Source organism: Budorcas taxicolor, chromosome 7 (genome assembly GCF_023091745.1).
Source record: "Budorcas taxicolor isolate Tak-1 chromosome 7, Takin1.1, whole genome shotgun sequence".
NCBI classification, from domain to species: Eukaryota; Metazoa; Chordata; class Mammalia; order Artiodactyla; family Bovidae; genus Budorcas; species Budorcas taxicolor.
In genome coordinates, this window is record NC_068916.1 from 60,270,670 (window position 1) to 60,413,440 (window position 142,771).

General features: G+C 47.0%; 4 protein-coding genes and 1 long non-coding RNA gene across 8 annotated transcripts; 3 read left to right on the forward strand and 2 right to left on the reverse strand.

Annotated features, from left to right (window-relative positions):
- The first annotated feature begins 3,413 nt into the window (after positions 1-3,413).
- On the forward strand, positions 3,414-70,887 carry AFAP1L1 (actin filament associated protein 1 like 1). Of its 3 annotated transcripts, XM_052643115.1 has the most exons (20): positions 3,414-3,459; positions 32,776-32,904; positions 33,425-33,508; positions 33,965-34,048; positions 34,803-34,900; positions 35,694-35,802; positions 40,283-40,381; positions 41,065-41,276; positions 43,149-43,328; positions 45,196-45,288; positions 47,320-47,401; positions 47,638-47,787; positions 48,846-49,057; positions 51,237-51,382; positions 52,041-52,113; positions 53,408-53,519; positions 63,323-63,487; positions 66,239-66,417; positions 68,205-68,333; positions 69,800-70,887. In XM_052643115.1, exons 1-20 carry the CDS (start codon positions 3,444-3,446, stop codon positions 69,821-69,823), a joined length of 2,376 nt encoding a protein of 791 aa, XP_052499075.1. In that variant the 5' UTR covers positions 3,414-3,443; the 3' UTR covers positions 69,824-70,887. The 3 variants fall into 3 exon arrangements, with proteins under 3 accessions (XP_052499075.1, XP_052499076.1, XP_052499077.1); XM_052643116.1 differs by lacking the exon at positions 33,425-33,508; XM_052643117.1 differs by lacking the exons at positions 32,776-32,904; positions 33,425-33,508 and having other exon boundaries at positions 3,441-3,459.
- A 3,582-nt stretch (positions 70,888-74,469) lies between these two features.
- On the forward strand, positions 74,470-81,306 carry GRPEL2 (GrpE like 2, mitochondrial). The gene is made up of 4 exons (XM_052643119.1): positions 74,470-74,545; positions 76,776-76,929; positions 78,025-78,106; positions 80,941-81,306. Exons 1-4 carry the CDS (start codon positions 74,472-74,474, stop codon positions 81,303-81,305), a joined length of 675 nt encoding a protein of 224 aa, XP_052499079.1. The 5' UTR covers positions 74,470-74,471; the 3' UTR covers position 81,306.
- A 5,684-nt stretch (positions 81,307-86,990) lies between these two features.
- On the forward strand, positions 86,991-99,433 carry PCYOX1L (prenylcysteine oxidase 1 like). Its single transcript, XM_052643118.1, has 6 exons — positions 86,991-87,109; positions 91,367-91,573; positions 93,015-93,189; positions 95,071-95,282; positions 97,977-98,117; positions 98,569-99,433. Exons 1-6 carry the CDS (start codon positions 87,025-87,027, stop codon positions 99,225-99,227), a joined length of 1,479 nt encoding a protein of 492 aa, XP_052499078.1. The 5' UTR covers positions 86,991-87,024; the 3' UTR covers positions 99,228-99,433.
- LOC128050760 (uncharacterized) lies at positions 93,043-102,596 on the reverse strand. Its single transcript, XR_008199691.1, has 3 exons — positions 102,425-102,596; positions 93,356-93,417; positions 93,043-93,218 (listed from the first exon to the last, which is right to left on the reverse strand). It is a non-coding gene; the product is annotated as an uncharacterized LOC128050760 (long non-coding RNA).
- Positions 102,597-103,570: 974 nt separating this feature from the next.
- On the reverse strand, positions 103,571-108,891 carry IL17B (interleukin 17B). 2 transcript variants are annotated; one of them, XM_052643664.1, is made up of 4 exons: positions 108,482-108,891; positions 107,815-107,948; positions 105,428-105,717; positions 103,571-104,208 (listed from the first exon to the last, which is right to left on the reverse strand). In XM_052643664.1, exons 2-4 carry the CDS (start codon positions 107,833-107,835, stop codon positions 103,977-103,979), a joined length of 543 nt encoding a protein of 180 aa, XP_052499624.1. In that variant the 5' UTR covers positions 107,836-107,948; positions 108,482-108,891; the 3' UTR covers positions 103,571-103,976. The 2 variants fall into 2 exon arrangements, with proteins under 2 accessions (XP_052499624.1, XP_052499623.1); XM_052643663.1 differs by lacking the exon at positions 107,815-107,948 and having other exon boundaries at positions 103,575-104,208.
- Between the last annotated feature and the right edge of the window lie 33,880 nt (positions 108,892-142,771).

Consider the following 142,771-nt stretch of genomic DNA (forward strand, 5'->3'; position numbering starts at 1 on the left):
CTGAGATCACTACTCTGTGGAATGGCCAGCTGGAGCTTAGAGAGGAGCTTAGAGAGGAACGTACCCCAGATACTATAATGCGGAATCTGAACTCTGCACTGACAGCAAAGGAAAGCCATCAAATACTTTTAAGGGGGATCTGACTAGAACCATGGACTGGTCGCTTTGGTAGCCGTGATGGAAGCAGACCTGGGGCAAAGTGACAGATTAAAAGGCGAAAGTACGTTTCTCTCACTGGGACAAAGAACATTTAGCCTCTAAATTTTTCTTTCCTTGGGCTTCCCAGTTCCACCTGATAAGCTAAGAATGAGAATGGGGAGTATCAGTTGTTTTCACAAGACTAAGAGCATGTGGGAGCTGAAAGCTTTTTTCCTGGAATTGTTCAGTGGGACCAAATTTGATATCTTTTAACAGAGCTAGAACTCTTCACACATACTTCTTTAGACAAGCACCAGGCAAACCTGGAAAACTTACTACAGCAAATATGAAACGGGAATATATGAGGCAGATCCTAAAAATCCTTTCCAGAGAATTGCATTCACACAGGGAAGGGGGAAGGGCAGGAGAAAACCAGGCAAAGGCACCCACAACCTCCATCCCCATTCCAGTACCGCCCACCCGATACCCTATAATCTGGCCAAGCCAAACTGCTTTGCAGACACATCCTGCCGTTTTCTATCTCTATGTCTTTGCTCTCCCTGTTTTCTCTGTCTGTAATGTTATCTCCTCATTACAGGCTCACCCAAGTGTCTATCGTCCACTATTGTCTCCACGATCAGTAAGAAATTCCTGCTTCATCTTACTGAATTCCGAGAGCGCTTTATATTTTCTCTGGTACTTATCACATAATAACTTTTAATTAAATTACTTTATACACATATACCTCCTCTACTAGATTGGAAACTCATAAAGGATGGGGATCATTTCTACTTAGCACTGAAAGTGAAGTCGCTCAGTCATGTCCAACTCTTTGCGACCCCATGGACTATAGCCCACCAGGCTCCTCCGTCCATGGAATTTTCCAGGCAAGCGTACTGGAGTGGGTTGCCATTTTCTTCTCCTGGGGATCTTCCCGACCCAGGGATCGAACCTGGGTCTCCCGCATTGCAGGCAGACGCTTTACCATCTGAGCCACAGGGAAGTAGTTCTCCCAAAAGAAATTGACACAGAATGCAACAAATATTCCTAAGTAGACTAATCAAAAGTAGGGGTAGTTTTTAATGGTGTCTATGGGCCTATGTAAAGGAAAAGTACAGAAAAAATATGTAGTTATTCCTTGTTCTAAAGCCACCAACAGCCTTCTCACCCACTTCATTCAGTTCCCCAACAGCAACCAAGCTGTAGTCAATTTAGTCAACAGTGCCACCTAGTGGGCACTGTGGGTAATTATTAAACCAGAACCACTACATCTTCACAGCTACTTCTTTACTGTTAATCCTTAGGAAAACTGCACAATGTTTTCCCATTTTTACATTTTTCCTAGACTCCATTTTTACATCTTTCCTAGCCCACATTTCCCATTTTACATCTTTCCTAGCTCAGTTAATCTCATTCTATATACCATTTCATAGGTGCATATAAATTCCCTTTAGCTTTTATTTTCCTGTTCCAATTCTCTGATAAACTTCCAGAGTCTAAAAGTTTCTTAAAGCTTCTAAAAGTTCTAAGCCCTCCATCTGTTCCTGCAATAGTTGCATTTTATACATTTTTAAAATTTACTTCAAATGAAATATTGTGTTTTTTAAAGTAGTAAATGAGCTAGACTGGGAACTTAACTACAATTTATAGCCTTGTTTTCAAGTGTTTCAGAACTAAAACAGTGAACTTTTAGAAGTTAATTCACTTATAAATTGTTGGTTGTCTGCTTTAGAATTTAAACTGACCTTTTCAAACTGGAAAAGTGGGCAGGAACAAAGAGGAACTTGGAAAATAATAATGGCTCACATTTTTATAGCTATTTATGGTTTACAAAGTGGGTATGTACCATCATGTCATTTGCCCTCCCCGAAACCTTGCAAGGTCAGTATGAGTTTTCCCATAGCACACATGAGCAAGCAAGCTTCATAGGCTTAAAGTTAAACATTTCTTAAGTAGCAGAGCAAGAGCTCAAACACAAGTTTTCAGGCTTCAATCCCATTGTTTTTCCACTATACCATATTTCCTCTGGGCTCACACCCACATATATTAAACAAACTACTGGTGCAATTTGGTGAAGCAAGGGCTAACTAATTTCAACTTGCCTATCAAAGCAATGGAGGAAATATTCCCAGTCCAGGAAAAGACAGGATGCTCTTTCCCAGGTCCTTCCTTGAGCCTTCGCACAAGATGGTCCCAATGCTAGAATGTTCTACGTAAAAGAGTGGCCTAGCCAAAACTTCAAACTGTGATCTGTCCTATCTTGGGGAGAAGTGTTTAGAAGAAGAATTAAGCCTTGACTTCACTTTATAAAGGGTCTTAGACATTTCATATGTCTATAATCAGTTTGGACCTACTTTCACAGAGACACACTAATAGGATGAAAGACGGTGACATTCTTCAAACACCTTTCAACTTAAATCCCATTCCTGACCACACCGCTGCTGGTGGTCATAGCAATATTTCTCTACATCCTGTGATTATTTAAGGAAGAGCACACTTAACATCGCATTGCACTTGTATGCCCAAAAAGGTGTTCATTTCCACAATTTTTAACACTCCATGTTGGCATTCTTCAAGATTCAGTACACTGGGAACCTCAAAAGTTCAATGTGTCCCAAGGCACTGCCCACCTTTTAGCAATCCTTTCTCTCCTTTTCCTAGGTGATTTTTAAAAGATCTTTATTATTTCACTCCTCTTTTACACCATTATTGGCATAGTGTCTGGTCCACTGTCTGGCTCTAGAAGGTGCCCAGGAAAAACATGTTTAATGAAGAAGATAAACCCAAAGACACGAAATGGGTGGCAGCAGCAGGCAGAGGTTTTTTACTCCACTGTTGAAAACCACATTCTAAGTTTGTACAATCTGAAAATGGACCCGGCTAGAAGTGCGGTAGTAAGCTTCTCTTCACTGGCGGAATGCAAGCAGAGCTCAACAGTGCCTTGGTCTGGGCAGGGGTGGGATGCGCGCGGGCACGGGCATGAAAGGAAGCGTGAACCGGCATGTGGGTCCTCCAGTAGCCCCTCCACAGAGGGGTGCAAGGACTTGTGAAAAGCAGGGCGTGGCAAGGGTGTGTGGGGATGAGGGACACCCGCGGCCCAGGGGGCCAGGCGGGCTCCGGGTCTATTCCGGGAGCCGAGCGCAGGGGCGGGCGCGGGCGGGCGGGGGCGCCGGGCAAGCATCCTGTCGGGGGAGGGGACGCGCGGAGGGCGCTCCCGCGGGGCTGGGGCCGGACTGCAGAGCGCCGCGCCCGCCGCTGCCAGGCCCGCCGGAGGCACCGCGCCCTGCTCTGCTATCACCGGCGCCATGGACCAAGGCCGGGGTAAGAAGAAACGCGGCGCCCACACTTGTTGCTTTGCAGGGCGGTAAGGGGAGAACCGCGCGATCCAAAAGCCAGAGGAGGAGGCAGAGACTAGCGGGTTGGGCCGGGCCGAGGAGTGTGGGGGCGAGGAGGAAGGGAGAAGCGGGGGGCCGAAGACCCGGCGCTGTGTGGACAGGTGCCTCCTTTGCCTGGGCTGCTAGGGGTCTGCTAGGGGGACTCACGTCCCGGACTTGAGTTGCCTCCAGTGTGTGAAACCAGTTTTTCATACACTCGGAGCCTTAACTTCATGAAAGATCCCTAAAAGGATTCCTGAGGAAGGGAAGCTCCTCTCACCCCATCCCAACCCCCTCCACCAAGGGTAGAATAGAGTTAACAAGTCACACTCTTGAAAACAACAGGGCGTGTTAAGCCCCTACTGTTCACACGCTGAGAAGCCCCAGGAGACAAGTGTGTGCAGCTACCCAGGGTGTCGGGAGGAGCTGCAGGAGTGCCTGTGGGTGCCTGCATGGGTGTCCGAGCCCAGGCTCTGAGCCCGACAAGCTGTGTGACCCTAGCCCACCCTCTTTCTCTCTGGGCTAGTGACAAGGTTGAACTAGATTGTTTCTGAGACCCCTTCTTACCTGGACAGTTTGAAGAGTTGAAGAGTATTTAAGAAAGTTTCACAGACGTGGTGGCGGTGCTTGTTGAAACTGCAGCTAACAGGAGCATAGAGAGAGCATTTATGGGGGGTGCATTCATGGGAAGCTATGCTTAAATAAAGGCCTGGACACCTCAATGGGCTTGTAGCTGTTAAAAAAAAAGTGGCTTGCTTGAACATGGGGGCAGTGACAAAGGCTGGGAACCACAACACCAGTGTCACAACGCCCCACCTCTGGAAACTGAGGAGACCACAAGTGAACGCACTTGGTAAGCTGGCAAGTGCTGCCAACTTGACAAGTATCATTATTCTTGTTGTTATTATTATTAATGGAAAATTCCTCCCCTTCCCAACATAATCTTACACGCTTCCCCCATCTGCCTGTTTGCTGCACTGAGACCTCCAAGGGAAAAAAAGGAGTGGCCAGGGGTGTGGAAGTAACGAGGAAGGGCACTGGGGGCAGGGATGGGACCCAGAGCAGGTATGGTAACCCCCCTGCACTCCTCTTATGGGTACAGCCAGAGTTCAGAGGGCTGCAGGGGATCTCAGACTTCCAATTCAAGGTGCTGGGGACAGCTTCCCCACCCACACCATCTCTAGCACAAAGTGCTGCATCAACCCTTTCCTATTAGGAGTTGGAAAGTCAGGCAGAAAATTGGGGGGGGGGGGGGGCTTCTGGTTTGGCTCTTTGGGGACCAAGGCTGTGATCTATAAAGCAGTTCTTACCTGTTAACTGACTCCTGCACAAGTGTGCACAGAGCAAACACACTTGTCGGGGAGAGAAAAAGAGAACAGAGGTGCCTCTAATGTCCCCTATCCCCATCTCCCACACTATACGTTTAAAGTAAACAGCACTGCCCTCCACCCCATCACACCCCACATGGTGCCAAATACCACCCTGTCCCCAGTACAAAATCCCCAGTACAAAATCCCCAGTACAAAAATCCATACCTAGCCTACCCAGAGTTGTAGAAAGCAGACTATGCCCTGCTTTGACAGACCAGCTTAAAATGCTTAATAACTGATACCTCACTAAAGAAGGCTGCTTCTAGACCACTCTTCCTAGGACGCCAGACTTCCCCAGGAATCTGCTAGTACTCAGAATGCTCTAGGGCTCTGCCCCTCCCCGCTGCTGCAGGCCTTCCTAGCCTACTTTCTTTCTCCTTCATAGCTCTTGTCACAATGTACCATTCCTCTAAGAGTCAGTTATCCGACTACGTGTTTAGTGTCTACCTAGCCTGTCAGATGTAAGCTTCAGAAAGGCTGGGAGTGGATCTGGGCAGCCACCCTGCTGACAGCAGTGCCCGGCACACAGTCGGTGCTCACTAACAGTGGCTCAAGTAGTTCACTAACAACATGAAGCACACTTTCTAGTGCATCCCAAATTGAACAGTTGTAATGCTGATTTTGAAAGATACATACCACCAAATCCTCACATCAGAACTGTGCTTCATGACTTGCAAAGGCCTTCTCAGATGCAAGCGCAGTGGATGAGGCACACAGGACGAGGTCATCTGTCTAGAAACTCAGTGGTCTACCCTGAGAAATCACTGCAAAAACTGTAGGAATCAAAGCAAACACAACTGCACATGAACTAGAATACAAAATTTGTGTGGGTTTTTAAGATGATATGTGAGTCTTTACAAATCATTCTCGTGGAAATTTGTTGTGCCCATATCCCCAGGAGGGTGTGAGCACTCTCTTCTGTTGTTAGTTCATTTCAGTCACTCAGTCATGTCCAACTCTTTGCGACCCCATGAATCGCAGCACGCCAGGCATCCCTGTCCATCACCAACTCCCAGAGTTCACTCAGACTCATGTCCATCGAGTCAGTGATGCCATCCAGCCATCTCATCCTCTGTTGTGCCCTTTTCCTCCTGCCCCTAACCCCTCCCAGCATCAGAGTCTTTTCCAATGAGTCAACTCTTCGCAAGAGGTGGCCAAAGTACTGGAGTTTCAGCTTTAGCATCATTCCTTCCAAAGAACACCCAGGGCTGATCTCCTTTAGAATGGACTGGTTGGCTCTCCTTGCAGTCCAAGGAACTCTCAAGGGTCTTCTCCAACACCACAGTTCAAAAGCATCAATTCTTCGGTGCTCAGCTTTCTTCACAGTCCAACTCTCACATCCATACATGACCACAGGAAAAACCATAGCCTTGACTAGACGGACCTTTGTTGGCAAAGTAATGTTGTTAGGGAGGTTTTAAGAAGCACAGGTCTCATTTCACCCTCATACCTACTGTGTGAGGAGTAAGACTGTCATGCCCAGGGAAGGAAGCCATACTTCACTATTAATAACAGTAACAACTGAAATCATCACGGTATTATCATGAGCCAGGCAACATGCTCAGCTTTTTTCATGGCTTGCCTTGGAACAAGCAATGGGACAGGGATATGACTGGGTACTATTGTTAATCCCTACCTCACAGGAAGGCAGGTCTAGCAGTGTATTAGTCAGCTAGGGCTGCCATAACAAAATACCACAGATTGGGTGGCTCAAACAACCGATTTATTTCCTTACAGTTAAGGAAGCTAGAAGTCCAAGGTCATGGTGCCATCTGGGTAGATTTCTGGTGAAGCCTCTCATCCAGGCCTGTATATGGCAGCCTTCCCACTCTGTCCTCACATGGCCTCTTCCCTGTGCACAGACAGAGAGAGACAGAGATTGCTGGTCTCACTTCCTCTTCCTAGAAGGTCATCAGTCCTATTGTATTAGGGCCCACCTTTATGACCTCATTTAACCTGAATTACCTCCTTAAAGGCCCTATCTCCAAATGTCATCAGAGCAGGGGTTAGAGTTTCCATACTTTGGTGTATGGATCTGAGGTGGGGGCACAGTTCAATCCGTAACAGCAGGATTAGGGCACTGACATTAGCTTGTACAGTCACTCATCATGTGAGAGACAGAGCTGAGTTTGAACCTAAGTCCTGATCTTAAACTGGCTGCTGGCTGACTGCAGGTGACCTGCCCAAGCCCTAGAACAGAACAGGGCTTGGACACCGCATCTTCTTAGCGCATGTTCGGGCTCCTCCGTCATGCCACAACCATACCGTTCAGATCTTCAGTAGTAATTACAGCATAAAAGCTCGGCATCAAAGTCAACTGACTTAAGAATGAAAACAAACCTAAGAAGTAGGATTTCTCTTCTAACAGGGTATGTGTCTTCCCATGAGTAAAGGAGGATTCATATGATGCAGTAACAGACACAGAAATGACTTACCTTACATTATAAGGAAATTCCTTCCAGCAGGACTTCCCCAGTTCATGAACATCATACAAAGAGAATCAGCTACTGGGGAAAGTAACACCGTCATTATAGACTAATGACTGTGGACACCACCTTCTACAGAACCAATCACTTAACTCTTTATCCTCACATAAAGATAAAATATGGATACTGATGATACCTACTTCATGGGGTTATTAAATGTACAGAAAATACTTCAGACAATGCCTACCATATGAGTCCCATTCAATAAACACTGGCTACAGTAATAATTGTGTTTTTTAAATCACATTTAACTTAATAAAATTCTATTGACCCCAAGCTGGTCTGACTCTTTTGAGTTCCTACTCTCTTTTAAGAACTGGGCTAGACAACTTCGTATACAACTCAAAGACAGGGGCTATGTCATAATCTCTGTATCCTGGAGCTCTTTCATGGTGCTTGTCTCTTGAAAATCCATCTGACGTGCCATAACAGAACCACCTGACAAGTGTTTCTGAGTGACAAAATATTTGTAGGCCAACATGTCTATTTTTTCTTATTTATGCTATTATTTGTGCCTACTGACTACAGCTGTATCTTCACAATTTTGCTTTTGTGAACTTTGTAGTGTTCTCAAGCCATCTTTGCTTAAGTCTTTGGTCTAAATTTTCCCTCATTCCCTTCTTAATGCCCAAGGTTCTGATATGCCTAGCTCATACAAAGGAATCAATTTTACCAAAGTTCCTTTCCTTTTTACTTCACAACTAGTTCTTTTTCAACTAGTTGCATTCAACCCAAGATGGGAGTTTCTTTTGCTGAGTTATATATATTCTCTGGGAGATTATAATTTAAGACATAATCTGAAGCTCTGCTTTTCATTAAATGAGATTTTTTAAATTAACTTAATTGGAGGCTAATTAATGTATGGTTTTTGCCATACATTGATGTGAATCAGCCATGGTTGTACATGTGTTCCCCATCCTGAACCCCACTCCCACCTCCCTCCCCATCCCATCCCTCAGGGTCATCCCACTGCACAGGCCCTGAGCGCTCTGTCTCGTTAAATGAGATTTTTATCGTTCAAGAGATGCTAAAAGAACCCACTCTTGTCTTGCCTTTGGTGGCCCAGCTTTGACATCTGTACTAGGAAAGTCACATCTTTCCTATCTGTGGCTTCCATTGGCCAAGCAGCCCATAGCCATTCCTACAATGAGCTCCCCTCCATGTCCCCTCTGTGACTCACTGCCCAATTTCTGTCCCCCAGGCTGTAAATTCCCATACCTCTTCCCTGACATCTGAGTTCATTTTCTACTCCTATCAATTACTGTTTTTCTGAAAGGAGTACACACCCATATGTTTTCTTCCAAACATGTTCCATAAAGTCATCTTTGTTAGCCTGGAGACTCAGTACGGCTGAGTGGTTCAGGGAATGGACAAACTTAGGTTTTGGCCACAGCTTTCTAGCTGTATGATCTTGTATGAACTGGGTAAATTACTTAATTTCTCTGCATACCAGTTTCATTTTATTTGGAGTGTCGTGGGGAAAGGCGATGCATGTAAGCTAGCACTTAGGAAGCATTCAGTAGATGATAGATATTACACTTATCAAATATAATTACTTGGATTTTAGCCACACTTTGCACTGGGTGTATGCATAGGATTTAACCTTACCCTCTTCTCTGTAGAGGGTTCTGTTGGTCACTGGGCACCACTTCCAATTCCTTGTCCCACTCAAGAGTTTTTTCTGCCTCTCCCTCAAATATCAGTTTCAAACTCTACTGCTCACATGAGTGAGTACCCTGCCAAGTAAGCCCTCCCTGTCCACTCTCTGCCAAGAGCTTATCATTATTTCATTCTGATCTTAGGTTCAGAAAAATAACTGTTTTGGGATACCATTAGCTCCTCATACCCATCTTACCCTTCTAAAAAAAACCCTTGCAGTTGAACAGAAAAATAAAACCCCACTGCCACAGTCTCCTGTTTCTCCCCATACACTTCTCTCCCTCCTTGCAGTCTTACTTCCAATCACACCTTCTGACGAAGGTCCCACTCCTAAGAGTCACAGCAGCTTCTATTTTGTCTAATTTTTTACCTCTTCTCATTCCCATCTCCTGGGCTTCTCTGTAGCTCTTTTCTAAATGGATTCTCCTATTTGCAAAGATGGAGAAAGCATGGATTTTGGAATCAGATAAACCTAGGTTAAATAACCACTGCTCCATCCATCTGCCAGAAGCCTTTTCTGTCTCTCCTTCCCCACCCCACTCCTGCCTGGCCTCCAATCCCACTGTTATAGGTGCTCATAGCCTCAGGGCTTCTCTTGCTCTAAGGCAAGTGACCCAGCTAAGTCTTGTCCCTCTAGTCTGCAAAGCAGGAAGAATGACACCCAGGATTAGGAAACTGCAATGTGGTAATATTTGTCCAGCGACCAGTGCCTGGCCCATGATAGGTGCCTGCATGCATACTCAGTCACTTCAGTCGTGTCTGACTCTTTGTGACCCAATGAACTGTGGCCTGCCAGGCTCCTCTATCCATGGGGATTCTCCAGGCAAGAATACTGGAGTGGATTGCCATTCCCTCCTACAGGGGATCTTCCCAGTCCAAGGATCAAATCCATGTTTTCCGCGTCTCCTGCACTGGAGGTGGATTCTTTACTGCTGAGCCACGAGCGGAGCCACGAGCGGAGCCACGAGGGAAGCCCTCGTTAATTGTTATTTCCCATCTTTTTCTCTAGCTCAGTTTTTCTTGTATGATGACTCGTCTCGTCTTTACATTACTGCTCCAGACGACCAAGCCTCTTTTGAGGGCTGCTCTCAGTGTCCATCTTCAGCCATGAGTCAAGCTCCACTCCTGAACTGGCTCCTGCTTTTGGTGTATTTCCATTTGGAAGTCAACTCATCCTCCAAGTGACCCAAATGTGAACTCATCTTACTCACCACCAAATCAAATCACCCTTCCTGTTTCTCTTTTTTCTATTAACACAACAATGTGAAGAGCTATTGAAGGAAATGGGGCTGTTTGTGAATAAAACTAAATTTGAAGGGAGGGGGGATATGGGATCATTTCTCAAACTAGCTGTCCTGTAGAAGAGTATTAGAAAGACTCTTCAGAAGGCTATACAAGAGGTTAAACAGAGACTAACTGGGGCACAATCTGGAAGAAGCAAACAAATGAAAAGAGCTATTCAGTTTCAGAGTAAGAGGTGCCCAGAGACATAATGAAGCAAAGGCTGAGTGGACACAGATCGGGGAGTCCTAGAGTGGCTCCTGTGGGGACCACACTAGTAGATAAATTAGAACAACTGTCACGCAAGAGGTTTCCATAGGCATGGCAGTTTTTGAAAACTGTAGAGAACAGAACTTGTAGAAGTATATACTTTACTTTTTATTCATCTTTTCTTCAAATGTGTATCTGTCATAGCTTTTAATGGGACTTATGAATTATCTATGCTTGTGGAGAGACTATGGGAAGACGGCCTGATACAATTAGAGAGAGTTATTTAAAACTATAGATCTGATTGTGCTTAAACTGCTTAGTGGTTCCTCACTGTTCTTAAAATACAGACTGCAATCGTGGTGTGGCCTCAAGGACCGCCCTGCCTTTTACCAGCTCTCTTTGGGCTCCTGCCCCTGTCTTATTGTGGACTCTCCTCACAATGGCCTTTGTACCTTTACCTGGTTAACTCCTTCCTTCTCATCCCTAGCAATCTGCTCAAATATTACTTCCTCAAAACAATCTTTCCCTGTCTCCTACACTACATCCCCCATTACAGGTAACCCTAGCACTCTACTTTTCACTGGTTACCATCTTCACAGTTCAGTTCAATTGCTCAGAAGTGTCTATTTGTGACCCCATGGACTGCAGCATGCCAGGCTTCCCTGTCCATCACCAACTTCCGGAGTCTACTCAAACTCATGTCCATTGAGTCGGTAATGCCATCCAACCATCTCATCCTCTGTTGTCCCCTTCTCCTCCCACCTTCAATCTTTCCCAGCATCAGGGTCTTTTCAAATGAGTCAGTTCTTTGCATCAGGTAGCTGAAGTACTAGAGTTTTAGCTTCACCATCAGTCCTTCCAATGAATATTCAGGACTGATTTCCTTTAGGATTGACTGGTTGGATCTCCTTGCAGTCCAAGGGACTCTCAAGAGTCTTCTCCAACACCACAGTTCAAAAGCGTCAACTCTTTGGCACTCAGCTTTCTTTACAGTCCAACTCTCACATCCATCCATACATGACTACTGGAAAAACCATAGCTTTGACTAGACGGACCTTTGTTGGCAGGGTAATGCCTCTATTTTTTAATATGCTGTCTAGGTTGGACATAGCTTTTCTTCCAAGGAGCAAGCATCTTTTAATTTCATGGCTGCAGTCACCATCTGCAGTGATTTTGGAGCCCAAGAAGATAGTCTCTCACTGTTTCCATTGTTTCCCCATCTATTTGCCATGAAGTGATGGGACCAGATACCATGATCTTAGTTTTCTAATGTTGAGTTTTAAGCCTACTTTTTCACTCCTCTTTCACTTAAATGAAGAGGCTCTTTAGTTGTTCGCTTTCTGCCATAGGTGTGGTGTCATCTGCGTATCTGACGTTATTGATATTTCTCCCAGCAATCTTGATGCCAGCTTGTGCTTCATCCAGCCCAGCATTTCACATGATGTATTCTGCATATAAGTTAAATAAATAGGGTGACAATATATAGCCTTGACATACTCCTCTCCCTATTTGGAAGCAGTCTGTTAGAACCATGTCCAGTTCTAACTGTTGCTTCTTGGCCTGTATACAAATTTCTCAGGAGGCAGGTAAGGTGGTCTGGTATTCCCATCTCTTTAAGAGTTTTCCACAGTCTGTTGTGATCCACACAGTCAAAGGCTTTGGCATAGTCAATAAAGCAGAAGTAGATGTTTTTCTGGAACTCTCTTGCTTTTTCAATGATCCAATGGATGTTGGCAATTTGATCTCTGGTTCCTCTGCCTTTGCTAAATCCAGTCTGAACATCTGGAAGCTCTCCGTTCATGTACTATTGAAGGCTGGCTTGGAGAATTTTGAGCATTACTTTGCAAGTGTGTGAGATGAGTGCAATTGTGGGGTAGTTTGAGCATTCTTTGGCATTGCCTTTCTTTGGGAATGGAATGAAAACTGACCTTTTCCAGTCCTGTGACTACTGCTGAGATTTCCAAATTTGCTGGCATGTAGAGTGCAGCACTTTCACAGCATCATCTTTTAGGATTTGAAATAGCTCAACTGGAATTCCATCACCTCCACCAGCTTTGTTCATAGTGATGCTTCCTAAGGCCCACCTGACTTCACATTCCAGGATGTCTAGGTGAGTGATCACATCATCATGGTTATTTAGGTCATGAAGATCTTTTTTGCATAGTTCTTCTGTGTATTCTTGCCACCTCTTCTTAATACCTTCTGTTTCTGTTAGGTCCATACCATTTCTGTCTTTTATTGTGCCCATCTTTGCAAGGTCTTTGCCATCTTCACAGTAATGATTAATTATAGGAATTAATTAGCTGTTAATGTGAGCTCTATGAGGGCAGGGTCCTTCTTACCTTGTTCACGATTCTTTTCCAGCATCTAACGTAATGCTTTGCATGTAGCATATGTGCAAAAAAATGTCTGCTGAGATGATGAATAAATAAAAAGAAAAAATACAAAGATCACAGAGTAGAGCTGGGTAAGGCCACTTTCAGCTCCAGGATTTTCCATTTCAGTGATTCCTATTTTAGGGACAGAAACATAGACTTTGTCACTATTCATCATTTCCTTTGCTTTTACCCTTTCTGCAGTCAGACCCCCAATTCTGTTAACTGTTAATGAAAAATGTATCTTGGGTGGCTTCTCCAATATCCTGTCATCTCCTGTAAGAGCTTCCTGTTTCTCCTCTCATCTCTCCAGCCTCCCGTAAGACCTATTCTCTATTTGTCTAAAGCAGTGGTTCTTGAATCCAGCTGGAAGAATCATCATCTTCCAGGGATCCTACTGAAAATATACCCCCAGAGGTCTGGGGGTCTGGAATGAGGTTTGGGAATGTGTACTTTTTGCAAAGCTTGCAGGTGAGTCTGACGTGCTTGTTTTTGTGCACAGGCTTATCAGGACCCTTGACCTTGCTCAAACACCTCCCTTGATTATTTGCTCCAGCACTGCCTTTCACACTTTTCAACCAAGTGAAATTCTAGGGTTTGGTCTGTTACCCAAAGTGGATTCTGAAAGCTTGAAGTGTCTCATTTTATCTAAAGCCAAACAAATTTCTAGTATCATCCATAACATACCTGAACAAACACCCCCCACCAAAAAATCTTTGTGCAGTGGACTTGCAGAGACACACCGTGTTTTTCTCAAGGTTTCTTCCCTAACCCCACCCTGCCCTCCACCATGGACTCCCAGGGTATAGGTACTCTAGCCTGAGAGGACAAACCTCCAATAAATGTGCCAAGCACACAGTGCCAGCAGAGAAGTGGATTTGGACATAGAAGCAGAAATACCATGTCCTAGCGAATGGCTCAGCCACTCACTTCTGCAACATAGGTACATACATTTTTATAAAGTTTTTAACTTCTAGAAGCCTTTTCACATTCACCAATTGTGTCCATTCCCACATAGTGTCGGGGCTGTTAATCATAGAGTGCTTCCTTTAGAGCTTGGGCAGCTCTGGCAGTCATGTAGGTTCTCACTCAGCAGTCACCCACAGCGGGGTCACTCTGGGCCAGAAGGAACCTGTGTAACAGCAGGGATACTCAAACAGAGAATTGACCACTAAAATCCTTTCACTGGGACCCTTTCAGCCTTGAGGTTCTCTTCAGTGACTTAACTCTGGTAAAAGCCTTGTGAAGTGGTCAAGTGAGACATCCTCCCAGTTAGATGCAAAAACTGAGGTTAAAACGATGCCTCTGCTTTTCCCTCTCCCTGAGAGCGCGCGCTCAGCATCACCTCCATGAAAACAATCTGCCACATCCTCCCTGGACCTTCCCTCTGACTTTGGGTTACCACCACCCTCCTCAGTTTCAGTTCTTAGAATATTGTGTTGTACTAACTTAAATGCCTCCTCTGTGTCTATATGAAGCCTGTGCTGTGAGACTGTCTCTACATCTTATTTCCAGGGTCTAGCACATAACAGATGCTTAATAATAATTGCCAACTGAGCACTCACCATGAGTCAGGCAGTTTACATATGCACATTGAGCCATTTAGTCCTCTCAACAACCATGAAGCTGATGCAGTTTGACTTTCATGTGTATAAAATATGCCATTAATTTTATTGAGGGAGAAATTCCATCCAAAAATGTTGCCAGCAGTTGTGAGGGGACAGTATCTGTACAATGTGTAGTTTCTATTTTTTAAAATCACAGCTAGGGCATGTATATGAATTAGAAAGATGTAAATATAACTTTGTGTTAAAAATTTTGTAGTTTATGGCAAAATCTGGTTCTGTGGTAGACTGATAAGTACAGTCCCTGTGAAAGCGTGTTTGTGGCCCGTGTCAGTGTGTGAATGCACAATAATTTGAAGTTTTGGATATATTTGTGATATGTATCTTCCCTGAGCCCTGCAGTCTCATCACCACACCTCCCAACAGAATTCGATGGGAATGTTCATCATGACTTTGCCATCTGTTGCATTTTATTTACTGTAATTTACTTTCAGTACCTACTTTAAAATGTGTTGTACATGTATTTTTTTTAATATCCTAATTTGACGGATGAAAAGATTAAGGCCTAGACAATTTATATATCCAGCCCTGCCCACCTCCACGCCTAAGTTTTTTACCATCGCTCTCCACTGCCTGTCCATTGGAGAGAGGCATTCCCAGGTCTACTACATGAAGGACTTGCCAGATAAGCCACAAAGACTTAACAGGTGAAGATTTCAAGGTGGGAAGCAGGGGAGGGAAAGGGAATCTAAACAGTTCCAGGAGGGACAGCTTCCATCAGTGAATGGTACAGCCAAGCAGCTGGTGTGGGACATTATTTCTTACCCTTCACACTCCTCCCACTATGGCCCTTGTAGTTCTGGCGTTTAGAATTCAAGAAACATTCATCCTCCTGGAACTGGCAAAGATCCTGCCCCAGGAGGGCTCAGGCAGGGTTTTGTCCTCCACCTAAAATTCCATTCGGGGAATCCCAGCCACACCCCAAGTGGGGATGGAGGCGCAGAGCCTTTCAGCCCTGATTCTTCTCCCTGCACAGCTGTGAGGCTGCAGAGGGGCCAGAATGTGGCACCACATTGCAGTCATTCCAGCTCTGGGGAATTTACTGACAGAACGTCCCACAGGAGGCAAGCTCAGGGGCTTTTTATAGCCCTCTAAGAACCTAGGGGAAAACTCATCTCCTGAGAGGGGATAAGTGGGGCACGTGTCTTTTCTGGGCACCATTCCCTCAATCGTGCAATCTCAGATGCCCACAATCCAAATCAGGGTAAGGGGTATGGCTAAGTGAGCAGTGTGGAGTGGGGAAAGCATGTTCGCTGACCGAGGTACAGGGATCCCAGCCAAATCCAGTTACTTGAATCTCCTCCTTGGGCTTCAGTTTCTTCACCTGTCAGGTCGAAGTGTTATTACAGCATGGGTAGCAGTACACCTTGGTTGTCAGACCAAATCCAGAACCCCACATCTTTTTGTAAATAAAGCTGTACTGGCCCACAGCCATGTCCATTCATTATGTTTTGTCTATGGCTGCTTTTTTGCCAAAAGAGCAGAGTTGAATAGCTGCAACAGAGGCCCACATGTGGCCTGAAAAGCCTAAAACATGTACTATCTGGTCTTTTACACAAAAGTTTGCCAACCCCTGAATTAATCTGTAGAGTTTGGGAGTGTCTGCCTGGAGTACTGTGGTGAGAAAGATTCTGAGGGTGTGTCCAGGCTGAGGAATGAAGCCCTGTCCTCAGATCATTCAAGAGTACGTACTCAACACTAATATTTGGAAAGGCCCCAGAATGCCATTTACCAGTGTTTTTCAAACTACATTTAGCCTCAGAATCCTCCTGCAAATAAAATCTTAAACAAAGAGTTGCTCTGGGGGAAGTGGGAATGAAAATACTGAATACAGTCCACTCCATCTTCCTACTCCCAAGGCAGCCCCCAGAGAAGCCTCCCAGACCCCAGAGCTCCATCTGCAGAACATAAACCGCCTGTCTAATCCTATGCCTCTCACTTTACAGCCGGGGAAACCGAAGCTCAAGGGGTGGTGTCGTGCCTAAGGTCACATGATGGACTCCCAGTCAGCTTTCCCCAGAACCACTGACATGGTCAAGAGATGTCAGTGGAGCACAGAGCTCTGCTGAGGAGAAAGCCTGTCCACTGGTCTTGGGGACCTCAGGGCTGCCACTGGTACATGACTGGCCTTACATGCCCTTGCTGACCCAGCAACCCCAGGGGTTCAGGGCTGGGACATCGCTGACACTTGCCCATGCTTCATAGTGATCTAGTCAAGACTTAGAAAACTTTTTTCTGAGACCACCAGGATCAAAAGAAAAAAATCAAAATTGAATTGTACCATATTCTTAAAAATATTTCATTGATACCAAACATACCTTTGAAAGAACATCGTAAATTTGCTACATCAATTTGTTCATTTTTTCTGTTTTCTTTTTTCAAAAAGCTATTATTTAATAGATAAAATATCTTTAAATCAGTGAAATCTTAGAATGGAGAAATTATGATAATTTATACTAAGGCTTTTTTTTGAAGATTGAATCAGATTTATTCATTTGTAGAATAAATATTTATTCTTCCTGCCCATTCTTGTTGAAGAGTTTGCAAAGGGTAGATCCAGCCGATATGAAACCAAGTGGGATTGTTTAAGCTTTACTTGAAGCAAAAAGAAACCTGATCTAGGGGTGTGCTGGGAAGCCAGAGGGACCGATCGCATTTCCTCACCTCCAGCCAGTAACCAGCTGTAGCTCTAAGGGGTAAGAGGGGGAAGCATAGGGTTCCTACACCCCAAACTTCCTAGTGAGGCAGAAAAACTAAGACTGTCACCAATGCCTGTGACATGAAGTCATATCTGGTTAGTGTCCATCAAAGAGAATACATAAAGGCTCAGAAGACTCAAGGGACACTTTTTAGCCAGGAACCTCAGAAACACTGGGGGATCAGCATTCTAAGTAGAGACAACGGCGAGTAAAAAGGGGAGAGGCACAGAAACCATGCTCAGAGCACAAGTTGGTCAGTGTGCCTAGAGCCCAGAGAAGCAGGCAGAGGTAAAGTGGAGCCTCGAGTAGAGCTTTGTCCTCCAGGCCCACAACTGCGGGTGTGACTGGTCACTAATAATAGAGGCAGCACACTGTGGGAGCCGAGTGCACTGGCGGCGGTGTCAGGTTGCCAGGGTCTGAATCCCCTCTGCTCCTTCTATTTAATACCGGGTCTCAGTTTCTTCAGCTAAAAATGGAGATAACAATCTCCTGTCTGACTATGGGACAATTGGATTTCTGCAAGAAAAGCAATCAGCATGCAGGAAGCACACAATTAAAAAAAAAAGCCAATGTTTAAACAACACTTCTATAAATGATCTCCTTTCTTTAAATGATCTCCTTTCTTTAAAAATCAGGATGGATTCCTCTCACTTCTTGCCTGCCCATCCTGGAAAGGGATGGAATTACAGAGGGAAGAAACCACAGGGAGTATAGGGAGCATATGAAGCTCTTTCATCACCTGAGTCACAAAGGAAACTGGTGTCTGGGCCCTGGGGAGCTCTGAAGAGGTGTGAGCAGGAGGGGGTTATGCTGTGTGTTGCCACTTGGGGAAAATTAAAGCTCACATTAGAGTAGAAAGGGAGAGATTAGAGAAAGACCAGTTAGGAACTGCAGCAAATACTGCATATGAGCAGCAAACTTCGTAAGACTACCTCACCTTCCTGTTTAAGAACAGAAAAACATAACGCTTCATACTCTGTCCATTTTCAAAGAGAACATGTAGAATTGTTGATCTCATGGGAGAGCAGAGGAGACATCTGTCCAGGGCTCTTCAAGACTCAAGACAGTCATTCCCGGGACCTTTAAACATCATTTTCTCATTCTCACCCCCAGCTCTGCAGGCAGGAAATCACTCTAGGCATCTCCCAAAGGCTCTCGGGGGTGCCTCGGCTCCCTGTGGGCTGCACTCACAGGGGCCTGGCCCAGAACATAATCCAGGGTTAGCACTGGAAGGCTTTTGCAAGCAAGGGGAAGGAAGGAAGGAAGGAAGAGAGGGAAGAGGATGGACTTACCACCTGGGTGGCCATTCTGAGCATAACCTTTAGCCTCCCACCTAGAATGTCTAGACTAAACTCTGGGAGATACCTGAATCCCCTGTGATTACTAACAACATGAACAACATTAATAGTAACAACCAACCTTTGCAGGAGGTCTCATGTGCTTGGCACAAACCTTAACACTTTTTCTACGTGTTCTCCCTTTCTGCTCACCACAACCTTCTGACATCAGTGATCTTATTACCTCTGCCTCACAGATGAGAAAACTGATGTCACCTGCTTGGGGTCACTGGGCTAGGAAGGACAAATCCCAGGTGTGATTCTGTGTGCTTCTCACCATAGTCACCCAGTGTCACAATTACCCACTATACTAACTCACCCCCACCTTCCTGCCAAGAGGCAGTCCGCCAAGACTCAGCCACTCTCGGAAGGGATAGCTGGCTCTCTTCTTAGTTCAAATTTCTGGAAAGTTCCTACATACAGTGGACCTAATAATATGGTCTTGGAGCTGCCACCACTGGTCTGGACTGTCCTCCAGAGCCCCAGAGAACATGTCTGCCTCTTCTTGCCTCTTCCCCCATCCCCGTAAGCCCTTCTGCTCCTGGAGATGGCTGTCACAGGCAGAATTATTGGCCCTCTCCCTGACCTGTGGTTGTTCCTCTGAATTCTGGGCTGTTCATCTCTCTGCAGTGCATCTGCTTTGTGCCCATTACGGTACTGGGCACCAGGCAGTAGCAGCAGATATTAATCAGGCATCATCTCTACTCTCACAGTTCACACTTTAATGGAGGTCACTGAACAAACTGTCTGCCCTGGAGGCTCTTAACAGGTAACCTCACCTGTCCAGAAGAGCAGGACAGGCCTCCTGGAGGAAGTGGCCTCTAAACTAACTCTCAAAGAATAAATGGGCACCATCTAGGGAATAGGGCAGAGTTTAAATAATGACATTAGTCAGTTTGGTATGTGTCAGGAACTGTTCTAAGCAGTTCATATAACACCTCGCTGGACCCTCATGACAGCCCTGTAAGGTGTAGTTATTATTATTATCCCCATTATTCAGATGTGGAGACTCAGAAAAGTGAAGTAACCTGCCCAGGGTCATAGAGTAGCTGGAGAACAAGACATGCAAAGGAAACACCACAAGCAAACAGTAGTGGGGTGGGGTCTCAGACATTGAAAATAGGTAATATATAGTAAAAAAAAAAAAAAGTTTTTAAACTCTACTGAACAGAACAAAGATAAATACACTGTTCCCATCAGTGCAGCCTGAGGCCTCTATTGATAATTTTATAATTCTTTAATCACACAAAGGTTTCTATGGGCTGAGGTTTCTATGGGTTTCTATGGTCAACCTAACCCTTGCTTTTCTGAATAGGGATGCTCATCTCTTGAATCGTACACACGTTCTGTTGTCTGATTGAGCGAAAGGGGGAGCAGATGACACACGTGTGATCATTAATCACAACATACCAATTTATAAAAACTTCCATTTACAGACTGTTTACTATCACTTTTCACAGATACTGTCAGGTCTGAGTCTCACAACAGGCCTCAGAGGCAGACAGAGCAGTTACCATCCCACCACTTTAATGATGAGGAAATAGAGGCAACTTGCCTGAGCCCACACAGCCAGTAAGTATGGAGCCTGAGCCCTAGGTTTTTGGCTCCAGCTCCTGTGTTTTCCCCTATACACCAAAACACAACGAACAGTAAGGGCCAGAAAGATGTGAACCTGGCACCTATGACCTCCAGCAAGCTCTTCAGCCTCTCTAGGCCTCAGTTTCTTGTCAGTAAAACTGAGATAAGAAGAGCTCCTACCATATGCAGTTGCTGCAAAGATGAAATAAACATAATAGGCACAGAGTGTTAGCCATGGAGAATATTCTCACAGTGGAGTATCATACAGCACAATAAATGAACACAATGACAGGCAACGATATGGATAAACCTTTAGCAGTATCACAGTAAGAAAAAAGTCACAAAAAAATACCAATAACATTATGCCCTTTTAATAAAGTTTCAGTTCAGTTCACTCACTCAGTCGTGTCTGACTCTTTGCGACCCCATGAATCTCAGCATGCCAGGCGTCCCTGTCCATCACCAACTCCTGGAGTTTACCCAAACCCATGTCCATTGAGTCAGTGATGCATCCAACCATCTTATCCTCTGTCATCCCCTTCTCCTCCTGCCCTCAATCTTTCCCAGCATCCGGGTCTTTTCCAATGAGTCAACTCTTCACATCAGGTGGCCAAAGTATTGGAGTTTCAGCTTCAACATCAGTCCTTCCAATGAACACCCAGGACTGATCTCCTTTAGGATGGACTGGTTGGATCTCCTTGCAGTCCAAGGGACTCTCAAGAGTCTTCTCCAACACCACAGTTCAAAAGCATCAATTCTTCAGCACTCAGCCTTCTTCACAGTCCAACTCTCACATCCATACATGACCACTGGAAAAACCATAGCCTTGACTAGACAGACCTTTGTTGGCAAAGTAATGTCTCTGCTTTTTAATATGCTATCTAGGTTGGTCATAACTTTCCTTCCAAGGAGTAAGCATCTTTTAATTTCATGGCTGCGATCACTATCTGCAGTGATTTTGGAGCCCAAGAAAATAAAATCTGACACTGTTTCTACTGTTTCCTATAAGTGATGGGACCAGATGCCATGATCTTAGTTTTCTGAATGTTGAGCTTTAAGCCAACTTTTTCACTCTCCTCTTTGCCTTTCATCAAGAGGCTTTTTAGTTCCTCTTCACTTTCTGCCATAAGGGTGGTGTCATCTGCATACCTGAGGTTATTGATATTTCTCCCAGCTTTTATAACAACTAAAATTTTTAAATTTTTATGGGTAAATCTAGTTGCAATCTATAAGGGAAAACAAGGGTGTGATGAATACAGCACTCAGGATGACAGACTGGGAGAGGGTAAGCAGAAGCATGAGATCATAGTTAGATGCCTGATATTATTTAGATCCGGGATTCTGCTTTGAATGGTGGACTTGTCGGCGCTTACTACATTAGCAAAAATAACTGACTACATAAATAAATAAAAATGAAGCATGCATGGACCAATGATGACAGTATCTCATGAATCAAGGATTAGGATTAATCCAATTTTTGTCCAGTTGAGGTCCTAATTTATTAAAGAAATATAAGTGTTAGGCCCACATTGTAAAATGTGTTCAATAAACATTCACTGTCATCATTGACTATTATTATCAGCATTATTCACAAACCCCTAGCCAGACATCCTCAGTGTCTGTTGCAGGCAATTGCTGAGATAGTTCCTCAAACTTCTCAGAATGGTAAGCCCAGCTCCATCTAGGCCTCAGACCAGGCACCCATCCTGTGAAGGGACACTAGTGGGGAGTAGTCATGAGTGGCTCACTGGTGGTTCTACCAAGCTTCGGAGATAGGGAACCTCTTTTAGAAAAAGGTGGCCAGAAAGAATTACGATGCAACAGTTATAAGTTTAGGCCCTAGACTTAGGTCTAGGTTCTTTTTGCCACTGCAGCACACCAGGCTTCCCTGTCCATCACCAACTCGCCTTTAAACAAACAATTGTGCCTCTCTGAGCCTCACTTGGTTTATGTATAAAACAGAGGGTAAGAACAGTAACTACCTCACAGGGCCATTGTGAGAATTAAATGAGGTAATCCATGCAAAATGCTTAGCATAACATCTGGAACATCACTTAAGAGCTCAAAAACACTCCCTGCCTTTATCATCCGGTATCCCAGGCCACTCCATTCAGTGAAGGAGACGGTACGGACTTCCACTAAGCGGAAACAGCTGCCATCTTGTGTGTGAGGGCTGAGCATGTGTGTGTCACAGTTTTCCACTTCCTCCTGGAACCATTTCCTTTGTAAGCCAAACAGGGAGGAATCTGCACACAAAGGAACAATTCTGGGAGAATCCAGCCCCACTGCCAAAAGCTATTTCCTTGCCCCACCCGACTCTTGTCTGGAAATGTCTTGATGAGGGGGAACTACCACCTCCCTGGCCACCCAGGGCTGAGAAACAAGGTGTTCAGAATAAGAGCTGTCCTGGTGGATGACAAGACATGGGCAGAGCTGCTGCTCAAAAGGCCATTAACATACAGGGCTTCCATGAGCTTGTCACCCTGGCCCACTTCCCAGAACAGAGACACCCCAAAACAGCCCCACAACCTGCTTCCCCACTGACCTGCCACCTCCCTGACCTTTTACCTTCCTGAAACAAGAGTGCATCACAGAACTGTGCTACAGAGGATCCCCAGTAAGAATCCCCACAGTTTACAAACGCTTACCCCACCATTGCCCATTTTGCCTCCCACAAAGGATTCCCACACACAAGGATTCTAAATCCCTTCTTCCAGAAGAGGAAGATGATGCTCTGAGGAGCTGATTTACCCGATTCCACACTAGCAAGTGGGAGGAGTCAGAATCCAAACCAGATACTCTCCTCAGTTCAGTTCAGTCGCTCAGCCATGTCCGACTTTGCAACCCCATGGACTGTAGCACGCCAGGCTTCCCTGTCCATCACCAACTCCCAGAGCCTACTCAAACTCATGTCCATCGCATCAGTGACGCCATCCAACCATCTCATCCTCTGTCGTCCCCTTCTCCTCTTGCCTCAGTCTTTTCCAGCATCAGGGTCTTTTCCAAAGAGTCGGTTCTCCTACCAAATCCCAAATCCTCCACTCTTCTTTTCCACCTCCCTCAGGATTTCTGGGTTTCTCTCCCAAGGAGTCAAACTGTACTATTCTCTTCAGCATAAAGGATATTCCGTTTCCTCCGTAAGCTGTAATTATCACACACAAAAGCCTTTCAAGGTGACCTCGACAACCCTCTGCCTGCCTCACACAGGCGCTATATATAACTCCTGGAAAGCAGTCAGCACAAGGCATTGGCTTTGCAGCTGTGTTTCTTTGCTGCTCCTTTTCTATTCTTTTCCAGCCCACATGAACCACAGTCTTCCCTGTATGCTCTGGGACAACAGGATGTATTTGTTTTAGCAATCAACAATGCTAGTCCAACCAGTGAGGTCCCCTCCAATGTCCTGCCCACTGTTTGGCCTTCATTTGGACTCTGTGAAGTGCTTGTAAATTCAGAGAAAGGAAGTGAGACATCTTCATGGCCCCAGATGGGTTGATCTGCAATAACTTGGAAGAAACTGGGCAGAGGAACAAGGCATTTCTGTACCCATGAAGTGAGGGGTCAGTTCCCTCAGCCTCACCTGTGTGGCTGGGGGCCTCGCTGCAGAGTTAACGCAGGACTTAGCATAGATGGACACAGCATTCTGAAGGAGCACTGGGAAAGGCATCTCCAAATGGCCTCAGGATTCTTCCCATTCTGCAGTCCTCAGTTCCCACATCTGTAAGAATTAAGTTATGAATTTCATTCAGACTTTACCAAAATTCATAATTTAATTATGTAAAGAACACATGTAAACCTCTTAAAGCAGGGTATGACATATAATAGTAAAGGAAGAATGATGTTAACAGCTAACATGTACTGAGTATTTACTATGTGCCAGACTCTATTTTAGGCACATTCTCACTGTACTAGGGCCCATTGTTGAGGTAGATAAGCTTCACAGGTCACCAGTGATGTACATCAGGCAGTTATGTAATTATCCCAAAGGTATAAAGCTAGAAAACGGAAATAAGACTTAAACTCACATAGTTCCTGTATTAATGTTACTATGTTAGGATTAAAATCCACAAACTACACAACATGCATCACTAAACCAACTGGAAACCATATTCACATGAGGGGTACAAGTTCAAACAAACAGGATTTGGGGAGCTTAGCCACATGAGACAAAAGGGCTTCTGCTCCCTTTTGTACCCTGGGCTTTTTGCTACCTATTTTGGGGGTTTTCTGTTTTTTTCCTTTCAAGCATCTTTTTTACTATCCTGAGTCACCATGAGAACAAACATGGTTAACTAGACATTAACTAGCTGTTGTTGTTATTTAGTCACTCAATCATGTTCAATTCTTTGCAACCCCCTGGACTGCAGCATGCCCAGGCTTCCCTGTCCTTTACCATCTCCTGGAGCTTGCTCAAACTCCTGTCCATCGAGTTGGTGATGCCATCCAACCATCTCATCCTCTGTCATCCCCTTCTCCTGCCTTCAATCTTTCCCAGCATCCGGGTCTTTTCCAATGAGTCAGCTCTTCACATCAGGTGACCAAAGCATTGGAGTGTCAGCATCAGTCCTTCCAATGAATGTTCAGAATTGATTTCCTTTAGGATTGACTGGTTTGATCCCCTTGCAGTCCAAGGGACTCTCAAGAGTCGTCTCCAACACCACAGTTCAGGAGCATCAGTTCTTCAGCACTCCAGCCTTTCTTATGGTCCAATTCTCACATCCATATATGACTACTGGAAAAACCATAGCTTTGACCAGACAGAACTTTGTTGGCAAAGTAATGTCTCTGCTTTTAAATTTGCTAAGTTTGTCATAGCTTTTGTCTAACTAGCTGTTGGACTTTATCAACTCTTAAGAAAACTTTGCTTCAAGAATTTACTCATTCCACAAATACTTAAGCACATATTCTATGTCAGGCACTAGCAAAAGCTGGCCCTATTCTTACCCTCAAGGAGTTAAGGCTCAAGTGGGGGAAACAGATGCTAATCAGAGATAGACGTATTTAAATACAGCCATCCTCTGGGATCTGCAGGGAACTGGGTCCAGGACCTTCACCAATACCAAAATCCTCAGATACTCAATTCCCTCAGTCAGTCCCATGGGTTCTGCATGCTCAAGTTTTTCATCCAGGGATCCATCCAGAGAGCCAGTGAAAAGTGTAACATTTCACCATAAGAAGTATCACAGGGAGAGTGATGCTATGACAGCATAAAATAAAGGGAGTGTATGTGGTCAGGAGGACAGTGAAGGTCTGTGAGAAAGTCATGAGTGAGTAGAGGGCTGAAGGGGGTCATTACTGGTTAGGAGGAGAAGGGAATTCTGACAGGAAGAGGGAACCACATATGCAGAAACCTGGGGTTAAGAGGCTGAGGAACAGAGCAGAAAGCAGCCTGGACAAAGGTGTCTGGAAGGGCATGCAGGGTTGGAAGGCCACAGAAAAGTCTCCTCTTTCCTTCCTTCCTCCTACCCAACTGTTGAGACCACCTCTACTAAGTATACTGCTTTCCTTTCTAAGGTGAGTTAACTCCCCACTGCTATAATGGGTCATACCTCACTGACATGCTAGGCTGTTAAAACAATTTACTAAATGTCATCTCTAAAATCATGATCAAAAGGTTTTAAAGGAATGTACTACTTTTTCTCCAGGTAAGGAACCTTTATGAGATAGAAATTGGGTTATTTTGCAGTCGGGAAATGAGAAAGGAAATTTGAGTAAATGAAAAGAAAAACTGCATACCCTTCATAAAACCACATTCTGACAACTCTTCCTATTTTTCATTTTTCAACCATACTGTTTGCATTTTCTCTGACTTTGATAGCAAAGAAGGATGAGTTGTTTTTGTCCTAAAGAGGCTTGTCAAGTACTGAAGTGGGGAAAAGAGAAATTGCTTTCCTCCTACTGCTTTGCATTTAATGAAATTATAACTTGCGAGCTGTTTCCAAGCATTTTTGTAAATTTCAGAGACTAAAAGGTGCCCAGGAATGAGATCACAAGTCAAAGAGCCCACCAGCTGACTAGGCAGGAACCCAAACAGGGTTTGTTATTCCTGTGGCTTGCCAAAGATGTATTATTTACTTGCTTTTTGTCATGGAAATTAGACCTTTTACCTTTCAGATCTCTAAATAAGTCTGACCTTCTTTGCACTGGGAGCCCATACTGGTTGTAATGAAGGCCTTTTGCTTCAAGGTTTCACTTAAGCTGCACCAGGGATGCAGCCCTGGGAACAGGTGGCAGTGCTTTTTGCTTGGGGCTTAGATTTCTGCTCTCTACCACCTCATGCTGTTTTCACTTAGGAGGGGAGGGTGGAGGATCAGAGAGAAAACTGATCTTAGTCTTAGTTGGGTGTTCGCCAGGAACAATAAGCACAGAGTGGTATAACCTTAGATAAATTTTTAAGTAGGTTTCTAATTTTATTTGACAAACTTTTTTGCATCCCTGTGAATAGTTATCAACTCTTGGATTTCTATGCCCCTCTGTCCCACCTGGTAAAAAAAAAAAAAAAAATGAAGACTTATAACAATGATTAGACTATTTCTCCCTGGTTTTTCTTGATTGGAATTCACTGTACCTCCCTAAGGCTCACCTAAACCAAACAAGATCAATGAAATGTATTCATGGTTCTAAATAAAATCTAGTCATAAAAGGAAACCCTGTCCCGATGCCCCGTCTGCCCACGGACAGCAGAGATGACCTGGACTAGGAGCAAAGATGGGAGGTGGGTGCGGTAGGAACTAGTGATTCTTCCTGGGATGGCAGGGACAGGATTCTGGGCTGTATTACTGCCCCTCCAGCTGAAAGATGCTGTCCCTCCACATGGCATGGAGGGAGTCCTTGGGAGGGGAGCACTCTGAGAAAAGGGGCTCTACCGCCTCCAATGGCCATAACCGCACAAGCTCAGTGTCAGGCCCAGGGCCGTGAACAGTCCATGTGGGGAGGGGCTGCTTGCAGAATCCCACAATGTCCTCCTGCCCTGGGAACTCCCTTCCCTTGTGCCTAGCACACCTGAATCTGTTGGGGGGTTACACAGATGAAGAGAACACCATTGAGTTCCCTGAGCACCACCATATGTATCTTTTTATTTCATCTCTACAGCGATCATGTGCAGAAGCTACTGTTTCACCCCCACTGTTTATAGATGAAGAATTGAACGCTAAGGAAAGTTAAGACGTTTCCCCAAGCAGAAAATGGCAGAGCTGGGAGGGGCCCAGATTGTGTATACCCTGAGCTCTCAGCCATTCTTCTATGACTTATCTAAGCATTAAACCTAGTGTAAATTTAACACTAGATATTCTTATTTTCAATTAGTTGTGTGACTGTAGCTAAGTCAGATAAACTCTTGAACCCTCACGTTCCACATCTTTAAAATCAGAGTGTTGGCCTGGGTCATCAAAATATTCAATGAATGGATGCTTGCTGGGCATCTGCTGTGATTGAGGCACAGATTAAGACATGTCCTCACAAAGTCTGTTACCACAACTATGGCAGATCTGTCACTAAATACCATCTGGTCAATACTCTGGAGTGTGTACAATTCTGGGGAATATTAGGAAGCAGCAACAACAATAATATGGCCCTGTTGATGGCTCCAGGCACAGCACCGAACAAAGTGCTCTGCAAGCATCATCATAACCTAGTTAGGCTGGGATCCTAGTATTCTCACTTTACAGATGAGAAAACCATGGCTCAGAGCTCTCTAATGTGCCCATCTTTGTCCAGCTAGGAAGTGGCAGCACAAGAAGTCCAGCTCAGAGGTCTTACCCCAAAGCCCTAATCACTGTGCTCTCCTAAGCAAGCCTTCATGTCCCAGCGAGTTACAGTCGTCTGCAGGGGCTCTTATTCCCACCTTCATTCAGTTGTTTCAGAAAGAGATGTCTAATGACAATTTTTTAAGGAATGAGGGAGGTCTTCCCACAATCTTTATGTTCACGGACATGCCCTCTAGTAGGTTTTCTGGGGGCGTGTTTTTCAGAGGTTGAACCTTGGAATCACCTGGAATACTCCTTAGAAATATAGATTCCTGGGTCCTAGTACATAGCCTACTGAATGAGACTCTCAGATAGGAGGTCCAGCAAACCCCTGGGAGAGGTATGACCATTTGTCATAAGCATTATATCATTATATATATATATATGATTTCTCTCCAAATTAAATTCTTTGATAGCTTAAATCCTTGTGGTTTGAATTATACGGTGTTAAAGATGAAGGTACTCTCAAAGGCACATCTGTGTTCACCACACCTGGAAGCTAGCTTTGGGGGAAGAGTTCCTTATCATCTTTAAAGAACAGAGCACTGGCCAAAAGCTTTCTTGTAACCACGATGTAGAAGCTTCTCCCTGGGATGACGTTCTGCTGGTAAGTCAGGTATAAGCTTGAATCACTTGTTTTTTTCCTCTGAGATCGACATAGTTAGGGCTCTAAAGTTCAGTGGGCTCAGTGGAGAAAGGCCCACTGAGCAGGATCTCAGCCCCACAATAAGGGTCTCCCACTCATCCAGTGAGAGGACTTCCAGATCAAGACCCCCAGTGACTCAGCTCAGCAAGCAAGCTTTGAGGGGCCATCCACCTCCTTCCTGCCCCAACCTGGCCTCCCTTTCTCTGAGCCCAAGTTCTCTGATAGGGGATTCGGGAGTCACAGCGAAATGCAAGCTTTGAAGTCAGAGAGCCTGACCTTACAGCTTACTGGCTGGGTGACCTCAATTCTCTAAGCCTCTGCTTCCTCCCTCATAGAACACAGAGACACCTGTGTGGTTTGCGAGGATTAAATGAGATGATGTGCATTAACTGCCCAGCATAATGGTAACTGCTCAGCTCAAGGAACAGTTCTTGCCCACTAAAGCTACAAGCTGAGCTTTCTCCCAGGCTCGCGCTCCCTCCACCATCTGCTGCCTACCACTTCCTTACAGGCTCCAGAAACCAATGCCACCAGGACAGAGCAGCTCCTCACTCCCCATGTGCTTCTCCCAGATTCACTCAGCATCCTCCTTTGCTCTATTTGGACTATTGTGATCACAGCTCAGTTAAACGAAAAACACTTAGAAGTCAAGAGCCCATGTTAGAAATCCTATCAAGTACCAGAAAAACAAAAGCAAAAAAAGGTGTTATAATGTTTGGGTACTTAAACTCGTGTTTTTAAATGCGCGAAACTCACTCAGAAACTACCTGTCCTTACTTTAGAAGCAGGAGAGCTTTTAGAAGCCAGAATGCTGCCACAAGAGGCACTTGCTGATAGCAGCAAGAGGAAATCTGTGAGATAAAACCTCACAGACAAAAGAGAGGGAGATAGGAAGAGGAGGAAGGAGGGAGAGACGGACAGACAGACTGATTTAAGGAATACAAAGGCTTAGCAATCTGAGATCATTTATGGAAGGACAGCAATTCTCAGAAAGATGTGGCTGGGGACAGGAATGCTTGGGGGTCCCCAAGATGCTTTCCAGGGGTACCCCCAAGGTCACACCTACTTTTACATAGTACTGAGACCTTACATGTCCTCTTCACTCTCATTCTCTTATGGGTACACAGCAGAGTTTTCCAAAGGCTATATGATGTGTGACAGTGCAGTAGCTTTCAAGGTTAATGGGATGTGTGACTATGTATTCTTTTCAATTTTTCCAATGTTTTTAATTCAAGCTTTTCTCAGTTTTCAGTTCAGTTGCTCCGTAGTGTCCGACTCTTTGTGACTCCATGGACTGCAACACTTCAGGCTTCCTGTCCATCACCAACACCTGAAGCTTGTTCAAACTCATGTCCATCAAGTCAGTGATACCATCCAATCATCTCATCCTCTGTCGTCCCCTTCTCCTCCCACCTTCAATCTTTCCTAGCATCAGGGTCTTTTCCAATGAGTCAGTCCTTCACATCAGGTGGCCACAGTATTGGAGCTTCAGCATCAGTCCTTCCAAAGAATATTCAGGACTGACTTCCTTTAGGATGGACTGGTTGAATCTCCTTGCTGTCTAAGGGACTCTCAAGAGTCTTCTCCAACAACACAGGTCAAAAGCATCAATTCTTCAACACTCAGCTTTATAGTCCAACTCTCACATCCATACATGACTACTGGAAAAATGATAGCTTTGACTAGATGGACTTTGTCAGCAAAGTAATGTCTCTGCTTTTTAATACGCTGTCTTGATTGGTCATAGATTTTTCTTCCAAGGAGCAAGCATCTTTTAATTTCATGGCTTGCAGTCACCATCTGCAGTGATTTTGGAGCCCAAGAAAATAAAATCTCTCACTGTTCCCATTGTTTCCCCATCTATTTGCCATGAAGTGATGGGACTGGATGCCATGATCTTAGTTTTCTGAATGTTGAGTTTTAAGCCTACTTTTTCACTCTCCTCTTTCACTTTCATCAAGAGGCTCTTTAGTTCTTCGCTTTCTGCCATCAGGGTGGTGTCATATCATAACTTCTGCATATCTGAAGTTATTGATAATTCTCCTGGCAATCCTGATTTCAGCTTAGGCTTCATCCAGCTTGGCATTTCACATGACGTACTCTGCATATAACTTAAATAAGCAGGGTGACAGTATACAGCCTTGATGTACTCCTTTCCCTATTTGAAACCAATCTGTTAGAACTATGTCTAGTTCTAACTGTTGCTTCTTGGCCTGCATACAGATTTCTTAGGAGGCAGGTAAGGTGGTCTGGTATTGTCCGATCTCTTTAAGAATTTTCCATAGTTTGTTGTGATCCACACATTCAAAGGCTTTAGCAGAGGTAGATGTTTTTTTGGAACTCTCTTGCTTTTCCGATGATCCAGTGAATGCTGGGAATTTGATCTCTGGTTCCTTTACCTTTTCTAAATCCAGCTTGAACATCTGAAGTTCACGGTTCACATACTATTGAAGCCTGGATTGGAGAATTTTGAGCATTACTTTGCTGGCATGCGAGATCAGTGCAACTGTGCAGTAGTTTGAACATTCTTTGGCATTGCCTTTCTTTGGGATTGGAATGAAAACTGACCTTTTCCAGTAATGTGGCCACTGCTGAATTTTCCAAATTTGCTGGCATGCTGAGTACAGCACTTTCTCAGCATCATCTTTTAGGATTTGAAACAGCTCAACTAGAATTCCATCACCTCCACTAGCTTTGTTCATAATGATGCTTCTGTGTTCGTAATGATACTTCTTTGTTCGTAGTGATGTTCACTTTGCATTCCAGGATGTCTGGCTTAAGGTGGGTGATCACACCATCGTGGTTATCTAGATCATGAAGACCTTTTTTGTATAGTTCTGTGTATTCTTGCCACCTCTTCTTAATATCTTCTGCTTCTGTTAGGTCCATACCATTGCTATCCTTTATTGTGCCCATTTTTCATGAAATGTTCCCTTGGTATCACTAATTTTCTTGAAGAGATCTCTAGTCTTTCCCATTCTATTGTTTTCCTCTATTTCTTTGCATTGAGCACTGGAAGGCTTTTTTTATATCTGTGTTATTCATTGGAACTCTTCATTCAAATAGCTATATCTTTCCTTTTCTGCTTTGCATTTCACTTCTCTTCTTTCCTCAGCTATTTGTAAGGCCTCCTCAGACACCCATTTTGCCTTTTTCCATTTCTTTTCTTGGGGATGGTCTTGATCACTGCCTCCTGTACAGTGTCACGAACCTCCGTCCATAGTTCTTCAGGCACTCTATCAGATCTAATCCTAATTGAGATCTAATTCTTAATTTTAAGTGATGTTAAACTCATACTGGTTTCCCAGTATGTATGAAAGGGATTAGCACAGCTGGAAATAACTGTTCAATACACGTGAGCTCATATTATTATGCACAAGTGATTGGCAAGCTGCAAAGAGGGACAATACTACTTCTATAGAGAAGTCAGTCTTTGGCTCTAAGGCAAACCAAGTCCCAAGATACTGCTTTGGGACAGAGAGACATTGATGACATCATGGTCTTGGTATGCTTCAGTCTTTTTGAAGGACTCTGCTCTAGGCTTTGCAACTCTGTGTGGTCTCAGACCAGCAGCGTCAGTTTTAGCTGGGAGCTTGTCAGCAATGCAGAATCTCAGGCCCCATACCAGACCTCCTGAGTCAGAATCTGCATTTTGACAGAATCCCCTGGTAATTCCTTACATACACTCAAGTCTGAGAAACACTGGTGTAGCACAGAGAAAAGAACAGCAACAAGAGTTTTTGGCCAGGGGTGGGAAGGGTTAATGTTTAGTTTGGCTCCTGTCAAGTCACCGGAAACAGAAGGTTCCAGAGATTGAAGTGTATAGACTGATGGGACAGGAAGGCTTCCTTCCTGCCCTGTGTCCTGGACGGCCAGAGCTCCTGCCTGGGACCTGCACTGACCCTTCAGCTCAGTGAGGAAGGACCCTGGGCCTGCAGAGCAGAGGGCAGGCTGGGACAAAGAGAGGGCTCAGTGCCTCTGCTCAGACTAGCTGGAGGCTCAGTCCTCAGGCCAACCCCAGATGAGGTCTGAGGAGGAGGAGCAGGGAGCCGGAAAAACGTCACAGTTAACTGAGCAGGGCTCTCCCACGGGACGCTGGTGGCCAGTGCTGGGACAGCTGTGTGAGGGCCTCTGAGGTCTCTGTGTTGCCCTGGGCCCTGTCCTCTGGCTTCTGCTTCCCCGGGCCCTGCAGGGTGAGGGTGGGGCCCAGACCCTGGACACAGCCATGACCGTGCTCCACGGGCTTCCTCCTCAGTGCTGGAGCAGCTCCTCCCCGAGCTCACAGGGCTGCTCAGCCTCCTGGACCACGAGTACCTCAGCGACACCACTCTGGAGAAGAAGATGGCCGTGGCCTCCATCTTGCAGAGCCTGCAGCCCCTCCCAGGTCAGCCGTCAGCATGCTGCCCAGAGCTTCTCAAGAACTCTCAGTAACTGCCCAGGGCCTGCTGGTAGGAGGAAGTAAACCTCACAGCATGGCAGCTCAGCTCTCTTCATGGTCTAACCAGCGTCCCCATGCACTCCAAGCTTCGTCCACCATAGCCCTGGCTGTGTTCCTTGTCCTCCTCCACCCCTGGCCCTCTACAAACTCACACAACACACATGCCATACATACTCATGTACACACCACTACCACACACTCACACACACAACATGCTCTCACATAGACCTCACACAGTAACACACATCACACATAACACACCCCCATGCTCTATCACACACAACACACTCACTCATCACATACACACAGCATATATGCACAACACTCACACACACTCTGACAGACATATCACATACACATCACACTCTCCTGCACTCAGATGCATGCTCACACACTCCCTCCTGGCTTTATGGGTAGTGCGCCTGCCCCTCCATCTCCACTCAGGCCCTCCTTCTACTCCCCACAGCCTCTCTGCCTCACTGTGTTCTCAGCAGCAAAGCTTCCTCCTCTGCTCCAGCCTTTCCCCAACTTCAAGAGAGCCCACAAGATGGTATGTGTAAATCAAGAGCTCAGTAAACTCTAAAGGGGCTGTGTCCTATCCCACGGGGTTGTAGGGGTCTGAGTGACATGGGGGGGTCACCACTGGGTGAAACTGAGCCTCACTTCCCAGGGACAGTGTCCTCGGCCACTCTCACAGGACTGCTGGCGAATGAAAGGGCCAGCAGTTTGCCGACTGGCCCCCAGCTGTCCCCAAAGCAGCGCCTCTACTGGGCATCCTTTCACTCAGAGAAGGAGATCCTCAGTAACAATGGAAAAAAGGAAACAAAGTTTGAAAGCTCTGGAGATGATGTAGGATATGCACATGCTTTGCAACCTGAGTGCTGTGTCCTGTGCGGGACAGAAGTCTGAGTGGGCGGGGCGGACTAGCCACCCTCGGCGGCGGCAGCAGCAGTCCTGGGCCCCCATGCCCCTCCTCACTGCTGGCCTGCTCTCCCCTTCCGCACAGCCAAAGAAGCCTCCTACCTGTATGTGAACACAGCGGACCTCCACTCTGGGCCCAGCTTCGTGGAGTCCCTCTTCGAAGAATTTGGTAAGCTACTCTGAATCTGTCCCTCCAGCTCATGCACGTCATGCACGTCTACCACCTCAGTCTCTAGAAGGGTCCCCTGCATCTGGGTCTGGCGCTAACATTACAAAATTGAGTCACCTCAGAAAAGTCCCTTTGCCTCTCTGGGCCCTGTCAGGTCTGAAAGTCTAGTCAAAATCCATAGTTATAGGAAATCAGCCCGAGATTTGAGGAAGGGTAGGGCTGAACACACAGGCTGAAGAATGCTGGCAATAGGGCCTTGTCTCGTCTGCTGCTAACATCCATCTTAGTAGCTTCCTGGTCTCCGAGTTGAGCGGTCCGGCAGCTCAGCAGAAAATGGAGCTGTGAGGGACCAGCAGAGGCACCTAGAATATGGGAGCAGCCAAGCCAGGCCGCGTGCAGGGTGTGTGCGATCCCTGATCTATCCCAAGGGAGAACGGCACTATACAACACAGGGAGAAAGCTGTGGGTCAGATGAGAGGATTCATGGACTGACAGACTTAGGGAAAACACCGTGCCTTCATTAAATAACCCTTGGAAACTTCCAAAGCACTGTACCAAACTGCATTATCCCATCTGATTCCCTGATGACACTGGGATTATTGTGACCACTTTATGGATAAGAGGGATGAAGTCACTTGCCCCAGATTACTAATGGAGGAGGTGGTTGGGCTTCCTGACCCCAAGTCTAGTCCTCCTCTCACTCTGCCGTGCTCATCCTCCACTTACTCTGTCCTAATGGCCTGACTCCCCCTAGACTGTGACCTGAGCGGCCTTCAAGACATGCCAGAGGACGAGGCAGAGTCCTGCAAAGGAGCCAGTCCTGAGCCAGCCAAGAGTCCATCTCTGAGACAAGTGAGTTCTTACACTCTCTGGCCCTCTTTTTCTCTGGAGGAGGGAGGGAAACTCTCAACTCTAATGCTGGGGATCTAATGCTGACCATAAGAGATCTACTCTGTCTTCAGTGTGATGGTTAAGGGCAGAAACAGCACTGTGAGAACATTTTAATGATTCATGATGGCATGCTCACTGTGCCAGTGCCGACCAGGGATAATGTGGTAAACTGACCTGTCCCTTCAGGCCCAAAGGACATGCCCACCCCAACTTCTGATTTTAGGAGCACTGGAGGAGTGATGGGGAAAGCTCTGGATCACAAGATGGGTGGCCTCTGCCTTCCTCCCTTCTGCTGTGTGGCAGATCACTTCCGGTCTCTGAGCCTGAGTTTTCACCTACAAAAATGAAGGTCTAGATCACAAACCAAAAATGAAGTTCCCAGCCTTTGGGGCCATGAAATTAGAGCAGGGGGCTCAAATCACATCAAACATTATCTGTTGACTGCATAATTCACTATCATCACCACCATAAATGGTACCAGTTGTTGACCACACATCATATCCTTCCAGTACTCTTGCCTGGAAAATCCCATGGACGGAGGAGCCTGGTGGGCTGCAGTTCATGGGGTGGCTAAGAGTCGGACACGACTGAAGTGACTTAGCAGCAGCAGCATGTCCTTTCATATTCAGAGACTGCATCCTGCCTTTTAGGAGCTCCTGTCCCCCTCGTCCCCAGGCTCCTCCCTGTCACTCTGCCTGCTCCCCATGCTCTCCTGGTCTTTTGGGTTTCACACACCTCCTCTGTCCTCTTTCAGACAGCTGACCTGCCTCCACCACTCCCCAACAGGCCTCCGCCTGAGGACTACTATGAGGAGGCCCTTCCCCTGGGACCTGGCAAGTCCCCTGAGTATATCAGCTCCCACAGTAAGTTCTCGTCCCTGAGGGTTGGGGGTGAGGGGGAGAAGGCTCCTGTCCTGAAGCGCCTGTGTGTCCTGCTGGGGCTAGAGCTCCAAGCCTGGCACCATTCCACCATGCCCACCTACTGGGGAGGAGCGTGGGAGACCGTGACCTCTCCTGTGACAGCCTGGGTGGGCGGGCCAGTAGGCATGGCCTGGGGCTCCAGACCCACTTCTATGTGACCTTGAACAACCCTCTGCCCCTCTCTGGGCTTCTGTTCCTCTACCCTTGAAATAAGAAAGAGGGGCTGGATACACACATATCAAGGTACTGGGCGGAAGTTCACGTGTGCTACGGCCCGGAATAGGGACTTAACATTGCATACAAGAAACTCTACTATGGTTTTTGGGTGATGCACCATGTGCAGCTGAACCTGCATCAGACTTCTGTGTCCCGATACCCTATCATTTGGCAGCACAGAGGAATATTCTTCAACCATCAAACAATACATGAGACAGGTCTGTCTGGGCTGATCAGAAATGAATCCCAGGATACATACTGAAAAAAAAAGTCAAAATACTGCATGTAACATGATCCCATTCGCTTTTAAATAGGGTACTCACACAGGCATTTAACAGTTTTTCTAGGATATGCAAGAAACTCTTGACAGTATTTTCCTATAGGAAATGAATGAGCAGAAATCTGGGTGAAAGGGAACATATTTTCCCATTCACACTCTTTTGTTGTGATTGTGCTTTTCATCATGTGGTAGTGAAATACACATGACGTAGAACTGACCACTCCAACCGTTTTCAGGTGTCCAATCACTGGCGTTTAGTGCACTCACAGTGTTGCGTAGCCATCAGCACTATCAAGTTCCCAAACATCTTCATTAGTCCAGAAGGAAAACCCACACTCAGAAAGCAGTCGCTTCCTGTTCCCCCTCAACCAGTCTGCTTTGTCTCTATAATTTGCCTTATCTGGATATTTCATTTAAACAGAATCATACAATGCGTGGCCTTTCATGTCTGAGTGACTCCATTCAGCATAGTGCTTTGGAGGTTCATTAATGCCATCGCATGTATCAGTACTTCCTTTTTATAGGCAAATAATACTCTACTGTATGAATATACCATATTTCGTTTATCCATTTGTCAGTTGATGGACATTTGGGTTGTTTCCATCTTTGGGCTATTATGATATACTATTCTTATGATTAATAAACTAGTTCAAACAAAACTAGTAAGATGGTGGACTTGGACCAGGTGATCCATGGCCCTCTTCAGACTTGGGACCTATGTCACTGCCAGCAGCTGTTTATGTGAAGCAGCTGACTTTATTTTATCCACTTGAGGACAGAGAAGCAGGGGATGAAGTGCTGCTAGACCCTGAATCCCAGGACAAGCCCTCAGCTGGGTGAGGCTCTTTCCCCTCTGCAGAGAGTTCAGATGGGGCAGAGAAGCTGCCTCCTCGAGCAGCGGGGGTCCTGGGGTGGGAGGGAAGGGAGTGCCTCAGGAAAGGCCAGGGACCTTGTCCAGGAAGAGGGCGCCATGCCCAACAGGAAGTATTCTTGCCCTCGCACACTGTCCAGCCTGCCAGGTGTCTGAGGGCTTTCGGTGCTCCCTCTCTCTCCCTCCTGCGCCTCCTCCTTTTCCACCCTCACTTCTGGCCTGAGTACCCAGTCCACCCCACAGGGATGTCTCTAGCATCTGAGACTCAGGATGTCTGCTGGCAAAAGCAGGCTGCGAGCCTCACTTGAGAGATATAACTGGGCACCCCAGTCACTGGGAATTTGAGTGCTGCCATCCTCAGGAAAACAATAGGGCTGAGAGCCCAGAGCAGTGCTCTGAGGAACAGCGTGGTGTGACAGCAAGTTGGTCTGAAAGAAGGAAGGCTTCCTGGAGGAGAGGGTGGGTACCTGTCCCCTGAGCTGGCAACTTCAGTTCTAATCCAGGGTCTATCACTAGAAAAGTGTGTGGCCTCAGTTTCTTCATCTATGAAGTGGGTCTGATACCTCCCTCCCTGCACTGCAGAAACCAAGATATAATAGTTATAATGATGTCTAGCATTTATTTCGGAGAAGGCAATGGCACCCCACTCCAGTACTCTTGCCTGGAAAATCCCATGGATGGAGGAGCCTGGAAGGCTGCAGTCCATGGGGGTCGCTGAGGGTCGGACACAACTGAGCGACTTCACTTTCACTTTTCTCTTTCATGCATTGGAGAAGGAAATGGCAACCAGTGTTCTTGCCTGGAGGATTCCAGGGACAGCGGAGCCTGGTGGGCTGCCGTCTATGGGTCGCAGAGTTGGACACAACTGAAGCGACTTAGCAGCAGTAGCAGCAGCATTTGTCTAAGATGTTTTATGTGCCAGGCTTTATACTAAGAGTTCATATGCATTATATCACTAATCCAAGGTAGGAACTGTTCATGTCAATTTTATAGGTAAAGAATCTGAAATACGGAGAAACTGTGTTTTCTTTCCAAGGTCACTCAGTAAATAATGGAGATAGATTTGAACTCAGATCTGATTAACCCCAAAGCACATGCCCTTAACCCACTGAGCTTCAAAGTATGCTCCAGAGACCATCCGTATCAAAATAATCTTAATTGTTTAAAAAAAAAATCTGATTCCTTGGAATTCCATACATTTTCTATTTTTACATATGTTTAGAACCATCCAGTTAAATAGGTTTTTCCATAGTGCAGATTCCTCAGTTCAGCCCACACCAGTGACTCAGAATCTCTGGAGATATAGTTCAGGGATCTAAATTTTTTTTTCCTTATTTATTTTTAATTGGAGGTTAATTGTTTTACAGTAGTATGTTGATTTCTGCCATATATCAACATGAATCAGCCATAGACATCTGCATTTTTTAAAAGACCCCAAATGAATATAAGTTGGTGTAGCCATTAAAGGAAAAATATGGAGGTTCCTCAAAAAACTAAAAATAAGTTACCATATGATCTAGCAACCCCACTCCTGGGCATACACCTGGAGAAAACTCTAATTCGAAAAGATACATGGGGCTTCCCTGGTGGTCTAGTGGTTAAGAATCCACCTGCCAATGAAGACGACATGGGTTCGATCCCTGATCCTGGAAGATGCCACAGGCCAACTAAGCCTGTGCGCCACAGCTACAGAGCCCACATGCCCTAGAACCTGTGCCCTGCAACAAGAGATGCCACTGCAATGAGAAGCCTGCCCAGTGCAATGAGAGAAAGCCCTAGGGCAACAACGAAAACCCCGCACAGCCAAAAATAAATAAATATGAAAAAAGAAAAGATAATGTAACCCTGATGTTCATAGCAGTGTTATTTACAACAGCCAAGACATGGAAGCAACCTAAACATACATCAACAGATGAATGGGTAAAGATATTTTATACACACACACACACACACACACACAATGGAATATTACTCAGCCATAGGAAAAAAGAATGAAATAATGCCACTTGCAGCAGCATGCACAGACCTAGAGGTTTTCATACTGGGTGAAGTAAATCAGAGAAAGACAAAGACCTGAAGATATTACTTATATGTGGAATCTGAAGTATGATACAAATGAACTTATTTACAATACAGATACAGACTCAGACATAGAAAATAAATCTATGGTTACCAACGGGTAAAGGAAGGGATAAATTAGGATTTGGGGATTTAATAGATCAAGCTCGTAAATACAAAACAGATAACCAGCAAGATCCTATGTATAGCACAGAGAACTATATTCAGTATCTTATAAAAATAATGGAAAAGAAAAATAGAAGACCCTTGGTAATTGTGATATAAAATACAATTTAGGATACCTCCATTGCTATACTATACTGACTCTCATGAATGGGAAAAGTGAGAAAATTCAGCATTAGCAGCTATTGTATGTGTTGAATATATTCACTATTATATGTATTGTTATTTCTTCTAGTCCTCCTCCTCCTCTGCAGGTTTAGAAGGAGAGGAAGGGGTGGATGCGTTAAGAAGTGAGCAGCGGGGCTGAGGTGGAAGAAGACGAGACAAGGGCAAAGCAGAAAGGGGGGCTGGGCCCAGGTGCTGGGACACCACTCCTCCGTCCAGTGACTGGAACTGCGACCAAGACACACACACACACACACACACACACACACACCAGTGTTCTGGGTCAGAGGAGAGAGGCTGACCACGCCCTGCCTGGGAAGGTCAGAGGGAAGATCTTCAGGCTGGGTACTGGAGGCTGAGCAGGAATTTTCTAGCTGTTGCTAAGAGGGCACAGGGAAGAGCATGAACATAGGCCTGGAAGTGTGACAGGGCCCAGTAGGGCCATTCTGGGTGACAGGAGCATAGGGGGCAGGTGTGGCGCTAAGGCAGTTGAGATATGGAGAGGAGGCCCCACACTCTGGCCAGGCAGTGGCTAGAAGCTCCACTCCCTCTTCCCTGAGGAGGACACCATGTCTAAAATCTTCACCAGCCCTGGCACCTGGAGTCTGCCTGCATTTCTCCAAGTACTGCTCTTTCTGCCAACCCCACAGATGGCTGCAGCCCAGCCCACTCGCTTATGGACGGCTACTATGAGGATGCAGACAGCAGCTACCCCGCCACCAGGATGAATGGGGAGCTGAAGAATTCTTGTAAGTACTAGGTGGACGTTCAGTCCAGTTCTGTCCTCAGGGAGAACAAACCTTGACCTGACCTTGGCATGCCCATACCCACTGCCCCCCTCAACTCCCTGGGGTCACTACAGAGGCCTCAAAGCCCTTTTTCTCAGTGATCCTGGGGTTCAGTGGGAGGACTGCTGAGCAGACTTAGGCGCCCCCAACGAAGCCCTTGCCCTGACTCTCGGTGACTGACCTTAAGCAAGTGATTTACTCTCCCTGAGCCTCCAGATTCCTCTGTATCAAACAGGGACTTGCTGAGGGCCATGAACATGACCTGAGACAACAGATGCAAAGATGATGGGTAAAGACAATAGCTGATGTTTACTGAGCCCTCAGTGAGTGCCAAACACTCAGCTAAACGTTCTGCATTTGTTGCTGCTCAAAATAGCCTAGTGAGGTAGGTATTATAATTTATTATGACCATTTCATTGATGAGGAAACTGAAGCTCTGAGAGGTAAAGTCACTGAGATCACAAAGCAAGTGGTAAATCTGAAAGACACGGGGCCCGTGTGGGAGCTTAGTCCTTACCAGGATCACACCTCACACCCACCCCTTGGGCCCCAGAGCAGGAATATCTGCAAAAGAGTAAGAAGGCCCACCTCCCCACACACCGGGTGACAGCACAGGGACAGGTCCTTTCCTGTGGCTCCTGCAGACAATGACTCTGACGCCATGAGCAGCTCCTACGAGTCGTACGATGAGGAGGAGGAGGAAGGGAAAGGGCCACAGCCCACACACCAGTGGCCCTCAGAGGAGGCCTCCATGCACCTGGTGAGGGACTGCAGGATATGTGCCTTCCTGCTGCGGAAAAAGCGCTTCGGGCAGTGGGCCAAGCAGTTGACCGTCATCAAGGAGGACCAGCTCCTGGTGAGTGGCCACAGACGACAGCCTCTTGGCCTCACGTGGACTTGCATGTGTGTGTCTGTGTGCGTGCAGGCATGCCTGCCTCTGTTCCTCTGGGTTTGCTTTGTGCACAGAGGCTCAAAGGACAGTTCTTCTGAGAACAGAGCTCTCCTACCCAAGCAGAACTTAAAAAAAAAAAAAAAATGTGAAGAACTGATCGACTTTACCAAGTTTTGTTTTCCGAAACATGATTTTTTTTATCTTAAAACAGTGTTTATCGTTTTTCACTAAATAAATGTATTTACTTATAAAGCTAGAAAAAAAAAAGAAAAATGATTTTTTAAAAAAATCCCATTGACCAAGAGCTAACCACTGTTAAGTTTTGATGCATAAACTTCCACCCTCATTTCCATACATCTGTCTTTTTCTGAAACTGAGCCCATGTAATACTTGTTATTATATAACTTGAAACTTTTTAATTTGTCATGTCTCATCACTATCATTTCATAAAAGAAATACACCTTTAATTCCAAAGTATAAGGATGGACATAATTTCTGGGGAAAAAATGACATCTCTTTACCTGTTAAGTCTTACTAAACATTTATCTGCTGAAACATGACCTTTTCTCACCTTGGAGCAATGAAAAGCTCATCCCAGGTCAGAATCAGGCCAAGAATCATGACATACTCCTTTCCACACATCATGCCTTCTTTTTCTTAACTTACTGCAATGGCTATGACCTCCAGTGGAGATTCTCTGGTGGCTCAGTGGTAAAGAATCCACCTGCCAATGCAGGAGATGCGCATTCAAACCCTGGGTCAGGAAGATCCCCTGAAGAAGGGAGTCGCAACCACTCCAGTATTCTTGCTTGGAGAATCCCATGGACAGAGGACCCGGCAGGCTATAGTCCGTGGGGTCGCAAAGAGTCGGACACAACTGAGTGACTAAACAAGAACAACAAAGGACCTCTAGGATGATATAAACAGAAGTGGTGAGAGTAGGCACATTTGTCTCAATCCAGATCTCAAAGGAAAGTTCAATAATTCACCATTAAGGCTGATGTTTGTTTGTGGGGTTTTTTTGTAGGTACTCCTTATTATCACATTAAGCAAGTTTCCCTCTAAGAGTTTGCTAAGAGTTTATGTTACAAATGAATACAGAATTTTATCAAATATTTTTTCTGCTTATATTGAAATATGTAGTTTTTCTCTTTTTTCTGGTCCTACAACAAATTACATGGTTAGTTTTTGAATGATAACCCACTCTTGCACTCTTAGAATACGTTTGATCTCTATGCAGTATGGTTTTTATTTGTCTGGATTCTTTTGTTTATAGTTTTTACAACTATGTTATGAGAGACATTAGCCTATGACTTTCCTTTTTTGTAATGTCATTGTCAGGTCCTGGTATCAAGGTAATGGTAGCCTCATAATAAGAACTGGGAAGTGAGAATCATTATTGATCAACTATGGACTTCCCAAGCCCAGCTGTAACTCCATCTCTGCTGTAACTCTCTCCCACATTCTTGCCTTGTAGCCCATTAATAGCAGAGAGCTGGCTTCCTCCCAAGACAGCCTGTTTCTTCCCTGGTTCTTTAGACTAGAATGGTCTTCCTGGTATTGTGCTAAAACCTGCCTCTTCCTAAATAAGTAGTTGTGACCCTTGAGACCGCTCAGTAGCCCTTGAGACCGCTCAGTAGCCCTTGAGATCTGGAGCTTTCCCAAAGATGCCCCTCCCAGGTATCTCGTCTCTGCAGTGAACAGGCACAGGCCCTGTCGTAATGCAGTGCCCACAGCTGGGAAGGATGGGAAGGTCTCTTTGGGGCAGGCTGAGTTTCAGTCTCCTCCCTCCACTCTCCATTCCAGGAGGCCCTAACCCCTTCTTTTCCTGTCCAGTGTTACAAAAGCTCCAAGGACCGGCAGCCGCATCTGAGGCTAGCGCTGGATGTCTGCAATGTCATCTATGTGCCCAAGGACAGCCGGCACAAGAGGCACGAGCTGCGCTTCTCCCAGGGGGCTACTGAAGTCCTGGTGCTGGCGCTGCAGAGCCGGGAGCAGGCCGAGGAGTGGCTGAAGGTACAGGGGGGCCTGTGCCCTTCACCCACCCTTCCACCCTCCCTCCCTCCCTCCTCCCTTCCTTCTTCTCTTCCCCAGGCCCAGCCCTCAGTGGGGTGGGCCCCTGTCACTGGAAGAACAGGCCTGGCTCAGAGGGTAAGTACCTTCCACATGGCTAGGGCTTTATGTGGAAATAGGCCTTGGATATCTCCAGGAGACAGACCTCAGCGTAGAGACCTATGTTCCTTCTAGCTATCTGAATCCCCTACCATGCCTACTGTGTGTCTATCCTACCTGCAATGTACATCTCCAGGAATAGAGAGCTGAAGACCTCCCACAGAAGAAGTTGATTTTATCATTAGACAGGCTAATCCTTTTTTTTTTAAATAAAGGAGAAATTCTTTATCTTAGGTGAAATGTGCATACTTATAAGATCCACCTATGACCCAGTTCCTGCATCTTACACAACAATTAGAGTTACCCTGTACTGAGCACTTACTTTGCACCATGCATTGTGGTAAGAGCTTTATACACATGACTTCATTTACTATTCACCATGGGACTAATATTGTTCCCATTTTATAGATGAGGAAGCTGAGGTGACCACCAGTGGTTCGGACCAGAATTGGAAGTGAATCCAATTCCAAGGAAAATCTAAGGAAATCTAGTCCAAAGGTGACAAGATGGCATAGTGATGACGAGGGAAGACTTTGGTGCTATACAGACCTTAAGTTCAAGTCCCGGACCTAGGCAGCATTTACTGACTATGTGATCTTCTGCAAAGGACTTCACTTCCCTGTGCCTCAGATTCTGCCTCTATAAAAAGGCTCTTGTAAGCATTCTAGAGAGCACCTGACATAGAGCCTGCCAGGCAGCAAGTCCTCAGTAACCGTCAGCAACTGCTGTCAGTGATGGTGAAGCCCAGGCCCTTGCAGCAGACCTCTCCTCCTCTGATCTTCCGAACAAAGAAACAAACCCCCCTTCCCTCCCTCCCTATCCTCTCTTCCTTCCTGTGATAACCAGCTCTCCCACTGGGATGTTTACAGTTTCTCATTACTGCCTTTGTCTCAGGAGGGGAAGGAAGAGAGACAACCTGCCTACTGGGTGGGGGTGGGGGGAGTGCTCTGTCCTAAGGCATGGTGGTTGGGTAAGAAAAAGCCCTAGACTTGGAGTCAAAGAGGCCTGCCTTGGTACCCCAGTTAGCGCAGACAGTAGGGCAGAGCCTCATCATCCTCATTTGTAATTTGGGGACCAAAGTACCCCACCCCACAAGGCTGCTGTAGGGATATACAAGGGGATAATCCAGGCAAAGCCACCTGACAGATGAGCAGCAGCGGTCTGTTACTATTTCATGATCAGGATGCTTGTGCTGCAGGGCCGCAGGTGAGAGCCTTGGAGTCTCAGTTTCCACATCTTTGAAATGGAGAGAATAATCCTGGCTGTTCTGCGGGTTGTTGTAAAGTTCCAACATGTCACAGAAGTGAGTTCCTCATGCCTGTGCAGGGCATGCACATGGCCCTTCACACCCGTCACCTCACTGGTCCTCACACCCCCAAGGAGGTAGCAGTGGACCAGTAGCATCCCTGTGTTACAGATGGGGAAATGAAATCCCAGAGCAGGGACATGGCTTTGCCAAGGCCATGCAACTAAGTAGTAATGGTGCCAGGTCTAGAAGCCAAGCCTCTCGGCTCCCAGCTCCTTACGTTTTCAATTCAAGGGACAGACACAGGAGAAAGCCTGTTCAGATCCTGATGTGCCCTACACATGGGGCAGGAGGCCATGCCAACCTGTCTCCCACCCAGTGATCCCAACCGCTCTGCTGGACCTCGTTCTTGCTTCTGTCCCCACAGCATCTCTCACCTGTTCACAGTGTGTATCCTCTCCACAGGTCATCCGAGAAGTTAGCAAAGCCGTCGGGGGCACCGAGGGGGCAGACGTGCCCAGATCCCCAGTCCTCCTGTGCAAGGTGGACCTGGACAAGGTACCTCTGTCTTCACAGGGCCCCTCTGGGACAGCCTGTGGGAGCTCAGCACAGGCTCTGTCCCAAGGGACGCGCAGGCTGCTGGTGAAGCCACATTGACCAGGCACTTAATAAACACTTACTGAATTCATGAATGCCCATGTCCAAGGTGCAGCACAAGCCAGAGAAGGGAGTGACTACCCTGCCAGCACAGGAAGAGGTCACATTTGAACCAAGCCATGAACACCAAATCGGAATCAGTCAGTCAGACAAGGAGTGTCCAGTGGGACATAAGTGAAGCAGTCATTTCATTCTGTCAGGCCACCGGCAAATACATGCTAAAGCCTATGTTTCACCAGGTGCTGTGGGTGATCATGGGACTCAGCCCCAAATCCTAAGGGAAGTTAAGACCCCCACATAAGGGTCTCACACGACATAATAAAGGCTAGCATTATAGAAAATGTGACTGTGGCCGGCACTGTCCTAAATGCTTTATGTGTGTGTGTACCTAACTTAATTTCTACAATTCTTTGATGAACTGCATTTTCAGAAAAAGAAGCCATGGCAAAAAGAAATTTGCCCAAAGTCACACATAATAAGAACAGAGCTAGCTGATCACACCCAGCCAGCTGACCAGTGGCTGAGTGTACAGCAGGAGGGTAGCTAAAATGTTTAGGTGGTGTTTCTGGAGAAGAGTGGGAGTGAGGACGTGTTACTGGTGGCTCTCTCTCTCCATAGACTCCTGTGACTGAGCTGTCACCGTCATTAAGTCAATTCCAAAGTGCACACAGTGTTTCTTTATATTTGCTGTCTAACTTGATGAAAAACTTCTGTACATCATCACAGAACAAATAGGAACCACAACTTCTGTTCCACAGTTTACAGAGGTGATTCTTTATACCTGACAATTCTGTCCCATTTCTGACAGTTGCCATTTTTCCAACTTTTGGAAACTTGGGAGAGTACACAGACTCTCTCATTTCCCCTGCCTTCTATTACTATGCTTATAGCAAAGCATCCCCGAGCCTGGTCTAGGGTATCTCCAGAAAAGGTTTAGGGGCCTCAGAACTCTGTAAGTTCACCTTTTTAAGTGGATGGGTATCACTGTAGTCTTGTCCTGAGTCTGGCTGGCACAGTTTAGCTTCTTAAAGTGGGATAGTCACATACCACACAGATGTTAGAAATGACAATTTCTAACAATTAGCCTCACAATTCACTTGTGCCAGTTCCCTGGTGCCTCACAGCAGCCCACTGACAGGAGGGTAATTCAAGTGAGAAGGCTTGGAGAGGTGAAAGGATTTTCCCCCATCCCCACAGCTGAGGAAAGACATCATTTCTTCCAAGGTCCATCTTGACTATTCTACACCACTCCTTAATAGGAATGAATGAATGACTGGTCCAGAGTTGGCATAATAAGTAAAAATACTGCTGGCTGACCACGAAGTTGTTACCATGGGGTGGGTGGGTGGTGTATGTGGTATCTTTGCCATTCTCTCATCCAAGCTAGAATTGTAATGGATTCCTCTCTCATCACCATTCACATTTACTGACCACTGAGTCCTGTTATGACTGTTTTGAAAATGCCAACTCATCTTTTTCCCCATCCTCACTGGTGCTTGGTTCACCCTCCTGTCAAGTTTCTTGTTGCCCAGGATGACATTCTTACTGCCCCTTGTGCTTCCAGTTTTGCCCCCTTCTTGTCCATCTCCCATGATGCAGCTGGGGGGTTACAAGACCAACTTCACTACTGTCCCACTTAAATACCTTCTTACCTCCCCATCACCTACCAGATATGGTCCAAACTCCCAGGACTCTAATCTCAGCCTATTATATTGAATTTCTCACTCCCCAAATAGACTGAATTCCTCACTTCCAAATAAACGGAAGACACAACCACCCTAAGTCATAGCTGTCCTCCTCATACCAGTATGACAGTTGCTGACAAATATTTCGTTAGCTAATCCTCATGTACAGGGGTCAAGAGGAGACTGAACCAAGAAAGGGAGACTTTGAGTGTGCCTCTGACAGGGGGCTGTCTGTGTTCCTCACCAGAGGCTGTCCCAAGAGAAGCAGACCTCAGATTCTGACAGCCTGGGCATGGGTGACAGCTGTTCCACTCTGGGCCGTGAACACGGTAGGAGCCTCTGGGGGCTCAGGTGGGAAAATGCTAGAGCTGGGAGGGGCCTTGCCATGAGCACACGCAGTGCAGATCAGGTCCCGACCATTCTGGAGACCTGGCTGATGTGACCTGGCCTATCCATACTGGGCCAGGCCTTGTGTGCTTGTTCAAAGGCTGGGGGGAAGGCTAGGGGCAGGTGATCTGGAACTTGGGGCTCCCTCCCCTCACCTAACCCATCTCCACGGCAACAGGCAAAGGGAAGAAGAGCAGCCTGTCAGAGCTGAAGGGTTCAATGAGCAGGGCTGCAGGCCGCAAGATCACCCGTATCATCAGCTTCTCTAAGAAGAAGGCACTGGCTGATGACCTGCAGGCGTCCTCTACTGAGGAGGTTCCGTGCTGTGGTGGGTACCATGCATGCAGAGAATTCAGACCCTGTTGATGAGGGATCCTGGGGCCAAGCCAGAAGACCCTCCAGCCCTAATCTACCTCATTCCTAAGGCAGAGGATAGAATCCTACTAGATGCCTAACCTCCACTCCATCAATAATCCATACCCATCCCCATGAGGGCCTGACACCTAACAGAAGGAAAAGTCAGCCAACTGTCCTATTTCTATGCTCGCTATGACATTAGTGCCGATCACTGCCCATCTCTGGGTCTCAGTTTCCTCTACTATGACAAGAGGAGAGTATCTTAACTTCCCAGTATATAATATACCAAGTGTTTAAGTTATGGTCCAGTCTTACAAGGATATTTCTTGAAAAAAAGTATATAAGGACTTTATTGTAAATGCATAAAATGCGAATTAAAAGTAGTTTGAAAGAAAAGAAACATTGTTCATCTAAACACATTGTTCCACGTACTGGAATCCAATTTTAAAAAAATCACGTGTTTTAGGTAAACAGTAATATTCTGCTGACCTGGAAAGAACATTATAAAAGCACATGGATATAAAGAAATATTTGTAAGTGGTTGAGGACACTGTTATGGTAAAAAACAAATTAAGACCTAAAACATTAAAGGGAATTCTAAAGTCATCAGCCTGCCCCTCACTTGTTTTTAGCTCTTCATCCTGGCTACACGGTTTTTGTTCCCACACGCTGCCACCAGGTGGCAGCATCAGCCATTGTTTTCTGTCCTTCGCAATTAGTTTTTGCTATTTTAGGAGGAAAGGCAGAAGAGTTGTGTCTTTCGTTCATTATATATAGTAGTTCTGTGCTTTTCATCAAGGTTGGTATGGTCTGAAGGCTGTGCAAGTATGTACAAATATGATTATCAATCCCCTGTTCACAGATAACAAACAAAGCTGAGGTCACAGGCCAGGAATGAGCTGACTCGGGACCCGGAAGGCCTTTCTCTCCAGCTAGAGTACAGGAATTGCCCAGGCCCTCTGTCCCTGCGCCCTGACTTGTGTCCCCCAGCACTGTCAGGAGGTCGCATCGCTGGTCTCTCCCTCCCAGGTTATCTGAACGTGCTGGTGAACCACGGATGGAAGGAGCGCTGGTGCCGCCTGAAGCGTAACACCTTGTATTTCCATAAGGACCGCACAGACCTGCGGACCCACGTGAACGCCATTGCCCTCCGCGGCTGTGAGGTGGCCCCAGGCTTTGGGCCCAGACACCCATTTGCCTTCAGGATCCTACACAACCGCCAGGAGGTCGCTATCTTGGAGGTGAGAAGAGAAAATAGCTTAGGGGTGGGAGCTAAGAGGAGCTCTGGCCTGGAGGTTGGCTTTTGTCCAGGGGACTTTATTGACATTACAGGGACTAAGGAAGAGGGAAAGAAAGCCAACTGTTGCCAAGTAGCCGGTTAAACTGTAGAACACCCACTTAAATGTGAATTTCAGATAAACGCTAACTAATTCTTTTTAGTACAAGTATATCCCATATTTGGGACACACCTATACTAATAAACTATTGTTTATCTGAAATTCAAACTTAAGAGAATTGTGCATTTTTATTTGTTAAATCTGGCAACCCTAGACCCAAGGTTTGTTTATTCTGCCTTATAAATATAGTCCCAAGCCTAAAAGGCATCTAGTCTAACTCTGATCTAATTTTGGAAACCTCTCTAAAACTTACTTCCTACCAGTGACTGTTCATCTCAATTAAACCACTGCTCCTCCCAGCAAGCAACTAAATTTTTACAAAGATTCTCTCCATATTGAGTTGAAATCTTAAAACTCTGTATAGGCAGCAACTACACCCGTTCGGCATATTTTTGTTTTTCCAGAACCCAGCCTGATATGCAGCAATCCTGGGCTGGACAGTATTGGGCTCAATAAGGGACAGTAAGGACTCAATTAACATCTGTTGGACAAATGGCTGAATGACAATGTGATTTCATTTCACCCACTCATTTTTCCTAACTACCCACCGACACCAGGCCTCCTCTCTGGGGTCATACAGAATACACTGAATCTCTTTACATGTCAATCCTTCAGCTATTTAGAAATTTAAAATATAACTGAAGGAAAACTTAAACAACTACCCCCTCATATTACAGATAAGGAAACTGAGGCCAGGGCAGTCACATGCTTCATCCAAAGCTCCACAGAGGATTAATGGCCTCTTGGTCTTTTTCCTACAACTAAGACCCAGCCTCTTGGTATTGTTTTCTTTGCCCAGTACCCACTGCCTCTCTCAGTTATTAAATGTAAGGAAATATTGACTCTGTAAGTCACTTCTACTTTCAGTAGCTTGAGATGGGTCTTTTATTTCTCTTCAGAAAGAGCTTTCCCTTTCTCTTCACAAAGAGCTTTCTGGCAAAAACTGTGCTTTTTAAATTCAAGTTTAGTTTTTGTGTGCTAACTTGATTTTATGATGATGCTCTTTAACATTTCTCTGAGAGTATTTATCAAGTTCAAAAAAAATAAGAATAGGAGCATCTTGAATGATGTCATTAGTAATTTAAACATGGGATTCTCCAGGCAAGAATACTGGAGTGGGTTGCCATTTCCTTCTCCAGGGGATATTCCCGACTCAGAGATCGAACCCAGGTCTCCCAATTTAAACATAATAGATTTCTATTTATATTAACTTATATTAATCTTATATCTTACACAAATATATTTAAAATTCTGCATCTCATATGTTATTAGATGTCCATAGAACATTTAGAAAAACTGGAAAAGAGATAAACATTCCTAAATTTCAAAAAGTAGAGTTGTTTTTTTGTGTGATTCAGTTATATATACACATATATTATTTTTGAAATTATTTTCCATTACAGGTTATTACAAGATATTGACTGTAGTTTACAGTAAATCTTTGTTGCTTGTTACATATCTATTTTTTAAAATTAGAAATCTAGCATTCTATTCATACTAAGTCAAACAAGTGGAATCAAACTCATAACTTTTTTAGTTAGGCAAAAATTCATATGTTTTCTAATATATATATTATATATTTTATGATAATGTTCTTTAAATGAAAACATGTGTTTAGTTGACCAGCAACTTCTTAGAGATTTTCCTGTATACAACAGTATATATAATTGGCATTTATGATACAAGAAAAAAATGTGGGTTATGTGATAAATAGCCTCCTCATTTAATAAAAAGCAAATATTTTTTAAAAAGTTCAGGGAACACCTAAATTTTGTTTTCATATGCAATCGGTCCAGAAGGCTCTGAGGATAATGAGTGAGGTTATATGTTTCAGAGAGGTAGCTGGCTTCTCTATTTGCTATCCAGAAAACTTGGGTTTCTGGATGAGTGTTCTAGTCTTGCTCCTCTTGGATCCCTAAGTCCAAACAGATACTATACGTATATGGGTTTGGCTGGAGTGAGTGGGTAGCCAGAGGCCCTGAATGTGCCACAGTGAACTCAGCTTGTACCTTCTCTCCCTCAGGCAAGCTGCTCAGAGGACATGGGCCGCTGGCTTGGGCTGCTGCTAGTGGAGATGGGCTCCAAAGTCACTCCCGAAGCACTGCACTATGACTATGTGGATGTGGAGACCCTAACCAGCATCGTCAGTGCAGGGCGCAACTCCTTCTTGTAAGGGCCAGTACCCCACAGCCCCCCAAACCTGCCTACAACCTTTCCTATCTCAGCTCCCTCTCAGAGGCGGAATGGGAGGGAAGGGAGGATGGGCTGAAAAAGACTGCTTCCTTGGGAAGTCAGAGTGGGTGCCTTCCTCTTCCATCAGGAGGAGTAAGCTGGTTAAAGGAGGAGGCTCAGGGTTGGGGATGCTGTGGGTGGAATGAGCCAGAAAGGAGAAGCTCTTTTGGACAATGGCCTGGGCTCTGCTCTCACGCCATAGAAACTTAGGGTCCCCGTACCCTTGAGCCTCTGGGCAGGCACAAGGCTCGTCTGCAGAGTTTGCATTATAAGTGCCAGCTTCGAGTTACGGCTCTATCACGACCAACAGCTTAGGCTGGTTGCTTGCCAGCCTGGATCCTCTGTTTTCTCACGTACAGAATGGAGGCGATGAATAACCTGCTTCCTGGATTGTGAGAATCCCATGCGTCCCTGCCTATAAGCTCTAAACACATCAGTGGTACAGTGCTGCCTGGCATGCTGCTATCACTGACTTTCTGACCTCCATTAAAAGCTGCTGCCAGAATCAAATAAGTGGACAGGAAAGCACTGTAAGCTGCATAAGTATCACTGTCACATCATCATCATCATCATCATCATCCCTTGTATCTTCTAGATACGCAAGATCCTGCCAGGATCAGTGGCCTGAGCCCCGAGTCTATGATGATGTTCCTTATGAAAAGATGCAGGTATGGTCCCTTGGGACTTTGGGGGACATGGCAAAGGCCACTTATTAGCTCTCCCTCTCTCCTTCCCTCACTATTCCTTTGCCTCAGAGAAATCATTTTTGTTTAACCAGCACCTGGAAGGAGGGGGAGAGGGGACCTTCTCGCCCCAGACTGTGGCTTGGGAGAATCTCTGGAACAGGAGGCTGGGCAGTGTGGAGGAAAGAGCCCCTCACCAGGAAGAAGAGAGGGCTCTGCAAGCTACAGAGCACTGCTCCAGTCTGAGCAGGCTTGGGCTTTCCACCCCTGTTACAGCTCTGTGAACCGATTCAGTAGTTGTCTCAGGTGGATGATAACTGAATAGCTGCCCCCACAGCCCTTTACCTGCTGGCATCCACAGTCTGGGCTTCAGTTCCCAGGACAATCTCCCTGTCTTGCTCACTAAACCAAGAAGATGCCAGCTTATTAACCTACACTAAGGCCTCTGTAGCCATCACATGACCCATCCTGCTCCACAATCTGCCCTGTGCCTCCTCCTGCCACGAGAGAGCAAGGGGACCACATTCTCACTAGACATTGTTTGGTGAGTCAGGCCTCACAGCTCATGGACAGGATAGAGGGAATCAAGGTGCCAAGGAAAGCAGATGTGTCTGCAGGCCAGGACCCCTGCCCTGGACAGTGCTGGATGACCTTCTGAGCTCTTACCTCTAGGTCCTGCAAGAACTAAATGAAATACTTTATGGAAAAAGCTTAGCACAGTACCTAAACACTGGAAGGTCTTACAATGAGGGTAAATAATACTGCTATTATCAATATTATTATTATATGACTATTATAGTCCACTCATGGTTTCTTGAGCTTTGATAAGATGTTGAGTGTTCTCACTACTCTTTCCTGTGAAAATGTATAGCCAGTCTATTAAGTTATGCCACTTCTATCACTGACTGATCTCAACTTTGACTCTTTTTAACTTAAGACTTTATTTTAGCAATTCATAAAATTTATACATCCAATTGATGTACTGACAAAAAAAATCTATGGTAAATCAAATATGGTCACCCAAAGTCTTTTGAGATGTCCTAATTTTCCACTCAGCAGAAATTCCAGTTTAGGGTTGCCTTTAGGAAGGTATGAGGATCAAGTAACATACTGCCATTGCAAGTGGTTTATAGACTGCTGAGGGCTGCACACAACTACAAGTGTAAGGCCAAGATCTCAGAGGTCAGGCAGCACTCAACCATCAAGTGCACATCTCCAAGCACCCACACTGAGGGCTCGGAGCCCACCCATGCTTTATCTTCTTCCATCTCCCACCTAGGACGAGGAGCCTGAGCGTCCCTCTGGAGCCCAGGTCAAGCGCCATGCCTCCACCTGCAGTGAGAAGTCCCATCGGGTGGACCCACAGGTCAAAGTCAAGCGCCACGCCTCCAGTAAGTTGTGTGTGCAAGAGAGGAAAGGAGGGGAATGTCCAGGACAGAGGCAGGGTGGGTTGGGGAGGGGGTCTCAAAATCAGATCCTCCCAGGGGTCATATGGTAAGTGAGTAAGGAGAGGTGTAAGAAAATACTCTATGAAAAATAACAGCACAAGCAGAGTGATAAAGGGCAGTGAGCAGAAGGCCTCAGAGGGAAAACAACAGGAGCGGGCTGGGGAGACTGAAGGAAACTGGAGTGCTCAGGCCCCAGCTCTAGGGGCAGCCAACACTCAGCTCCAGCCAAGGCCCCCAGGCAGCACTGCCAGCTCAGATTTGCCAATTATTCAAAACAAACCAGAAATCTACTTATTTCTTAATGTCAGCAACTATTTAAAAATTTTAGCACTACATAAAGCCACATATATAGAGAGAGTTCACCTCTGTGTCCCAGCTCAGGCTCTGCATAGCACTTCATAAAAGTTTGTTGAACTGCCTGATTGCCACACTGCAAAGTAATGACTAACTGTGTCAGAAAACTCTACGGTAAAAGGTCTCTTTGATTCCCAACATAAATCTCTCCTCCCGTATGATTTATCTCTATGAGCAAGCCAGCTTTCTGTAGGACAGCATGTCCCAAGAGTCTTCTGTTGCTTTTACTTTCTCCCTCCTGTACCTGAACAGAGTCAAGTTCTAGTCTTCGCTTTTTGAAGATTTATTTTTTAAAATACTTTTCTTTATGATAACTCCATATCATTGTTGTTTATTTGCTCAGTTGTATCTGACTCTTTGAACCCATGGACTGTAGCCCACCAGGCTCCTCTGTCCATGGGATTCTCCAGGCAAGAATACTAGAGTGGGTTGCCATTTCCTCCTCCAGGGGATCTTCCCCACCCAGGGATCAAACCCACTTGTCCTGTATTGGCAGGTGGGTTCTTTACCACTGAGCCACCAGGGAAGTCCACTTCATTAGCACAGATAATCTCTTCTAGAGTCAGGAGATTTGTATTCCATTCCTTACTTGGTCACTAAACTACTATGTAACTTTGGAAAAGTCCCTCCCCTCTCCAGAGTTTCCTCTCTGAACAATTAAAGGGTTGTTGTAACATTCCTTATAGACTTGTGGACACTAGAAATGCACAGCCTACGGAATACCCATTTCAAAATGGGAAACTGAATTGAAATAAGCATGTAAGATTGAAGAAATCACAAAATGTAACAAAAAAAAACTAGAACAAAGATTTTTTTAAAAATTCTTCAAATCAAATCTTATACTGAGGCTCAGTTTATAAGAAAGAGAAAAAGAAGAGCTGCTTTGCCTGGAGTCCACAGACCTGCTTGGCTTTCCCTTTACTCCATACAGTAGCCTGTTACCCATCACTGTGAAATCATACAGCTCCTCGAAGACAGCTGGAAACCATGGATCTAGTCCAACAATGTTTTTCAGATGAAGAAATAAGAACATAAGAGAAGGGTTTTACCCAAGATCATGTATTAATTACCTATTGCTACATAATAAATTACCCAAAATTTCCCAGCTCAAAACATAAGTGTGTGTTATGTCAGTGTCTGTGGGTCAGGAATCCCAAGACAGCTTAGACAGGTAGCTCTGGCTTAGGGTCTCTCATGAGGTCACAGTCAAGAAGTCAGCTGGTCATCTGAAATCATCTGATAGCTTGACATGCTAGAGAATCGGCTCCCAAGGTGGTTCATGTGCATGCCTGGCAAGTCTGTGCTGGCTTTTGGAAGGAGGCCTCAGTTCCTTGCCATGGGGACCTCACCACTGGGCTGCTTGTCCTCATGACAAGACAAGTCATGTGCTGGCTTCCCCGACAGCACATGACCCAGGAAGGAGGAACAGAGTAGAAGCTGCGTTGTTTTCATGAACTGGCTTTTGTGATCATTTCTGCCACATCCTAATGGTTACACAGGTCAGCCCTATCTATAGTGGAAGGGGACGGCAAAAGGACACAAACACAAGAACACAAAAATCATGGGAACTGAGGGGACTACTGAGGAAATGGTGGCATTAGAAGCTCCACAGAGCTGTTTCCCAGAAAACAACCATAACCAGTGAGGACTGCTAAATCAGTCATCTAAGTCTCCAGAAACTTTCCTAAGGGTGTATGGCAAGTGAAGATTTACTCTAGATAATTTACTAAATCTCAGTTAAGAGACTTTGTGACATCTGAGCCACAACCCATTCCTTTACCTCTTTACCAACTCAGTGAGGCAGAATCTCTACTCTAGGCAGCTGTGGACAAGAAAACAGGGCTCTCTCTCCTCTCACACCCAGTCAAGAGTAGCAGTATCTCCCCAGTAAGATCAAGTCACCAGCATTTATCACCACCAATTATGTATTACAGACATTAAATCACCAATTATGTATTACAGACATTAAATTAAATGGGTGAGTGCAGCCCACAAGTAGGGTGCTCCCAGACTCCACTCATAGGGCAAATGTTGTACTCAAGGTTGGGCAGGCCAAGGATATGGGGGCCCTGAATGCCCTCACCCCAGATCACTCATAAGGCAGGGCTTCCACCCTAGGAGAGGCAAGTTTAGAAGATCAGAAATAACAGTCCCCACCCAGCACCCAGTTCACAAAACAAAGATGTCACTCTAAGAGAAACAGGCCATTGTTCAGAACAGTGACTCTGAGACTTTTGCCCAGGGTAAAAAGAAAGGCAAGTCATAAAAACACTGAACTCCAGGGACTTGCTTGGTGGTTTAATGGTTGAGAATCTGCCTGCCATTGCAAGGGAAATGGGTTGAATCCCTGGTCTGGAAGATCCCACATGCAGCGAGGCAACTAGGCCCACGTTCCACAACTACTGAGGCCCATGCACCCCAGAGCCTGTGCACCACAATGAGAAGCCACCGCAGTGAGCTCATGCACCACAAGAGAACAGACCCCACTTGCTGCAACTAGAGGAAGCCCACACACAGCAACAAAGACCCAGCACAGCCATAAAGAAATTAATTAACTTAAAAAAAACCCACTTAACTCCAAAGCTCTCCTTCAAAAGAATTGACTTTAGTGGGAATAGAATGTGGAGCAAATGTTGATACAGAGCATTATCAAAAACAATAGAACAATCAGCTGACAATTAGTGGAACCTAACAGCAACTTAGCAGCAGCAGCAACAGCTGGATATGATACCAAGAGTCAGGCAGTGTAACAGAGAGATCAGGAAGAAAGTCCTGCTAAGATGACTGTCCTCCAAGGTGACCATATATGCCTAAGGCTGCACCCTCTGTGGATCAACATCAGAGGCCACCATCACCCTGATACCAAAACCAGAGAAAGATACCACAAAAAAGAAAACTATATAGGCCAGTATTACTGATGAACATAGACACAAAAATTCTCAACAAGATACTAGCAAACCAAACCCAATAATACATTAAAACGATCACACACTATGATTAAGAGGGATTTATCCCAGGGATGCAAGGATTCTTCAATATCCACAAATCAATCAGTGTGGTACACCATATTACCACACTGAAGGATAAAAACCATGTGATTATCTCAATAGATGCAGAGAAAGCTTTTGACACAATTCAACACTGATTTATGATAAAAACTCTCCAGAAAGTGGGCATAAATGGAATTTACCTCAAGATAATAAAGGCTATATATGACAAATTCACAGCTAAAATCATTCTCAGTGGTGAAAAGCTATAAGCATTCCCTCTAAGATCAGAAACAATGCAAGAATGTCCACTGTCATCACTTTTATTCAACATAGTTGTGAAGTCCTAGCCATGGCAATCAGAGAAGAAAAAGGAATGAAAAGGAATTCAAATTGGAAAGCAAGAAGTAAAATTGTCACTGTTTGCAGATGACGTGATACTACACATAGAAAATCCTAAAGATGCTACCAGAAAACTACTAGAGTTTAACAATGAATTTGGTAAAGTTGCAGGATACAAAATTAATACACAGAAATCTCTTTCCTTCCTTTACACTAACAATGAAAGATCAGAAAGAGAAATTAAGGAAACAATCCCATTTACTATTGCATCAAAAAGAATGAAATACCTAGGAATAAAAGGCTACCTAAGGAGACAAAAGACCATACTCTGAAACTATAAAACAATGATGAAAAAGTCAAAGATGACATAAACAGATGGAAAGATATATACCATATTCTTGGAAGAATCAATATTATCAAAATGACTATACTGTGCAGGGCAGTCTACAACTGCCTAGGAATTGTAGGCATTCAGGAATGCCTGAACAGGAATTCAGTGCAATTCCTATCAAATTACCAAGAGCATTTTTTACATAAATAGAACCAAAAAATTTTTAACTTGTTTGGAAACCCTAAAGACCCTGAATAGCCTAAGCAATCCTGAGAAGAAAAACACAGCTGGAGGAATCAGGCTCCCTGACGTCAGACTATACTACAAAGCTATAGTAATCAAAACAATATGGTACTGGCAGAGGAACAGAAATATAGATCAATGCAACAAGGATAGAAAGCCCAGAAATAAATCCATACACCCATGGTCAATTAGTCTGTAACAAAAGAGGCAAGAATATACAATGGAGCAAAGAATCTCTTCAATAAGTGGTGCTGGGGAACCTGAACAGCTACATGTAAAAGAATATAATTAGAATATTCACTTATACCATACTCAAAAATAAATTCAAAATGAATCAAAGACCCAAATGTGAGGCTGGACACTATAAAACTCCTAGAGAAAAACATAGGCAGAACACTCTTTGACATAAATCACAGCAATATCTTTTTGAAGATTATATTATCCCCTAGAGTAATGAAAATTAAAAAACAAAACAAAACAGGATCCAATTAAACTTAAAAGCTTCTGCACAGCAAAGGAAACTATAAACGAAACAAAAAGACAACCCATAGAATGAATGGGCAAAAATATCTGCAAACAAAGCAACTTACAAGGGATTAATCTCCAAAATATACAAACAGTTCACACAGCATTACATTTAAAAAAAAATGCAATCAAAAGACAGTAGATGATCTAAATAGTTCTCCAAAGAAGACATACAGGTGGCCAAAAAGCATATAAAAACATGCTCAACATCATAGTATATGAGAAATGCAAATCAAAATATCATCAAAAAGTCTATAAATAATAAATGCTGAAGAGGGTGTGGAGAAAAAGGAGCCCACCTACACTGTTGGTGGGAATGTAAATTAGTACGACCACCATGGAGAACAGTATGGAGGCTCCTTAAAAACCTACAAATAGAACTACCGTACGATCCAGCAATCCCACTCCTGGGCATATATCCAGAAAAAAACAATTCAAAAAGATATTTGGACCCCATTGAATTTTTAAAAGATACATGGACCCCAGAGTTCACTGCAGCGCTATTTACAATAGCTAGAGACATGGAAGCAATCTAAATATCCATCAACAGAGGAATGGATAAAAAGATGTGGCACATAAATACAATGGAATACTACTCAGCCATAAAAAAGAACAAAATAAGGCCATCTGCAGCAATATGGATGGACCTAGAGATTATCACAGTAAGTAAGACAGAGAAAGACAAACATAGTATCACTCATACGTGGAATCTGTTTCTTTAAACGAACTTATTTGCAAACCAGAAACAGACTTACATATATCAAAAAAAATTTATGGCAATCAAAGGGTAAATATGGGGGGGAAGGATAAATCAGGAGCTTGAGATTAACATACACACACAGCTATATAGAAGATAGAAAACCAACAAAGCCCTGCCTGCTGTATAGCACAAGGAACTCTACTCAATACTCTGTGATAACTATATGAGAAAAGAATCTGATAAAAAATGAAAATATGGATATGTATAATTAATCACTTTGTTGTACAACTGAAGCACAATATTTTAAATCAACTATATGTCAGTAAAAATTTTTTAAAAACAGACAAAAAGAGTGGATAAAGATGTGACATACATATATACAATGAAATATTGCTCAGCCATTAAAAAGAGTGAAGTCCTGCCCTTTGCAACAACACAGATGGCCTTAAACAGTATCATGCTAAGTGAAATGCATCAGACAGAGAAAGGCAAATACATATAATTTCACTAATACATGAAATCTGAAAAAAACAAGCAAACGTAACATAGAAACAAAGGCACAGATACAGAGAACAATAGGAAGTTGCCAGAGGGGAGGGGGCCGCGGGAGAAGAGCAGTGAAGGAGATTAAGAGGTACAGATTTCCTGTTATAAAATAAATGAGCCATGGGTATGAAATGTGCTGTTCAGGGAATATAGTCGACAACTGCATGATAACTTTGTATGGTGACAGCTGGTAACTAGACTTATCATGGTGATCATTTTAAAATGTATAGAAATATCAAATCACTATGTTATATACCAGGAACTAATATATAATACTGTAGGTTCCATGCATTAATAGTTCAAAAACAAACAAGCTTATAGAAAAAGGGGTCAGATTTGTGGCTACCAGTGGCAGGGAGTATGGGGAGGAGAACTGGATGAGGACAGTCAAAAGGTATAAACTTCCAGTTCTAAGATAAATACTAGAGATGTAATGTACAACATGATGAATATAATTAACACCATTCTATGCTACATATGAAAGAGAAAAGAGTAAATGCTAAGAGTTCTCATCACAAGCAAAAACATTTTTTTCTATTTCTTTAAATTTGTATCTACACAAGATAATGGCTGTTCACTAAACTAGTTGTGGTAATCATTTCATGATTTATATAGGTCAAATCATTTATGCAGTATACTTTAAACTTACACAGTGTGCTGTGCTTAGTCACTCAGTCATGTCTGACTCTTTGAGACCCCATGGACAGTAGCCCACCAGGTTCCTCTGTCCATGCAGATTCTCCAGGCAAGAATACTGGAGTGGGTTGCCATGCCCTCCTCCAAGGGATCTTCCCAACCCAGGGATGGAACCCAGGTCTCCCGCATTGCAACCGGATTCTTTACCATCTGAGCCACCAAGGAAGCCGATACTTTAAACTTACACAGCGCTATGTGAATTATCTCAATAAAACTGGGAGAAAACAAAGTCTGAGAAATGTCACAGCCAAGAACCTAAGGAGACATGATGACTAAATGTAATGTGGTAGCTCTGCAACAGAAAAGGACATTGGATAAATTCTAAGTAAATCTAATGAAGTATGAGCTTCAGTTGGTTTAAAAAAAAAAAAAGCAAGTAAGATGACATTGTTCTATCAAATGGCTCAACAGTACATTTGAACTGGCAAAAGAATCAGTAAACCTCATGATAAATCAATAGAGATTATGCATTTAAAATAACAGAAAAATGAACAAAGAAAAATAAACAGAGCCTCAGAGAAATGTGAGACATACCATTAAGAGTACTAACATATACATAAAGGAAGTATTAGAAGGAGAGCAGAAAAAGAGGAGCATAAGAAATGTTAGAAGAAATAATAGCTGAAAAGTTGCCAAATTTATTGAAATCATTAATGTGCCAGATAGGAAATTCAGTGAAGTTCTAATAGGATAAAGGCAAAGAGATCCACAAAAGACACATCACACTTCCTGGAGGTCTTCCATGGAGGTCCAGTGAATAAGAATCCTCCTGCTAATGCAGGGGACACGGATTCAATCCAACGCCTGGCCCAGGAAGATTCCACATGCCGTGCAGTAATTAAGCTCATGCACCACCACTACTGAGCACTTGCGCTGCAAGTACTGAAGCCTGCCATGCACCTAGAGCCTGTGCTGCGCAACAAGAGAAGCCACTGCAATGAGAAGCCCATGCATTGCAAAGAGGAGTAGCCCTGCTCACTACAGCCAGAGGCACGCAGCAATAAATAAACAATTTTCTAAAGACACATCATGCTAAAATGCGAAAGCCAAAAGCAAGGAGAAAATCTTGAAAGTAGAAAAGAAAAGCAACTCATCACTTACAGAGGATATGAAAATCTAGTTTGCTTCTTTAACACTCAAGCATTACAGGGTTGGGTGTGAGGTAAGCCGCTCTCCGCGGTGCTGACACAGCAAGGTGGATAGGAATGGTGGCTCCCAAAGGTGAGTCTTCTTGCTGGTTTGGTCCATAAGGAAGTTTTCACTCATCTGCAATGAAATGAGAAAAATAAGCACAGTGCATGAAGTTTTTCATAAAGTTAATTCTACTCAGTATAAATGACTGTTCTACATTTGTGTCCAACTCCTGATGTTAAAATATTATTCTGCTAAACAGTGGGAATAGTAATAATATTGGTAGTTTTAAGGTCTTTATATTGTCAACAATATAATGCTGACAGTCCTTTGTTGGTATCCTATTTTTTCTGTGAATATTTTTTTACGTTTTTTTAAATTGAAGTATAGTTGATTTACAATGTGTACAGCAAAGTGAATCAGGATATGCCTATTTATGTTTTATTACCAGTTTATAAAATCCAAAAGTCTGAAACCCAGCTCCTCTGGGATGCTACTGTATAGCTGGGAAGTACAGGGAGCCATGCGCCCTCTTCTCAGCCCTCCATGCTTTATTTATAATGAGGTTTGAATTGTAGAGTAGTTAAAGCAGGAACTGATTTTTAAATAGGCCATGGGTGACCACTGCAATCCCTATAGAGCTGCAGAGACAAGACCCCCCAATTACCAGCAAACTGTGGGAATTGCTCCACACCCACTTACAAAGGACTGTGTGTGACTGACTGTAGCATAAAAAAATTAAAACTTTCACTAAAAGGTTAGACTATGGCCTTGCTCGAGCTCGGCAGTATTTCATAGCATGAATCCTTGAGTTAGATAGACATGAGTTCAAACCTGGGTTCTCCCATCGTTAGCAGTGAGACCTAACCTCTTGTGCCTCAGTTTTCCCAACAATAAAGCAGAGCAAATAACAGTAACTTTGTGAGGATTAAATAGAAATGCAGATAAATTACCTAGTATATAGTAAGCGGTCAATAAATTTTTGCCATAATAATTTGTTGTTATTGCCCACCATAGTGTAAAGCTTATAGTAGAACACTAGGTCTCTATTCCCCCCTCCCCCCAGCCTTTTCTCAATAATAAAACAGGCAATGCCTGACTTTAACCCCAGGTCTCAATTCTCTGTAGATCTGTGTTACATGTAGCTGTCTATCCTATATGCACTGAAAGTTAACTGTAAAAATGCCCTTTTAAAACAAAAGTGTGTATACATCACAAAATCTATTTTAAATTGTTATCTAACATTTACTAAGCTCTATTTGCCAGGTACTATTTACCAAGCACTTTTCGTGAATTATCTCTTTAAAACCTTATCACAATGCCCAGAGGTAAACCTGATTGATATCCATATTGACAAATGAGGAAACTAAAGTTAGGGGAAGGCACAAAAACACCACATTCACTTCGTCTGATGACACACAACCAGTAATGGGCAAAAGAAGACACGGACCTTCAACTGTCTGGTTCTAAAGCCCTTGTGGGGCTTTCCCTGGTGGCTCAGTGGTAAAGAATTTGCCTGCCAGTGCAGGAGATGCAGGTTCAACGCTGGGTCAGGAAGATCCCCAAGAGAAGGAAGTGGCAACCCGCTCCAGCACTCTTGCCTGGGAAATCCCATGGACAGAGGAGCTTGGCGGGCTACAGGCCATGGGGTCACAAGAGTTGGACATAACCTAGCTACCTAACAACAACAAAGCCCTTCCTCCTCACCCCTGTGCACTACTGCCTCCCTCTGGCTCCTAGTTTCCTCTCCTTCCCTCTAAATAGGTCTAGGGGTACGGACCTAAATATTCCCATTTTATGGACAGATTGGGGCTGAGAGAGAAGCTAACACCACCCAAGTACTCTCACCAGAGCTCAGAATTGAGGACCTTTTCCTGCCTCATCTCTACAGGTGCCCATCAGTATAAGTACGGTAAGAATCGAGCTGAGGAGGATGCCAGGAGGTACCTGGTAGAAAAAGAGAAGCTGGAGAAAGAGAAAGAGACAATCCGGACAGAGCTGACGGCGCTGCGGCAGGAAAAGAGGGAACTAAAGGAAGCTATTCGGAACAACCCAGGTATCTATGGGGTGTGGCCCTGAGCACATGAGGGGCTCACACTTGAGCCTTGACACCTCTCCTAGTACTCACCACCTGGCTTCTTACCAGGAACAGGGAGGCTTCTCCTCCCCTTTCTATGCCTCCTCACCACCACCATCATAACCATCTCTCCTGACTAATGAAAGTGCCACTGATTGAGTAACTGTTTTTAGAGTGAGGGGATGAAAAAGTAACACAAATGTATATACTTAATGTGGTAAAGTGAGATCTGATCTTAGAAATTTTAAAACATGAAAAACAGAGTGTGCTTTAGAATCAAGGAAGAGATATCATTTTGAACCTCACATTAACTCATTATTCACAGCTATGTACTAAGGACCCAAATGTGTGAAATATTGGTCCAGGTGCTGAGAATAATGGACAGTGACACTTCACCAGTATTCCCTTCTGAAATCCAGGACCATGACCTCTGCAGACCCTGTATACCCTGGGCTCCTCTGCACCCCGCTTTCGGCCATTTTTCTGTTGAATTCTCTCTATAGCTGCAGTTCAGCACACTTTCAGACTGAGGTTTCTGAACATGCTGCAGGGAACTGGAGGTCCTATCCTTATATAAAATATGTCCAAGGTCACATAGCCCCATGAGAATCTGATGGAACCTATAGATCCTTTCCTAAGGGAGAAAACCCCCACAAATCACAATGTTGCAAATAATTTCAGGAGCTCAAGTGCACCCAGAGCCACAGATTGCCTAGGAATTCACAAACCTCAGACTGAGAACTTCTGGCTTAATGACTTGTTCTATGTGGCTAGGAACCAGAATCAATGGGAAGGAGACACATGAAGACAGTTTGGTTTCAATATAAAGAACTTTCTAAGAGTCAGAACTAGGGTTTGAAGCAGGTTGACTTGACTGTCCAACTTGTCCTGCTCAATTGTTTTCTATAGCATATAACTTTTAAATAGATTACTTATTGTATTTATATTGTTCTCTCTCTCACATACATACATATACATATAAACACACAATTATAGTTCAATAAGGGCAAAGATCTTTCCCTGTTTTGTTCACTAATATATCTCAAGGGCATAAAACACTGCCTGGTACCTAACAAGCACTCAATATTCACTGAATGAATGAATGAATGAATAAAAAGAATCACGATTACCAGAAAACCCTCCAGTGCAACCTCTTTCAGGGCAAACAATGGAACTAATTTTTAAACCTATTAAGATCCAAAACAGCTCCTGACACAAACGAAGTCCTAACACAGATTTGTTGGCTTAAACTGAATAAACAGCAAAATCCTAGCAAGGTCTTGTGATCAGTGTAAAGCCCTGTGTTGATTCTTGGTTACAAGTAAGAAATCTCACCAGCTTAGAAATGAAAAGAAAAACTTAAGTGATCAGGTATAGCAAAGTCCAGGGACTTAAATGATGTCACCAGGAAGCATATTTCTCTAATTCTTGCTTCTGCCTTTCCCTACTTTGGTTTCATTCTCTGTCCCTCATGGTGGTATAAAGGCTTCATAACTCTAGCCCTCACACAGTCCAAGCAGCCACTCCAGAAGAAAGGCTTCTCTTCCCAATGGGCCCCATAAGCACCTTCAGTTCAGTTCAGTCGCTCAGTCGTGTCCGACTCTTTGTGACCCCATGAATCGCAGCACCCCAGGCCTCCCTGTCCATCACCAACTCCCGGAGTTCACTCAGACTCATGTCCATCGAGTCAGTGATGCCATCCAGCCATCTCATCCTCTGTCGTCCCCTTCTCCTCCTGCCCTCAATCCCTCCCAGCATCAGAGTCTTTTCCAATGAGTCAACTCTTCGCATGAAGTGGCCAAAGTACTGGAATTTCAGCTTCACCATCATTCCTTCCAAAGAACACCCAGGGCTGATCTCTTTCAGAATGGACTGGTTGGATCTCCTTGCAGTCCAAGGGACTCTCAAGAGTCTTCTCCAACACACAGTTCAAAAGCATCAATTCTTCGGTGCTCAGCTTTCTTCACAGTCCAACTCTCACATCCATTCTTGACCACAGGAAAAACCATAGCCTTGACTAGGCAGACCTTAGTCGGCAAAGTAATGTCTCTGCTTTTGAATATACTATCTAGGTTGGTCATAACTTTTCTTCCAAGGAGTAGGCGTCTTTTAATTTCATGGCTGCAATCACCATCTGCAGTGATTTTGGAGCCCCCCTCAAAATAAAGTCTGACACTGTTTCCACTGTTTCCCCATCTATTTCCCACGAAGTGATGGGACCGGATGCCACGATCTTCGTTTTCTGAATGTTGAGCTTTAGGCCAACTTTTTCACTCTCCACTTTCACTTTCATCAAGAGGCTTTTTAGTTCCTCTTCACTTTCTGCCATAAGGGTGGTGTCATCTGCATATCTGAGGTTATTGATATTTCTCCCGGCAATCTTGATTCCAGCTTGTGTTTCTTCCAGGATTCACTTTAACCTCTGTGACCAGAAAATGAGATACAATTATGGGCCAAGTCTAAGTTATGTGCCAATCTCCTAAACTGGAAGTGAGGTCAACCCCATTCAATCTATAGGGAAAGAGAGGGGAATGGGGAAGTGGATAGTGGGCAGATAAAGACCACAAAACCCAGCACAGAGCTAGAACTGCAGGGCCCACGTCTATCCCTTAACCAGAAGTAAGGCTAGAAAGGCCCTCTGGGAAGGCAGGTTATGGCCTGTGGGGCTGCGAAACTTCCTGATATTTCTGGCCAGGCTCAGCTATTTCTCATAGATGTCTTTGGACACAGGGGCCAAGTTAAAGGCTCTTGAAGAGGCTCTGGCCACTCTGGAAGCTCAGTGTCGGGCAAAGGAGGAGCACCGGATCGACCTGGAGCTGAGGCTGGTGACTGTGAAGGAGCGCTTGCAGCAGTCACTGGCAGGGGGCCCAGCCCTGGGGCTCTCCGTCAACAGCAAGAACAAGAGTGGGGTGAGCTGCACCTTAATCCCCTCACATGCTACAGGCTTTCATGATCATCCTTTGATGGGTAGGAGCTATCCTTATTTACAAATGAGAAAGCTAAAACCCTGAGAGGGAACATGTCGTAAGTGGCACACCTATGAAGGGGACTCTTTGGAGCAAGTTCTCTGGCCTGTGTTCTCTCCACTGAAGCACCACTAATTGACTTTTTATCCTGAATGTAATCTTAAAAGTGGCCTTGGGGTTATTGATAATATACTATATTGAATAAAAACAAACTTGTATTGATAAATTACCACAGACTAGTGCAGCATCTTAACCTGTATTATTTCACACAATCTTCATAGCAGTCCAATGAGGCAATATTATGTGTATTCACCCTATCTGACAGACAAGAAAACTAAGGTTCAGATGTTGAAGTACATGCTTAAGGTCACTCAGCTAAATGGGAGACAGGATCCCAAACCCAGGAAGTCTGACTCCAGAGGCTTGCTTTAGCCATTGGTACAGACCCCCTCCTGGGATCCCCTGTGTACCAGGCCCTATCCTCAGGGCTTTGCATCCATTGTCTCTAATGCTTCCAGCAACCCTCATGTTGAATGGGATTTTTTCAGGGAGAACTTCAGTGACCTCAGTCTGTATCAGTGTCTCAACCCCAGCACGACTACTAGTAATTTTGTATAAGGCCTGTCATGTGCATGTAGGATGTTTAGTAGCATCCCCAGCCTCTACCCATGTGATGCCAGGAGTTCCATGCTCAGTTATGGCAACCAAAAGTGTCTCCAGAAATTGCCAAACATCCCCAGGAAGGACAAAACTGTCCCTATTTGGGAACCATTGGTCTAAATTACCAACAGTCCCATCTGTTATTTTGCTTCATGGCACTTAGGCACAATTTGTGTGTGAATATATATATCTGAAAAGTAGTAGAAGTGCAATAAATGCTTGACAAATGAATAAATGTTTATACCTGCTTTTAGACAAGGAAACAGTATTCCTATTGCCATCCAAGGTCAGGCCACACCTCATGACTCAGAAGCCAGAGCAGTTTCTTCTACTCCTACACTTCCTCTCCATGCGGTCATTTCCAACCGCATTTACAGAAAAGCTTAGAGGCCAGGGACAAAACAATTTCTGAGAATCACAGAGGGCTGCTGGAGGAGTAGAAGTGGTTCCCCCATCCCAGATGCTTCCTCCCACCAGCATGCCCTGATGTTCACATTCCACAGAGCTTTTCCATCCACTTTTGACCCTTGTGATGGCCTTTGGAGAAAGTCTTCTCTAAATTCCCTACAGGCTTAACTATTGGTATGTCACATTCAAGGAACTACATCCAGCAAGATACTAAGCAATCACCTGAAAGTTTTAAGGAATAAAGGCAGTGTAAAAAACGTGAAGGAATGCAGGAGAGAGGTTAAGAGACAGGACTGTGGGATTTAAATCCCAGCTGTCTCACTCACCAGCTTTATGGCCTTGAGCAGTGACTTGACCTTCTCATTTTCCTTATCTGTAAAATGTAACAACATAATAAGCATCAGCTTTATATATAACTGAAAAGGCTAAATGAACTATGACGATTTATGCGATGTCTGGTGCACAGTGAGGATTCAGATACTTTAACTTTGGTAACTTTAGTCATTTAATCACAAATTTACTCCAAGACCCTCAGGTATTTTGCACCACTTACCCTGTTTGAGGCTGACATATTTGGACAACGTCTTCTACTTGCATTCTTTGAAGTGCAGGCTGTGTGAGTACTAGACCTCACCAGTGTAACTATCTCTTGTCACCAACAGGAAACTGCAAATAAACCCCAGAACAATGCCACAGAGCAACCTCTCCCTGTCAATTGTGTTTCTGAGCTACGGAAGAGGAGCCCATCCATCATAAATTCCAACCAAGGAAGGGTGCTACAAAAAGCCAAGGTACCACGACAGTTTGGCTAATCAAAATTCAGAGACCTGGAAGCTTCCTTTCTATAGAACCTCACCAAGAACAACAACAACAAAAAAACAGCTAGTGAGAAAGACAGAGAATTGCCAATATATCCATGCAGTAAAACTCATAAACTTTGCTCAGAAAGCAAGACCCTCAAATCTCCTTTGGAACCTATTTACTCTTTCTTAATACAGAATTCTACCAAGCTTTGGTTTCTGAACCTACAGTATGTCTTGAGACAAGAAAGGCCCCATTTAATAGGTGAGGAAACTGAGTAAAGGGACTTGCCCAAGGTTATGCAGGGCATCACTGAGAGAGCTGGGATGCAAATCCATCTCTTCCAGTTCCAAGTCAACAGCTCACTCCATGAGACTGAAGTAAAACTTGGGGAATTCTACCTCTGAAACTTGGGGCCAGCTGTGTTCCAGAACTTTTTGAATTTTAGAAAGGTAATGTGGTGCATATACTATGTATGATGAAAAACCCTAAGTTCTCAGGAGGTACTCTGTAAGCAAACATGTTGATAATTCTATAGCAAGACACAAACATTCACAGCACATTAAATAAAGACTTCAAACGACCTCATATCAGGTCAGGTCAGGCCAGGCCACTGAATCTGTGCCAAAACATCTGAAAAAGATTCTGGTCTCAGCTGTCTGGTTTCAAAATTGCAGATAAGAAAGTGTGGTCCTGAAAACAAATACCTGAGCATTAGGACAGGAGATAAGAGAAGTAACCAGCCCAAGGCCAGACCACCTAGACTAGACATCAGCAAACTTTTTCGGGAAAGGGCCAGACAGTCAATATTTGATGCTCTGTGAACCACACGGTCTCTTTCACAACCACCCACCTCTGCCATCATAGCAGGAAAGTAGTCATAGACAGTATGTAAAGAAGTGGCTGACATGTCAGTGTCCCAGTAAAACTTTGTTTATGAACACAACTTTGAATATCACATAAATTTCAGGTGTCATGAAAAAAATTTTTTTTGAAATATTAAAATCTGAATACCATTCTTAGCTGATGGGTCATCCAAAAATACGTAGTGAGCCAGATTTGGTCCATGAGCCAGAGTTTGCTTCTCCTTGATCCTTATGGGCCACTGGATGAACTCTGGATTTTGTTCTAACATAATGAAAAGTCATTGGCAAATTTGGAGCAAGGAATTCTGGGGTATGAATTACATTTTTAAAAGACCATTCTGGCTACTATGTTGAAAATGGATGAGGGGATAGAGAGATCAGTTAGGAGAATTTTGATGAGAGATTAGAAAAGTTTAGTGGAGGTGATAGGAAGTAGCTGGTTTTGGAGATAGAGAAGGAGGATTTGCTGCTGAGGATGTGGAAGATAAGGAAAAGAAAGAAATCAAGGATGTTTTTACCTTGTTTTCATCCTGCAAGTTACACCCGAATATTCAACAAACCGATTTTTTTCCTGTTTTTCTGTTATTCAGGAATGGGAAATGAAGAAGACCTAGAAAGAAGATGAGGATTTCATCCAAAGGAAATAACACCTTGTCCATCCAAGGCGAAGCCTTTTTCACAAGGAGACATCAGAAGACTGGAAGTAGCCTAAACTCTCTGGCCATCCCAAAGACCAGCCTTTATTGTCTGCATGATTATAGGGTATATGGGAAGAAAAGAAGTAGAAGAGGGAACTAGAAGGCATCCTTATAACTCTACAGAGGGTGGAAATGGGAAAGGAGGGAGACAGAAATCTCTACAGTTGTAAAGGTTTTGTTGAATGTCTTTGCCTTCCCCTCTGAAGAAGAAAAATGAAAGCACATGTGAATAAGCCATTCCATCCCCTTCTCAGCACCCCATTCCCAGTCCATAGGAAAAAGGAAGGTCTTGAGGCATCGGTGGTACAGTACAGAGAGATGGGACTTGATCATCTGACAACACCTGTGCCAAATGGATTCACACTGGGCATTACTGACAGTCTCTAGGCAAAACAGGCTGAAAAATCAATACCATTATCCCTACTCGCATGAAGTGAACAAAAACTACAGAGATTATGCAAATTCTACAATCATTCCTCATGACACAGATTCTAGAATCCCAGATTTGAGTGTTTTCAAACCAGAGATCTGGCACAGAGGAGGTTAGCAGGCCAAGAAGTTCAGCAGCTGACATATTTTAAGCTCACAGTGCTACTCAGAAGCACAGGTTTCTAATGTCCACAGAATGTTGCAGGCACTGTAAGGTGGGATCATTGCTATCAGTGAAGTTCCCCACCTAATGTATACGGCACTCAGGCTCTGGGAGCTATGATTAGAAATCCAGGTGATACTCTTTATGTCTTTAACCTTACTTTGCACTTAGAGACCCACCAGTCCACCCTTTCAACCCTACTATCAAGTAAACCTATCACCGAAAACCAAGAGGATGGTGGCTTATTTATGCCACAGGAGTGCTAAACTGTTTATAAAACATTTGATAATTTTATAGAAGAGCAAGGACCTCAAGTCCCAGGCAGTCTTCTAACTGTGCCATTCGTTACTTTCTCAACACTGTAGGCCCATTTCAGGCCTTCACCACCTTTCCCTCCAATAAAGATAAAAACCATTTAAATGCAAAAGCTCAAAGGTTAACTCAAGGGGAAAGAAAGGAAAACCTAGAGAAGCCTCTGGACACTCTGGGCTGCACACACTTTACTTACCTAAGGCTTTACACATTTGAGCCTCACCCAAACTGTATCACCCTCTGAGGAAGCAGCAGACCAAAGCAAGCAAAATAACCTGACCAGAAGCACCCATCTACCAGCGGCGGAATATGAGGCTTATATATGAGGAATATAAGCCTGGATCCAGACAAGGCTGCTCGAGCTCCGCCTCTGCCATTTAACCAGCTGTGACTCTGACCTCTGATTGTTTTACCTGTGAAAACCACGTTAACAACACTACTTTTCTCCCAAGACTACTGGGGGGATTCAATGAGATAACACACAGGAAGCATCTTGCACACTGTCCAAGAAATAGAAAGGTTCAGCCATAGTGGTTATTAGCTAGATAAGAAACATCTGACTCAAATTTTGCATCCTTTCCACTGAAGAAATGACTTTCACATGGTTTTAACAACCATTAAAGGCTAAAAAGCAACCAATCCATAATTAACATCTTTCATCCAAATTCCACCTGAGTGTCTTCAATGACAATGGAGCTCACATAAACTGCACTGCCAGTGTTCTTCCTTAAAACATAGATCCTGGAATGGCACCCAGCAATTCAACTGTGTATGTGATGTGTGTCACATTCTTTCCTATAGTTATTTTTAGTTATTTTGAATGCCTTTTCCCACAATAGATCTTGGCTCTTTGAAGGGGTTACCCTACAAAATTAATAATTAACATTTACTGAGCACTCACCACGCATCAGGCACTGTTAGCCATGACTGGCTTACAAGACATACAGCCCGTGCAGTCACAGAGGGCCCCATGCCTAGCAGGGCTCTGTGCTTGGTCTCAGAGAAGGTAATGGCACCCCACTCCAGTACTCTTGCCTGGAAAATCCCATGGATGGAGGAGCCTGGAAGGCTGCAGTCCATGGGGTCACTAAGAGTCGGGCACGACTGAGCAACTTCACTTTCACTTTTCACTTTAATACATTGGAGAAGGAAATGGCAACCCACTACAGTGTTCTCGCCTGGAGAATCCCAGGGACGGGGAGCCTGGTGGGCTACTGTCTCTGAGGTCGCACAGAGTCGGACACAACTGAAGTAACTTAGCAGTGCTTGGTTTATTGCTATGTTACCCACTCAGTAATCTTGAGCAAAGGGCTCCACACTTTCCTTTTGCCTTTTATGTAGCCAAAACCTGGTGCTAATTACTTCTCTAGGTATTTTCCCTTTAATCTTCACTAAAACCCTGTGAGATAGGTTCTGTTATCCCAGTTGTCACAGTTCAGAAAATGGAAGCCCAGAGAAGTTAGGTAACTTACTCAAGTCCACATTTAAGACGTGGTGGGGAAAAAAAAAAAAAAAAAGTGGTGGAGTTAGCATTTGAATACATGGAGTCTGACCCTAGAATCCCCGTCCTCTTGGTTCCAAGGTTCTATTTCACTCATGTCCTCCCTCCTTTTGCACTGCAGCCTTCAGAAGCACACACGCACCTAATGAATGGATGCAGCACGCCTGGTATGTAACTTAGCTACGAGACGTTTTAACGAAATGGCTACAGCGTGGATGCCACTTCTACTTTGGTTGTTTTTTTTCAAAGTGTAGGGCTTTTCTAAGGTGGACTTGAAGCTCCATCCTCCCCAGTACTGCACAGCGTTTAGATTATCAGATTTCTAGTATTACTGTATCCTCAGTGGGGGTCCTTGAGCAGGTTCACCAACCTCTCTGAGCCTGTTTTCTCCTATGTAAAAGAGAATCATGATCACTCCTTAACCCATGTTTTCCTAAGGTCAAAAGGAAACAGAAGGTCGCTGATTATAACACATTTGAGCCAGGCCTTGGATAGAATATAAGGCGACTCCAGCTTTCTCTTTATGGAACTCACAAACAAGCAGAGAAAAACTATGACTCAAATAGCTACAGTACGAACGAGCCACGCTAAGGTGAAGATTCAGAAGAAGGCACACTCCTCCTTCCTTAAAAAACTTTTTTTGACGTTAAGGACTATCCAGTAACTAGTCTGGCAACTCCAAGTGTCCACAACTCACAACCTGTCATTTTCCATACTAAATCTCTCTAAAATTCATCCATTTCTTCCCATCTCGACTGACACCATCCAACTTCATTAATTCATTTAACAAATACTAGAGCATCTACCAGAGAAGGAAATAGCAACCCACTCCAGTATTCTTGCCTAGAGAATCCTGTGGACAGAGGGGCCTGGTGGGCTGCTGTCCACAGGGTCACACACAGTCAGACACGACTGAAGCAAATTTGCATGCATGCATTGGAGAAGGAAATGGCAATCCACTCCAGTATTCTTGCCTGGAGAATCCCAAGGTCAGAGGAGCCTGGTGGGGTCGCACAGAGTCAGATACGACTGCGTGTGACCCCATAGACGGCAGCCCACCAGGCTCCCCTGCCCCTGTACTAGATGTAAGAAATCACAGCTGTGAACAAGGCAGACACTATCATGAAGCTTACACTAAGAACAAAAACCAAAAAACTGCTGGATATACCTAAAATAGTAGTTACTTTAGATCAGGTGGTTACAAACGCCTCTCTGGCGAGGTAATCCCAGGACAGAACACACCCCTTCCCTGCAGCTTGTCTCCCCACTTCTTAGACCCAGTCTCCTCCACACTACGGTCAGTGACCCCTTAAACACGTAATGGCACTGTAACATTGACGTTCTTTGGACAAAAAGATTTTGAACAACTATGAACAGACCAAAAAAAAAAAAAATCTCTGCCCTAATGGAGTTTACACATTAGTGAGGAGAAAAAAAAAAAATTACACATTTCGAATCACAGTAAGTCAAGGGGGAAGGGGGAATTGACTAAAAAAGGGAGCGTGAGTGGCAAGAGATGAGGGTCAGGCTTTGACTTTTAATTCCTCACAGGCCCTGGCTCTAACCACGGTCTTGTGTTGCTCCTCCGCCTCCTCCAGTACTTCAGTCCCTTACTCGCAAGGCGCTCCTTTTTGACTTTGCAGATGCTGTTTCCTTCTACCTGAACCACTTGCCTTCTCTTTTCATTTACTCGTTACTCCGCTTTCAGTTCAAACGTTATTTCCCCTGGGAAAACGCCCTACACTAGGTCATATCGTATTCTAGGGTTCCGCAACACCAAGCCGCTCGCGTTTAAATAAGGGTCATATTTTGACCTTATATGGTGTTTGCACCTTGTGTAAAACTTCATGTAAGCTCCTTGAGGGCACAACAGTTACTCTCCGTGGTCGCCGCGTATTCCTCGCCTAGCACTGAGCCTACTCCCTTGCCATAGGAAACCAACCTACCCGTGGAGCACGCCAGGGACCGGAAGCGTTGCGTTGCTTATAGACCGGGTAGGGAACAGCACAGGAGCAACCCGACAAGTGGCGTTCCCATCCGGGGCCCTAAGAGAAAAACGCCCGCGAAGGCTGCTGGGAAGCGTGGTTTTTGAAGTGATAGCATAGCTCGTCATTTGGAGCAAGTGCGCATGCGCTGCTTCCGCAAGCCGAAGTGGGAACATGGCCGCCAGGGTCCTGTGGGCGGTCCGTCGGCGGATGCGGCCCCTGGCCGTCCATGCCGCGTCCGAGAGCAGGTAAGCGACGCAGGTGGGGATTGGGAACTTGAGGACAATGAGAGACGAGCGATCTGAAGGGGCAGTTTCGGGCTGGAGGACGAGGAGACCTCTCTAGCCTCTCGGCCGCTACAACTGGGCGCTCACGGGCCCATCTTACAGAGCGGGAAACTGAGGTTCACAGCCGCGCCTCCTTGTCGGGCTGAGGTACGTTGGAAGATCCGAGGTCACGCCCTCGGAGGTGGGAATTGTTCTTCCGACTGAATTGGGGACGTGCCCTTCCCGCCCCTTTCGCCAGCTTTGGTGCCTACAGGTGAATTGGGATTCTCTCCTAGCACCCTGTATGAACATAGTGGGGAACCAATATTTAAGCTTCCCTTTTCCTGTAACTGAAAGGAGGGCGTTGGACTTTGCCAGACGGCCCTTCCACCTGCCTTCAGGAGTTTAAGTTTTGGTTGCTGCTTTTATCCATCGATTGCAGCAGCTTTTTTTGATCACTTATCTTGCCGATTGCAGAACTATGGGTAGTTCTTTTTATTCTCCCGTTTAATTGGGGGAAACTGTGGTTTAGAAATTTTGAGTAACGTCTCCAAACTTAAACACTCATGAAGTGATGGAATTCAGACTGAAAACCAGTCAGGGCTGTAGAATCTGCCCTTTTAATTAGTGACCAACGTTCGTTATTCTCAGGGACGATTCCCTGTTCACAGTTTCTTTACCAGAAAAAATAAAAATTGATGAGTAGGGGGATGGGTAAGGTTGAATCTCTGAAAAGTAAATTACGGTGAAATCCGAAAATTTTGCATAACTATTTGTCGCTTTTTTACCATAACACACCTGACCCAGCACTAGGGTGAGAGGTATAATTCTGGGTTTCAAGCTTTTTTTCCCTAATCTTTTTGGCAGTTTTTGGTGTAGGGAAGTGATGGGGAGCAAAATGGTTCCTTCTAATAAAATTTTCCCCCACTCCACTTCTGAAAGAGTAGCAATTGAATGAATCCACCACAAGTTCCCTCTTTCTCATGACTTGGGCCCTAGCCATGTTCGCTTCCACTGGCCCTGAGGATATTTTGACCTATTTTTAATTGGATAAATGTTTTTTAGGACTTTAGGAGGAAGGATCTATTTCACCCTGTTTGATGACCACATTTTCTGAACTAAAAATTGGTAATCATGTATAATTTGACATAAGATTATATCATAATAACTGAATTCGGTACCAGCATGAAAGATAAGAAGTAATCTTGACCACACACTTATACTGGTGGTTCCCTCTTCCCTTTCTTGAACTAAACTCCTTTACCCCTACTAAGCGTTCATTTAGATTTCACCTTAGTGGCCACTCTTCAGTATATGCCAGTTTATATAAATAAACTATTTGTTTTAAAGACCTTTAGCACCCACAGATTTTCCTGATGGTTTTACTTCATATTAAATTATGAGGACCCAGGAGGTATAATGGAAACTTCCTTGAACAGGGGGTTCAAAACTGCTGCAATCCAAGATCTACAAACCCCTATTCTAAAATGTTTATGTAAACTGAACTACATATCTATATAATCTATTTCATTCATCTGTTCACAGTCCACAACATACAGTAAATGTTTTGTAAGTTTTTGATTGATTTGATTTTACATGGTAAGTTCCCAACTCATTTTCTCTTAACGCAAATTCTCTTCTATAAAAGCCTTTTACTTAGAGCTTGTAAAAGCTTTACAAGCTTTTTTTTTCTTGTATATCAAGAAAGCTTTAGAATTCTAGGCCTCACTCCCATTTGATAAGGTACCTTTATTGGGGTTAATTTTCCCCATTTATAAAATGAGAGACTGAACCTGAACTGTATGGCTTTTTGTTTTCAATTCTTGCTTCTGGCATTGTCCTGCTAGTTCTAGGTACTATAATTTGATGTTCTCTTGCTGACTTCTGTGTCCCCACTTCCAGCTATTTCTACTGCCTGATGCTCAGTATCCTGATTCAACAGTAACTATGTGATCTTGAGCAAGGCATAAGCCTCTCTGAACTTCGGTTTTCTCATCTACAAAATAGGGATGATAATAGTATTTATCTCACATATTGTGAGATGAAAAGATGATTTAATAAAATCTTGTCAACTGTGTCTGGCACTTAACAAGCACATTATAAGTGTTTGTGTTGTTACTGAAACTGAAAGCACTTTGTCTAGAGAGAGTCAATCTGGGAAGCATTCCAGTCTCTGAACTTTGTTATAACTTTGGCTGTTTGTCATGGCTAGGGGATGGCTGCATCCTTTCAGCACTGCCACTCAGAGAACCGCTGGTGAAGACTGCAATTCTGAGGACCCCCCTGATGAACTGAGACCCTCTCTTGCAGAACGAGCCTTAAAGCTAAAAGCTATTAAACTGGAGAAGGAAGTCCAAGATTTAACAGTAGGTAGATTTTATATTATCTGTTCATATAGTCTGAAATATATATCATATTTTCTATTATCTGTTTATGTTACCTGTAGTCACATCCTCTCTCTGGCTTAAATATTCACATAAAGTTTTTTAAGTCAGTTTTTTAAACAGTTTCCTCTAATTAGCTCTTTACTCCCTTTTGTTAGATATACTGAGCAAAATAATCTGTAGTAGTTGAAAAACATTGCCGACTACGGATACTCATCTTTGCTCAGTTTCCTGATGTGTCACAGTACTTAGATATCTGATATTTTGGTAGTTTCAATGGAGGTACAATGCCTGGCATGTAGTAGACACTCAATAAATATTTGTTGAATTAGTGTGGTCATTTATCATTTTATTCTGCCAGTCAGACTCTGTCTGGTTTAATGTGCCAGTACTGTACTGACAGATTTTGAGAAATAGAGTAATTCCAAAGCAGGACCACCCAGAAAGGGCAATGAAGTTAGAAAGTGTGTCTTATGAGAATAATGAAAGGAACCAGGGATTATAAGAATGAAAGAAAAAAAGACTAAAGAGGCTAAATAATTGCCTTCAAATAGATGACATATTTTTTTAATACATATTCATTGGCTGTGCTGGGTCTTAGTTGCAGCATGTGGGATCTAGTTCCCTGACCAGGAATCGAACCTGGGTCCCTTGCATTGGGAGCATGGAGTCTTAACCACTGAACCATCAAGGAAGTCCCAAGATGACATATTTTTAAAAACTTACTCTTGGTTGTCCTAGAGTTCAGTTCAACAAAAGAAAGTTGGAGGGTGGCAGTGTTGGCTGAAGATGGAAAAAAAAAAGCTTTTTCTGAAGATAATGAGCTTGAGAACAGCTGTTATGGGTTGAAACTGGCAGCCTAAATGACAGCCTGTCAGAACTGTTGTAAACAGAGATTGCTTCTCTGACTGGGAATTTGGAGTAGTTGATAAAAGATTCCTACACTACTCCTAATGTTTTTGTTTGTTTTAATAAAAATCTATACCAAGGGTGAAATTTGTAAAATAAGCAAAAAGTTTCTTTTCCACCAATAAGCATTTGTTTTCTCATTGTTTTGACTTTGCTTCTGATGCTCAGGTGAGATACCAGAGAGCTGTAGCTGACAGTGAAAATATAAGAAGGCGAACCCAGAGATGTGTAGAAGATGCCAAGATATTTGGTGAGAGATTTATTAATAATAAAAATATTTTTTAGTTTAAGGGCACTTACTAGCAGTTCTGCACACTGAACTTAGCAAAAAACACATCTTAACCAACGTATACTGTACCCTTCCTCTATTCCCCTAGGCTTTCTGTGCTGCTTATTGGAAATGTTGGGAAATGAACCATTTGCTAAAATAATGTTTGCCTTTATTTTCACCAGACTTTTGTTATTTTTCAAGCATGTACAGTTATCTTTTCAAGCATGTACAGGCAATTCTGTTTAACGAACAAGTGAAGTGAATCATTAAGATGTTTAGAAAACAATCCGAAAGGCAGACACATAGGCAATCAGAAATGCTAAAATTTGCTTCATCTAAGCAAAACTGGTCTATATCCAGAATGCAGTAACTGTGTCTCCACCAGACAACTTTCACAACTAGAGACAAAAATCATTTGCGTTACTGTCACTGTTCTACAGCTTCAGTTCAGTTCAGTCGCTCAGTCGTGTCCAACTCTTTGCAACCCCATGAATCACAGCACACCAGGCCTCCCTGACCATCACCAACTCCTGGAGTTCACTCAGACTCACGTCCATCGAGTCAATGATGCCATCCAGCCATCTTATCCTCTGTCGTCCTCTTCTCCTCCTGCCCCCAATCCCTCCCAGCATCAGTCTTTTGCAATGAGTCGACTCTTCTCATGAGGTGGCCAAAGTACTGGCATTTCAGCTTTAGCATCATTCCTTCCAAAGAAATCCCAGGGCTCATCTCCTTCAGAATGGATTGGTTGGATCTCCTTGCAGTCCAAGGGACTCTCAAGAGTCTTCTCCAACACCACAGTTCAAAAGCATCAATTCTTTGGCGCTCAGCCTTCTTCACAGTCCAACTCTCACATACATGACCACAGGAAAAACCATAGCCTTGACTAGACGGACCTTAGTCGGCAATGTCTCTGCTTTTGAATATACTATCTAGGTTGGTCATAACTTTTCTTCCAAGGAGTAAGCGTCTTTTAATTTCATGGCTGCAATCACCATCTGCAGTGATTTTGGAGCCCCCCAAAATAAAATCTGACACTGTTTCCACTGTTTCCCCATCTATTTCCCATGAAGTGATGGGCCCGGATACCATGATCTTCGTTTTCTGAATGTTGAGCTTTAAGCCAACTTGCTGAGTTACAACTCAAAGACTCTCAGACCACATGGAATCAGATAACCCTGATGGCTGTGCTAGATAAAATCTATTTTTTCACTGATGGCATTGAATAATCTTTTTGGTTCATTTCAAAGTCTCTTAGAAATCTTTTCCTAAATGTACCGCATCTTGTTCCAAATCTGTTCATGAAACTGTTAATTGAATAACAGAGATTCAAGGGTAAAAGGCCATCTGCGATGACTTGCTATACTCACAATTTAATATGGAGCATTATACTTTTACTGCACATAGAATGGAGTGCCTGAGGGGCCCTTGGATACTATTTAGTCCAGTCTCCTCTTACAGGCAAGCTAGAAAAAGTTATTTGACGTCAGATGTAGATATGAATCCATTGATCGGTGATCCCTAATCTATTTTTCTTTCCCTTGTATCACTCATACTCCTTCCTGTTCTCTGGATTTTATCTGCTTTTTATACACGAGATTCACTCTGTTCGTGTCCCATCCAACGCCATTCCTTTGGCTTAGCCTTCTAATTCTCATTCAGTGCTTTAGATACCATGTTTCAAGACTCTGAGTAAATACTAACCCTGAAATTGTATTCCTAAATAACTCAGTATTGACCCCCAAATGTGTTTCTGATATTTCATCCAAGTTTTAGTCGCATATTTCCAACTATCAGGGCTCAGCAAACTGCAGCCTTTCCATCCGGACAGTATGTACCTGGGAAATCTCTCCTCTGTCATTATCTCTTTTATTGGCTGCGTGTTTTGATACAGGGCCTTAAACTTGTCCCTGGGTTAAAACTAGATCAACAAAGTCCTTCGCCCTCACCAGCTCCTACCAGGGCTTTTGTGTTAACACACAAAAATGATATTCGTTATCATTTCTATAAGAAAAATGAAGAATGCTTCATTGAAAGTAATGAGATTTCTCAACAACTGAGTTCACTTTTATAAAATTTATGTGACTCTAAAAAAATTACACAAGCTTGGTGGCCTGTCTCCAGCAGACAGAGTGATTTCCTCACAAACAATAAGATATAACTTTGTAGCAGGCATTTAGAGACGTACCTCATCTATGGAGTGTATTTCTTTCCTGTTCCTGTTTAGCTAATCCTCAAGAATAAACCACTCCTGTACTCCTCCTTAGCACAGTCTTGTCAACTCCTCTTTTATTATTCCCCCATCAATGAACGTCTTCTTCCTATTGAGAATGCATGCCTTAGCACAAATGAGACAGGCAGGAATTTTCAAAATATATGTAAAGGTGAACAACTCACTAAAGGTGAGTTGTTCAGTCACTCAATCACGTCCGACTCTGCAATCCCATGGACTGCAGCATACCAGGCTTTGCTGTCCTTCACCCCATAGATAAAAGAAGCATATAAAACTAAGTCAAGTTTTTAAAAAGACAGGTTTCTGAACCTTTTGTACATAGTCTTACGTAGTTCTTGGGTTCTAATGATCTTCCCCATCTCCTAGGCGGCTTCCTAGTCATATGTCTCTAAGAGAAATGTTGGCTCATCAGTTCAGTTGCAGGGGTAATCACTGGTGATGATCCTCGAATCCCATGTAGCAATCTTTGCATTTCCTGGGGTACCTAGTATACCAGCCACCTCTTTGAGCCTTCCCCAAAATCTGCCCTCAAGAACAGTGATTTCCTCACAAACAGTAAGAGTGTCTGGTTTCTCTGTAGGAATTCAGAGTTTCTGTAAGGATTTGGTGGAGGTTGCAGACATTTTGGAGAAGACTACAGAGTGTATTTCTGAAGAAACAGAGCCTGCAGACCAGAAGCTCACTCTGGAGAAGATCTTCCGAGGATTGTCACTTTTAGAAGCAAAGCTGAAAAGTGTGTTCGCCAAACATGGCCTGGAGAAGATGACACCCATCGGTGACAAATATGACCCTCATGAGCATGAACTCATTTGTCACGTGCCAGCTGGTGTTGGGGTGCAGCCTGGCACCGTGGCATTCGTAAGGCAAGATGGCTACAAGCTTCATGGCCGCACCATTAGACTTGCCCAGGTGGAAGTGGCAGTAGAGTCTCAAAGAAGACTATGAATGGGCCCAGAGGAACTGCATGTTCTCCCAGAGTGCAGTCACCTGTGATTCCTTTATTTATTAAACTAGGTTCGTATTGTACATGAGGTACTTCATGTGATCTGTTTTGGATTTAGTCATATTGGCTTTATTTGAGATAATCTGTTGATTTAATGTGACCTGTTTGGTCTCATCAGAAGTCTTGCCATTGGGCATTTGAACAATGTGACAAGTGTTCCTGTGGCCTTATCAAAATGTGTTTAAGAAAATTATTTTAAAATTGGTACTCTGATGACTTTCAATCGAAAATCTTTTTTAAAGGTGGAAATGAGTGTGTGTTTATGTGTTTTCAACTAAATGTTCATTTCTGGTCCCTATAACAGAAATTGAATAGGATCTTGAATTTGGTGGGAAGAGGAGGTGGTAGGGATTGGTTTAACATTTGGGTACTGAAATGATAAAGCTTTATAGCTGTATGAATTTAAACCATTTGGATTGATTTTTATGCACATAGATTTTCAGAGCCTACCCTTTTCATTTTATTTTTCTTCTGTCTTTTGTCCTTGCAGTTTCTGCCAGGTGGACTTCATATTCACACTCATTTCCCTTTTCAAATCCTATTTACAAGGCTAAGGCCCCAGGAAAGACTTGGAAGACAGAGGTTGGCAAGAAATCAAGATACCAGGTCCCTTGTAAGCAAATCTGGCCAAGAAACCTTGTGCTTTCCTTGCTGGGTTGTCTTCAAATTATTTTCAGCCTCCCTGGGTGTATAATCATTTCAGGGAAATTGAGGCAGCCCCAACCACTAATGACCTAAACTGGTCTATGCAAGTAGTTTACCACAATTTCTCCTTCCACTGGCCCTTAAATCCTCTGCCACTTTGTCAGATTTATCTTGTGATCCTTGATTAGATTATGTAGGGAGGTGGTCAGGACCAAAAAATGTTAGGTTCTTATGATTCCTCACTTCATTTAGTTATAATGGGCTTGGAGTTTTTGTTTTGTTTGTTTTGGGGGTTTTTTGGGGGGTACTCAAAATTCACTACCTCTCTTACATTAACTAGCTTTATATCCTAGTTTTTTTATCTGTCTTACGTCACATGTAAACATCTAGCTCCCCTTTTATGTACTGACCTCCTAGAGGTCATGAGCCTATGTGTATATTTTTTTATTTCAGTCTTATAGATAGTGTTCTATAAAAAATTTATTCAGTAAATGAGTTAGTGAATGATGATATATATATCAAACATTAGAAAGGGGATCTGTATAGATATTTTAATGTTAGAAGCTGCCTTAATGATCTATCTCACCCTTTCAGTTTCTTCAGACTATGTGTGAAAACATAGTCTTTTTAGGACTGGACTCAAAGAAAAAAAAAAATCTCTAAAACTAGTAAACTAAATTTCAGTGAGAACTTAAGTAAAAAATAACTAGATATTAACTTCAGTATTTAAGATTCAACAGTTCTATAATAAACATGCAAATATACCCTCAACAGACAGTTAAATGTTGTTAGGTGTCCAGATTGTCCAGGTTTCGGTTTAAGTTACTTTCCCATAAAATAAATCCATTTCTTCTAGAACTCTATGACCCCATTCTGTGGGGTGGTGAAACAGCCTCTTAGACATCATAGATAGCTCTAGCACACAACACAGATAGGCATCAGCAAAACCATCCCCTAATGGGTACTGCCACCTCCACCAGATTTAGACACTTAAAAAAACAAGTACATACTTCTAAGATGCAAGCAAGACTGGTGCTGAGATTTTAAAACCAGAACCTCTTGGCATTCCACTAAGTACATCCTGTAAATGTAATGAGCAGTCAGTTTCACAATGGGAATTTGTTTTGTTTTTTGCCTTCATTCCTTTGAGAATGACAAATAGTGACAATAAGAAAGTGAGGCAATTATGATTTTCCATTTGTTCTTGGATCTCTAGCTATTCATTACAAATGAATTAGAATAACCATAATTTTAGATGTGGAATGTTCTGATTACTTGAGTTTTTCAGTATTCTTTGCAACCTCCTGTTTTAGCAAGTAGATTGAGAATAATTTTAGATTCTTCTATTATTCAGTAGTTTTGCAGAGTTAAAAGTATAAATTTAGAAGCTGGAGCTGTAACAGAATCTCAAAAAGTTGAAAGGCTTTCAGGAGCCAGCACAGCATAACAGAGCAGCATATGCTTAGTAAGCATCAACTCGAACATAATTCCCAGCCTAGTCACTTCACTCTTGTGAGCCTGCTTCCATGTTTGTAAAATAGTTAAAATTCTCAAACTATTACGAGGATTAAATGAAATGTGCAAATTGCCTATTACAGTAGGCCCTCGAATATTTATTTTTATTGCTTTTTATACACATTGTTTTTTGTATGTTTTCATAGTTGCCTAAAGTCTAAGGGAAGGGGAAGACTGGTGCTTGACTATAAAAAAATAATTGTAAGTTAATCAGTCACAGTGAATTATTTTCCTTTCAACTTCTGTTTTTTGTGTGTGTCTGTTTAAACTATACTGAGGAAGTCTATTTAGACTGGAGAAATAAGGTTGTCTCGGCGCTCTTAATTATTTTCATCTTGATGGTAAAGTAAAAAGATACTATTGGCTTGTAGATGATATGTATAAGGAAGCTTTGGCTTATGTGAAGAGGGACCTTGGTGTCTTAGTACTTGGATTTTATGAATCTTTGGTGGATTTTCCTTGCCACTATAAAGGAATCATTCAGTTTGTACTGACATAAGTTACATGGTGCTCTTTCATGGCAAAGGATTTAATAAATGAAGAAACATCCTTAAACACTAAAGCAAAATCAAAGAAGACAAAGGTGAAATATAATCTTCAGAAACATTAATAAACCTTAATTGAAATTACTGTGTTTCATGTATTCACTGTCTGCCAGAATCATACTGTGTATTGACATGGTCACTTCACTGATTGCTGACCTACCTTGTTGACGCTCAGTGGAGGGAACTTGGGGTCTCACAACTGCCCAGGCAAGTGGATGCAGTGCAGGCAAGACTGTTTTTTTACCTCCTTGACTGGCTTCCTTCTGATTTCTATATATTTCTTAAATCTGGACTCCTATTTATTTCTGCCTTTCTGTCTGGCACTGCCTTATATTCTTGTGCTTGCTTCTTGGTTCTAATAATCTTACATGCTTTAATCATTTTACTCAAACTGCAGAACTTCTGACCATCCTCTTAATCCAATTACTGGCATGTGGCCGCCTGCTTCCATGTGTCCTTCCCAACCTTTGCCTAGCCTTGTCTTTACCTCTGCTTCTCCACTGGCTTCCACATACCCAGCCTCCTGGCTAAGTGCCCCTCTGTAGCCAGCCTTTCCTGTAGTTTTGGCTTTGCATTTTCATCATTCTTCCCACCCTGGCTGCATAATCCATTGTTTCTCACAATCCCAGAGCTAGTTGGTAAGTATATCTGTACTCTTGTCCATTCTCAAATTCACTGGAGGTTTTAAAACACAGCTTTGAAATCTCCTTGAACCTGAACCAGTAGATTATAGGGAGGTGACACTGCTGGTTTCTGACCCACACCTTCCTGTCTCTGGATGCTCACTCTTGATACCTAGCCATCAAACCAAAGAGCCAACTCAAGTAGGCTGTGGAGTAGAACCAAGGGCCATGGCTGAGCTTTTAGCTGACAGCCAGCACCAACCTGCCAGCCACCTTAGTGAGCCACTTTGAAAGTGGACTTTCCAGTCCCCAGTGGAACATCCGCATCTGACATCACATGGAACAGATGAGATCTCCCTGAGTCCTGCCCAATGTGCAGATTTATGGGCAAAAAAAGTGATTGTTACCTTTAGCCACTAAGTTTCGGGGTAGTTTGTTACGCAGCAATAAACAACTGAAGGAATCGCCCAACCCCACTCCCAGTCTCACTGCTAGTACCTTGGCCGCCAGAATTATGGCTCCTTGCTTTTCCTCTTAAAGAGCTTTTTTGAATTTGTCCTACAACTCTGATACACATGGTGTGGGATTGGAAGAATTTTTTCCTAACAGGAGAAAACATAGCTGTAAAATCTAGAATTAACCAAGGACCCTAAAATTGGCTCAGACAGTAAAGCGTATGCCTACAATGCGGGAGACCTGGGTTCAATCCCTGGATTGGGAAGATATGGAGAAAGAAATGGCAATCCACTCCAGTATTCTTACCTGGAGAATCCCATGGACGGAGAAACCTGGTAGGCTACAGTCCCTGGGGTCACAAAGAGTCGGACACGACTGAGCAACATTTACTTTACTTACTAAAAAGCAAGTTCAGTTCAGTTCAGTCGCTCAGTCATGTCTGACTCTGCAACCCCATGAATCGCAGCATGCCAGGTCTCCCTGTACATCACCAACTCCCAGAGTTCACTCAGACTCAACATCCATCGAGTCAGTGATGCCATCCAGCCATCTCATCCTCTGTTAAGTTTTAATATGATTTTACCCTATAAAAAAATACTGCATGGATCATACTGTTAGCATATAAGAGAACATGGCACAAAGTGATCAATGAATGTTTGTTTTAAAAGATGATTAAGGAAGGAACTTCCCTGGCATTCCAGTGGTTAAGGCTGCTCCCAATGCAGGGGGCACAAGTTGAAATGCAGATTACATGCCACAGAGTGAGGCCAAAAAGAAAACATAGTAATTTAAAGGAGTATCTTGAGTCTGGTTTTGCATTTTAACACAAATATTGCCCAAAAGTGTTTTTTTGGGTTTTTTTTTTATAATGAGAAATGCATATTTATTCATCTACCATTTTACTAATAATCCAGTTTGGCCATGTTAAGACTCACAAAGTTGGCTGTAATCTCAGCTCTATGACCTTTTACTCTTCTCAGAGTCCTTTCTATTTCTATTCTTAGCCATAATCTGACTGAATACACATGAGTTTTCCTTATTTTATTTTGAAACTCATCCCCAATTTTATTTTCTGTGAGAGGAAATCTGTCCTTTATAGTGTAGTAAACTAGCCACAGTGAAGCTGCTTTTGTTTCCTTAGAGGGTGAAAAATGGAGCTTATCTCTTCCTTTCTACCTTTCCTCTCCCCTCTAAGAGTGGATGAAACTCTTACCTTTCGTTTTTTAAGTAGAAGGCAGAGACACAAACTGTGTGTGAAAGCCGCAAAGACACGTGGTAACTAACAGCAGTCTGGAAAGCATCTGGCTTTGTTTCAGCATGCTGAAACAAGTAGCGCCTTGCCATCCTGGCTGCATGGTTGGTCAGCAATCTCCAGCACTTGCAGACACTGCCAAGTGATTTCACATGCCTTATTTCACGTGATTGTCACAACCACCTAGAGAGGTAGGGCAGGAAGACTGAATGAGACACGGAGAAGGCACGTTACAGAGCTACTAACGCTCAGAGGTTGGATTTGAACGGAGATCGTCAAAGCTTCAGTTCTTCCTCTGTCATCAACCTCCCCGGAGCTGGGCCCGGGTCCTGGTGCTGAGTACCCAAAGCGCGCACACCTGCGCCGGAGCAAGACAAGCCAGCCAATGAGGAAACCGCACCCAGGAGGCGGGACGGAGAAGTTGCCAATGACAGAGCCTGCCCCCAGAGAGATGCGGCTAATGAGGGCCTCGTGCCGAAGAGGGGCTGCCGCTTGTCCAATAAGAAGCTGTGACCAGCGAGGCTGGAAGGCGGAACAGCCAGCTGGGCGCTGGGGCGGGGCGGGGCGCCCAGCGCCAACCCGCCAGTGCCCGATCCCCGGCGTGCTGCCCCCATCGCTGCCCGCCATGGCCCACGCTGCCCGGCTCCTCGCCGCGCTGGCCGCGCTCCTCGCTGCCGCCGCTACAGGCGATGCCCGGCCCAGTAAAATCGGTGCGGGAAGGACTGGGTGGGGTGCAGATCTGGGGAGGGCTGCGCGGGAAAAGGGTTGTCAGCCGGGAGCAGCTGGATGGGGGAAGGGAAAGGCAGCTGGACGAGAGAGGAGTCCTCGGGAGAGGAGCTGGGTGGAGAAGAGCCGAGGTACTGCGACTGGGCGAGGAAGGGGATCGCAGTAGGCAAGGTGCTGATGGGGAGGGAGGCGTGGGCCTGTGTCCGGGGCTACCTGGGGCAGAAAAGAGCCTTGGGGCAGAACTGGTCACTGATCTCACCAGAAGGTTCAGGGGCATTGAGCATCTGCCCTCGACCTGGCTCTTTGCCAGGTTCCCCGAGGACTCTGGTCTGTCTGGATGATGTCATTCACACAGGTTTATTGAGGGTCGTCTGTGTAGTAGGCACTGGTCCATAGCTCCTATCCGGAGGAGGAGAGACTGTACAATACAAGGAAGTTAGTGCTGAGGCTGAGAAAGACTGTGAATATAGAGGAAGGGCACTCGGCCGTCTTTGTGGGCTCTGGGAGGGCTTCCTAGAAGCAACATCTAAGCCAAAAACCTCATGGAGGGTAGGAGACAGTTCTAGGAGAGACAGAACCCATGTAAGTCCTCTGGGGACAGATTTGCTGAATGACAAAGTGAGGAATTTTTCACAGCAGTCTTCTTATTTGCTTTTTTTTTTTTTTCAACATTTTATGTTGAAAATTTTCAAACCTAGACCAAAATTGAAAGACTTACACATTGATCATCTCTTTACCCAGCACCTAGATTCTGCTGTTAAGAAACTGCTACTATATTTGCTTTATCACAGACCTATCACATGTCCATTAATCCATCTTACATTTTGATGCTTTTCAAAATAAATTGCAGACATCAGGACATACTGCTAAATACTTCATCATGTATATAACTGACTAACATTCCATGTTTGTTTATACTTTTTTCCTCTTAACATTTGTCATTTTAACTCAACATGAATCAAAGATTTTCAAGTCCCTCATATATCAGATTCCTGTAGACAGAGATGCTGGGTTTCTGGTGTGGGAGAGGAGTGACTCTCACTGGGAGGGAGGGCTGCCCCATGGGAGTGCCACAGACATAATGGGGCCAGTGCAGTGCTAAGGTCTGCATTACCAAACCCCAGCTCAGGCCATAAAGGATTAAGACAGGCTGAAGCGTGCCAGAAATCAATTTAGGACTGAACATTTAGGGTTTTCAGAGGAGAGAGAATCCTGAGAGCTGGAGTAGATAGAGAAGGCCTGATGAAGGAGATGGATTTGGAGCCAGGCTTTGAAGGATGGGGAAGAATGAGGCAGGCAAGGTCTTGATGTGCAGGGCTCCCACATCTCTTGAGAAAGGGCAGCAGAGCATGGCATTTCCCAGTGACCACTGAGGAAGGGGCAGGACCTCCTCACAGCTCAACCATTTCTGCCAACGCAGAACTTGCTGCCTGCCTCATTCCAGCTGGCCCTACCCACCTCACCCCAGGCATCATCAAGGCAAAAGATTTGGCAGTGCCAAGCTTCCTGCAACTTTAATTTTCCTCACTGCTCTGATAAGAGCCTCTGTGCGTCCTCGGTGGCTTGGACTCTACCTACAGCAGGAATGAGGAGCTTCCTGTTAAGATGTCGTAACCCTCAGGCTGCTTTATGATCAAATCTGAACACCTCAGTGTGGTGTCGGACCCTTTAAATTCCCCCATAATTCCACCTGGCCCCTGCTTATGCTGTTCTTTCTGTAGAGAATGGGCTTCTGCTCACTGGTAAAACCCACTGTCCTCCAGGATCCCGATCTACATTGCTACAGGGCCCTCTCTGTTTCATTCATTCTATGTCCAGCACATCTTATCACAGACTAGAGAGCAGGTGTCATGTCACTGGTGTTGAAGGAGCCAGTTCTTAGTGAGATGAGGTCTTCTGCTTCCCTATAGCCTTTAGGCAGCTTCCAGGTCTTGTGATAGCAATTTCTCTGGGGGAAAAAAAAATGGGTAATTCGGGGCTTTGTCAAAAATGGAAAGGGTGGGAAGCGCTTGGTTTAAAAGGTTAAAGGGTATCCTTGGAACCGGCTTTGTAAACACTGAGAATAAAGAAGTAATTTGTTCTTTCGAAATGCAATAGTGAGCTCTACTGCCTGCCAGAATCTGGGGACATAGGGACCTGCCCTCAGATCTTGACAGATCATTTGAGTAGTGTCCCACGGACCAGGTCAGGGTCGGAGAGTATGCTGTGGGAATATGCAGGAGGGACAGTTGTCTTCGGAGGTCAGGCCAGCCAGCTAAGAATGACATATAAGGGCCACAGAGGTCAGCAAGACAAAGGATGACAGAGCATTTCTTACAAAGGGAACGACGTGGGCAAAGGCACAAGCATGACAGGGCGAAGTCTCTGTTCCAGAGCAAAAGAAGCTGAGGCAGGGGGCTAACCTGGCCATCCAGTGGTTGAGACTCTGTGCTTCCACTACAGGGGGCACAAGTTCTATCCCTGGTCAAGGAATTAAGAGCCATATGCTGCATGGTATGGCCAAAAAAAGAAATTGAGGCAGACAAGAAGGTGGAGTGTTGCAAGGCTGAGGCAGGACATGGAATAAGTAAATGGAGACCAGATCATAAAGAACCTTGTAGTTTTGCCTTCTTGGCAAGAGTTAGTAGTCTTAGGGTCCAACAGGGGTATGTGTGTGTGTGTGTGTGTGCGCGTATGTGTGCATGCTCACGCGCTCAGTCGTATCCAATTCTTTTCAACCCCATGAACTGTAGCCCACCAGGCTCCTCTGTCCATGGAATTATCCAAGCAAGAATACTGGAGTGGGTTTTGCCATTTCCTCCTGCAGGGGATCTTCCTGATCCAAGGATCGAACCTATGTCTCTTGTACCTCCTACATTGGCAGGCAAATTCTTGACTACTGCACCACCTGGAAAGCCCAACATGGGTCTAGTAAGGACAAATCTCCTTCTCTTTGATAGGTTACTAGACTGTCAGGTGAGAGGAAAGCTGTGTCTTAGCATGGCTGTCCAGCTCAGTAACTTCACAGCTGCTTCACTATCCTCTCAGTGCTGTGTAATGATTGCTATCTGTTTGGTCAGTGGTTCCTAGCAGCACCTCAGAGCCCTGACCAGTAACACGCTTTTCTCAGTGACTTGGATCAGAATATTGATGGTATATGAACTAAGTTTGCAACTAACTAAGGAAAGAAGGAGAAGTAAAGACAGTAGGTAAGACCCCAAAAGATGTCAAAAAGCTGAAACTATAACAAGAGTCCAAAGTGGAATAGAGTGCCCTATATGGTGACGAGTTATCTGTCACAGGGTGAATTCCAGGCTTGCCAAACATGGATGTGGAAATGACTTAAGTGTCAGGTGAGAAGTTGCAATAGACCACGGGTTGGCTGACTTCTTAAGTTAAAGACCAGAGAGTAAATATTTTAGGCTGTGCTTACAGCCTCTGTTCCAACTTTACTCAACTCTGCCTGGCATGAAAGAGCCACAGCCAATAAGCTAAAGAAAGGGCATAGTTCCCTTCCAATAAAGCTTCAGCTTGCAAAAACAGAAATCTGTCTTGATTTGGCTCTCAGGCTGTAGTTTGCCAACCCCTGGATTAAGGAGTGGATTCCTGATACTAATCTAACCTAATTACCTGGCAGTGACCAGGTATTCACCAATTCATAGTAAAATATCCCTGGTGTCAGATGGTAAAGAATCCGCCTGCAATGTGAGAGACCTAGGTTCGATCCCTGGGTTGGGAAGATCCCCTAGAAAAGGGAACAGTATTCTGGCCTGGAGAATTCCATGGACAGAGCAGCCAGGCAGGCTACATACAGTCCATGGGGTTGCAAAGAGTCAGACACGACTGAGTGACTTTCACTTTGACTTTCAATGAGTTTGTATAAAGCTAGATTTATTCCCTTAAATAAATTTTGAGATTCTTCCCTGCCCCTTTGCTGCTAACTTGTCTTTTTCTTTATAAAATAAGGGTTATAGTAGGTGGTAGTTTGCAGGTTGTACTTTGCTGTTTATTGATAGCTTTACTGCCTGGCAAATTCCATGGATGGAGGAGCCTAGCAGGCTACAGTTCAAAGAGTCGGAAGTGACTGAGCAGCTAACACTTTACTAAGCACTAGTCTACAGATTTCCTTTTTGAGATGTTAGAAGCCTATGAGATGCAAGTACCTGGGAAACCACTGGCCCAGGAGACTGGGAAGGAGTGACCCTCAGTCTCATGCCCCTGCTCTGTCTCTCCCCACGCCTGCCTCCTGGGCCTGATGACAGCTGTGGTTGGAGCTGGAATCGGGGGCTCTGCTGTGGCCCACTTCCTCCAACAGCACTTTGGCCCCCGGGTGCAGATCGATGTGTTCGAGAAGGGGACCGTGGGTGGCCGCCTAGCCACCATCTCCGTCAACAAGCAGCACTATGAGAGCGGCGCCGCCTCCTTTCACTCCCTGAGCCTCCACATGCAGGGTTTCGTCAAGCAGCTGGGTGAGTGCACCATCCTGGGGCTGGCGGCAGCCCTCAGGCCCTTCCCAGGTGACCCTGATGGTCAAGGCCAGAAGGTCATGTAGCCCAATCTCCTCATTTTACAGATGGAGCAGCTGAGACCAGAGAGGGGAAGGAACATGCCTGAGGTTACACAGTGAGTTAGTTGCAGAGCCCGGATTAGAATTCAGGTTTGACAGCCCCACCCCCAGACTAGTTTCTTTCCCCATCAGTTTATTGCTTCTCAATAATCTATAATCACAATGGCTTCCACATGCTGTGTGCTTGCCAAGCACCTGGCGTCCTGGGTCACACATAGACATTACCTCTAATCCTCCTACCCGCCTGCAAGACGGGTGCTGTATCTCCTCCCAAGGAAAGGGCTAAGGCCCTACAGCTAATAAGTGAAGAGAGCTGAGATTCAACCCCAGCAGCATCTGTCAAAACCACAAATATATATACCACTGGATGCAGAAATTCCACTTCTCTGAAGTGACCCCGTAAGTGTGCTCACAGATGTACAGAGCAGCAGACGCACAAGGTTACTCATTACAGTACTGTTTGTAATAGTAAAAAGTTGAAAATATCCTACCTGCCCATCCACTAGGATCTGAGACTAAATATTGTTTAAGCACACAGCAGACTATTCAGTAGCCAAGTCCTATATGCCCAGGTATAGAACATTCTCATAAGATGCACATGTCAGTAAGGTGCGGGCCACTGTGTATATTAATAGTATATGGGGGTGGGTGGAGGGAGAGACAGCTCACAGATGTGTACACATTTATAAGTGTTGGCACAAAATATCTCTAGAAGGATGCTGAAGGAATATACTTACTGGTTGCCTCTGGGTAGGGGAACTTTGTGGTTTAGGGACAGGAATGGGAGGGAAAGAAAGAAAAACCCATGACTTAGGGCAGTCCCTATAATCTCTAAGCCTCACCTTCCATCCATCCGTCTTTACCTGCGGGGTACTGACTCTTGTTCTGCCTCTCCCGAGACTGTGAGAGGATGAAGTACGATCCGAAGCTCCGGGGCTCTCTCAGTTGTAGAGTGCAGCTGGTTGTCAGGAGCTGTGATTTCTTCCTTGTGGCCTTGGTGCCCGGGGCCGCCATCCCAGAGCAAGTGCCATGGCGCTCAGCCTCTAGACAATCCAGGATGACGACTGAATCTCCCTCACTCATGGCTGAGTGGATCCCTGTTAGAAAAACATATAAAACGGAATATGAGTTTAATTTTCATTTCTTTGTTGACTAGCCGGGCCAACATCCCCCCAGCACACTGTTTACCGTTGTTGAACAAGCACCAAACATAGTGCCGCCTTCCCTTTAGTGGCGCCATCCTTCAGGATGGCCCTGAATTTAAGCTTCCGGAATTGCTAGGTTTCCCTGGGGTTCAGGGGGCCTCTGTAGGGTACCTAAGGGCCTCTTCCTTGTCTCCTCAGGGCTGCGGCACCGGCGCGAGGTGGGAGGCAGGAGCGCCATCTTCAATGGGGAGAACTTCGTGCTGGAGGAGACAGACTGGTACCTGCTGAACCTCTTCCGCCTCTGGTGGCACTACGGCATCAGCTTCCTGAGACTGCAGATGTGGGTGGAGGAGGTCATGGAGAAGTTCATGAGGTAGGGCTGGGCAGAGCCTTGGGGAGGGCCTTCCAGAGGGAGAGAGGAAAAGAGATGCAGAAGAAACCAACTTGACTGTACATTGTCAAAATGGAAAAGGTACTCACTGGGTGTGAGAATTCCACCCAGGTTCCGAGCACACCCCCAGCATCAGGAAGGGACTTACTTTAGTGCAGCACTACTTGTCTCTCGTGTTGTCACGCTGGCATCCTCTTTCCCTCAGCTAAACTGGTAAATAAAAGCATGGGTTGCAGGACTTCCCTGGTGGTCCAGTGGTTAAGACTCTGTGTTTCTAGTGCAAGGATCATGGGTTTGATCTCTGGTCAGGGAACTAAAAATCCCACATCCCTTGTGCTCTGGCCAAAAAAAAGCATGGGTTGCAAACTCAGCCACCTTCAAGGGCCTACCTGGGGTATGAATAAGTGAAGCAGTTTAGTGAAAGGGAAGGATAAGGAGTGAGGGGTCCTGAAGAGCCAAGCCCCATCAGAATGGGCAGCTAGCTCTCTGCACAAACTGCTTGTGGGCACCTGGGAATGCCAGCCTCACCGGGCAAATTCCAGTTTTTCAGAAGAAATTGGAAATCCAACTGTATGTGAGATTAGTTTTTCAATGCATGCAACCAGTTCATCTTACAAGGCAAATAAGACATATCTGCAGGCCACAAGCAACCTGTGGACCACCATCTACAAATTCTTCTGTCCTCTAGGCCTATCTAGAACAAACACCTTTCTTTGCCAGTTGTCTCCCCCTTATGTCCCAGCCCCCTCCCCATCAACTCCAAATAAGGATAAGTATCCTGTTGTCACTCTGCCCACCCCTCATAGTCCACTCACTCAGCAGGCTGGTCCCAGCTCTCCCCGACCGTCAGTCCTTTCCAAGGCCCTCCCTGTGTCCTGGCCTAGGTGCAGAGACTTCAGGATCAGACACTTGTTCATGGCCTCCAGGCCTCCCTCCTGGTTTCTGGCACTCCGCTGCTCTTTCCGCTCCTGTAACTATGCTTTCTATGGCACTTCTTCCTTGTACTCTCCAGGTATCCCCAAAGTTAGTTCTTCACTTCTCTTTCCTCTTTCTTATACTTTTCTCCCTTGTCAATTTTATCCAACCCCTCAGCACCAAGTTCTCCCTTTTGTGGGAGACAGCCTCTACCTGTGAGCCCCAGTTTCCCCTTAAGTTCCAGACCCACTACCTAAGCAGTTTCTAACTGCTTTCTGGACACCTCCATTTGGGCTTCTTGTCAACAACCAAACCTAGCACATTTACAGAACAGCCCGAGCAGAAGCAGTATTCCAAAGGCCACTATCCAAAAGTTCATCAGCCGATGGCTCCAGGCAAATGCTAGTCCTCAAGGTGGGGAGTCGTGGGGGAAGAAGACATTAGCGAGGGGGTGAGTGGGAGCCTCGTTGGACCGAGCCACAGGGGAAGACAGGCCAAGCTAGCAGAGAGGGTGACAACTTTTGCATAAAGCAGCTGCCATGGGGTCCAGTGTGGTCCTAGAAGCCAGGGAAGAGCTGTTGTTGCTGGAGAGGGGATATGACAGTGGGGGCGAGCATGGACCACTGCTTGGCAGTCCCAGCTGAGAAAGAAGAGGACTGCAACCTCATCAGGGAGCGGCTTGAGAGGTGATATGACTGTCATTCAGAGGAGCCACCATGTGAAGCCAGGTTCTGGTGGGATCCAAAGTGTTTGCCCTTCCCTCTGGGCTGTCCCTCCAGGTGGGACGGGCCCACCATAGCCAGCAAATAGGCCAAGGTAATATAACAAGCTTCCTCTCCCACCCCTACATGGAGAGGAGGGGTGGGCCCCAAGGTGCAGTGACCCAGCGGCAGGTGGTCAGCAGAAAGGCCTTTCTGCACAAGGGCTCTGGGTCCACATGTCTCCCAGGATCTATAAGTACCAGGCCCACGGTTATGCCTTCTCGGGTGTGGAGGAACTGCTCTACTCGCTGGGAGAATCCGCCTTTGTCAACATGACCCAGCGCTCCGTGGCTGAGTCCCTGCTCCAGGTGGGCGTCACCCAGCGCTTTATCGACGACGTAGTCTCCGCCGTCCTGCGGGCCAGCTATGGCCAGTCAGCAGCAATGCCCGCCTTTGCCGGTGAGCCTCCAGCCCTCAGCCTGCCCACCTGCCCTTCCCCAACCCTCCCTGTAATAACCTTACATTTACCCAACTCAGTACATGACATCACCCCAACACCCTTTGATTCTGGCATCCGTCCTCTCGGTTGGCAGGAGATGGTGTTCACCTCACTTCACAGCAAAAGGGAAGCTCAGATCTCAGGTCCGGGGTGTTTCTGCCACTCCTGTTTGGATTGGTTTCATAATCTGCCCCACTAAGGCCTCTGGGCCCCTGGCTATCCACTTATTAGGGCACTGCATCTTCCTAGCTCATTACTGGGGTAGGCAGGCACATATATCACCCACCATCTCCCAGCACAGGATACAGATCTGCCCAAGAAAGGCATCAAGGCACATCTTCCCCAAGGTGTGGTGACTATTCTGGGCCTTGAAAGATACAGTAGGATTTTACTGGGGCGGTGGAGGGCCGAGGAGGGGCATTCAAGGCCAAGGAACTACACAGACACTCACTGGCCTGCTTGGCTGGGTTCTTCTCCTCTCCTGCCTTCCAACATGGAAGGCCCAGGCTCAGTCCTCTGTCCTCCTCTGCTCTCAACTACTCAGCCTTCCTTGGTGAGCTCAGCCAGTCTTGGGGCTTCAGTTCTACCCACCTGACTCCCAAACATGACCTCTAGCCCAGACCTGTCTCCAGAACTGCAAGCTCATGTGTCAGCCGTCACCCTTGTGTCCACACTGGAAGGGCTAATGGGCGTCTCAGACTCAGTGCATCCAAACCTGAGCTTCTGATCTTTCCCCTCAAGCCTGCCCCTCCCAACCTCCCCGTAGGTTGGCTGGTAATTACTCCTTTCGGTTGCTCCAGCCAAAACCTTGAATCATTGCTTTCTTTCATACCCTTTGTGTCATATGTCAGGAAATCCCATCTGCTTTACCTTCCATGTATACCTAGAATCTGACTGCTTCCTAGCAATGCCTCTTCCTTGGTCTAAGCACTAGCATCCTTCACCAGGATTGCTACAAGTCTTCTACCAGGTCCTCCACCCTCTGCCCACTCCCTGGCCCCTCCAAGCTCAACACATCACCCAGGTGATCCTTTAAAACAAAAGACAGCTCCTGACAGGCCTGTGTGTAAGACTATAATGGCTCCTACTTTCCTTCAAGGAAAATCCAAAGTCCTTCCAGTGGTCTGCAGGCCCCTGTGTGGTCTAGGCCTCACCATCTCACCACTCACGCACCCCAGACCAGCCACTCTGATCTCCTTGCCGTGTCTCCAGCGTCCCAGGTACACTCCCACTTTGAGGCTTTTATGTGGCCATCCCTCTGCCTGGAAGAATCTTCCTGGAGACGCAGTCATGGTAAACTCTTGCTTCCCATGTCCCTCTGTGAAGATGTTGCCTTTTCATCGAAGCTGCCTAACCTCTCCCACCCCCAGGAGTCCCAGTCCCCTTGCCCTGCCAGGCTATTGAATCGACTTATTTTATCTCCTCCCACTAGAATGCAGGCTTCCCAATGGGAATCTGTCCCCTTTGTTTACTGAGATATCCTTACAACAGTGCTGACCATCATAGGCACTCAGACCATTTTTGCTAAATAAATGAATGAAAGGGTTTATAATTAACAAGTACCTCCCACATGCCCAGGATACTCTTCCTCTGGCTGCTGCTAGCTCCTTCCCAGCCTTCTGGTCCTGCCTAGTGTCCCCTCTGGAGAAGGCAATGGCAACCCACTCCAGTACTCTTGCCTGGGAAATCCCATGGGTGGAGGAGCCTGGTAGGCTGCAGTCCATGGGGTCGCACAGAGTCGGACATGACTGAGTGACTTCACTTTCACTTTTCACTTTCATGCATTGGAGAAAGAAATGGAAACCCACTCCAGTGTTCTTGCCTGGAAAATCCCAGGGACAGGGGAGCCTAATGGGCTGCCATCTATGGGGTCACACAGAGTCGGACACGACTGAAGCGACTTAGCAGCAGTAGCAGCAGCAGTGTCCCCTCAGCGAGATGACCCTGCTCACTCTCCCAGCATCTTGTAGGTATCCTTTGAGATATAACTCATGTATCACGCAGTGCATGCATTTAAAATGTAGGAGTCAATGGCTTTCAGAACACTCAAGAGTTGTGTCGCCATCTGCCTTCCCTGGTGACACAGCAATAAAGAATTCACCTGCTAATGCAGGAGCAATGGGTTCAATCCCTGGGTTGGGAATATCCCCTGGAGGAGGAAATGGCAACCCACACTAGAATTCTTGCTGGAAAAAAATCCCATGGACAGAGGAGCCTGGTGGGCTATGGTCCACAGGGTCACAAAGAGCCAGACATGACTGAGCATGCACACACATACACCTGTGTCTCCATCACCACAATCAATTTGAGAACATTTTCACTGCCCTCAAAACTCATCCCTATAGCCTTCAGTTCCCCAAACATCCCCTAGCCTTCCAGCCCTAGGCAACCACAAATCTCTGTGTTTCTTTGGATTTGCCCATTCTGGGCACTCTATTTAAATAGAATCATAAGCGGCTCTTGCACTGAGCATGTTTTTACTTTACAATATTGTGAATTCTATTGTATTTATTTCTGCGTATTGTCTCTCCCTGTGGGGGTTGGGAGGAGTCTTGGCCTGGGACAGAGGCCTGGGTAGGATGGTACTGGCCTCTCCAGCCCCACTGCCTAGAGGCTGAGAAGCCACTGGTCGCCCTCCCTCCCCCTTTGCCCAGGAGCCATGTCTCTAGCCGGGGCCCAAGGTAGCCTGTGGTCTGTGGAGGGAGGCAACAAGCTGGTTTGTTCTGGTCTGCTGAAGCTCACCAAGGCCAACGTGATCCATGCCACGGTGACCACTGTGACCCTGCAGCCAACGGGTAAGTAGACAGAGCAGGGGCCGTGACCACTCCCTTCCTACACAATGAACACTTCCTCCTTCTCTATCCCTAAAACTCCTCTGCTGGGGTGCAGGTCCCAGCACTGCCAAGCGACACCAGAGGGCACTGTTGTCCTGATTCAAATGTCAGAGCAGAAAGCAGAGACTTGCACTCATCTAGCCCCATTCATTTGACCACTGAGGACTCTGGGCCACAGCCTTGCCCACGCTCCCTAGCTAGTCAGCGCCACAGCCAGAGAAAGAGCTTGGGTTTCCTGATTCCGGTCCAGGGCTCGCCCTGCCACCATACCAGCATGGAAAAACTGACACAGCAGCTGGACGGCACGGCTGCACCCAGGGTCTTGCCCCTCGGTGCTGGGCCCCGGACGGCAGATAAGCGGGTGGCAGCCAAGAAAGAAGTTGATTTTGTGTTCTCTTCTCTCTCTGTCCAGAGGGGAAACCCTTGTATCGGGTCAGGTATGAGAATGAGGCGGGCACAGGCTCTGACAACTATGACATAGTGGTCATCGCCACCCCCCTGCACCTGGACAACAGCAGCACCATCGCCTTTGAAGGATTCGACCCGCCCATCAATGTCGTCCAGGGCTCTTTCCAGCCCACCGTCGTCTCCTTGGTCCATGGCTACCTCAACTCTTCCTACTTTGGCTTCCCCGACCCTAAGCTTTTCCCCTTTGCCAATATCCTTACCACAGATTTCCCCAGCTTCTTCTGTGCCCTGGACAACATCTGTCCCGTCAACATCTCGGCCAGCTTCCGGCGGAAGCAGCCTCAGGAGGCCGCTGTTTGGCGAGTCCAGTCCCCCCAGCCCCTCCTCCGGTCCCAGCTGAAGACCCTCTTTCGCTCCTATTACTCAGTCCAGACGGCCGAGTGGCAGGCCCACCCCGTCCATAGCCCCCACACCCCCCTCCCACGGTTCACACTGCACGACCAGCTCTTCCACCTCAATGCCCTGGAGTGGGCGGCCAGCTCCGTGGAGGTGACGGCTGTGGCAGCCAAGAACGTGGCACTGCTGGCTTTCAACCGCTGGTACCAGGACCTAGACAAGATTGACCAAAAGGATTTGATGCACAAGGTGAAGACTGAGCTGTGAGGGCTCCGAGGAGAGCTGGAAATGTCCAGCCTCTGCTGAAGAAGGACTCCCTTCACAACAGCGTGTGTAAGCCGCGCGCACCCACAGAGTCCTTCTCTGACCCCTCCTGTGTGGGTCCTGGTGACCCACTCTCTGCCTTTCCATCTTAAGGATTCTCACAGTGGTTGTTTTTTTTGAAGGGGGAGAGTAAGAGAAGGGGAAGAACATTCAAGCCAATGTATTCACTTATTTATTTTTTTTTTTTAAGAAGAAATAAAAGTCCATCTTAAGCTGCTTCTGACTTTGTTTTCTAAGTAGAAGACGGTGATAACTGTGGTAGGGAATATAAGGCAGAGAACTTTGAATCCAATTTCTTTATTGTCTACTCCCAAAAGGCACCTAAGGGACACCTCCAATGAAACATGTAACCAGATGGTTACAAATAGAGGGAAAATGAGAAAACATAAATAAGACAGGATAATAGCTCCTATTTATGGTAGGCTTCCTAGATGCAAGTACCTAGTTAAGAACTTTAACTAGATACCATCCAAGTTTTTAAACAACACTGCATTTGGAGGGGATGGCTGGAAGTATACAAGGAAGAAATGGTTACCCCAGCAGAGATGGCAGCCTAGCTCCAAGCCTCCTGGCAACCAGTGGAAAAAGGGAAACATATCAGGCCGTAGGAAGAGGAACACTTTTTTCCTTGGCAACTGGAAGAAATGACCATTCTGTTCATTAAGAGTCTTGTCTTATAAGAAGACAAGTTTCCAGCTGGTAGAAGGCAGTTGTACCTCACCCCCCAAATATCTACCCAGAAGAGAAAAGGGAGGAAAGATGGTGCTGTGACGAAGTTTGTTGGAGACTGGATGCCCAAGTCCTATCCAGATCAGCTAAAGCTGGTTCTGAGGAGGGCCCAGATCCCCTCTGAGGATACCACACTGCCAAATGACATTGGCATTGTAAATTGCTAACAGGAAGAGTCCCAGAGATCATCCAGCTAACTCCCTCTTTTTGTAGAGATGGAGATAAAAGCCCAAAGTGAGGAACAAATTTGCCCAGTCTCTTGACGAATTCATAGAACTTAAATCCAGAGCTTCTCCTTAAAAGTTAACTGAATTCAGTATAGGACAAAATACCCTTCAAGGCAGCAGAGGCCCAGATTCGTCTGAAGTTGCTTTTACTATGCAGAAGTGATGGTAGTGAAAGAGATGGCGCCTTTGAGGTGCACATAGCATGCACTCATTGGTCATTATAGGAAATAGGAAGCCGACACATCAGGCAGAATACTTCTGGCTGTGGCAATAGTAAAAAACCAAACCCAAACTAGCCTAAGCAATGACAGGGTCTTATTAAAGTCCAGGCTCAGGGCAGGCGTTGAGTGTAGTGCAATGCCAGCGTCATCATTTCTTTCGTGGTCAGAGATGGCCGCCAACAGCTCCCAGGGCCAGAGGATCTTCTCTCACAACCCCTGAAGCAGAGTCTGGCTCTGGGCTCACTGGGCCCCTACTGAACCAATTCCTGTGGTCAGATGCACACCACATGCAGACAGCTTAGGACTTAGCTACTGGACCAGTACCTGGGACACAAGGGATGAGATTAAACTAATCAGCTTAGAACAGCCCTGAGGAAGAGGTGATCTCCAGAGTACAAGATCAGAGGGGTGGAAAGGATGCTGGAGGGAAGTCAGCCAGATGCAGGATGGGGCTGTTCCTTGCCCCTCCTCTCAGGTCTGGTGAAATCTACATGCAATGATTTCTTGTCAAGGCCTGTGTTTGAAATAAGGATGCTGTGGGCTGTCGTGGTATAACTGATGACCATTGGTACTAGGCTGGAGGACCAAGGCCAATATCAGACTTGTCCCTAATAACCCTTGCATCCCTCAGGGTATGTGCACAGAAGAGGCCAACCAGGGCAGATTCACTTGATCCTCAGCCTGATTGCAGTGGGGCTCGCTGGTCCTCAGAAACTTCCTTTGTCTGGGTAGGCAGGCCTGAACAGCTCAGAACAAAAACAGGCCAAGATGCCTACGCTACTTGCTTCCACAAGCCCAAATGTGACAGCTGGATCCCACTACCTCTCTGCCTATAAGGAAAAGCCAGAAATTCCTGAAGGCAGCAGAAGGGAGTGTGGAAACCAGCAGGAAACCTTGGCCTCAGAGCCCACCCTAGCCTTCTTAGGCCAGAAAAGAGGCTACCATGGGCCCACAGTTCTCTGGGAGAAGACAGCATTTGCAAAGACAGAGCCCTACAACCTGCCAAATGAAACAGGAAAGAGGTCACACCACCTCAGTAGTCCTGGGTACAACATTGTTATTCAGTCACTCAGTTGTGACTGACTCTTTGCAACCCCATGGACTGCAGCACACCAGGCTTCCCTGTCTTTCACCATCTCCCAGAGTTTGCTCAAACTCATGTCCATTGAGTCAGTGATACAATCTAACCATCTCATCCTCTGTCAACCCCCTCTCCTCCTGCCTTCAATCTTTCCCAGCATCAGTCTTTTCCAACAAGTAGTAGACGGATGAAACAACACCCCTAGACTCCACCCTTAAAGCAGGTAACCCAAGCAAAATCTCAGCACTTTGTGGGGAGGGGTTAGAGGGTAGAATTTGGGGTGGGTGAGGAATAGTGAGGGAGAGAGGAATGCCTTGCTACTGACCCACCTTTGAAGAAGCAACAGGCAAAGGGCAGATCATGGGCTCCCCCTAGAGGCTTCTGAGCATGAGTGCATGCATTCATTCACCAATCCCTGCACCGGGCTGCTGCTACTTTTGCCCTAATGCTGGAGATGCAGCTCTGAAGGAGTTAGATGAGGCCTCTGTTCTTGTGGAGGGGGAGTTTCTCACCAGACAGTGGAAAACAGGAAACCCACTTAGAGCACACAAAGTTGGGAGGAAAATGTAGACCTGGCTTTCTAAAGATCCTGAACTCCCCATTGCTGCCCTTAAACCAGGGAACTGGGAAAGGCCAACTGTCAGCCCAAGCTCACAAGGCCAGGCTCCTAAGTCACAGAATGGTAAAACCTGAGAAGACCCTGGAGATCCCTAAATCCCACTGCTTGCTTCAGAAAACTGAAGCCCAGGAAAAGGAAAAGGCAACACCCACATAAAATTAAGGAGCATTCGTTGAGCACCAGCCTCTGTGTGTCTGATGTTCTCATAGGAGGAGGACAGGCAGTCCCACCCTATTAGAAGTTTCCTCACCCAATCCCTATACCTTGGGCACCCTGGGGGGCTCCCAGGCCCTTTCCCCACAAAAAGGTCTTGGAGGCCCCTCATGTGCTGCTGAAGTCTTAAGGCCTGGAGAGCAGACTGCAGAGGCCACAAGGAAGAGCCACCCCCCAGGGAGGAGAAACGGCTGCTGAAGGCATCAGCACGCGCTGGCACGGGAAGTCTGTTTTCCATGTGTCTGGAACCAGGCCGAAGCGTCCTAGGGTAATTTTAACAAGTATCCACTCTAGAACAATACCAAAAAAGGTAAGTTACTTGCCAGCCCAGACAGGCACATACCTAACCACTGCCCTTTCATGAATTAGACCCTGAAAACATTCAGAACGAAGGCTGCTTTAGGCGCTGAAGTTTGAGCAGCCAAGTATTCTACACTGGCGGTTGGCCGTCTTCTCAAAATTAACTCTAAAGTGCCAGCTATTCTTACCTTCAGAAAACACCGCCTGAGCCCCTCAGCTGTCTTCAGAGAGCCTAGGTATTTTTAGCCCCTAGAACAGCTGGTTTAGGATTTGCTGCAGGGGCTGGGAGGGCACAGGAGGATTGGATTGCAAGGGTCTAATGGATGGGGTTGGAGGAGGGATTAGCATCCAGGGGTTAGAAGCCAGCAGGGGCTTTAGGACAAGTGATTCCATATAGCCTTTTTTTTTTTTTTAACTTTTTGACTGTACGGCATGTGGGATCTTAATTCTCCGACCAGGGATCAAACTCACACCCCCTGCATCGGAAGGCAGAGTTTAACCACTGGACTGCCAGGGAGGTCCCCACACTGCATTTTTGATCAGCAAAGATTCTTGGTATAAGCCAGCAGTTCTCAAAATGTGGTCCCCATACCAGCAGCGTCAGTATCACCTGGAAACCACTGAATTAGAAACACAAAGTCTCCTCTCAGTCCCCTGCCCCGTTTCCCGCCCCCAGTTGCATACTCCCCACCTCCGCACTGCCCCCCCCCGCCCCCCACCCCGGCAGAAACGGCTTGTTTGCAGTGGCCCTACACTTCACCAGGGAGAATCAGCCCTTGTTCACTCCTAGATAGGTTTCTACTAACAAAGCTCCAATAACGTGACTGAAATAAAGGCTTATAAATGCAAAGAAAGTATCTGACTGTCCTAAATGGTAGAAAGGACTTCCTAGGTGACTCAGATGGTAAAGAATCTGCCTGCAATGTAGGAGACCCAGGATCAATCCCTGGGTCGGAAAAGTCCCCTGGAGAAGGGAATGGCAACCTACTCTAGTATTCTTGCCTGGAAAATTCCAAGGACGGAGGAGCCTGGCAGGCCATAGTCCGTGAAGTTGCAAAGAGTCGGACACGACTGAGCGACTAACACTTAAATGGTATAAATGAATGTACAGTTTTGTAATAACCCATCTCAGTGTTGAAGAAGTCTGGGTGATGGAAAATCTTCCTCTGCATTGATTGAAATCTACCTCCCACCCAGTTTTGGCTTCAGAGCCACAAGGAGCAAACCCAAGTTCTTGCTTTACAAAAGACAGCCTTTACTTTTCATCGCCTTGCTCGGCAAGGGGGTGTGGGGAGGACTGTCTCAGAAGATGCAGGTACAGCCTACGGCGATGGTCTCCATGACCGCGCGCTGGCGGCAGGGCCCGGGGCGTGGCGGCGGCGGGCAGAGGCGGCGACGCACAGGCACCTGGCTGAACACGGGCACGCTCACCATGCTGCGGTCCTCCTGCATGGTGAAGGGGTTCACGCAGCCCAGACACAAGCACTGCGCCTCCGGCAGGTCTTCAGGAATGCGGCCTGGGTCATGGTTGATGCTGTGGGAACGCAGGAGAGAGCACAGGGCAGAAAGAAGGACAATCTCGGGAAGGACAAACCAACACCCACCACCACGCCCCTGCCTTTCCTGGCCCAGGTTTCAGCACAGGAAGCATGTGCCATGTGGAGGACAGGCAGTGAACTTGTGGGCCTGCAGCCCTGGAGCTTGTTAGAAATGCAGAAACTCCCCCTACCCTAGACCTCCTGAATCAGAGCCTGCATACTCATAAGATCCCCGAGAAGGTCAAGGGCACAGCAAAGAAACCTGGCTTCAGAGGGTCTTTATAGACCCTTTCAGTTGCCACATTCCAGGTATGGGAGCCACTAGAGACGTAGGGCTGTTCAAGCTTAAAATAATCAAAACTAGCTCCTCAGAGACACTGGCCACATTCTACGCGCCCAGGAGCCACATGAGGCTAGTGGCTACCACATTGGACTTTACACTGTCACAGAAAGTTCTATGAACATACTGTTCTAGTCTCAAGATATAAATTATGTGGCTAAAAGTCTTTGGCCTGGGTTCGTGAGTGAGAACCCCTCAGGGTCAGTCTTTTTCTTTATTATTTAATCAACACACATACACGTGGCCCCTTCTGTGTGCCAGGTGCTGTGCTGGGAAGTGGAGCTACAACCAAGGTAAGACACCACTGCTGTCCCCCAAGGGCAGCGGGTCTTGATTCCCAAGCCCAGCAGTGTATCCTAACCATGTGGAGATGTAGAAAATGCCACTTGCTGGGCCTCATCCCTGGAGATTTTGATTGGATGGGGTGTGAGAATCCTTAGATGATTCTGATACAGGCACTGGGATGGTCCCATCTAGCGTGAGAGATGGATGTGCACACAGCCAACTCAGCACTGCCTGAAAGTGCTGTAACTAGCGGTGTGTACAAGGCACTCCGAGCTGGAGGACATGGCATTAGGGGAAGGCCTTTCAGGCCCTTCACTGGAGACTTGGAGAGCACAACATCAGAGCCCGGCATAGATGTCTCGTTTCATAACAAGTCAGTGAAGTAGATAACTACTATCACCTCCACGTATAGTTGAAGAATCTGAGGCTCAGAGAGGCTAAGCAACTTGCCCAAAGCCACACAGTCAGTAAAAGGCAGAGCCAGGATGCAAACCTAAGCCTCTGAATCCAAGGTCTTCACTCTTGATAGGGAGAGTGGGAAGGGCAACCCCCAACATAAAGCTTTCCCACGGCTGCCTGGCCTAGCCTACCTGTAGCCCCAGGGTGACAGGCTCCTCTTGTTGGACAGCCACAGCTGCAGGTTGACCTCGCACTTCCTCCTGGCCGGCTCGGAGCTGTTCCTCAGCTGGGCCACCATCTCCCCCAGGTTCCTCTCATATTCCTCCATGCGGGCATAGGGCTTTGCCCGGGACACCAGGTCCAGTGGCAACTGGTGAGGCCCAGGGGCCAGGGTCCCAGGCCGCCCTGGCCCCTTTCTCTTGCCTTTGGGGTTCCTGGGCTGGCCCAGCCCCAGGAAGATGTAGATGGTGAGAAGGAACAGCTGGGGAGAAAGGCCACAAGTTAAAGGTGGGAGAGACAGGTCACTGCCTAGGCCAAGACTCAGGGCACAAGGAAGGAGGGAAGAAGAAAGGCCTCTAGGGGAGCCACCTGTCAAGCCCTGGCCTGGCCCCACCAGCCCACCACACCTGCACTGCTACATGTGCGTGCCGTGTCCATCACTAAATCCTGCTGCACCTCTTAAAACCTCCCCACCCATCCCCTTCTCTACCTGCACCAACCTGTCACTTCCCGGACAGCTCAGCAGCCTCCTACCTGGTACTGCGTATCTTCCCATCTCCCCCTGACTCCTGATCGGTTCTCCACACCTGCCCAATGATGGGTGGGAATGCCAGCCTACTAACATCACCTCCCCAGGCCAGACCTCTGCTGTGTTCTCCCTCCTCAAATCACACCTGGTTTCCTCTTGCACCCATGCTTCAGCCTCAGGCCTTCTCTCGAACCTTCCTCTCCTCGCACAAGGGCTTCACACAGGCTGCTTCCTATAGTCACCCCGCATGTCTTGGCTCCAGTGTTACTTCCTTAGGGAGGCCTCTGTGGACCTTCTTGGGCTCTCAGCACCCCCATGCCTCCTTCACGACTGCTGTCTTCCAGTGTACGTGCGCTCCTTTCACAAGTCAGGCCCCCACTAAACACAGGCTCCGTGACAGCCAGCGCTCTATCCATTTCCACATATTGCCTTGTCCCCCATGTTTGCACGGTACTGGGCACTTAGGTATTCAGTGAACATTTGCTGAGTGAATGCCTGTCAGCACCCCTGCCCGTCTGTAGCTTGCAGTCTGGCAAGGAAAACAGATGGTGGACAAGAAACAAGCATCTAAGCCTCACTAGCAGCAGAGTGGGGATGGGGCCACACAGCGTGCGGTCAGAGACAAGCAGGGCCACCCGCTTAGCCTGGTGGCAGTGGGATGGGCTTGCAAAGCCTTTCTGGGGAAGGGGGCATGACTGATGAGGTTTGAAGAGTAAGACAGAGGCAGATGTGGGCAGAGGGAGCCTAAAAATGGTATAGAGGTGGGGGAGGGAACCATGTGAGAGGAAGTTTCAGTGGCTTAAAACTTTGCTGAAAGGAAACGGTGGGGCTGAAATAGAGTGGACAGGAGATGAGGGCAGATGAGGTTGGTGATGTGTGCAGGTCATGGCCAAAGACCCCTGATTAACTCCATGACACTGGTTCTCCGCTCCTCCACCCCCCAACCATCTGCCTTCCCGACTCCTTGTCCACCCCCACCCGCTGCTGTCCACCCCTCCCTGCACAACAAGCAGCATCAGGAAAGCCTCTCATTCACATGGGAGAGGACCTGGGTGCCCAGCAGAATACAGACTCCAGAACTGGAGTCTGGAGAGGAGGAAGCTGGGAGAGGAGGGCCAGGACTTGGGTGGTCAGAAGGGAGAAGCCTCCAGAGGGGACTTCATCTCCTCCCTGAGCCTAGCCAGGCTCCTACCTGCCCTGTACCCCTCACCCCGCCACCCGCATGGCCCGTGCTGATCTCTCCTGCCTACCCAGCCAGTCTTGACCCTTGCAAACAAGTTTCAGCAGAGCCCCTCTTGGTAGAACCATTTCTTGGCACCAAATCCATGACAGATTCAAGTCATTGGTACAGAAAGACATCTCCCTAACAATAGGCTTTCTCATCTGAGCTGCTCACATGGCATTCTTAAACCCTGGCTCTCCACTCAGAGAAATTCAGAAGAGAACCCGTCTCCCTCCATCCCTTTATAGATGGGAAACAGAGAAACAGAAGGACCTGCCCAAGGTCACACAGCCTGGATCTCAGGACAGAGAGACTCTGGAAAAACCCCGATAACTGAGATTGCCAAGATCTCCTCAGTTGCCTTTGGCCTGAAAGGGCCTTGGTGCAGTGGGGCTGCGCCCAGCTCAGGAGCCGGAGCCACTGGCCATGGCTGCAGGCTCTGAGACCAGTCTCTGTTTCTCTCTCGTCCTGGGGGACAGGACAGAGGGAGAACTCGCCTCTGCAGATTCCAAGCCAAACAGAGGTGGCTATTAATCAATGGAGAAGAAGTAAAAAAAACACTCAGGCCCTAAAAAGGAGTGGGGGTGGGGTGGGGAATCGCCACGTACCAGGTTATGCGGCCAGTCCATCCCTCGAGCCAGGCGATCAGCCTGCAGCTGCCGCCCGCCTGGAACCCCAGATGCCTCCGCCACGAGAATGGCAGCAACAGGACTCAGCGCAGCAATTATAGCTCGTCAGGGGGCTGCCGGGGGAGTGGGTGGGTGGGCTCGTCATCGCCTGGGAACCTTGGGCTCCCAGCTGGCGGGCCTGGCGCGGTGGCAGGCGGTGAGGGGCGTGGGGGCAAGCCAGGAGCCGGGCTGAGGTGCCCAGGGGCTGTTGACTGAGGGACAATGCCCTGTGTGTCTGGTGGGGCTCTGGCGGGTGGCACCTCCGCCTGTGGCCTGCGGCCGGCTGCCCAGCCAGCACCCACAGGGCTACCTAAGACAATCAGCTTCGTTAGTTTGGGGGATGGCAAGGGGGCGAGGGTGGAGGAGGGACAGGCTGTCCGTTGGTCAGGACAGCAAATGTCCTTGGAGCACGCTGGCCAGGAGAAGGACACAGGCCCCATCTCCCAGGGAGACAGCCTCAAGCACCCCAGCCTCAGCCAGCCCCAGGTAAGCTCAGAGGCCCTTGGCACCCCCATAGCTCCCAGGCAGGGAAACTGAGGCCAGAGTGAAGAAGGGACTTGTCTAGGATTATACAGTGAGTGGGGGATGCCAGAGCCGGGATTCATACCTGGTCTCCGGGCAGGGCTTTATCCACCCCCAGTGTTGCTTTTCTTGGCATATTTTCTGCACGGTTCAAGCCTGCTATGAACATGTTTCTGAATCTGTGTGCTCTCACGAGAGCCAAGTCCATGAGGTCCGTGAGGACTTGATGGCGGGTTGTCCTGGGCTTCCAGATGCAATGCTCCCCCTCATGTAGAGAAGCTCTCCACTCCAAGGGCCTGTCCCTGCGTGGCTGCTTGTGACTTCCATCCTCTCTCAGCCTCAGTTTCCTTCTCTGTAAAATGGGAGCCTTGCCCATGAATCAGTGGTTGCCTGGCCCATTTCTGCTGGAAATCTTTCTGAGTCTCATTTCCCCTGTGTCTAGAACAACCTCTAGGGGTTATTACTAGGAGTAAGGGAAATAAGCCACATTAAACAGCTGACATAGTGCCTGGTGTGTAGCATGTGCTCAATAAACATAGCTGTTTATTATGAAGACTATCACTGTACAATAATGGTGTAACTGTTCTTGGGAACATTCAGTTCAGTTCAGTTCAGTCACTCAGTCATGTCCGACTCTTTGTGACCCCATGAATCACAGCATGCCAGGCCTCCCTGTCCATCACCAACACCCAGAGTTCACCCAAACTTATGTCCATCAAGTCGGTGATGCCATCCAGCCATCTCATCCTCGGTCGTCCCCTTCTCCTCCTGCCCCCAATCCCTCCCAGCATCACAGTCTTTTCCAATGAGTCAACTCTTCGCATGAGGTGGCCAAAGTACTGGAGTTTCAGCTTTAGCATCAGTCCTTCCAATGAACATCCAGGGTTGATCTCCTTCAGAATGGACTGGTTGGATCTCCTTGCAGTCCAAGGGACTCTCAAGAGTCTTCTCCAGCACCACAGTTCAAAAGCATCAATTCTTGCTGTTCTATTTAGCATTAGAACAAGCACACTTCTCATGGCCCAGCCAACTCTCCTTTCTACCTCTTTGGGCCCACCCTCCTGGCTGAGAGCTTTGGACCTCACAGCCTCTGGCCAAAATTTCATGAGCTTAGGTAACCCCAGGGTCCTCTTGTCTAGGAATCATGTGCTGGATGGACCTGGTCTGGGTCTCTCTCCTCAAGTGAGCAGCCCAGCTGAATGTGAGCAAGCGAGCTCCCCTGAGGAGGAGGTAAAAGGGGGTGTGAAGAGCACAGGGGAGGGACACAGAGAGCAGGCTTCAGGACTACGCCGTCCTGTTGGGGCCACTCTTGGCCATTTACAGGAATCGCCGAGGGGAAGAACGCAGGGTGCAAGGCGCTCCTGAATGTCACAAGATTAATCTGTCCGGGGCAGGTTTCCACAGCATAACTGAGAAGCTGGCTGAGGCTCGAGCTCATGAGAGATACCACCATATTTGGTCAAATACTAGACAGGGCTCTATTCTATCACTGGAAACTCCAGAGGGAGGGGGACTCTGAAAATACCTCCTCAAGCAACAAAGGCCCCCAGTCCCACCCCAGGCTGCCCCAGCCCCAACACCACTGTCCTTTGGATGTATGAAACAGCCAGCATGAGGAGGCAAAGGATGAGGGCAAGCTGGTTGTAACCTGTGCAGCCTTCTTGCTGCCCTTCTGATGATGCTGCTGGTAGGGTCCCACAGACATGCAGCCGGGGGCCCCCTCCCTGCATCCACAGAAAGGGAGAAATTAAAAGATGGGGATTGGGCTACAAGGGGGCTCCTCAGTTTCTCAGAACCCCTGAAACCACCACACTCTTCTTCCCTGCCAGCAACACACACTGTGGGCTTCCATCTCCCAAAGACAGGGCTTGGCTGCCTCAGCTTCCAACTTCACAGATTCCAGGGTCCTGGCCCCAGAGTTCTAATGAGGCAGTCCCAGAAATCTGCACCTTACCCAGGCCCCAGTCAGGAAACTACAGGGCTCCTCACCCATCACCTGCCCCATCACCATTCTACCACAGGAAGACCAAGGCCCAGGGAGGGACAGGCCTTCCCCAAACTCACACAGCATGTTGGTGCAAAGCTGAGTAAGGCTGGATCAAGCACAATTTATTCTCCTAATTCTTAAGCAGGAGGCCTGGATTCAGTCCCTGGTCAGGGAACTAGATCTCACATGCTACAACTAAGGGTTCACGTGCTACAACTGAAGATCCCACGTGCCACAACCAAGACCTAATACAGGCAAATAAATAAATTCAAGTATTTTTTTTTAAAGACAGAGAACCTAGAAGCCAGGCCAGTCCTTCTGGTGGCCCCAGAGAGGGGAGGGGGATCTGTGGATACTTAAGCAGGTACAGTGAGGAGTCAAGGATGGACCCAGTCACCATCATTGGGTTTCCCATTCCTGGCCCAGTTCAAGCCAGGAAGCAGGCCTGTTCTTCCAACTTTGGTTTCTAGAAACCACTGAGAGGTCATCAGACCTGAAGGGTATCCTGAGGATGAACCCTGCCTGACCACTGAGGGACCTTCCCCTGCAGTTCAGAGCCAGGCCTGAAGGAGGCATAATAACAGAGACCCCTTAGGTCTTTTCTCACAGTCAGTGATCAATACAGGGGAATGAGGGAAGGGATACATGGGCTGGAGAGCAAGGGGCAGGAAATGGTTGTGCTCAGAGCTACCAGGTCCCTCAGAGGCCGCCCAGCTAGAAGCAGTTCTGTACTCACCGCCAGGTGGCACCACCAGAAAGCCAGATGTCCCCGAGGAGCAGGCAAACCCTGGCAGAACTTTCACGCCAGCCACTTCTTTTCCCTGGATGAAAACAAGGGAACCAGGTAAGTAAAAGTCTTGTGCCTACCCATGGCCGCCGGAGCAATCCTAGCGTTGATGAGGACCAGTGCCCGGGACACCTTCCAGATCAGAGCAGGAACTGTATGACACACAACCAGCCAGGAGTGAGGGGGCAGGGGCTGGGTGGTAGCTTCTGTCTGCTGTGTGAGTGACTGCCTTTACTTGGAGCACCTACCATGTGTTGGGCCCCAGGCCTCTGGCACTAGGACAACGTAATCTTCAGGAACACAACAAGTAATAATAGCTGCTGCTTAATTCTACTTACTTAGACTACCTGCATGCATGCATGCCCAGCTGCTCAGTCTGGTCCAACTCCTGCAACCCCATGGACAGTAGCCCATCAGGCTCCTCAGTCCACGGGATTTCCCAGGCAAGAATACTGGAGTGGGTTGCCATTTCTTCCTCCATTTAGACCACCTAGTACAGTGAGAAGTCTCATGTGCATTGTTATTTGTGGTTGGTTGTTTGTTTTAAAAAATCTTTTGGCCACACTGCTCAACATATGGGATCTTAGTCTGCTGACCCCGGATTGAACCTGCACCTTCTGCACTGGAAGCATGGAGTCTTAACCACTGGACTGCCAGGGAAGTACCACATGCACTGCTTTATTAAATCCTTCCAACCACCCTGTGGTGAGGTCTTAATTTTATCCCGAATCTACAGATGGGGAAACTGAGGCTCAGAGAGCCCAAAGTCACGGAGGATTCAAAGCAAATTTGATTCCGAGAGGGATATCACAGTCAGCAAGGAGGCAGGAATGTCCAACTGGTCAGCTGGTCACTGAGGAGGGTCTATGCTTGCCTCAGCCACACCTTGACATCGTCAAACCAGATCCTGCATGTTGGGGCAGTCACTGAACCCAAGCCCAAACAGAGTCCTCATAGAGATGTAAGAGTTCCCAGGCTGTGGGTCTGGCACCCAGCAATACTCCTGGCTCATAGTAGGCATTCACTAAATACCTGATGCATTCAATCCAAACAGCTATATATATGTGACACACGGTGGTAATGCTGGGGTGGAGCATGGGAGGCCAGAGCAGCGGGGAACCAGAGAAGGAGATGCAGCCCAGGAGGTCAGAGTTCAGACTCCAGAGGTTGACAGACCTGAGTTTTAATTCTGCCTCTGCCACTTCAGAGCTGTGTAATCTCAGGAAAGTTACTTGACATCTCTGAACTTAGTTTCTCATGCACAGTGGAGATAATAATAACTTGGCTCTCAGTGGATGGTTGTGGGGATCAAACGAGATAATGCATGTTATAGCCCTTAGCAGAGCACCTGACAAAAGTAAGCCCTCAATCAGTGGCAGCTGCAATTGTCACTGTGATTGTTAAAACAAGTTTTGACTTGGGCCTTCCAAAGAATGCTTCTGGGGACTTCCCTGGTGGTCCAGGGGCTAAGACTTCACCCTCCCAATGCAGGGGGCCCAGGTTTGATTCCAGGCCAGGGAGTTAGATCCCACATGCTGCAACTAAGAGTTTGCATGCTGCAACCAAAGATCCCACGTGCCACAATTAAGACCTGGTGCAGCTAAATGCATATTTTTTTTTTCTAAAAAAGTTTGCTACCTAGGATGTTCCTGGGTAGGAAGGGCATTGTGATAGGGGGACAAGGATAGAACCAGCAGAAGAATGTAGCGGTCCCTGTTCCCTGTGGGCCCACCCTGGAGCCTTGGCTGAGCCAGGAAGGCCTGTGGGATTCAGTGTATAGATTTGCCCAAGTTGACCCAGTAAGGTCAGGGGAGGCAGGAGGAGACTAGCAGGCGCCTCTGCTGCAAGATGGAGGGGGCTGTGGCCAAGAGGGCGCATCCTCCACTGGAGGTCTTGGCTCTCCTGCCGAGCTGCCCACCCCATCCCCCACCCTCTCAGGGTAGGAGTTCTTCTCCCAGGCCCATATTTGCACAAATGCCTCCCTCACTGCTCGCTTCAGGGCCCCAGCCAAGAGGCACTATTTTAAGCTCCCTGGACGGGAACGCTGTTGGTGGGAACAGACCCAGCCAGAAAGCTCCCAGTTCTCAAAAAAGGGCAAGGCCTGGGTGAATGGGCAGCCACTGGGATATGCAGAAGGCCCACCAAGTCCACATGACCCTCTGCCCAGGCCAGGAGCCAATGCCTCCGTTTCCAGAGGCAGTCAAGGAAATATGAGTGGAGGCGGGGTAGAATTCTAAGAGTGGGCTTGTGCTCTGGGACTGGGTGACCGAGGCCACTCTTCCACCCAGGATCCAGCCTTGAAAATGTCAAGTTTGTGTTTCTGGGTTGCAGATTGACACTGAGGAATATCTTGTGTTAGCCTTTACTAGTGTAAGAACTCCTTTTAAAGCATCTTTGCTGGACACCTCCAGTGTAGGGCAATCATTTGTCTCTGAGATTGCACATCCCACTCTTTGGAGCTTTAGTTGTTGAAAATAACTGTGATAAAGGTTTTGTCTTTCATTATTCTTCAGTCCCCTCCTATCACGTAATAGGGTGTAGTGGCAATTGCAGACTTCAGAATTGGTGCTTGAACACTTGCTCTGCCACGTCCATTTTTTTTCTAACTTCAATGAGCCTCAGTTGCCTCATAGGGTTGTTAAAATGGCTTTATCATAAAAATTATGATTGGCCCAGCATACAATAGATAAACTTAAGATTTGGCTAGTTCGGGTTGCTTTTATAGTAATGTGATTGGTTTGTGTGTGACTGGTTTGTTGTATGGGTGTTTTTGTGGTATGTGTGCTATTTTTGCTTTTTGATCGTGAATAACCAGTATAGGTTAATATTTAAAGCATAGACTTTGAACTATAGCAACTGCATCCCAGCCCCACCACAAAACAGCTGAGTCACCTCAGGCGAGTAACCTAACTCTTCTGAGCCTGTGTCCTCCTTGAAAGGAGGGAAAATTTAATGGGAAAACGTACCTAAAGCACCTGTCACAGTGTGGGCTCAGTGAATGGCCATGCTACACGTTATTCTTAGCTGTGCTCAATCAGGTCACACCAAACAATTCCAGAAGCACTTCCTTCTAGAAATTTTCAGCTGCCAGAGTGCCAGTAACAGCATGGACTGCCCTGGGAAAGAGTGAGCTCCCCATTAGCCGAGGTGTTTTAGTGGAGGCCAGAAGACCAGTTGTGAGGGAAATTCAAGAAAAAGAGAGAGTTGGGCTCTTTGAGCTTTATAAGTTCCGTTCTAGCCCAGAGAGGTCGAGTCTGACGTCTGAGGCCTCAGGCCCCCATGCGGGGCCGTCCTGCCTGCCTCTACTTGCCCAGACTGAGACAGGAAGGAGCCCAAGGCGGCCTGTGAAGGATGTGGAATAAACAGCCTGTCCTCAGGGCAGATGGAGGCGCCGGGCCCCCTGCCCACCAGCATATCCTCCCCTCAGTCCCAGGGGATGTTTATACTCTGGTCAGAGTTTACAGGACGTCTGGACTTACAAAATCCAGAGTTCTGATTTCCTCCCCCACCAACTGTCAGCCCCTCCTCTTGCTGGGTGGGTCTGCACCTATTTGGGGTGGGAAGCCCCATCCTCTAGGGGAAGCAGGAAAAGGGTGAGAAATGTTCTCTTCAGTCCCCCAGAGCCTGGACCCCAGAGGCGGAGGGAGCTTGTGCTGTGGGGGATGAGCAGAGAAGGCGGTGGTGTCTCACAGCTGCTTATGGGAGAGGAGTCCTGGGAGGGAGAGGTGGGGGGAGGGGGGACACTTCCATTGCAGCTTGGGTTCAAAGACCTGCTCCCCCCAACACAGCTAATAGTGGATGGTACTCACCAAAGTCTGACTTACATATTGGTTTCAGCTACTGGCTCGGATAGTGCTGTTTTTGTCGCCCAGGTTTTGGAGTATACCTGCACGACCACAAATTTGTGGATGAGGTCTTGCCTGTGGGTGTTTTGTTTCAATATTGATTTGAAGAGTCATCAGGCGGAAGCTTCTTGCAGGCCTTGGACACACCTTATTCATATGTGTTTCTCAAGCTCCTGACTCCGGTGTCTGGGCCTCGCTGTGACCAGGGCAGGATCTGCTGAAAAAAGAGAGAAACCCTAAGGCTACTCACTATGCACCACTTGGGGGATAGGCAGAGACATCAAGATCCCTCACCTTCACTCTTTAGCAAGGAGCCCTGATGGCCACAGCCAAGGCTTCTGTCACCACCCTGCCTCCCCCGACCAGAAAACAGCCTGCAAAACTTGCAGGCTCTTAGAGCTGCAGTGAACTCAACCCAGGCCTCCCAACAGAAGCTCATCCCTGTGGTCTGAGCCTCTTGGGAGACGATATTGAGAAGACGCACCAAGTAGGGGTTTACGCAGCTTGTCTGGGAGGCTCTGTAAGTTTCTAGGAGCTGTGACCTTCAAGGTAGGAGCAAGGAAGAGCCTTAAAAAGTCTTGAGAAGGGTTTGTTCCCTTCATTTAACACATATCTACTGAGCACCAACTATGTACCAGGCATTGTTCTAGGCACTGGGTGTACAGCAGTGAACAGTTAAAACAGTTCCTGAGCTCATATTCTTTTAGAGGATGGTAGAGGTAACAGTATTAACATTTTAGGACAAACCTGTGACTTAAGGTCTTGCTGGGCCCCTCTCTTCTCAGTCCCCTGTACCTCTTGTATCCGTGGGAACTCCTGCATCTCCTGGGAAGCCCATGACCTCAGCCCTCAGGGCATGTGGAGGAAGGTACAGTGTCTCCAGAATGTGAAATCTTGCCAAATTTCCATTGGAAGGTCAGTTCTCATAAATACTGTATTTGTGGGGAAAGAGGAAGAAGTGCCTAGCGTGGAATCTATTTCCAAAGTCTGGTTCCCAGGAAAGAAGCCACAATCCATTCTTCTGCTGTTAGAAGACAGCTCCAAGGTTTCTGACCCTGGGAGACGGAGGTGGTCCAGCCCTAGCACCCAGGCAGATGCTGCAAGTAGTTGTGCTAGTGATGACAGTGATACCCCTCTTACACTGGTCACACTCTACAGTTTACTAAGCACATTTATATCTGTGACTTTATTTATTTCTGGCATCAATCCTATGTAAATGTAAGATTTTCACAGGAGCTATCGTAAGTAGGCAGAACAGTGAGAATTCAGATTTTTCCCTAAGATCTCTGCTTAATTACCCTACTGTGCTATCTGAAATGCTCATTTCCAAGTTAATACAGATGACTGAAAACACCAGAAGCTAGACTTCTACATTAACAGGAGGTTATACATTAAAAGAACAAAAAGAAAAAAAAAAGAAAGAAAAAAGATTTTCACAGGAGTTGAAACTGAGGCCCAGGGAAGAGAAATAACCTGCCCATGTTCATATAGTAGGTAAAGGGTGGCAGAGCTTGAGATGAAAGGCTGGGCTCCCAAAGCCACTTTTGACCCCCACCCAACCCTAACGTTCGCCCCAGTTAGGGAATGAGCATTGTATGCAGGCTGTGGTTAGAAGTGGGCAACCTGTCATTAGGCAGTTCACACAGAGCACCAAAGCCATCCAGATCATTTCTGACACAGCCTGGCTATGCTCTACGGACAAACCTACATTCGAGGGAAATGTGTCTGAAAAGAGGGCTCAGTGCCCAAGGGATATGTTTTCTGAGTCAGCGCTGGACAGAGTTCAAAGGTCAGGCTAACCGTGATCTCCATCCATCCTACCCCCCACCTCCACATTGTGTGCTCTTGGAAAACACTGGTTTGGGCTCTTCAGTCAAGGACATAACTATGTCCATAATTTTTTGTCTTCCATATTGGGATTCCTTTGCATTCTATCTTATTATCTCAACCACAGAGCCAGCTCTGACCCTGTCATTCCAGAATCACTTACGAATCTTGTTTTTAGACCATTTCTTAGAATCACAGACTCAAGGGGACCTTACGCGTCATTTTGCTGGCGTCTCAGTGATACTCCTATGGGATGGTCCCAGTTTCTTATTAGTTTCTACTTCTTTTAAAAATGTCTATCTCCCCCGTTCTTCCATCTGCTGATGACATTTGCTCTTGAGAATACAAAGAATAAAGCTGATCCCTCTCCCTGTGACAAGTGGTATCAGTCAGGATGGGCCAAGTTGTGCTGTAGTAACAAGTAATCCTCTTGGAGGCTCGGCCCAAGGCGCCTTTCTCATCTACAAGTCCTATGTAGGCTGCCTAAGTGGGCTCTGCTCATCAAAATCACTCAGCCACACAGTGTGGTGGAAGTTTTATCGTGATACTTGCTTCCACAAGCACCATAATTGGATCAGAAGTATACAGGCAGTGGATTTACAAAGATCAATGACAGGTTCTGGAGTCTTGGCTCCAACCACTTATTTTCTTCAAGCAAATTATTTCATCTCTTTAAGGTTCTGTCTCTTATCTATAAAGTGAGGATCATGAGAAAGTACCTATCTCGCAGATTTGCTATGAGATTAACTGAGAGGATGGATGTAAACCCTTGGCCCAGAGTCTGGTTCATAGAAAGAACTCAATAAATGTCAGTTATATGTAATGTTACCATGGAATTATGTTAACTGAATAGTGCCTACCAGCTCCAGACAGAACAGTGGTTCTTTCCACTGTTCCTCATGTTGACCAGTTTGAATTCCTTTGAAGAGTTTTTTTTTTTAAGAAAAATAGTCAGTTTAATGATAATTACAACAGAGCGTGAGAGTTTTTTTTATGATGCAAATCATTTTCACATTATTTTTAATGTACTTTATCTCATGAGAGAGGCCCTTAAGGGTTCAAAGCTGAGGCACAAAAGGATACATCCATGTGTCTTTCCAACCCCAACCAATTTATCCAGTTCAAGGCACATTACCAAGTCCTTTTGAGGAATCCAGAGAAGAGAAGTAAAATCTGGAAAATTCTTGCTTGAGTTACAAGCCTATGGCAGAGAAGCACAGCAGTCAAACTGTAGGATGCCAGAGTGACGAGAAACTTTTAGAACAAGAAGGCCCCATCATGATGTCTCTTTTACAGAAGGGTAAACACAAGTCCAGAGAGGGAAGGGGGCTGACGCAGTGTCACACAGCAGTTCAGTGTCAAAGCTGAGACCAGACGCACTTCCTTCAATCACAATCTTAGGGCTTTCCACACATCACATAAGGGAACAACATTCTCTACCACTGGGCAAGGAGTGGGGCAGATATCTCGGAATTATAGCTTGTCCTCATTTCACAGAGTTGTACTCTGATGGAGTTGTAAAGTTAAGAACTTTATAAACATTACCTTATTAAGGCTTCTTGGAAACCCAAAGTCACATCTCCTCTGGGTCATGGGACATGCGTTGAGCATCCAGTGAACAAACAAAGGGTAACGTTACATTTTTCACTTCGTTTAGGAAACCTGGCTTCTAATTATAGGATTTGTTTAATAATCCCGGGTGGTTTACAAAGGCTTGGAGTCAGCCTGCAGTCCTGAGGGCTGCTGAGGAGTGTCAGATGTGGAGACGCGGGTGGGGTGAGGGTAGGGAGCAGGGAGGGGGCCTCTGTGGCAAAGGGGAGAGATGGATGAGCAAAGTCAACTGAAGCCGAGGCCTGGAGGGGACTATTAAAGTAATTTCGCCTAATCCTGCCAATCAGGTTGCTCCCATCTGGAAATTATCTCCAATAACTCCCCTCTGTTACCATAACCCTTTCATACAGGGGCAGTGAACCTGAACTTGCTCTGTGGCATGCAGGTGAAACAATGGTCACACTGCTCTTGGCTTCTACAAAAAACTGACCCCTTTCATTATCAGTCATGATCAGTGCCCTTCTTTTTGGGGGAACATGGACTAGGAGTTGGTTTGATCTCCATGGTTATTTAAATAAATACATTTTATTTTAAGTAAGTTATTTTTAAAAATAAATCTTTACAAATTTTGTAAAGTACTGCTATACTAATATATTCTATCTTAACACAAAAAAAGAAATTAGATAGAAATAAAAATATAAGTCCTTATATTGTAATAACTGTATATATAATAGAATATAGAATATAACTAAACCCCTTTAGTTAAGTTCATCACCTCAGTGCAAATCAGGAAAAAAAAATCAAAAACAGAAAACTACAATGAAGTAAGACAAAATCACCCAAATTCCCATATTCTTGCAAACATCCAACAGTGTATTTTCCCACACATGTGCAACCATACACACACTCACATGTGTCACAGGCAGTTCCTTTGCACCATTCAGGTTGTGGTTACTGTGGCCCAATTGCTCCTCAGACTTTAAGTGTTCAAGGCCTCATATGCCAGTAAGAGCACAAAGCAAAGCACAATGCAGCCGCTCTCCCGGAGGCTCTTACCACTGTTCTCTTACACACCCAGCGGTCCCCTAATCCTTACAGGTGTCTCGGGGGTATAGACAAGTGATGAGCCCCACCTGGTGCTATATCAATGTGTCGACCATGATAGAAGGATATGACTGTCCAAGCAGAAGCTGCTCCTGGTGAGTTACATCCAGAACTGTGGGTCAAGTTCACAATCCCCAAAGGGCCTTCAGAGTTGAAAGCTAATATTCTCCCTAGACCAGGGAAGGGCTCCAAGCCAACTGCCTAGAGCCCTTCAATGGGGCAAATCTGTCCCATTTTCCAACAGCATTGATATGCCAGAGAGTCACAGAAATTTCAAAGGACTGTACCACACCATTGCCCCTTGCCTACAACCGTTCCCTCCCCGGTGATCAGCACAAAAGATTTGTTACATCCCTCTCTCCCTGCCTTTCCCAGAAATACTCCCTTCAGGCAGTTCATAATGACCTTCTGTCCTGGTCTGTCCATGCGGTGGACTAAGGCAAGACGAAACACAAACCTAACCTCCAGCAGGGCATCTTGCCACATGCACACTTACTCCTCCACACAGACACATCATTTATTTTGTTATGGTAAAAATATGCACAACATAAAACTGAACATTTTAACTTTTTTAAGTGAACAATTAAGCGGCATTAAGTACATTCACGCTGTCGTGCAATTATCACCACTATCCATTTCCAGAGCTTTTCCATCATCCCAAACAGGAACTCTATGGCCGTTAAACATTAACTCCCCATCTTCTTCCCCCCAGGCCTGGCAACCACTATTCTGCCTGTCTTTATGACTTTGTCTAGATACCTCATATAAGTGGAATCATTCAGTATTCATCCTTTTTGTATCTGATTTCACTTAGCATAATGTTGTCAAAGGTCACCCACGCTGTTGCATGTACCATAATTTTGCTCCTTTCTGTGGCTGAACAACATTACACTGTATGCATGAGCCACATTTTGTTTATTCACTTATCCATTTATGGACACTTCAGCTGTGTGCACATTTTGGTTATTGTGAATAATGCTGCTACAGAGGTCAGTGAACAAGTGTCAAAGTATCTATGGGTTTTGGTGGTGGTGATAATTATTATTATTATCATAGCCATCCATCCTGAAGAGTGTGAAGTGGTATTTCTTTGCAGTTTGGCAAACACATCCTTTTACTTAAATGGTATTATTCCATATATCTTCTTCTATACCACAATCTTTAACCTCAGTAATATGTTGTGGACAGCTATCTATAAAGTATTTTTGAGGGACTTTCCTGGTGGTCCAGTGGCTAAGACTCCATGTTCCTAATGTAGGTATGATCACTGGTCAGGAACTAGATCCCACATGCCACAACAAGAGTTTGTTTGCATGCCATAACTAAATATTTCACGTGCCACAGTGAAGATCCCATGGCCACAGTTGAGACCAGGCACTGTCAAGTAAGTGAAATAAATAAATATTTTAAAATATGTGTATTTTTAAAAAATTGGTTTGATAACCATTATAAGCAGTTCTTCACTAATTGTTTAGTACTTCTCAGAATCAAACTCGGTCAATGAAACAAAAGTCGTATGCTCATCACAGAAACATACGGAGCTTGATTTTCAATGTTCCAAAACACGTCTCCCAAACGATCACCTCTGAGGTCTGCCTTTGGGCCGAACTAGCATCAGATAAGGGTTAGGGGCCAGGGACAGGGTGGGGTGAGAACATGAAGTGTGAGACAAAGCTCACAGGATCTAAGGGCTGGAAGGGACTTGTCAAGCTGTCGTTCAGTCTGTTAGCTGTCCTGGTAAAGTGATGAGTTCTCTGACCCATCAGTTTATGAAGACAGCCCATTAGTCCATCTCATCCTTGAGTAAACCCACTGACTCAAAAAGTCCTTCCTGCGACTTCCCTGGCAGTCCAGTGGTTAAGGCTCTGTGCACTGGGGGTGCAGGTTCGATCCCTGGTTGGAAACTAAGATCCCACATGCCCCTCCCTCAAAAAAAGTCTTTCCTATGTAGGTCTAAACCCCATCTTCCTTCAGGTTCAACTGCACCAGTTCAACCTCTCCCTTGATCACCAGTAGAGGTGGAGTCGAGTTGCTCCATTCCCCTGAGTCTCCTGGTCTCCAGGCCCCTCACCCTCCCACTAGGGATTACCTTGCCCCTGACAGCACACACCCTCTGAGGACAGGGAACTCACCAGACACTCTGATTCTTAGCCCCTAACAAGAGGCTCCCCTCACCTCCCCAGACGCCTTACTCTGGCCTCCTCACAAAGCCAGTCTCTCTGCTTCCCCTGGGAATGGAGGGGTTTCATGGCTGCCTCACCACAGTGTGGAAAGAAAAGCCACGTCACACAATGGTTAATGGTTAAGGCACTAATGACTCCCAAGAGAGGGCATGAGAGCAAACAGAAATGGTTTCAAAAATGTTTGAGACTGATCTGGGGAGACTGTGTCACAAATGGCTGCCATTTAGTTAGTCTCTTGAGATATTATGGCTCCGGGACACCTCCTCTCCTAGGATCTGCCTCCAGGTCATTTCAAATCCTTGCTCTGACCTCTAGTAAAAGACTTCCTGATAAAGGAAACTTGGCTCACAAGGACGGCCGACTCATGCTTGGCCAAGCACAGAGTTCATGAGTATTCAAATGGTGGGTCTCTCCGTGACTTACACTGGTTATTTTTCTGTTTTCTTCTCTGTCTTGATGTAATATCCTGATGAGACAGTAGCAGGAGTAACAGAAGCATAACTTAAGTTTCACAGCTTCCGAAGTGGGCTTTCCATAGGGCTCCATCGGGCTGGTTTATCTTTTCCCTGGGGTCCGCTGGTGGTGCTTTGGACGAAAACACTGAGCAGAGTAGAGGGTGGGCCTAGAGCCTTCCTCGCCACAGTCTTACACCCCAGGGGCACACGCGTGAATGGCATCCATCTTCTCTGCTCAGGAAGGAAGCAGATGACACGAACAGCAAGCCTGCTATGTGTCAGGTGTGGGGTAGATATCCGGCATTTACTGAGCACTTATTCTGGGGCCACACAGGACTGACCCCTTCATAAGCACTGTCTGGCTTCATCTTCACAGCAACCCTGGGAGGTGAGGGCTGCTTCTGGCTCCATTTTACAGAGGAGGAAAGTGGGGGTCACAGATGTTAAACACAGTTCCCAGCCCCACCCCCTCTGGGAAGCGGCAGAGGCAGTGCTCCAGGCTTGGACCATCCCCCAGGACTGCACCCCATCTGACCCTCACAGCAACACCAAATGGCAGGCCCTGTGCTCCCCACTTCACGGAGCAGCAGCTAAACAACTGCACCCAGACTTCACAGCCAAGAAACTGCAAAGGCAGGGACAAACACAAGCTCCGAGAAGGAACAAAGTTGGGGTGAAGACCCACTTAGTAGACCAGGAGCCTCTTAAGACCAGGTACAGTGTAGGGCTCAGCATGCCACATCCCTGGGGCACCTAGCTGCCCCACGTAAGACGGCCTGAGGGAATTCTAGAGGTGATCCTGCCCCAGGAAAGGGGAGGGGAGGGGGCAGCAGTCCCGTGTGGGCCAGGGGTCCAGGGGACAGTGAATGAGAGTCTGAATGAAGGTGATTGGGGTCCAGCCAGCCTCCCCACAGAAAGGGAGCTCTGAGCAACAAGGCCACTGGGAGGAGCCCTCCACCGGCCTCAGCTCCACAGGAATCTCGCTCCTCTGCCCATGGTTGCTGGCTCCACAGGCATCTTACTCCTCTGCCCATGGCTGCTGGCTCCACAGGCATCTTCCTGGCGGTCCCTCGCCCGTACTGCAGGAGGCCTGGGGACTCACCCTCCCTAGGGGAGTTGTGCTCTCTGGGAAGAGGCAGATGACAAGCGACTACTTCAGTAGATACATACGAAATAGGCACAGCCCTGGAGGGCAGCAAGCAGAGGCAGCGATGGAGACTAACACTATGGCCAGACAAAGCCTCTCCTGGAGGTGACTTCTGAGTCCAGAAGCAGGAGGAGGAGCCAGCCATGGGAAGATTACGGAGAGAGCACTTTTGTCAGAGAGGACTGCAATGCAAAGGCACTGAGGCATGAAAAATGTTAAAGATTGTCTAAGAGCCTCTGATGGCCAGAGCATAATGGGAAAGGGTGAAGGACAGGCATTTCTCTAGACTAGGACTCCAGGGGAAGGAGAGCCCTAGAGGCGGGTCTTCAGACTCCTCTCCTGCTGGTTGCAGGCCCCATGCGTGACCAGGGCAGGCCCTACCCTTCTGGGGCGCCAGCCTTCTTTGCACAATGATGGGATTGGCCCCCCAGGGTCCCAACTTTCTAAAGAGAGGATTTACTTCCTCATGGTCACCTATCCCCTGCCATTCCCACCACCCTCTGGACCCTAGGAGCCAGGACGGGTATCTTCCCTGCCAGAGATTCCCAGAAAAAAATCTCAGCACTCCCACTCCAGCCCTGGGACACAGGGGCCAGGGGAGAGGGAGGAAATTCTCACACATAGCTTGCTCCCAGGGAGTTTGCTCATGTTCCCAGGCTGACAACTGGCAACCCTCAGAACTCCGGCCCCTACCCCCTTCCTCCTCCTCCTCCTCCTCTCCCTGCCTCCCGCTCTCCCCCCAGCCCCCCTTCTTCAGCTTAATGACTTCCACATGGGCCTCTGGCAGCTGGAGCCAAGCCTCCCAGCATTGTCTGAAATCTCCAAATTTAGAAGAAATATGAAAATTGTCAACCACTCCTTCCTTAGGGGGTAAAAGCAACATTCGGCACCGGGGGCAGGTCAAGGCGAGGCAGTCACGTGGCAGGCGCCTGGGCCAATGGGGGCCCCTGAGAGGACTCAGCACCCGCCTCGCCCCAACACCAGGCTCGCCTCTTCAGCTCATATAAGGTAAAAGGCAGAGGGGTCTTTGCGGCCAGGGAGCAGCGGGCAAGGGGCTAAGGGGAGGGGGGCCCAGTGCCAGCTGTTTAAAAGTGCCCCTGTGGCAGTGGCAGTGAGGGGTGCCAGAGGTCCAGTGAAGTTAGTTGAGAAGCAGTGATACCTCCAACCATTCCCCAAATGGGCTGGCCCATGTCTCCAGGCCACAAGGAGCCACACCTGGATGGACCCCGAGAGAGGTAAGAACCAGTGGCAGACAGGGGTCTGTGAGTCTAGTTGTGTGTATGTGTTGTGTGTGTGAGGGGGGTCTCTGTGGTATCCTCCTCCCCCGGGAGACTCCGGGGGATGCTGCGTCGGGGTTCTGATCCTTGCTCTCTTGCTAACCCCCTCTGGGCCTCAGTTTCCTCATCTGTGCAGAGCCTAGACTGGATGATCTCTATGCGTGCATCTTGCCTTGACCAGATGTGCAGATCTGTGATCCTGTTGGCTATGGGGACTCCTTGTGGCTGTGGTTAAATGCAGGGGGTGGGAGTAGAGGGAGGGGATGGTGTCGATGTCCCACCACCTGAGCATCACCGCTGTACCCGAGTCTGGGCCCGTCTTGCTGACTTCGCTATAGACAATGCTTCTTCCTTGTCTATGAGGTTTGATTTCTCAGCCCTAAGAGCCTGGGGCTCCTGGCAAGTAAAATTGTTTTCAAATAATGATTTCAAGAAACAAAGCTGTTGGAGAAGCTATGTCAGCTCAGGTTCCAGCAGACAGGCAGCAAGGCGGGAATGCCAGGGTGTTGGCTGAGAGGCAGCAGTGGGTAGGGCACACTGGCTGGGGGATGGGGGCGCAGGCTCCAGCCTCAGCTCTGCTTCTCACTGCCTGGTCCTGTGGCCCCAGGCAGACACCCTACCCTCTCTGGGTTGCAGTTTCCCATCTGTACTGTCAGGCCATCAGACAACACAGTCTCTGTGCTTCTGAGGATGTGGCTTTAGAGCCCCGTTTGAGCCTAGAGGGCAGCTGGTGTTGGGAAGTTTCCCCAGGAGGCCCTGAGCTGAGTCTGCCATTTGACAACAGGTTTAAAGGCCAAGCTGACACCTGGAGCCCGGGATGTTCTTGGAGGTTGAGCCTCAGGAGGTGGAAAGAGCTGAAGCATCTCTGACTGCAGGCTTGGCCAAGGGAAGGGTCAGCCCACAGCCCCGAGACCTCAGGATGAGCCTGGCCCGAGGCAGCCTCTGCTGGGGAAGATGCTGGTCTCTAAATTCAGTGTACTAAGGGTTCAGGATCTTGGAGGAAGATGGGGACAGCAGAGAGTTCCAGTGAGGTGAGGTGGTGGAGCCAGGGGATTCAGAGGAAAGCAGAGGACTTGCAGTGGGGAACGTGGGAGGCAGGGCTGGAAGACACGGCTCTTCTGAGTATGCTCTGGCCACATCTAGGGCCCAGAATGGACACAGTCCTACAGTGTCAGCCTGCCCAGCACTTTCACCTCCCACTGTTGGTTACACAAGACCCGAGGCCACAACAGTCCAAAAGCAGACTCTGGAACCAGTTGCCTGGGTCCAAATTCTGGCTTGTTTTTACTTACAGAACACATGACCTTGGGCAAGTCACTTGCCTTCTCTGAGCCTCAGCTTCCTCTTCTATAGAACAGCTATGGTCTCTGTTCTGACCTCACTTGGCTGTCCTAAAGCGTGAGGGACATATGTACCTAAGAGCAAGCTCCTTTGTCCATGGGATTTTCCAGGTCAGAATACTGGAGTGGGTTGCCATTTCCTCCTTTAGGGGATCTCCCCAATCCAAGGATCGAACCCGCATCTCCCATGTCTCCTCCATTGCAGGCAAATTCTTTACCTGCTAAACTATCGGGGAAGCCTAAAAGCAGAATAAATGGGGCTCATGTTTATTACGTTTGGACCCTAGTCCTCTTGTGAAGCAAGATGACCTTAGCTATGTTTAGAGAGAAGTGAGGGTGAGGACTGGCCAGGGAGCACCCTCAATTGCTGAAGAGAGAACAGGGTCTGGAAAGAGGCGAGAGGGGTAAGTTCAGAGGTCAGAGGTTACAAGGCACAGGAGAGGGTCAGCTTGAAACGTGTAAAGGGCTAGGTGAAGTCTCATTTTCTGCATATATAATAGGGCCTTCTGTGGGTCATGTGTCCCAAAGTGTGGTGTCTGAAGCACTGCACACTCATCAGCTGACAGGGAATCCTGGCTCTGGCAGGAAGCTGCACTCCAGCCTCTCCAGGAAACACCAGGTGTATGGAGTTTGGAGAATTCTGTGCTGTCAAGTAGCCTGAGGCCCTTACAAACACAGTCGAGGTCACTGAACCCAGAAGAAGAGAGGACTGCTTTAGGTCACACAGAGAGCTGATGGCAGAGCTACAGCATAACAAGCCTCTGCCAGCAAGGCGGCGCGGACAGGAGAACCACACTGCGATTGCCTTTACACAAACTATAGTCATGCACAGCAACCCTGCAAGGCAGGGGCAACAATTAGCCCTGTTGCACAGACAAGGACACTAAGAAAGAGAGGTTAAGTAGCTTACATAAGGGCACACAGCCGGTGAACTACTACACCTGGACACGGTATGTCTATCCGCTGCTCCTGCCCCTTTGTCCCCAGAGGTCTCCTACCTCCTGCCCTGCTCCTTGGACACCACACTCCATAACTTCCTGGGGACCCTCCAAAGCACCTCATGAATATGTACAGGGAATCTCCCCTCTCTTGCATTATCACTTAATCCTCCCAGGATTACCCTTGGGCAGGATCAGCATCATTCCACCATCCTAATCCATATGGAAAAAAACCACTGGAGCTTACCCAAAGTCACACAGCTAGAACTGGCGGAAGGGGTTTGAACCCACTCTGCAAAATGCGTGCTTGTAGTCTGCCCACCAGGACCCCTCTGAGTGCAGGGATGAGGAATCCCACTTCTCGAGGAGACCAAGGCTAAGCGGGTGACCACACCAGAGTTTGAACCTGAGTCTTCTAGTTCCAAGCCCATCTTCCTTTAGCTTCACCACTGCCAAAACAGAAAAGAGTCTGCTTGTCATTGGTCCCTAGGAGCCACAGGACAGCTCTTTGGGCAAAGTCAGCCCTTTCCCAGGCTGGCTTGTGCCAGGGAACAGCTGACACACACACACAGCCCTGAGGAATACAAAGCTCCAGTCCCGGTGCCACCCCTGACCCGTGGGACTGTCTTATTCACGGTGTGAGCCCTGAGGGTGGGGGGAGACAGCCTCTGAGGTCCTCATCTCCAGGCTATGCCTGGGCCCTGCCTCAACAGTGATTTCCCAACTAAACAAGCCCTGGGGCTCAGGGCCATGGGTTGTGCAAAGGATCATGATAAAGCTTTTTCCAATTGTGGTTATTATGACCATTTTTGTCCATGTCTCCTGGAGCACATGAGCCAGAGTTTCTCTGGGATTCATATTTAGAGAGGGATTGCTAGGTTCTGGTGTGCATGACTATCAACATCACAGGAAAGCACCAGATTATTTTCTAAAGTGGCCAATCCATGTCACAGCTTCCACCAGCAGTACAGTATGTGAGCAGTCCCTTCCTTGACAAGCCTTGAAATTACCTGAATTCTTGTTATATACTTTGTTCTTATTGAATTTGTATAGTCAAGAAGGAAGAAACAGAAATGCTTTAATGCTACTGTCCACATGGGTATTTAGAAACTTGCCCTACATGCACCAAGTTGCAGGGCAGCCTGCAGGCCCCGGAGTAGGGGTGGGCACAGCCCACATGGCCCTCCCCCAGCCCAGCAGTACACAGGGGCCTCGGGCCAATCGGAGATTGCCTGCGATAGTCTGCAGGAATTTGGGGTGGGGAAAGAGCCCACGTGTCTGCCACCTCCTAACGGCCTGTCTAGACAACCCTGGCCCCACGGGGCTTCACCACACATGGTGAAACCCCACAGAGACCGGCCCCCTCCCTTCTTGCAAAAGAGGCTCGTTGGCGACAGTGCTTCATCACCAGAAACCTTTTCTCCAATTCAAAACAGGAATGCACCGCATGAGTCACCCACTCTCGTGGCCCATCAATCACCCACTCATCAGGCCCCTTTTTGTTTGGATGAGAAAACAGAGGCTGACTCTGGAGCCAGGGACCTTTCCAGTGTGGGCTGAATGAATCCCCATGCCCAGGTGATAAGGGGACCAGGCGGGTCAGAGCGCTGCTAGAGTGAGCTAAGATGCAGCAAGCAGTTCAATTCAGTTCAGTCACTCAGTCATATCCAACTCTTTGCGATCCCATGGACTGCAGCACGCCAGGCTTCCCTGTCCATCATGAACTCCCGGAGCTTGCTCAAACTCATGTCCATTGAGTCAGTAAAGTCGTCCAACCATCTCATCCTCTGTCATCCCCTTCTCCCACCTTCAATCATTTCCAGCATCAGGGTTTTTTCAAATGAGTCAGTTCTTCACATCAGGTGGCCAAAGTACTGGAGTTTCAACTTCAGCGTCAGTCCTTCCAATGAATATTCAGGACTGATTTTCTTTTGGATGAACGGGTTGGATCTCCTTGCAGTCCAAGGGACTCTCAAGAGTCTTCTCCAACACCACAGTTCAAGATGCAGCAGGCTGGCCATTAAAGGTGCCAGAGAGGAGTCAGGGTGCTTGGGTTTGCATCTCAGATCTGCCCCATAACAGCTGTGTGACCTTGGGCAAGGTAAGAGTACCAGCCTCATTAGGTTATTGAATCATCTGGATTAAATGAGTTACAACTCATGAAGTCCTTAGATCAGTGACTGGCACATAGTACTCAATAAATAAACAACTGTCCAAATGTGATGACCAAAGGCAGTTTCTTTAAGAGGGAGGAGGTGCCATATGAAGCCCCAACTCCACCCTCCACCTAGGGGGATAATCTACTCTTGCTCCTTCAGAAATAACAATAACTATATATCAAGTCTTCCCAAGCGGCCAGCTCTCCACCCAGCACTCTCTGAAGTAAATACCATGATCCCTCTGGAAACCCAGAGGCTCAGAGAGATTTAGTGTCATTTGCCCAAAGTCACACAGCTTTATAAGAGGCTCAGCTGGGGCTCAAACCCAGGTCTGGCTGACTCTAGAACCCATGCACAGAAATCCTAGCACTGTCCCGACTAGTCTGTGAGCAAAAGCTACTTCTGGTTGTACTCTTCTAGTAGGAAAACTCTTGGCATTTAGGAAGGGGGCTATTTGAAGAATGATGCCTCAGTAAGATAAAAACAGAGCCCCCCTTTCCCATCCCCATGCCCGCTCAGGGGCAAAAAATTTCAGACAATACTTCTCACCAGTGAGCATATCTTTCTGTGGGCTGAGTGCCCCCAGGGCCTGGTCAGTCCTGGGCTGCCCCTGACTGGCACAGCTCATTGGTTCTTTGAGGAAGCCGCCTCACTCCTGCACATCCCCGAGAGTGCACATTCCACCCACACGCCTAGGTGCCCTCCTCTGAGGTCCTCCTCTGACACAAGCGACGCTCCAAGGGAGATGGAAAACACACTGGACACTGCAAGCTTGGCAGGGACACTGCTCGACTGCCACTAGCTTCCGCCCCTACCCTCCTCCTCCTTCAGGGAAACAGCTCAGGTTGAAGTGTTCAGAGTCAGGCTGCCGCCTTGGGAGGCCATCCATAGTGGCCATGACACCACCCTGGCAGGGCTGCTGGGCTCCGAGGCCACTGATCAGTCTGCCCAGAGCCTGCTGGACCTCAGGCATATGACCCAACAACCCCACTGTGTCTGAGGGCATCTGATGAGATAAACTGAACAAGATGGGGAGAAAGGGAAAGAAACAGGCTAAGACGCTGGCCCTGGCTCTACAGCCAACACAGAAGTTAGTCCATCCCTCTGGGCCCTGCAGGGTGAGACGCTCCATGATTTGGGATGGGAATAGGACAGCTCCCGTCACCCCTTGTATGACAGTGGACGCTCAGACTCTTAGGGAAGATAAAGCTGGGGTGGGGTGGTCAGAGTGGCAGTGGCACCCTTTGGACAGACAGAGGTGAGAGAAGACGGCACCCCAGGGGAGTCCTGCCTGCAAAGGTGGGGAGGCAGGGCTGGAAAAACGTTTTCAGAAGAACAGCAAACAAGTGGTTTGCTGTTGGTTCCACTCAGCTGGAACCAAGAGTGGGTCAAGACCCGCTATGATTTGAGGCTGGCTAAGTGGTGAAGGTCTGGTCATGGAGTGGCTTTGATCTCCAGAAACCAAAGCTCCAGAAGATGGAAGAAGTGTTCCTGGGAGGGACATTTGTACCCTCCCCCAAAATACCATCAGACCAAGAGCCCCAGTGGAGGAGAGAGACCTGGGAATTTGGACACTGTTGACTCTGAGGTGTCAAATATGAGGCTGGGGGGTTAGGAATCCCGAGGGCTGCAGTCATCATCTTTGAGATTTGAAGAGCTCTCTGGGGATCAGGAATTTGTTCTTTGCAGCCTGAAAACACAGGGCATGCAGCCCCAGACAGGCAAGTATCTGCAGGATATTAGGAAGAAGTCTTCAACAGTTTGTCCACAGAGAGATGAGGTGATTGGAAAGCAGTGAGCTTCCTGTCACCAGAGAGGTATATGAGCTTAGCAGGGACACTCTAGAACTCAGCATTAGAGGAGGTTGGACCTCATGGCTTCTCCCACCACCAGTCTGAGATGTCACATTACAGCCCTAATGGCCCTGGGATAGTCTTGTGGGGCTGAACACCCCCTGCTGCCTGGATGTCAGATTCCCAGCTGGGCATGACATCAGTTCTGCCCTGACTTCACACAGGGGCCTCTAGAGACACCCCTCCCCCTTTCCTCCCACTTCCTTCCACCCCTCTGCTGCCTTCTGCCCTTTTCAGAGAGCACCAGGCTTGACCAGAGAGACCTGGAGCCTGGTTGTGAGATCAGGTCCCCAGGGAACAATCTGCCCAGCAGGAATGAGGCAGAGGGGGCCAGCATCCCTGGGGGCCCTGTTCACACGCCCCACAGAGACTGCATGGAAATTCCAGGAGAGTCACAGGGAAGATTCCAATTTAGAACAAAATGCTTTATTTTTGTCCCCTTTCCTTTCCCCTTACTGGGGGGAAGGGGAGGCTGTCACAGGAGGTTGGGGGAGGAAAGCAAGCATCCTCATTGGGCAGAATCACAGGAAGACCAGTGTGGAGAGATGGGGGTGCAGGGCAGAGAGGGAAGGGACCCAGATGGGCCTGGGGAAGTGGACTCCACATGGGAGAGGGCGACAGGGAGGGCAAAATCAAGGGGATAACAAGACCAGCAGGCATTTCTGGACACTCAAGACCAGAGTTACTTCAGCTCTGGGTTCAAGCTGAGGTCAGAGAATCAGCCGAGTTTCCCAGAAGAGACAGATGGTATCAGAATCAGTTCTTCTGAGACTCTTGGACACTGGAGCCAGGCCTTAAGGGACTGTAAAGCTACAGGGTACTACTAAATCCATCTCATTCACCCTGGTGATCCTGGGAGACACTTAGTAAACACTCCTCATGTTGAATCCTAAACCCATAGCATAAAAGTCCTATTAGAGCCAACAGGGACCTTTAAGTGCATCAAAACCATCTCCGCGTGTTACAGATGCAGGACCTGAGGTCCACGATGGAAGGAGACTTGCCTGAGGTCAGACTGCCAGAGTGGCCACCTAGCCCTATGCATCTTTCTTTGCCTCTTCCCTGCCTTCTAGCCAGAGATGGAGACTATGGTATGGTCTCCGCACAAGGAGGGAGACAAAGAAAAGGCAGGTGCCCTGCCAGGACATAACGGTCTCCAGGAGGTAGTCAGAGGAGAGCGTCATAGCTTCAGTCCTGGGAGCTCTGCCCAGGAGGGTGCTTTCCCTGGCCAGACATGGTCCCCAGAGTTGTCAGCTGCTGCAGATAGGGGACTCCTACAGATGAGAGCGCCCAAGGCCAGAGGGGAAGACCTAGGTTCTGTTTCTGGCTCTGCCCCAACTCACCACATGACCTGAGATAGGGTCTTCTCTGACCTCAATGTGCCTGGTGAGGGGCTGGACCCAACCAGCTTGGATGGTCAGAGATTTCATCCATGGCCTGCCTCAGTCTCCTGAGTGCCTCCCCCGTCTCTCAAGCCATCTTAGCTTTTGCTTTGGTACAGAAGTAGGCCAGGCACAGGAGGGAAAAACAGTAGCCTACAGATTCCCCTCTGCTGGGAGCAGCATCCTCTATGCCCCAGCTTTGCTTTCCAGCCTTGGAATTCCTGGAGAGGCAAAAACCTGGGGAGGCTCTCCTGACACTCAGACCAGTGCTTTCACTGACCACACCTCCCAGGATGATAGGCGCGTGAGCCAATCTCATGTGGACCTGGCCATTGACTCACTTGACACTTAACACTCCCCACACAGGGTGCCCATACTCTCCCACCCCTCTCTGAGACTTGGTTTCTTCTTCTATCCAACTGGGAGATGGGGTGGAACAGATGTCTCTAGGAGCCCTTGCACTCCAGGACCCAGGACCCAGGGTGGCCTCCTCAGCTCTTTCTTCACAGAGGGTGGGGCTACCCGAGCCAGGAAACCCCACCAGATCACAACCTCCATCCAGCCCAGTCCCACCCCAGACCCCAGGACTGGGTTTCATCCAAATCTACAGGCTCCAGCCCAGCTCCCTCGGAGGATCTGGGTTTTTCTTACCATAAAAGGGCAAGCTTGCCTCTCTGGGTCCCCACTGCCAGCCCCACTGGGGGAAAGGCGGAATTATTTTTAGAAAACTCTAGGGTTTGCTCCTGAACTCAAGATGGAGCCTGTCTGAGCCTGCACCCGGGGAGCCCTCTCCCATCTCCCTTGCCCACCTGCCCTGTCTTCCTCCCTCTTCACCCGTTGCTGTCTCTTCCCTCGCTCCTCCTCTCTCTGCCTCTGTCTTGCTCTCTCTCACTCCATCAATCTCTCTTACCTTTCCCTCTCCCTCTCCTCTCTTCCTTCCCCTTCAATTCTCCCTTCTCCCCAGATCTCCTCTCAGCCAGCTCCCCTTCCCCCTGCCCCTCATCCCTCCCGCAGATCCTGTTTTTGGTGGTTGGAGAGAGTAACACATCTGCACCCCCACACCCTTCTTAAACACTATTTACAACATAAATTCCAAACATCCGCCATCTGGTTCTAGAAAGAGCCAAAAGATATTTAGAAAAGGAAGTCATGATTATTCCATCTTCAAAGCCAAAGGAACATAAAGGCCCTCCTCTCTCCCGCCTCCCTCCCAGGGCCCCTTTGTTAAGATCTGACGGATTAGGATTCTTCAGCGAGTGGAAGGGGCCCCAGCTGGGCCTCTGATGGGCTGCGTCACTTTAAGCTTGTTGCTTCTCTCCACACCTCAGTTTCCTCATCTGAACAGTGGGAACATGACTAATGCTCTGAGACTTCATGTCCTAGCGAAGGAAACCCTGAGGCCCAGGTCCCTGGGGCCCACCTTGGGCTGAGCAGCGAGGGTGACTCTCCCCTTGCAGCACTGTGCCTTTCACCCCAACGAGATCTATGCATTCCTTCATGGTGGGGGCAGGAGCGGAACCAAACCATCTCCCTTTTTGTGACCCCAGGAGGACTCTGGATGCCAGAGTCCAGTCCCTTCCCTACATCATAGTGAGGTCCAGAGAGGGGAAGGCACTCATCTACAATCACACATCATGCCTACAGGAGACCCAGTATCTAACCTGCTGCTCTTCCCTTCCAAAACCTTCCAGAAGAAACCAACCTTTGTATTACCCAGAAAACATCACCGAGCCCAGCAAACTGGAACCCTAGAGGTCTCAGTTCTTTGCAAAGTAGACAGGAGAGAAAGAACTAACTCCTTTATCATGGAATTTTCTTCAAATAGACCACATACAAGGGAGAAATGCTGTGGGAAGTCCCCTGTTTCCAGAGACACACATTGCCAGTGTTGACAGAGCCTTCACTTAACTGAAAATGTGCTCTCTGCTCACAGCCCCCTTTCCATAAGGATGCTTTCCATAACACACATTTGACGGAATGTCCTAAGACACTGACTCATGACTCAGGCTGTCTCCGTGAATAGTCTGGTCTTACAGGGGAGCTTGAAAAACACAAGCTAGACAGCAACCCTGATTCTGACGCCTACTAACCGTGTGACCTCAAGGGACTCCTGTAACTCGTGAAAGCCTGTTTCCTCATCTACAAAACAGGATAAGAATGGTACCTGACTCATAAGCAATGGTGAGGATGAGAAAAACCTGTGTAAAATAAAGCCCTTAGCAAGTGTGGAGCGCATCGAAGACACCCAGTGTGCCACCTGTAACATGTACTGGCCATTGTTAAGATTATGGCATGTCCCAGTGTGGCAGGTGGGGGGTGGCTGTCACCGCTGTCACTGTTCTCCCAGTCTGGTCACACTGGAAAGTCAGGGTGATGGGGAGTCTCGGGGACCCTGGTCTCTACCCCCAGCCTCCCAGAGCCCAAGCTACTCAAGGCTGGGCTTGGGCTTGTAGGCTGTGGGGCTGGGCTCCTTTCTTTCCCTCTCTTCCCTTTCTCCTGCATCATCTTGTGTTAGCCTCAGACTGCATTCCCAGGCCTTGCTCAAAAGTCCCAGGCAGCAACCTTCCCTGGGGAGGAAGTGGGGAGCGTGTGAGGCTGGTGAACTCAGCGGGGCTGTCAGGGGGTGGGAGGGCGCTCTGGGAACACAGGCCCAGAGAAGCCACACAGTGGAGGGGACATGGGAAGGGGCCCTACACGGCAGCTCCCACCCCAGCTCCCACATCTCTAGATGCCACGTTGGACCTTTGCCCTCATCCTTCCTGCTCTCTTGCTCCCGTGCCTGTGTCTTACTGTGGGCTCATAATGGAAGCTGCCGCTGCTCATTGTGGGCTTACAATGTGCCAGCAACCGCACTTGCACTTGACATCCACCTCATTTGACCTTCACAAACAAGCCAAAGTCCAGAGAGGCAAAGCCACCAGCTCGAGATCACATAGCTAGAAAGTGCTGTGGGTGAGAATGCAGAGGTCTGCCGGGCTCCAGGGCTAGCGTCTTCTCAATTCTCCCCAGACATATGCCGGAAACCCTAGGGCCCTGGAACCCAAGGAGAACACAGGCCGGAGGACTTGTACCTGGGTGAGGGAGCCGAGGAAGGGGAGTTGTGGGTAAAGAAGCCCATCCAGAAAAAACTGGCGTGGGGTGGTGGGGGTGTATTCACATGGGGCCCCAACCTCAGCCATCTCCCAGGGTAGTGCCATCTGGCTTGCAGATGTGGCCTATTCCCAGCCCTCGGACTTCTTGGAAATGAGCAAGACCAGGAGAAGGCACAGGGCCTTTATGCAACATCTATGACGACATGAGCTCTGTCTTGTGGTCATCCAGCCCACTGTGGCCCAAGCTCAGGGGACAGCTGGGTTGAGAGTGAGCAGCCCAGGGGTCAAGCTGACCTCTGATACTCACCAGGCATTGACCTGAGTACACTGCAGAGCCTCTTGGAGCCTCAGTAAGCAAGGAAGTCACTCCTATCTCTGGCAGGGGTTTTGAGCATTTCTGAAGCTATGGGAGGGAGTATTTTGCAGGCTGCAAGCCTTGTGCAGCTGGAAGTGGTCACAGGTGGCCCCAGGGTTGTCCCTTCAGTCTTGGCTACTATGTTAACGACAAATTTCCATCTACCCCTAAATGGCTCCTTATCCCTGGGTGAGTCTAGAGGTGGGGGCATTGGTTCACTGGGGCCTCTGGGAAATTTCCTTCCAAACCCACACTTCTGCCAACGGAGTCTTGGTGCGCTGAAAAGGGTAGGCAGCCCCTCTTGCTCTTGGAGCCTAGAGCTCCTCGGAACACTCCCTTTGAAAGCCGGGCAAGCATTGCAGAGAATGGCAGCCTAGGGGCAGAAGGCAGAGAAGGCAATGGCACCCCACTCCAGTACTCTTGCCTGGAAAATCCCATGGACAGAGGAGCCTGGTGGGCTGCAGTCCATGGGGTCGATAAGAGTTGGACACAACTAGGTGACTTCACTTTCATGCATCAGAGAAGAAAATGGCAACCCACTCCAGTGTTCTTGCCTGGAGAATCCCAGGGACAGCAGAGCCTGGTGGGCTACCGTCTATGGGGTCGCACAGAGTTGGACATGACTGAAGCGATTTAGCAGCAGCAGCAGCAGCAGGGGCGGAAGGACAGACACCTCGAGGCCTGGAAAATCCCCGCAGATGTGGCCTGAGGCTTCTAAGGACCCAGCAGCAGCCCAGGCTCATCCTCAATCCCTCGGAGCCCAGCAGCCTGGTCAGGACCCACAGGCACCCCAACATTCTCTGATGGGGGCATCCTTGTTCCTTTCAGGCAAGGGCACTGGCTGGTGGGAGCCACCCCTTTACAACCCTCACACTGACAGAGCAAACACCCCAGACAAGGGCCTCCTGAGGACCCGAGGAGGGACACAGAACTGTGAGTGCCACCCCTCCCCACCCACTGGCACCCACATCCTCCCCTCTACACCCCGCCAACAATAAACTCCCCATCCCATCCTCAGAATGACCATGAAAGCAGGCCTCAGAATGGGTTAACAAGGAAGGCCCTGTTGATTGACGGGCTGAGGACAAGTCAGGGCTGTTGGATTGGGGTCGTAGGTGGAAAGAAATGGAACCAAGAAAGGGAAAACCCACCAGGAGCCAAGAATCCACCCCCATCCCATGCTCCCTACAAACCTACAAACACAGAGCCTGCATGCTACCAAAACCAAAGGACTTGAGGGAGCTGTGGAGGATGGTGGTCTTCTTCCCTGGAAGGGAGTAAACGGGGTAGGATTCTGAAAGCAGGTAGATGCGGGGCTATCAGGCTGCCAGCCTCTGATAACAGAAGTCGCTCTCAGGGCTTTGAGAGGGCCAGGTGTGTGTGCGGACTCACAGTGCTTGGAACACGGTGAAGCTCTAGAAACCCACGCGGTTGTGTTCACTGTCCAGCACGTTCTTCCCACACTTACAGCTGTTCGTGGAGCAGGCAGGGTTAGGGACCAGCTCCATAAGACAGGTGGAGAAACTGAGGCCCAGGGTGGCGAAGGGACTCCACTCAGAGTCATTCAGTCTCAAGTGCCCAGGGGCTTTCTGGTACAAGATCTCACAAAGACGAAAAAAGAGGAAGACTTGGAAGTGAACAGAGGAAGCAAGACTTCGAGAAGGAGCTGACAAGCCAAAGACATAGGGTGCCCCAAGCCTGGATTATATAACACAGCACACCTGTTTACCTCTGCACACCGCACACGTGCGTGCAAACGTGCGCCCCAGCACAGCACACACACCTGGCCCTCATTCACTAGCAAATGAACCTCGGAACTGGGTCCAAACAAATTGGATTAGGAGGGCTGCAGGCGCCTCCTCCCCCACGCTGTCGGCTCCGACACTGAGCAGGCCTGCAGAGCAGCCAGCTGCGGTCTCTCGGCCATGCTGACAGGTCGGCCTCCTCGGTCCCCTCACCCCGCCCCCGGGCCCCGGGAAGGGGCCCTGGGTCCCAAAGAATGCCATGATGATGGATGGACTGAGGGAGGTTCCAGGGCTAGCTCAAGAGCACACAGGATGTTCGTGCTTATGCGAGGCTCATTTCTGAGCTGTTTCCAGCAAACCAGCTCCACCTCCCTTCCCTCCCTCCCCTCCAGCAACCTCTCCCACGGTCACCCGGTCACTGCTGCCAGAGCCCAGACCCCGAGCAGATCTGCCCCCAACTCTCGGTCCCACAGCTGGACTGAGTGGGAACCGGTCACTTAGGAGACAATGCCCTGGGGCTGACACACAGGCACTTCAGAAGGGAAACGAAATCTGCGAACTGAGACGACGCCGTCATAAAAGTGGCATCTCTGTGCTTTCTCATCCATTGCTTTATTTGATCCTCAGAATGTACCAGGGAGTTAGGACATTGTGCCCATATTACAGACGTGACTACTGAGCTTCATTCATTCAGTGATCCCATAGCCCTCCTGTCCTGAGCCCTGAGTCTGCACCAGGCCCTATGTGGGGTGCTGGGGAATGACTTGCAGCCCATGCCTGCATGGCTTAATGGAACAGTCACCTTTAGGCCAGATCAGTCTTTTGAAGCCTGTTTTTCCACCTGTAAGATGGAAAATACAAAAGCTCCCACCTCGTAAGACTGACTGTGAGGACTAATTCTTATTTCCCCTACGCTTATTCGGGACATAGGGAGAAACAGGGGCCTGAAGAGTGAAAGGGCTCGGCCAGGGTCACACTGGGGGTTAAGTCATAACCAAGTGGATCCCTTCCCCTTGCCCCCCGACCTGCTTCACTCTAAGCAGCCCAGAGCCACAATAGCTGGCCAGTTTGTGCAGGGCCCACAGGGACATGTCCTGGGTCCTGCCCTCCTTCTTGAGCCCTGCCCAGCCTCTGCAGCACCAGAGTCCCAGGTGGCCAGCGGTGGCCCCCCGCCCACAGAGACGGCGGGGGGTGGGGGCACTTAGCGGCAGGCTCCCAGCCCAGAGCAGCCTGGCCATATAAGGGAAGGAGCCAGGAAGGTCTACTCTCTCAGGCCTGGCGAGAAAATCCAGACAGCCACTGTTTATTTTCTCCTTCCCAGCCTCCCCAGAGCTTCCCGACAGAAGACACAGGCTGCCCCCCGGGGCCAAGCGACATTTCCTGAAGACACTGGAGAACAGTGAAGAAAAAAGTCTGTCCTCCAGGAGCAGAAGGATGTTGACAGCCAGCACCAGGTAAGATTCTGCCAGGTAAGATTGTGAGGCCACCTGTTCGACCGCCTCTTTTGATGGAATGGGAAACAGGGAGACAGTGAGAAGTGCTTGTGAGAAGGGATCACACCACCTGAGTCTCCCTAGTGGGACCCATCTCCTGACTGGGGACCCAGAGCAAGGAGGGGCCTCTTGCAGAGTAAGTGGAACAGGAGAGCTATAGACCCCCTTCTCAGTGGGGCCTCATTTGAAAGAGAAATGGGGTCAAGGCCAGCTCTGTCTGCCTCCCAGCAAGTATGCAAAACTCAAGGGAGGAGTTCCTGGAGCCAGAGAGCGGCATAATGACATCTTTCCTGCACCTCTGCCCTCGTCCCAATCCAGCTGCACCACCTTCTCCAGGAAGCCCTCCTAGCTCCCCCAGGGAGGAGGAACCTAAGCCCTCAGCAGTCCTCTCTGGGCTCTCTCTTAGGCCACTTGGGTCTGTCCCCTATTCAACTCACCAAGGGCATTTATCCTTCCATCTCAGCCTGACTGCGCTCTTCCAGGATAAGAACCATATCAGATGCAGGCCTGTCCCCTCTGCACGTAGATGTATTTGGTTTGCTAAATGGATGGATGAAACGGTTAGACCCTGTCCTCAACCCTGATAGACTGGTATGGTGGTCAGGGGAGGAGATGTTCAGCACGGAGGTTAAAAGTCATGATCCTGAGGTGGCCATTCTGATAGGAACCCCAGATGGGCTCCTAGCTCTGTGCCCTTAGAAAATCCCCTTCTCGTGGAACCTTGGGACACACAGGGATTAGCACAATGAAAACATTCAAAATGTGACCGTTCTTTTTACCACCAGCGTCACTGTGGTCTTTCTAGAGACAAGAACAGAACCAGGCAAGCTACAGCCACAGAGGACACGGAAGCAAATACCTTCCCCTGGTCAAAGGCCTCAACCTCTGGCCCTGTGTCAGAGTTTCCCACAGGAGCGTGGGACTGCCTCCCATCCATTTCCTGTCTCTGCACCCAGGAGAGCTGCTATCTTTGCGGCAATACTCTGAGCCCAACAGGGTGTGCTGGAAATAGCTGCCAATTCCCCTAGTGCAAGCAAGGCTGTGACCCTGGAACCATCTCCTCCCCTTCCTGGCTCGCCATGTGCAGTGATAAAGCTCCCCTGACCACTGCATAGCTGTTCTGCAGATTAAACGTGGTGGGGTGGTTTTTCAAATGGCAGGCACTCAGATGCCACCCACCCTTTTTTTCTCAGATGCCCCCTTTTTAACTTTTGCCATATCTGCAATCATAAGATTTTAAATTTTGAGGTGAGTCTTTTTTCAATACCTAAATAGGAAACTAAACACTGTCCATAATTAGGAGATAATAAAGATAAGACAGACAGTAAATACTCAGCAGTGCTTTTACTCCTTCCCCTTGAGCGATGGCTTGCAAGGCCCTGGACTTGAGGGAGATAAACAGGAGCCTGAAAAGTGTCAGAGACACGATAGCACCAAACTGAGGCTCTTTCTCCCGGAAAACAGAAGGACTGGAAGCAAACTGACAGGGAACAGCCTGGGTCACTGTGTTTTCCAAACTCTGTGCTCAGGCCACATATGCAGCAAAATTGCGAGAAGCCAAAAGTGGTCAGGTGAAAGAGCTTTGGACAGAGTCCCGCACCGAGGAATGCAAGGGGCTGGCCTATCAGCTGGCCTCCCAGCAGCAAAGGCTCACTTCTGCTTCTTACCAAAACTTCCACGTTGGCCAGGCCAGGCATCTCCTTTTGCAGAACTAGTGGGAGCAGTCCGAGAGTGGAGTAGACACTGTGGGCTGTCCAGGACCCCCCAAGCTGGGTCCTGTTGTTGGAATCACTCCCCAGCCAAATGCAGTTTGGAAGAAGTTCCTACTCATATTAGAGGAAGGCAGTTCTTTGGGTGGGAATACCTCACAGAGGGGCTGACCTGCCCCAGGTGGCAGACCAAAGGAAAACACTCTGCTGTTTGGGGCCTGATGTCAGGTTTCCATCCGAGGCATAAGAGACACTAATTTTTGAAGGATGTGTTTCCCTGCTCTCTCCCAGCCCTGAGAAAAGGCTGCCGGCCCTCTCCACCCTTCAGACATCCCTGAAAGTACATGTCATCCAGCATCAAGGCCATCACAGTGGTATCAGCAGTGCAGGAGGGGTGCCCTGAGATCTTGGCGGGACAGGAGAATGGGGTACAGGGCTCTGCCTGCTCACTCAGAGGTTCCCATCTAAGCCAGGTCTTAACAGGAAAACGAATGATCTACAAGGCCATTCACTCATCTACCAGCAGCACTCCCTGGGGTCCCTCACCATGTACAAAGGCCTTCACAAGGCCCAGGGATCCCCACCACGAACAAACATGGGTGCTGGGTCTACCCCAGTCAGACCCAGAGGCAAAGAACTCTGACATTGGAGAGATGTGGCTGAAGAACATGATTCATTCACTCGGACAATACATATTAAGCATCTACCATCACAAATGCAATAAAGGATGAGAAAGAGGGCAGAGAGGACTTCCCTGGTGGTTCAGTAGTGGAGAATCTGCCCTGCAAAGCAGGGCACTCAGGTTCAATCCCTGCTCAGGGAACTAAGATCCCACATGCCATCGAACAGCTGAGCTCCCATGCCACAACCACGTACCGCACGAAGACTGCACGTGCTGAAACTAAGCCCTAATGCAGTCAAATAAATAAAATTTAAAAAAGAAAGAAAGAGGGCAAAGGATGCAGACCGGGGAGTTCTGATGTCTGAAAAAGTCAAAGAGGGCTTCACAGGAAAAGTGGCCATTTAAGTAGAGACTCATCCCACCAAGAAGAGATGGGCAGGGGAGTGAGAGGGAGTAACATGGTTCCTGGGAGCCCCAAGGTGGTGTGCACAGGACTCCCTGGAGGAGTGGAAAAAGAGGGCAAGGGCCCAAGAGAAACAGCCCAGCTGGGCCAGATAGGGCAGGCCTATAGCCTTTAGTAAGGGTTTTAGAATTCAGCCAGAAGGAGACCTTTCACCATTTTAAACCCAGGAGAAATATGGGCACATTTGCATTTTGAGAAATCATTCTGAGAGGATGGGTGGGAAGGATGGGTGGGAAGTTGGTGGGAGCAGAAGCAAGGGAAGCCAGGTGGGAGGCTGAAGCAAATGCTTGATGATATAAAATATAAAGTACCATGAATGTCCCATTTGGCTGGGCTACACCAAGCATAAACGTGAGGTATGGGGTCAAAAAGGTAGACCATCGCACAGGGTGAGGGGTGAGGGGGCGGTAGAGGGTTCTTTGGGAATGATGAAATGTTCTAAGATTGTGGCAATGCTTGTGACACTCTGTGTTTTTGCACTCACGCTCGGTCCTGTCCGACTCTCTGTGATCCCATGGACTGTAGCCCACCAGGCTCTCTTCCATCCATGGAATTTTCCAGGCAAGAATACTGGAGTGGGTTGCCATTTCTTCCTCCAGTGGATCTTCCCGACCCAGGGATGAAACCCTCATCTCCTGCAACTCCTGCACTGCAGGCAGATTCTTTCCCATTAAGCCATCAGGGAAGCCCAACTCACTACTCTGTGACTGAACTAAAAGAGCATTTCATTGTATAATTTGAATAGGAGGATTATATCTCAACAAAACTGTTTAAAAAGAAAAGGAAGGGTGAAGCTTGGTCCCAGAGGGCTCAAATGCCAGGCTGAGGGCAGGAAGCACACCAGTGTAGCTGCAGCAGCCTCCAGGGCAGGAGCTGGAGGGAGGAGCCGAGGCCCCTCTAATGCCCCTTCTCCTGCCTAGGGTGGACTCCCTGCCTTCGGCCCCTGGTGCAGAGCGGTGTGGCGTCCTGTCTCCCAGCCTGAGGTGCAGTGCTGCATCTCTGGTCAGTTGGGAGTCTGAGATGAAGCACTGTAGCTCGGGAAGGGAGAAGTTGTTCTACAG

Coding starts and splice junctions, on each gene's coding strand:
- AFAP1L1 (XM_052643115.1), top strand. Junction 34,049..34,802: donor GTCCCTCTTCGAAGAATTTG/GTAAGCTACTCT, acceptor GACTCCCCCTAG/ACTGTGACCTGAGCGGCCTT. Junction 52,114..53,407: donor TTCCTTATGAAAAGATGCAG/GTATGGTCCCTT, acceptor TCTCCCACCTAG/GACGAGGAGCCTGAGCGTCC.
- PCYOX1L (XM_052643118.1), top strand. CDS start 87,025: ATGGCCCACGCTGCCCGGCTCCTCGCCGCGCTGGCCGCGCTCCTCGCT. Junction 93,190..95,070: donor GTCATGGAGAAGTTCATGAG/GTAGGGCTGGGC, acceptor CATGTCTCCCAG/GATCTATAAGTACCAGGCCC. Junction 95,283..97,976: donor AGCAATGCCCGCCTTTGCCG/GTGAGCCTCCAG, acceptor CCCTTTGCCCAG/GAGCCATGTCTCTAGCCGGG.
- GRPEL2 (XM_052643119.1), top strand. CDS start 74,472: ATGGCCGCCAGGGTCCTGTGGGCGGTCCGTCGGCGGATGCGGCCCCTG. Junction 74,546..76,775: donor CATGCCGCGTCCGAGAGCAG/GTAAGCGACGCA, acceptor TGTCATGGCTAG/GGGATGGCTGCATCCTTTCA. Junction 76,930..78,024: donor AGGAAGTCCAAGATTTAACA/GTAGGTAGATTT, acceptor TCTGATGCTCAG/GTGAGATACCAGAGAGCTGT.
- IL17B (XM_052643663.1), bottom strand. CDS start 108,772: ATGGGCAAGGCTCCCATTTTACAGAGAAGGAAACTGAGGCTGAGAGAG. Junction 105,718..108,481: donor AAGCCCTGCCCGGAGACCAG/GTATGAATCCCG, acceptor CTTTCTCCCCAG/CTGTTCCTTCTCACCATCTA. Junction 104,209..105,427: donor CTGTCACCCTGGGGCTACAG/GTAGGCTAGGCC, acceptor GCGTTCCCACAG/CATCAACCATGACCCAGGCC.